Here is a 144,179-nt window from a genome sequence, read left to right as displayed (position 1 = left end):
AAGTTTGGTTCACGATGAATGTCAAACGGGGAGTCCTTGACATCAAAATGTTTTAAAATCACTGCTAAAGCCGTCGAAATCTTCTCTTATGGGGGTCCCTGGCATATCATTTAAAGGGGGGGGGGGGGGGTCTGCAGGCTGATAAGTGTTAATTTGGGGTCCTTGACATGTAAACTCATGTATGGGACATGCATGAGGACAATTAAAGCTGGTCTACTACAGTACATCCACACAGAACGCAAAAGCAACATTTATTATTAGAAGCTATTATTTACTGTGAATAAAACCATCTACCTGTTTGAATGAGACTTCACACTTCTCCAAATAGATGTTAAATAGATGTGAAACACAATTAGGTCTACATTGTTTTCTTGGAAGCTAGATGTCCATAAACATGATTACTTTGAAAATAGCTAATACAAGCTAGGCAATATGAGCAATGCATTGTGTGTAACTAATGGAGGCTTAACATGACATCTAATGATGGCCCTAAGTAAGTGTGGGCCTAAAATTGGCCCTTATAAATACACATTTCTTTGCAGGTACAACATGTGTTATGCTTTGATATCAACATCATTCTATATGCACAACAATAAATGTCTGTGTCTGTTTCAGATTGCCTACGGGAGAGAGGAGGAAGGTATGGCTGGTGAAGATGAGGAGAGCCAATTGGCAGCCTGAAAAATCCTCACGTCTGTGCAGTGACCACTTTGAAGAAGATCAATTCTTCAGGCACGGCAAGGTATATCAATTGTATATCAATGTCCTTGAATTCATCAGAGTGATGAATAGTACTAAAACACTTAACATCTGACATTGATGGTGTCTGTGGCTCAGACAACATTGCTCAAATTTGGCGTTAACATTAAATCAAGCTATTCAACTGTGTAATGCTATTGTTGTTTATATTGTTGATCTGGCCATTATTGTAGTGTTCAAGTTAGGTGTCTGATGCTATTGATTTGCTTGTTAATAACTAATCATGTGGTTTGGAAAATGTTTAAGAATAGCATCTTAAGTAGGACAGCTTTAGATTTAGTCTGAAGCCAACTATGTGTTTTACTTGTTTAATGGTACAATTTGTCCCCCCTAATTTAGTCCTGTCTGTTAGTGGTCCCTGTTCTTATATACAAAACTGGGAAATTAAACGGCCATTAGCCTGTCAAAATAATTGCTGGAAAGACTCCTTTCCATGATTGAAATGTATGATTATTATTGAGGATATGCTCACAGTATGGCAAAAAACATGACATACCTATAATGCCAACAAAGTAGCATCATGCTTGTTAGAAGCCACTACTACTTTCCACTCCAGTGCAGTCCAGTGTTCCATATTGCAAATGCTGCTCTGGGTGTGTCTTGGGAATTAAACTATCTTTGACATAATCCTCTCAGAGAATCTCAGGGATGACAGTGACATCCCAGAACAGTTTAGCAAAATGTATGCTTTAATAGATATATTCTGGGTTTTGTAGATTTCAATAAGTGCACTGTTCTGAGCATAATGTCAGCCCTGTGTATACAGCACATCTATGGTCCTATTAGAGAGAAAGGGATAAGATTTCAAAGGCCCACAACCATGTCATGTGGTTACTTATTTGTTTTCCCTGTTGGCATAGTAGTCCTGGTCAGTTGTTTGCTTATGTTGGATTGCCCACTTGTGAGTTTAAGTGATGTACACTTTTATACAGCACTTGGTAGCCAATAGGTAGAGAGGAAGCAGGGTCAGAGAGATGGTTAGTGGCATGCATTAAAGGCTGTCGGGATCGGGAAGTAAAACCCAGGAAGCGCTGGCAAGCATCAGAGCCTGTGTGTTATGTGCCTGGACCGCTAGGCCGGCGGGCACCCCAGGTTTGCTATTTTCTCCTTCTCCACCAAACCTCTGTCAAAAATAACAACTCGCATTTTCCCATGTTGTGTATATAAACTCAGCACAAAAAGAAAGGAAACTTGACTTCAGTCCATTATATCTCCCCCTTTAATAATATTGTTTTATGTCATTTTTATCGCTGATTCCTCACCTTTACTACGAGGTACAGCTTGTAGGCATCGGGCATTCGAGGCACGAGCTGCACAGCCAAAGCGGGTGGGTAGCGCCAACCCAAAATTTGCCAACATTTGGTCCATTATATCTCCCCTTTACTTATGCCAAATGGTATTGTGTTTGATATCATTGTTATCGTTGATTTGTCACCTTTACAACGAGGTAAAGCTTGTAAGGATCTGGCATTTGTGGAATGAGCAACTCAGCCAAAAGTGTGGGTAGCGCCCCTCCAAAAAAGGTAAAAATGGCCTGGCAGGCCTGCAATACTGTTCTTTTGGTGTTCACCTTTTGTTGAATGATTGCGCTCTCCCACATTAATATAAGGACAAGATAAAACAACACATTTTGGCAATTTTTACACTTTTTCTAATGTTAAGCTCAGTGTCGGGGAAGCCCAAAACGAGGGTAAATGCCAGCAGAACAATATTGCAAGCCATTTATTGCAACATTTTGGTCGACGCTACCCTGGCTGTGTATCTCCTTGAATGCCTGGGGCTTACAAGCTGTACCTCGTTGTGAACCCACGATAAAACCCACAAACCCACGATAAAAATGATATTAAACACAATACAAATTGGTATTATTGAAAGGGAGATATAACTAGCTGGGGCAGCTGTAGCTGAGTGGTTAGGGAGCCTTCCTGGGGAGCCAGAGCTCCTGGTTGTCGCAGGTACCTTTGCCGGTCAGGCAACTCTTGTGTCCATAGGTCCCTGAGCAAGACCCTTAACCCCTAATTGCTCCCCGAGCGCTACACATTGCTGCTCACTGCTCCTAGTTGTTATAGGATGGGTAAAATGCAGAGAAAAAATTTCACGGATGTGCAAATGTACTGTGACAAACAACTCCCCAAGGCGTGGGGACTATATTATTATTATTATTGTTATTATTATTATAAGGAACCGAAGTCAAGTGTACTCCATTTTTTTGCTGAGTTTATATATATATTTTACCATATGTTACGATTTATGCATTGGAACTCTCTCTGAAATAAATATATACTGATACTTGTTTATCACAGTACATTTTGTAATTTAGCTTGTGATAACATGGCATACACACCCTTAACAAGTCTGTATTTAAATACCGTAACTACAAACACAATACATAGTGAAGGTAAATGATATGCATTACAATCTACCAACTCTTTTTCTGTATTTTCTATTTAGGGCAGGATGCTGAAGGCTGATGCTGTACCTACCATCTTCAAATTTCCAGCACATTTGATGCCACAGAAGAAGCGAGGCAGGCCCACACGGACCCGGGCGGTAAGTATGGCTGTGGAGGTAAGTAGCATTCTGCCTGCACCAGGACCTGAGGTAAGCGGTATTCCATCTACCAGTACCCTGCCTGCACCAGTACCTCTAGAGGTAAGTGTCATTCCATCTACCAGTACCCTCCCTGCATCAGGACCTCAAGCACCTCTGTGCTTGGATATTGATCCGGTAACCGACAGTGGAGATGGTGGTGTTAAGTTTACGCCCTATATACAGTCTAATGATCATAACTATGCCGGCATTATGATGCAACACACTGATGAGACCCTCGATGAGGTCATGGCTGTTGACAGTGTGTATCATGAGGACATTATTATGAATGTTGTAGAGGAAGAGGCAATTGATAGTCATACAGAGTGTATAGCCGACCCGCACACAATTGAGCTTGATCATGGGTATTTTAAAAAGTTAGCGCCAATCCCTGAGGAGACTGAACAACCCCAAATCCCTGTGGCGAATGAACACCCCTACTTTTTTTGGAAATCTCCTCAAAAACTCAAACGTGATAATGTTAAAATAAGGGGTAAGCTTAATGTTCTCCAGAACAAGCTTAAGTTGAAGAATCAGCAGACAAGGAGATTAAAATGTAAAGTAAAGTCCATGAAAGCGTTGACAAAGAATCTTCAGAAAAAGCTGATGATCTCGAGCGAATGTGCGGCTCTGCTGGATTCTGTAAGTGATGTTCCAAAACTAATTCTATCAAGAATTCAACAGAAGAAAAAGTCTGCAGCATTTTGTGAGGAACTAAAACAGTTTGCGACTACATTGCACTTTTACTCAGCAAAGGCATATGATTTTGTAAGAAAGGAGTTCCTAAAGGCTTTGCCACACCCAACAACAATTCGACAGTGGTACAGTAGTGTTGAGGCAGATCCTGGATTTACAGCTGCATCCTTCACAGCTCTGGAAAGTCATGTAGCTAAGAATAGGGAAGAGGGAAAGGATACCATTTGCTCACTGATGATGGATGAAATGTATATTCACGAGCAAATCGAGTTCGGTGGTGATCAAATTCATGGCTATGTCGTCATTGGTAGTGGTGAGATGGAAAACACAGTTGCCACGCAAGCACTGGTCATGATGGTTGTATCAATCAACGAGTCTTGGAAAATCCCCATTGCATACTTCCTCATCAGCAGCATGACTGGAGCAGAGAGGGCCAACATTGTCCGTGAGAGCCTTATTCGCCTTAAAAAGATTGGTGTTCAGGTTGTGTCACTGATATGTGATGGACCGTCGTCAAACATTTCCATGATGGAACATCTTGGTGCCAAAATTAACATCAGAAACATGACACCCCACTTTGATTTTCCAGTAGAAATTGAAGCTGAAGTTGACGGTCCCCCCGCTCTCCCACGAGAAAGTGAAAGTCCCTCTACTCCCCCCAAAAAGGTGCATGTGCTGTTGGATCCATGTCACATGTTGAAACTACTTAGAAATGCATTTGCAACAGTTGAATTGATGGAAACAGAAGATGGGCAGCAGATCAGATGGGAGTACATTAAACAACTTAACATACTTCAACAAAAGGAAGGTTTGCGGCTAGGCAACAATTTGAGATTGGCACACATTCAGTGGCGACAACAAAAAATGAAGGTCAACCTTGCAGCCCAGGTGTTCAGCGACAGTATTGCACATGCTCTAGAGTACTGTGACAAAATCCTCAAATATCCCCAGTTCAGAGGAAGCGCAGCTACAGTAGAGTTTATAAGAACAATTGATGCAGCTTTTGACGTCCTTAATAGCCGTAATATATTTGGGAAAGGAACTAAAGCACCTATCAAGCCGTCAACAATTGATCGTGCCAGGGCTATTCTGGAGAAAGCTGAGTCATGTCTCCGTGGGCTCAAGATTATAGACAAGAGCAACAATTGGGTGTACATGCATGCCACTCAGAAGAAGACTCCCATTTTGGGCTTCATAGCTTGTGGTAAAAGTGTGCTCAACATTTATCAAGAGCTTGTGGAGGGACCAAATGCACCATGCAGATACCTTCTGACATACAAGTTGAGTCAGGATCATCTGGAGCTGTTCTTCTCTGCCATCAGAGCACGTGGGGGTTTCAACAACAACCCTAATGCAAGACAGTTCCGTGCAGCCTACAAGCGACTCCTTGTAAGGCACCAGGTAAAGACGGGCACAGGCAACTGTCTTCTTCGTGACAATACAGACATTCTGGATTCAACACCAGCAAATGTCAACATTGCACGCAGAATGGACGTGGAGCCTGTGGAAGTGGTTTTGCCTGGAGGAGACGAGCTTGCTGACCTCCCTATCAACTTCTCAGAATTTAAGGAAGAAGCCATCAAGTACATCGCAGGCTTTGTTGTGAAAAAGCTTAAGGAGAAGGTTGCATGTATGTCTTGTTCACAGGCGATCTCAAAGGATTTGGATGAAGATGGCAATTTGAACCGCAGACCTTATTTTCTGGAATTGAAGAGCAGAGGTGGCCTACAAAATCCGTCAGACGGCATCGTTGCAGTTTGCCAGACCACTGAAAGGTACTTTCAGAGGATGCTGAATTGTAATGAGGGGAGGGTTCCACCAGGACGGGGAACAACTCTAAAACTTTCCAACAAAGTCGCTGAAGAATTTTTGGGGCAAGATCTTTTCCCGGAATTAAAGGGCCACATGTTTGATATGTGTGTTGAATCAAACCATGTGCATGTTCTGGTCAAGATGGCATCTGCCTTGTTTTGCAAAATCAGGCTTAATCATTTGGCAAGAAGCAAGACAGAGCAAATAAAAGAAGGAAAGCTTGTACGCAGGCGGCTCACCAAATTAGTACATTTGTATGGTGATTAATGAGGGCAATGTGCTGTACATTGTTATGTACTTTGCCAATATTATGTTTGTCGTTATTTTATATTTGTATATACATGTCGCATGTTGTGTTGTCTTTGTGCATTTGTGCAACATTTTTGTCATGTATGTCAATTTATATTTGTATATAAATGTTGCATGTTCTGTTGTCCTGTCTTTTGCACATTGGCACCCTCATTTATCAATGGCCAGAAATCAAAATATTGATGAACACCTGCTTTCCTATGTTGAAATATTTCTCAGAGCCAGCATAAAAGTGGCCTGAGTTGTCATTTATTTCAACATGAACGTCCCAAAATGCCCACCCATCTGAAGTCCACATTCAGTCTACTGTACTCTCAGCTGTTGAATTTTTCGATCTGTCAAAAACCTGACCCTTCACTGAATGTCTGCATATTTGTTCAATATTTCTTGGAGTCTGCATCAAAGGGGCACAAGTCTGTATTGAACAATATGTAGCATTTGAAGTAATGCCACCTCCATTTGTCAAAGGTTACACATGTTATATAGTTCTGTGTGTAGTATATACATGTCGCATGACCTGTTGTCGCATTGTTCTGTGTGGAGTTTACATGTTCTCCTGTGTCTCCTGTTTGTATTGTCTGTTCTGCATTTGGGACCATGTCAATTGCCACTTTTTGTCACGTCTGTTACTTTATATTTGTATATAAATGTCGCATGACCTGTTGTGTTTTGCACATTCATTGTTCTGTGTAGAATTTACATGTTCTCACATCTCCAAGAGTAGTTACCCTCACAAACAAATATGCATTAATCCTGAGATTTATACAGCCTTGCCCTGGTCAACCGGGGCGCCTGATGGGGAGGAAAGGAACTGGTTGGAATAAGGTGTTCCTTCCACACGCGGGTATACAATAGATCCCAGAGAATTAACCAATTAAGACCTGGAACCACTTTAGACTCCCCTGTCAGGTTGAAAGAAAAGGCTTGGACTCATCATCCATAGAAGAAAGCATGAGGTCAATCCGTTGCTCTCAGGATTACACAATTGACACCGGTGTAAAGAAAATGGGTTACAAAAACCGTGGTTTAACAAAAAAATATAGAAAAAGAAAAAAATATATATGTTATCTAGATCACCTGTTTGTGAACCAAAAAAAATTGTGTATATAGTGTATATAGTTGCAATAAATGCAATAAAATTCAGCTGATGTTTCTTTTTTGTGTGCTTCATTTGTAGTGGTGTGTGTTTGTTATATATTTGTTTAATTCTGTCATGCATTAAATATTCAATTATATTGATTTTACTTGTGTTCTTTGTTTTCTTCAAATTCTTTAGGTTGATTAATGAGAGTCTGATGTGTACATTTACTGTGTCAATGTTTTATTTGTCAGATTAATTTACATGTTGCATGTTCTGTTTGTATTGTCTGTTCTGCATTTGGGAACATGTCAATTGCCAGTTTGTTTTGTCACGTTACTTTATATATGTATATACATGTCGCATGGCCTGTTGTCTTTTGCTCGTTCATCGAAATGCGGGTAGATTCAAGCGGCTTCATTTATGAAAAACTATGCCTCTCAGACACTCAGTTAGCAATTGCCACCACTACATACATAATGTAATATGCTTGTTTTCAACCAGTCTGTCCAGTCCTTCTCTTTTCGCTCTCTCCTCTTCATCTCACTCTTAGGAATTCACCGGAGGGCCGGCAGAAGATCCTGCACTACATCCCACCACCTTGAGTCTCGTCTTTGCAGGGTTAGTCACCTCTTCTATTAGCTAATTCCATTCCGGTATGAAATCTTCCCAAGATTGTTTTTAACCCTGTTGAATTGTTATTTTTTCAAATCAGGTGTTAGTGATTCTTGATCTTGAGACTCAACCTGAGAACCTTCTATCAGTTCAGAAAAGATAAGTACACATGCAGCACTTTCTAGTTTCACTGAAAAAATGTTTCAATTCTGAATACACAATGTATTTTGGTCTTGTACATTCTCTGAACCTCTGGTTTCCTCTCTTTCTCCATCCAGCGTGAGAAGTGAGAACCTTCTATCAGTGCAGAAAAGTTAAGTATTGCTTACATGCAGCACACTGTTAAATGTTAACCGTGAATAATATTGTTCGATTCTGAATACATTGTATTGAATTCACATTCACTGAACCTCTCTCTCTTTGTTTTTTGTTCCCCTCTTTCTCTCCACCCAACGTGAGAAGAATCCTAGAGGTGTCTAAGATAAGTCATGAACACATTCAACACTACATTTTTAAATGTTAACAGTGAATACTTTTCTATTCTGAAGACATCGTATTGAAGAAGTACATTCACTGAACGTCTTGTTTTATTTCCTCCTCTCTCTCTTCCTTTCTCTCTCTCTCTCTGTCTCATTCTTTCACAGTTGTACCAGGTGTGTTTCATGAGAGCCAGGTGCCATGTTTAAAGGGGAAGCAAACATCTGCTCATCATGGGACCAAGGGAGGCTGGAGCAACATCTTCTCTTCACATCGACAATGGCTCTGTCCAAATCATTAATCATACTTTGAATATAAAACTGTCACCCAGTACTGATCACCCACATGTCCATTTTTATTTAATTTAAAATACATTAGGCCACAGACTGCAGGGTGAAATCCATGTGGTTTAAATTTGCCTGTAAATGTACATTTTTACCAATGTCACTTAGATCATGTAAGCTTATTAGGTGCTGGTGGAACTGTATGTGAACCTAGCTAGGCCCTTTTTGTACGCAATTCTGTATATCATTGATGTCTGGTAGAAACCTTGTATGCCCAATTGTAGTTATCATTTAGTCACAAGCTATTTCTTTTCAATGCCCAATTGATTCTTTGTAGTTATTAGTCACAAGCTATTCATAATTGTCATTGTTTTAAACCTACAGACACCAAAAAGAATTGTTTCCTAGTTTCAACTGTAAATAAACCAATCGACAAGCTCAGAACATGTCACATCGTGACGCGTTGTGAGCTTGTAGATGTGTTTATTTTGTTTATACTGTTTCATGACTGACTTGGCTTTCATTTACGGAAAACGAATACAAGGTTTCTGCCAGTCAGCAACGATTAGGCTTTTTTATTAATAGATCTTTTCAAACATGCACAAGAAGTACATACACATCTTCAACTTGCCAAAAAAACTCTCTTTATTAAATGCAACGTTTCGGTCAAAGACCTTCTTCAGGCATCTGCTGACAGGTAGTAGCAGCACAGCTATATACACACACAGAGTTCTATCACATCCAATCACTGATAGGGATGAGCCACCCAACAGGTGGTCATCATTAGACTAATCTTATCTTGTCCTCACTGTCAGTAGCTACACAATACTTATATTCCATCCCAGTGAATGGCAATGAAGGTCTACTAAACAGTGAATCACAGTGTAGGTCAAACTATACAATATACAAAAACAACATTATTACACCTCAAAATATACACAATAAGAATAAAAAATAATAAAAATCTTTCAATTGCACAGAAAACACTGTTCAGGCAGGATATTTGTCCTAGTGCCTGAGAAAGAGAGAATGAAAAAACAACAATAGTTAAGATCCATTACAGCATCACATTAAGTAAAAATTCATCATTAAGTCCCTTTGGTGCAAGAGTTTGTAGGTGGTGTATCCAGAACGCTTTGCGTCTTTTCAAAAGTACATCCAGGTTTCCACCCCTCTTAGGGAGGCAGACCTGTTCAATGCCTTTGATTGATTGATTGAAGGCTTTATTAGAAGTTTGCATAGGAAAATGTACAGATTCATGACGGTACAGTTCACTGGTACAAGGTCTACTAAAAGGAGATCCATGAAAAGACTAAGCTTATTTCAACAGGAAACCATTTAAGTATCTCATATAACATTGAATGACAGACAAATAGAACACAGTACTATGCAGTAGACATGTAAAGAAAAAAAGAAAGAAAAAGAAAACAGTAGGTCTATACAATCAGTAAGTACAGTATATACAATATATACAAGGAAGGAGCAGGTAACAGTAAGTCTAAACAATCAGTATGTACAGTATATACAAGGAAGGGGCAGGGAGGGTAGGGTTGGGCTAGGTTTTTACCAGTTGCTGCCTGTAAGTGTTTTTTTAGGGCAATTTTAAAGGATGCTAGTGATCCACACTCCTTTATGGCCTTCGGTAAGGCATTCCACATTTTTGTGGTATAGCAGAAGAACGAGTTCGACCCTTTCTTTGAGTTGACTCTGGGTTGAACGTGATCTGTGGCACTGCCTCTGGTGTTGTAATTATGGACATCCTTAACGTTTATAAAGTATTTTGACAGGTACTTGGGTATCATAGTGGTGTAGTGTATCTTGTACACCAGTCCCATTGCAAGTTGCTGTACTCTGTCATCTACTCTGAGCCACCCCACTCTTAACTGGTGAGTAGCGGCCTATAAAGCGAAAGGTCGACACATCATGTTTGCAATCATTGAAGTGCACAGCGACGGGATAGTCCCGATCGTTCCTTCGAATAGAGCTTTTATGCTCGCTCATTCTCTGTTTTAATTGTCTAGACGTTTTGCCTACATAGGCCAGTCCACAAGGACAGCGTATCAGATACACCACACTAGTAGAAGCACAAGTAATAGTCCCTCTAATTCTAAACTTTTTCCCAGTGTGCGGATGATTAAAATATTTAGTTTTCAATGTGTTATTGCATTGTGCACAATGCCCGCACGGGTAGTTTCCCTCGGGCAAGGGAGCTAAAAGAGTCTGCCCTTGTGCAGCAGGGCTGCAGGATTGGAAATCAGCATGTACCAAATGGTCCCTCAAATTTTTTCCTCTTTTGAAGGAGAAGAGGGGAGGGTGTTCAAAAAGGGTTGCCAATTCAGGGTCAGATTTAAGGATATGCCAATTCTTCTTAAAAATAGACTGAATCTTATGGGAATTAGCAGAATAAGTAGTGACACATGTGACGGAAAATTTCTTATCTTTCTTTTTGCTTTTCTGTAACAACTCAGAGCGAGGTTTGTGTAAAGCCAATGTAAAGGCCTTCTCCACACACTCGATATCATATCCTCTTTGGATAAACTTGAATTTCATCTCTGAGGCTTTATTTACATAATCATCAGTGGAGGAACACACTCTTCTTAGTCTATAAAACTGATTTATTGGTAAAGACCTCTTTAAGGACGGGGGATGAAGACTAGTCGCTAATAATAAAGTATTTCTGTCTGTTTCTTTCTGGTACAGGGTAGTGGTAAGACAACCATTATTGTTGATAATCCACATATCCAAAAAATGAACCCTTTCAAAACTGAACTCTAGTGTGAATTTAAGATTGTGGTCCCATTTATTTAGAGCAGATACAAAAGATTGCAATTCATCAGTGCTGCCCTTAAAAACACAGAATATGTCATCAATATAGCGGAACCACTTCAAAATCCTAGATTGGTATGGGTTAACAGAGGGATTAAGGACACAGTTTTTCTCAAAATAGCCCATAAATAAATTTGCATAGTTTGGAGCAAAAATTGAGCCCATACTTGTCCCAGAGACTTGTAGATAAAAGTCATTATCAAAACTGAAATAATTATATTTCAGGACATATGCAGCCAAATCAACTATAAATTGACTAGGTGGCATTGCTTCAGGATCACGACTGCCTAGAAAAGACTTAAGGGCTAACAGTCCCCCATCATGTGGTATATTTGTGTAAAGACTCGTCACATCAAGGGTTAGTAATACCACATCATCAGGCAAGTCGGAAATAGGCGAGATTTTATTTATTAGATCTGTAGAGTCTTTAATATACGAAGGTAATATGTGGACCAAGGGCTTGATAAAAAAAACAAAATTATTAATAGATCTAAAATGTCATAGCGTGGCATGAAGTGATGATCTGCAGTTTTGGAATAGCCCAAATTATAAAATATTTGTGAAGTGGATACACAGATGCTTTACGGGTTTTGTGTCCCTTGGGAAAAATACACTGAGGTAGTGATTGTAGACAGCCATGAATGTTGGGGTTTTAGACTGCTATGTTACACTGCCCCAGACTTAGATGTTTTTGTAAGACGTGAAGGCAATAATTTTAACAAATGCATTTTGCTTTCAAAATAATTGATTAGAGATTGATTATCTTAACATATTGCTTGTCATATTTAAAAAGTCCAGGTACCATTATTCCAGAGTCCGTGTGTGTATGGGAGTTTAATTTGCAGCTTGTGAGGGAAAAGCTGTATTGTCATATAATCATGTTTCAGGTTTCTGGTTTTAATTAAGGTTGGGATAAAAAGTCAACCTGAATGAACATTTGAATGCACGTTTGCTATGGCTAAAACCTCAAAATAAGTGATGCTATTGGTAGAATCAGAATCATTTATTTACACTGCATTTTGATCACATATTTACATATTTACAGCCACATAGTCCAACCACATAGTCCACCGGTAAGACTCCCTAATCAGGAGATAAGCAAACGTCAGGTCACATACACAAACTATAGAAGTCAATGGTAGCCAATCAGGAGGGAACCGATCCATGCTGATGACTTTAGAGATACTGTGTACCGCTTTGCATGATTTTAGGGCAAAATCTGTGGGAGCAGGGTCCAGAAATGTGTTTTGCAAGAATCGGCCTCAGGCCAGTCTGATGACGGCTGTACAGATCTTGTTTAAACTTTGGAGACCATGGGGTGGTACGACTGGGGTGGTATGCAGGGAATTAGGAGTTGGTGTAGGGGACAAGAAAGAGCAGCTTGGGAGAGTGAACAGTGTTATGGACACAAGTGATGAAAAAAGATCTTAATTACTGAAAATTATCAAAATCAACATACATCACATAAGGCCAGACACTAACTAAACTATGTCTGCTACAAATAAATCCATTAAAACTCAACTTCAACAACAACAAAACTATCAGACTTGAACTGTTTACTGTTGCTGAAGTTGGGCTTTAATGGACTCAGCAAAACTCTTTAAAAATATATCATTTCCCTTATTGGTGAGATGAACTTTGTCATCACGAAATAGCCCAGGAGTGTCAAACTTTATGTGAGGATGATCTACAAAGCTGCCATTTAAACAATAAACATATGTAGCCATAACACTGTTCACAATCCGGCGACCCTTGTCGATCTTCCCTGGATTGGCACCATCCTTCCACCTGCATCTCTGGGTGATGGCAGAGAAGAGGAGGTGCATTTTGGGATGCTGCAGGTGGAGCTGGTGCAGGTCCTCCTTCATTGCTGCGACGAGTTGGACACTCGGGATGTCCCCGAGGTCATTCCCGCCGCAGTGGATCAGGAGGACATCCGGTGCTGCTCTTCCTTGTAGGGCCTGGTAAAGGAAAGGGAGGAGGCTTTTCCACCGCAGACCACCCCAGCCGAACCAATGGATGTATTTCACACCATCCACACCGAGGTTGTTCCCCATGGTCTCCAAAGCTCTCTGCTCCCCACGCCTCACATAGCTGTCCCCAAGGATCCAGACAGACACCATGGCTGTTGAGAACCAAAACAAAAGTTGGTTAAACACATTCTAATGGCAATAGAATGTTATATGAGGTGTTGACTTAATAAATAAATCATAATACAAGAGTTTATTATATAGTCCAAGATTGGTCAAAAGATGAATAAATTACAACTGTAACTAAACGAATCCAGAAAAAAGTTTAGCTGTAAAATTGTGGTATTAGAAAAATAAAACATGACACTGATGTTGCAGACCTGTAGTTCATGTGGTAGATATTTGAGATTTGTATTGATTTATGTATTGTAGCACAGTACACAAGTTACTATATAACATAGGTTTCGTGTAACTGCAATGAAACTGCATTTTCAATACAATGAAAGTTAAATAATGCTGACTTTATGGCCTTATTGAAACGTTATTGAAAACGAGATGTGGACAGCATCAGCATCTATGTTGCTTGCTTACAGCTAGTTTTAATGAGACCATTCTGATAATAAAAGGGGAGCAGTTAAGATTCATGAAGATATTCATTGACAAAATTAATTATATTATTTGGAAACAGTGAAGAGATGCCTGCCCTGTTGTTTCAAAGTTGACGTTACATAACGTTATGTTATATGTAATGTTGATAGTGGATGTGCATGTAACTAGGATTAACATGTATAAATCGAGTATAAATAGAAATTTTACCTCTATTTGGATGATAATGTTTTAAAAATTGCGTTGTCTCTTTCTGGTCAGACTCAGACGGGAGACTGTGTGAGCGTGCTGTGGTGTTGTTATTGTTGTTGTTGCGTTGTTGGGAAAGACCATAAAGACCCGCCCTTCACATTTTCTTCTTCGTGTGCTGTATTTCGGGAGGCTCAACACACATTCTCCCATGTATCCCTGCGGTTCCACGTGACTTTTGGCAGCCAATAGCTTTCCTTATGATTCCTGGGGTACCATTAAAATAAAGATGGCGACACCCATACAAGGGGGAAAAAAACCTCATTTTGGCTGCATAGAAAGCAATGGCGTCGCTCTGTCCATATCTTTCTACAGTCTATGGTACTTTATCTTATTTTTAATTTCCGTTTTATCTTTCTTGTATGTTTTATTATGTAACTTGTGATATGGACTTCTGTCTGAAATAAAGATTATATATATATTGGTGCTTCTGATGATGGGAGGGGGGGGGGGGTTGTCACATGTCAAGGCTGAATTGACTCAATATGGATCCAAGACAGGAGGTTGTGAGAATATTTAATTAATAAAGAATGCAGTCAAAAGCAATGATATCACATAGTGATACTGGAATGATCATCATTTTATAAAGATGATTAATTAGGTGGAGGAAAACAGTGTTTGTGTGTCAATACCTCGTCGACCAACTGGTGTTTGTTGTGGACCACGCCCCAGGGACTGATGGCCACCGCCCAGACCCTGGTGTCCCTCACCGCCTCTCCAACACATCTCCATACGCCTCCATCAAAGCCTTCTGTCAGGATCCAGGCTCTTCCTGTGTGTGTGTGTGTGTGTGTGTGTGTGTGTGTGTGTGTGTGTGTGTGTGTGTGTGTGTGTGTGTGTGTGTGTGTGTGTGTGGACAGGGAATTACTAATTTGTGGGGACCTCATGTCCCCACAAAGATAGTACAATCGGAGAAAAAAACCTTTTGGGGACACATTTTTGCGTCCCACAAGGTGTTTAGGGGTTAGGTTAAGGGTTAGGGTTAGGGTTAAAAATGAATAGAATATCCCCACAAATATAGTAGACTATGTGTGTGTGTGTGTGTGTGTGTGTGTGTGTGTGTGTGTGTGTGTGTGTGAGAGAGTGTGTGTGAGTGAGTGAGTGAGTGAGTGAGTGCGTGCGTGCGTGCGTGCGTGCGTGCGTGTGTGCATCCGTCCCAGTAATTTACATTAAATATTTATTTTGCATCGCTGTGTGTAGCGTATCGTCTCGTCTACAACTCTGAAGTGAAGCCTGACTTTTGCTTTTGCCAAATTAAATTGAATCCGACCCTAAAATCGAGCCGGGAAAAATGGACCACAATCTGGCTGGGTTTTTAGCCCGACCTGGGTCTGATGCTATATTTAGCTTATTTTTCATCATTTCTTTGAGACTGGTTGTAGACAGAGTGCACCTCGTTCGCCTCTCTGAGAGGCGAGAGCTGTAGAGGAGGGTTGTGTGCGTCATGCAGGAAAGTTACATTTTCAACTCAGTCAACAATCACTGTGACATCCACAACAAACACAAACCTGTCCAGTGACAGTCCAGCGTTACTGACCAGGAGTCAACCACTCCACTAAACTCCTCCTCCTGCCCTACCCTACCTCCTAACCCTGACCCGAGTCAATTAGACCCTACCTTACCCTACCCTCACCCTAGACAATTAGACCCTACCCTACCCTACCCTACCCTACCCTACCCTGACCAGAGACAATTAGACCCTACCCTACCCTACCCTACCCTGACCAGAGACAATTAGACCCTACCCTACCCTGACCAGAGACAATTAGACCCTACCTTACCCTACCCTGACCTGAGTCAATTAGACCCTACCCTACCCTACCCTGACCCAAGTCAATTAGACCCTACCCTACCCTACCCTGACCCGAGTCAATTAGACCCTACCTTACCCTACCCTGACCGAGTCAATTAGACCCTACCTTACCCTACCCTGACCCGAGTCAATTAGACCCTACCTTACCCTACCCTGACCCGAGTCAATTAGACCCTACCCTACCCTACCCTGACCCGAGTCAATTAGACCCTACCCTACCCTACCCTGACCCGAGTCAATTAGACCCTACCTTACCCTACCCTGACCCGAGTCAATTAGACCCTACCTTACCCTACCCTGACCCGAGTCAATTAGACCCTACCCTACCCTACCCTGACCCGAGTCAATTAGACCCTACCCTACCCTACCCTACCCTACCCTACCCTACCCTACCCTGACCAGAGACAATTAGACCCTGCAGCTTTTCCTCTCGTCTTCTCCCCCCGTCAGATCCCCATTCCCCACAGCTGAGCTGCAGTACCCATAAGTTTCCCTTCTCTTCCCCTCTCTGTTTTGCAAAACATATAATAGTGTAGGCCTATCATAACATACAATAATTGATGAAGGGTCTTTGGGTGCATAAATAAAGGGGTACCCAGTCTTAGTTTAAAACACACTATATTTGAAAATAGCTGATCTTTAAGCTATGAGCTTGATCTAGTTTCTTTAAAAAAAAGTGTAATGCGCACGCACGCACGCACACACACACACACACACACACACACACCACAGTTTTCTACTGTATGGTGACATAGCGCGTTGAAATATCAGCACTACAATCTCACAACGCGTCACAACGCACAGAGTTGTGATCTTGTATGTCTGCTATCCTCGACACGCAACAACAGCGCCATACGGTGATACGGCAAATCGCAAACCAAACGTGTCAGTCACACAGCTGCTGCTCCTCAGCACTGCGTACGGAACGGGGTTTTGTCTTTGCTCGGTCTTTGCTGTTACTCCTTTAAGTTAACTATAAAAATAAGAACAGATTGCATCTGTGATAGAGTGGAGAGAAAGCCCAGCTCTAACGTAACAAGGTGTAATTATCAGTTGGATGCACTACACATTGCACATTCTATCAATTCTATGTGTTCTATGTACTACTGTATGTGTTTGTCTATCTGCAAACACACATTTTAATTATAATATTATTATGGCTGATGAACAGATTCTTTGGTCGGTAAAATATAAACCTGTCGGCCAAGGTGGCCGGCCACCACCAAGGAGGGTGGGTCCAAATCCCACCCATAATCAACTCTCCACCCCCTAGTCATCATGTCGTAGACACGGTAGGGTTCAGTGTGTGATGACAGACGCAGGAACTACAGGTGATCAAAGAGACACATCAGAAGATGACAGTGATGAACATGATCAACATAAATACTAGACTTTCATATCAAGAGGGGCGGGGTTTAAATTACACACTCATTTCTACCTTTAATGTCTATTCTAAAGTTGTCTGTCTGTCTGTCTGTCTGTCTGTCTGTCTGTCTGTCTGTCTGCCTGTCTGTCTGTCTGTCTGTCTGTCTGTCTGTCTGTCTGTCTGTCTGTCTGTCTGCCTGCCTGCCTGCCTGCGTGCGTGCGTGCGTGCGTGCGTGCGTGCGTGCGTGCGTGTGTGTGTGTGTGTGTGCGTGCGTGCATCAAACCCATTTAGATCTTTGAAAATAGCAGATTTATCTTCCTTATTTTTCTTCTTCTTTTTTTTTTTACAAAACATTTTGAAATGGGGTCCACGGCCAAATCCTGTATATCAATTTGGGGGTCCTTGATATATCTGAATGGGTTAAAGCAATAACAACCTCCTCTTGACTGAATCATGTTAAATGGTGATGATGGATGATGGAAGACAGAGAATCATGAAGCACAGAGAACATTGATCACATTGTCAGTCACACACTTACACGTCTGTTCATATACATGCCGTCTCCCTCAAACTTCAACACTCCATAAGCATCAGTTTGCTGTTCAGAGGAGTGCAGCTCAGTGGTCCACTCAGTGTCCTCAGCTGTCTTGATGTCTGCTGGATGTTTGTCTCTGGGACGTCCACACTGACACCATCCATCCCTGGTGACACAACAGGACAACACATCAATACACCACTGCTTCTCAAGGTGGGGTCTGGGGACCCCCAGGGGTCCTCCAGGGGGAACCTGGGGGACTTGGCAAAATATAGGCTATTTGCTGAAAATAGCAGATCTACAAGCTGCGTTGGAATGCAACACAATGTGAGCTTGTACATCTGCTATTTTTGTGAAGGTTTTGCGCTCAATATGGATGCTGGGGTTTAAGGGGTTAATGTTTATAAATAATGTTTGTTTGTGTTTACCTGGAATAATGTTCTATAAAGTTTAATGTTTATCAATAATGTTTGTTTACCTGGAAGAATCTTCTATAAAGGTGTTGCACTCTCTTTTCTTGAAGTCTTCTGGTCTCCATATCTGAAAACATATTAGACACATGTTATGATATGTCATTATGTCTATATAACATTTAGGATATCTAATATCCAATACATTTGTGTTTACTCAAATAAATACTGAAGTAATCCTAAACTACAAAGTACCCCATGGAGACTTGAGTTCAATATATATATATTTTTTTATTTACCCCCATTGATTCCGGATGGAGACACAAATTAATTTCAATCAATGGGGGTAAATTTACTATAATCAAATTATTGTCTTGTGATGAATACTAAAAATATTATTGAACTCAAGTCTCCATGGTGTGAGTTATCAATAGAGAAAACATATTGTTGGTAGATTTGGGGGTGAACTACTCCTTTAAAGGTTACAACAGTTTTCACATGAAAAGGTTTAAACCTTGATGTCCAAAACTGTTACTTTTCAGGAAAATAAATAACAGTAATAATAATAATAATAATAATAATAATACCTGTGTTGTAATGGATACAATGTTGTTGTTATTATTTATTATTAATAAAATAACCTGTAATTATTATTTTCTCAGCAGCTCATATTAATACTTTGCATTGGTTGAATATTTATAAAATCCACAAACACTCTTAACCACTTTCACACACTTTCACGCACGCACGCACACAAACACGCGCACGCACGCACACACACACACACACACACACACGCACACGCACACGCACACACACACACACACACAAAGAAAAAAATCTATAAAATAGCAGAGCTGCAAGCTCACAACGCCTTGCAACGCTGTGTATTGTGAGCTTGCAGGTTGGCTGTTTGTGCTCCTTTGTGTGACACTAGTATGGAGAAGTAGGACATTAGTTTACATTATATTCTTACCGGGACCAGAAGGTGTTCATTATGAACCCCAGTGGACTGACAGGCAGAGCACAGGTCATAGCCAGGATAAGGACACTCTGTACACTTATACCTGATCCCCACGATAGGTGTTCATTATGAACCCCAGTGGACTGACAGGCAGAGCACAGGTCATAGCCAGGATAAGGACACACTGTACACTTATACCTGATCCCCACGATAGGCTTCATCTGACAGCCGTTACATTGCACTCCATGGTGCTGGATGTCAGGATGTGTCTAACAAAACAAAACAAAACAAGAGAACAGTATTAGTATGAATTGTTTATAAAAGTATAAAAGCTGCTCCTCAGAGCACAGGTCTCCACCAGGCCAGGTAGATAAACCTGACCTCAGGGACAATAAGAAGGGCAGACCTTTTTTTTTAAGACCCTTACGTGTCTAGTTATGATTTCTTCTTATTGTCCTGTTCAAATAATGTCATTTGTAATGATTTCTTACACCTATCCAATCCAAATACAATGGAGATACAGTAATAGAAAACATAACTCTTGACTTGAAGTAAACAACATACACAGACAGATGAACTTTGGGAATTTCATTAAAGTGGTTATTATTAAGATTCAATGAAGCATATCGAGGTATTCAACAACGTTATTGAATATCGCCCAGCCTTACTTTCTACACCTATCACCAAAACAGAACCATAAAATGGAGATAAAACTAGAAAATACCACCTCTTGAATTAAACAATTATTAAACAACATACAAAGATAAATGAACACACTCGTCCTCTTCCCTCTCATCATCATCTACATCATCATCATCATCATCATCATCATCATCATCACTGATGACGTCATCAGCCAACAGGCCAATGAGAGATTGAGGCAGAATTGGATCACATCCAGCCAGGCTCCAAAGTCCCTCCATCATCTTCCTCCCCTGACCTTCATCATAGGGTTTGACCTCCAATAGATTGTCTCTGCTGCTCTCCACTCTATAGTCCACCTGCTGGATGTGGGGGGTAAGTGCATCCTGGCAGGGGGGAAACAAGTCTCTTGATTCCATCAAGACACAGGAGAGGCTGAGACCTGGACTTTCTGAGGACCAATCATCGCCTCGTTAGTTCTCTGATTGTGACCACCAAAACGTCCGTCCGTCCGTCCGTCCGTCCGTCCGTCCGTCTGTCACGTCACACGTCACACTTTTACCCTACTCATATCTCCGCCACCGTTTCCCCCATCCATGCCAAACTTTGCACACACACTCCTTGGCTGGCAAATCACAACCTCCACTTCCAATTTCTCACATGGCCCTCTTCTAGCGCCACCATGAGGCCGATTCTTCAAAACACATTCTTGGACACTGATCCTACAGATTTTGCCCTAAAATCATGCAAATCGGTACACAACATCTCTACAGTCATGTCATCAACATGGATCTGTCCCATTTCCCATATTCCCTCCTGATTGGCTACCATTGCCTTCTAAAGTTTGTGTATGTGACCTGACAGGAGCTTGTCTCCTGATTAGGGAGTCTTACTGGTTAAACATTAATTTCATATAAAGCGGGCGGAGGGGAGAGGTACAGAGACAGTAAGTAGACCAGGGTTCCTCAATAGGCCATCACAGGGGGCTACTGTCTGGCCCCCACCAACCCCAGGCCAAAGAAAATGTATTTATTTCAAAAGTGAAAGTTACAGGTGTTATGGTGAGTGCGATATGAAATGTAAGCTTACCATAATCACATTAATCCTTAATCATTTTCAATCATTTCAGACCCGTTCCAATTCAGCTCCTATTGGGGCCGCGAACCACATGTCTGTACATGAACCACATGTCACCACATGTCTGTACATGAACCACATGTCACCACATGTCTGTACATGAACCACATGTCACCACATGTCTGTACATGAACCACATGTCTGTACATGAACCACATGTCACCACATGTCTGTACATGAACCACATGTCACCACATGTCTGTACATGAACCACATGTCACCACATGTCTGTACATGAACCACATGTCTGTACATGAACCACATGTCACCACATGTCTGTACATGAACCACATGTCACCACATGTCTGTACATGAACCACATGTCACCACATGTCTGTACATGAACCACATGTCTGTACATGAACCACATGTCACCACATGTCTGTACATGAACCACATGTCTGTACAATACTTGTAAATGGTAAATGGTGCATTTGTATAGCGCCTTTATCCAAGGCGCTTTACATAGATTGTGCATTACATTCACACACCGATGGCAGAGGAAACCATGCTTGGCACCAACCTGCTCATCAGGAGCAGTTAGGGGTTCAGAGTCTTGCTCAAGGACTCTTCCACACTAACTCTGGGGGAGCCCGGATTCGAACTGGGAACCCTTCGGGAATCCTCAGTGTTCTAATGACGGTTTCTCTACCCCTGAACCACTGCCGCCTACCATATGGGGAGTATTTATTTGATAATTAATTAAGTACTTGGGATATCTACTTTATTTTTAGACACCAGCCATGGCTGTATTGTGTAAAAAAGATAGCAAGCGAAAACAAAACAACGGCCTGATGGCCACAAGCGTGCATGGATAAGACATCCCAGAAGTTGCATATTAGCTTGATCTTGTTTGATAGGGAGACAATACAGCCACGGCTGGAACACAACAAGAATGTACACCTCCTCCCAAGTGATATGTGGAAATGTAAAAATCTAATCAGAATTGACTGAGATGTGGTGAATCAATCTGCTGTGTCCTTATACAACCAAATGGACCCGGCTGAGAAGCCACACTGAGGACTATGAGGAGGCAGCTCTGTCTAGTGGCCAAATACACATTTATGTTCACACTTAAAAGCATGTCCAACTCTAAAAAAATATTTTTTTAGTCAAGTTTTATAATAGTATGCCACCGCATTTTGCCTCTTAATTAACATATAAACACTCCCCCATGTGTTCAAAATGCTGGCAATTCTTAAACCATATGCGTTCAGTTACCCTTTCTTAATACCATACAATTGTGCAGTTATCACTTTATTAAGGAATGAGAGCTCGTCGAAATTGGGCCCATACAGTTATAGGAATATCCAAATAGCCTACTTAGGGACTTGTCTTAGATTCATCACAGCTGAGAAGGACACTCCTCAAAATGTTCATCTTGAGTTAAATTATTATACTAATAATTTAGGTTACTGAGCAGGAAAAGAAGTGACAGTACCCTCTCCTCTCAGTAGCTTCCTCTAACCTCCTCTAACCTTATCCTAGATGGTCAAATGTGAAACAGCTGCTCTCATCGTGGAAGCAACAGCTCATAAACATGGGCATTAGATGGAGAAGTGATTATCATTAGAAGAATGCATTGTTCAAAATATCTAGATAACTTTGGTGAGTTCTTGTGTTAGAAGATTTGCCAGGAATGATTGTTGATGTTGATGTGTTAATTTTGTCGACTAAGACTAAGACTAAAAGACTAAAAGACTACAATATTTTGATATTTTGTCGATAAGACTAGACTAGACTAAAACAGTCTCAAAAGACTTAGACTAAGACTAAATCAAAATTTGCTGAAAAAATTAACACTGTTGATGACAACATGTCTACCTTGACACTGGCACAGTAGGCACCAGCTGGTAAATGTCACGGAGCTGGCAACCTCTGTTGGGCAGCCATACTGTAGCACCCTGCTTGGGTACTACTGTATGCATTTAGTGGTGAGGACTGTAATAGTTCCCTCAAGGGCAAGGTGGCACATCTCAAAAAGCACTACAAAGAACGCCACATTTCAAAATGCTTTCAGGTTGCTGGATAATCATCATACTTTCACATATATTTTTTTATGATGATGATGATGATGGTGATGATGATGATGATGATGATGATGATGATGATGAGAGGGAAGAGGATGAGGTGCAGTTTGATGATGTGGTTAGAATGTTGAGTGTACTGTATGTTGATTACTTCAACAGTTATGGTATTTTCTGTCATCTCCACTACATGGTCTGGATTGGGGATAGATGTAATAAATCATTAAAAATAAACTCCATGGGACATTAGTTGACCATAACTAGACACCATGAGGGTCTTTAAAAAACAGGTTTTGTAAACGTGGTTCTGGTGCTGTAGGAGGAGAAATGTGAATACTTTGGAAAGGAGGTTCTTCCTTGTCCTACTGGAAGTGTGAGTTCAAATTTGATCACCGATGGGTCCAGCAATGCTTGTGGCATTGTGTGCAAACATGTCCCTCCTGAACACTTCAAGGTTTTCATAAAGATAATATTAAAGTTATTATTAAATAACTTACCTCCTGTTCAGGTGCAGATGTGGTGCCATTGGTGGGTCCTTGGTGTTGGTCTTCCTGGTTGAGCCCCTCCTCCCTGTTGTCTCCAGCAGGTTGAAGTGGTCTCCTCTCCTCCATCTCTATCCTCTCAGAGTCGCTGCCCTCTCCCTGGCCACTCATCTTTGTCGTCTCTGGAACTCCCTCTCTCCCTCTCTCCTTCTCTCCTCCTCCTCCCAGGTCTAGGATGATACATGCACATCATTGTTGTTAAGACCTGAAAGTGTTGTATACTAACTACTGTATGTTTTTATATCAGTGTTCTCAAACCTTTTCATGTCAAGGACCCCCAAAAGTATTATTGCGACCAAAGGTCGCATTATACCCTGAAAAACCTTGTCGCTTGTCCGTCCGTCCGTCCGTCCGTCCGTCTGTCTGTCTGTCTGTCTGTCCGTCCGTCCGTCTGTCTGTCTGTCTGTCCGTCTGGCTGTCCGTCTGTCTGTCTGTCTGTCTGTCTGTCCGTCTGGCTGTCCGTCTGTCTGTCTGTCTGTCCGTCTGGCTGTCCGTCTGGCTGTCCGTCTGGCTGTCTGTCTGGCTGTCTGTCTGGCTGGCTGTACAGGTCAGTGAGTCACAGTGATGTGGTACAGAATGACTCATATATGGGCATAAAAAGGATGTCACTTGACATCACTTCCTGTACTCTCAGACAAGCTACGAGATGTCTCAGGGTATAAAAGTCCATATATGGTCATTCCCAGAAAAATGGTCAACCCATCAATTCTCACATGACCCTCTTCTAGCGCCACCATGAGGCCGGTTCTTGCAAAACACATTTATGGACACAGCACCTACAATGTTTGGCCAAAGATCACGCAAATCGGTACACAATATGTCTACACTCATGTCATCAACATGGATCTGTCCCATATAGCGCCACCATCAGGCCGTTTTTTTCAAACACATTTTTGGACACTGCTCCTACACATTTTGCCCTAAAATCACGCTGCGACCTGACGGTCGCTTATCTCCCGATTAGGGAGTCTTACTGGTCCATTTTGGTGTGATGTGTGTTTTGAATGGAGTAATCTCTTGTATACTCAAAATGGACAAAAATGCCAGTAAAGAAGTTGCCTTTCACCTTAATATTTACAAATCTATTGCAATAACATTCAAAATAACTTTCCATATTGTTCTTTTATCTATTTCCTTCAATATAACATAGAAAGAAATACATTTAAAAGTAAAGTGTTAATCAAAATGCATATGATGTTTAATCAGATTATTTGACTAGCATGAAATGGGCATTCAACTATTGAAGGGCTTCTAAAAGTCACCAGAAAATAAATAAAAAATGCCAACCACCTTAAAACGTATTCTATGGGTACCTTCTAACAAATAAAAGGTAGTCAGCAAACATAGCCGCAAAAGTAATTTCTGAAGCACTTTTCAGTTTTAGCCCCTTGATTATGAATAAGAAAAGTAAGCTTGAACTGTGGGATCTACAAATTTGGTGTGCTGAATCTTTTCTTATTTATTGCATACTGTTTTAGTGCAATACCGAGCCTACATGGCTTTGGATGTGCATGCCCTTTTTGGCAGTTTTTCAGCCTCTATTTCCATGTTGCAATTACCTACACTACACGTTGCAATCTAAGCTAAAAAGGGGCATGACCCAAAAGTAATCGCAATAGTAATCATTCAGGGTTTTTTATGATCCTTATAGTAGAGGACCTAGGAGGGGTCCACGCGCACCCCCCTTACATAAACTTCTAGTGTGGTTTTTATGTATCCTTAGGACCTCTAAAATAAGGATTTTGATGATCCCAAGAAAAAAAAATGTCCCAACTGTGTTTTTTTTCACTGTTTTATTACCCCTATGACAACTCCGGGATTGTTGACTGGAACCCCGGCGCGACTGTCTTTCGGAGTCTGTAGCTCGCTCAAATTTAGACCCACTCCAAAGATAATGATATCATTTGATTCTAGACAACCTCAGGTTTCCAACGGGACCAATTTTGTCATGCTGCCATGTTGGGAAGGGGGCTGAATAGCTAAAGATTTAAAGTTAGACAACATTTCGGTGAGGGAAAAAAAACACCATCACCATTTTCCAAATGGTCCCTTGAGCTGTCACATCAATATTTCTGAATGAAAATTTGTCACATGGATACCTACAAGCCTCCCCTGTACAGACATACGCAATTTATGTCAATTTCATGCAGTTTGGGGCAAGGATCATGCAGTTTTGTGCATGCAGTACAAATATGTAATTTCCGAATATTATACAAATGAGACCACTTTACTGTATATATAGCTCTATGAGACCACTGTATTGTATCTATAGCTGTATGAGATCACCGTACTCCATCTATAGCTGCATGAGACCACTGTACTACATCTAGATACCAATGTACTGTATCTAGACAACTGTACTGCATATATAGCTGTATGAGACCACTGTACTGTATGTATAGCTGGATGAGGTCACTGTACTGTATGTAGACCACTGCACGGCATATCTAGACCACTGTACTGAAACAATAAACCACTATATGGCATATATAGACCATTGTACTACCACATACATTGACCACTGTACTGTATCTATAGTCCGCTATACTGCATCTCAACTCAAGCCAACTCAAAATGTATTTAAAAAACACATTTAACATGACCAGGTCTCCCAAAGTGCTGTACAGGTTAAAACAAAACATAACAATGCAATATAAATAGACATTATAGCATAAATACCTATGGAATACAAACAAAAACAAAACATTTGTACCAGTAAAGGAAACAAATAGACTGCCATGCATGCTTAGCTGTCACTAAAGGACCAAAGGCTCTGTAGTACAGTGGTCTATAGATGTAGCACAGTGGTCCACAAATGCACTAGATTGGTCTATAGATGCACTGCAGCGGTCTACATGTGTGCTACAGTGGTCTACAGATGTGATACAGTGGGCTATAGATGCACTGCAGTGGTCTACATGTGTGCTACAGTGGTCTACAGATGTGCTACAGTGGTCTACAGATGTGATACAGTGGGCTATAGATGCACTGCAGTGGTCTACATGTGTGCTACAGTGGTCTACAGATGTGCTACAGTGGTCTAAAGATGTGCTACAGTGGGCTATAGATGCACTGCAGTGGTCTACATGTGTGCTACAGTGGTCTACAGATGTGCTACAGTGGTCTACAGATGTGCTACAGTGGGCTATAGATGCACTGCAGTGGTCTACATGTGTGCTACAGTGGTCTACAGATGTGCTACAGTGGTCTACAGATGTGCTACAGTGGGCTATAGATGTGCTACAGTGGTCTACATGTGTGCTACAGTGGTCTACAGATGTGCTGCAGTGGTCTACAGATGTGCTACAGTGGGCTATAGATGCACTGCAGTGGTCTACAGGTATGCAACAGTGGTCTACAGATCACAACATGGTCTGTAGATGCACTGCAGTGGTCTACAGGTATGCTACAGTGGGCTATATGCACTGCAGTGCAGTAGGAGCGAGATCATTTAGCGACCTACAACCGGGTCGCGATGTGGTCGGTAGTTTTCAGCGACCGGGTCGCAAAATCGAGCGACCGGGTCGCTAAATGGAGCGACCGGGTCGCTAAATCACCGACCGCGGCACTAAATCGGTCGCTAAATCTACCGACCTGCCTGCAGTTTTAGGTCGGTAGATTTAGCGACCCGGTCGGAAGATTTTGCGCCCCAGTCGGTCGATTTAGCGACCCGGTCGCTCGCTTTAGCGACGCGGTCGGTGATTTAGCGACGCAGTCGGTGATTTAGCGACCCGGTCGGGAGGTTGCGTGGCAGGTTAGCCTAACTGAGGTAACAGTCGAGAGGTTGCGTGGCAGGTTAGCCTAACTGAGGTAAGGTTACTGAGGTTAGGTTTAGGGTTAGGGTTAGGGTTAGGGTTAGGGTTAGTAGGTCGGTGGAAGCGACCACCGGTCGGTGGATTTACCTACCCGGTCGCTGGATTAGCGTCCCAGTCGGTGGAATTAGCGTCCCGGTCGATGGAATTAGCGTCCCAGTCGGTCGATTTAGCGACCCGGTCGCTCGCTTTAGTGCCGCGGTCGGTGATTTAGCGACCCGGTCGCTCCATTTAGCGACCCGGTCGCTCGATTTTGCGACCCGGTCACTGAAAACTACCGACCACGTCGCGACCCGGTTGTAGGTCGCTAAATGATCTCGCCCTCTCTCCTGCAGTGGTCTACAGGTGTGCTACAGTGGTCTATAAGTGCACTGCAGTGGTCTACAGGTATGCTACAGTGGACTGTAGACGCACTACAGTGGTCGGTAGATTCACTAGAGCATCTACAGACCACTGTAGTGCATCTACCGACCACTGTAGTGCGTCTATAGACCACTGCTGTGATCTCTACACCACTGTATTGCATCTACAGACCACTGTAGCACATCTATAGACCACTGTAGCACATCTGGAGACCAATGCAGTGCATGTATAGCCCACTGTAGCACACCCGTAGACCCCTGCAGTGCATGTATAGACCACTGTAGCACACCCGTAGACCACTGCAGTGCATCTAGAGACCACTATAGCACATCTGTAGACCACTGTAGCACATATGTAGACGACTGCAGTGCATCTACAGACCACTGTTGCGATCTGTGGACCAGTGTAGCACACCTGAAGACCACTGCAGTGCATGTATAGACCACTATAGCATACCTGTAGACCACTGCAGTGCATGTATAGACCACTGTATCACATCTGTAGACCACTGTAGCACATCTGTAGACCACTGTGCAACAGCTATACACCACTATACAACAGAGCCTTTGGTCCTTTAGTGACAGCTAAGCATGGCAGTCTATTTGTTTCCTTTACTGGTGTTAATGTTTTGTTTTTGTTTGTATTTCATAGGTATTTATGCTATAATGTCTATTTATATTGCATTGTTATGTTTTGTTTTAACCTATACAGCACTTTGGGAGACCTGGTCATGTTAACTGTGTTTTTTAAATACATTTTGAGTTGGCTTGAGTTGAGATGCAGTATAGTGGATTATAGATACAGTACAGTGGTCAATGTATGTGGTGGTACAATGGTCTATATATGCCATATAGTGGTTTATTGTTTCAGTACAGTGGTCTAGATATGCCGTGCAGTGGTCTACATACAGTACAGTGACCTCATCCAGCTATACATACAGTACAGTGGTCTCATACAGCTATAGATGCAGTACAGTTGTCTAGATACAGTACATTGGTATCTAGATGTAGTACAGTGGTCTCATGCAGCTATAGATGTAGTACAGTGGGCTCATACAGCTATAGATGCAGTACAGTTGTCTAGATACAGTACAGTGGTCTCTAGATGTAGTACAGTGGTCTCATGCAGCTATAGATGGAGTACAGTGATCTCATACAGCTATAGATACAATAGCGGTATAGCGGTATAGCGGATACAAAAGTGGTCTCATTTGTATAATAGGCGGAAATTACATATTTGTACTGCATGCACAAAACTGCATGATCCTTGCCCCAAACTGCATGAAATTGACATAAATTGGGTATCCCTTCCCGACATGGCAGCATGATAAAATTGGTCCCGTTGGAAACCTGAGGTTGTCTAGAATCAAATGATATCATTATCTTTGGAGTGGGTCTAAATTTGAGCGAGCTACAGACTCCGAAAGACAGTCGCGCCGGGGTTCCAGTTAACAATCCTGGAGTTGTCATAGGCGGTAATAAAACAGTGAAAAAAAACACAGTTGGGACATTTTTTTTCTTGGGATCATCAAAATCCCTATTTTAGAGGTCCTAAGGATACATAAAAACCACACTAGAAGTTTATGTAAGGGGGGTGCGCGTGGACCCCTCCTAGGTCCTCTACTATTAGGGTCATCCAAAACACATGTTAAAAATCTTCCAAAATATTCTTAGTGGATCAAGGTAAATTCAGGGGGTTCAAGTTTGGGTCCCTTCACTTACTATACAGGAAAAAAAATCTTCTTTAAGTAGGATGTAAGGGGTCTAACTAGGGGTTTTTCATGATTCTGAATCCATTACAAGCATTTGTATTGCACGAAAAACATTCCTCAAGCTAAAAGTGGGCCCCACAAAAGTGTGAAAAGTGATGACTCATCAATAAACCATCACTATGAAAAGTGATGACTCATCAATAAACCATCACTATGAAAAGTGATGACTCATCAATAAACCATCACGATATCATAGTGGTGTGGGTCAGGGAATGTTTTTCGTGCAAAACAAATGTTTGTCATGAAAACCCCCTACTTAGACCCCTCACCTTCTACTTAAAGGAGGACTTCACCACTTTTCAACCTATAATTGGTCCTCACAAAAAAAAAAAATATAAAATATATTTTTTTTCTTTTTCTTTTTTTTGTCTCAGAGGAGGGTTGTGGGCAGATCAGTTTCCCATCATCTTGTGACATCATCAATGGGGAATCCAAGCTAATAGAAACTGCAGGCTTTCTATTCCTGAAAAGTTGCAATGTTAAAGTGGAAGCCATTGTTCTCGCGATAATAAAAATCTATTTTACAAAAATGTAGATTTTTTTTATTTTATTTTTTTTCAAATGATGACGTCACAAGACTATGGATTTCTGAACTTCCCACAGCTCTCATAAGAGACTTGGACCAAGTAGTTTTTTTTTTTTTTTTTTTTTTGCCATTTTATTATGAACATTAGTGAGGACTTATATGAAAATAGGTTGAAAAGTGGCAAAGTCCTCCTTTAAAGAAGTTTTTTTGGGGGTCTTTTTTCCTGTACAGTAAGTGAAGGGACCCAAACTTGAACCCTCTGAATTTACCTTGATCCAATAAGAATATTTTGGAAGATTTTTAACATGTGTTTTGGATGACCCTAAGGATCATAGAAAACCTTGAACCATTACTATTGCAATTTCCTTTGGGTCAAACCTCAGATTGACTGGACTATATCCCCCATGGATGTTGCAAGCAGCTGCACTCGTGTTACATGGCCTTAAAAAACCTGTTTTGGTGCAAGCAGTTCAGGGCTGGGCAACTTTGATGATGGAGAGGGCCACTATATTTTCACATTCACTCCAGAGGGCCACAATGCATATACAGTCAAACATAGCAAAAATAGCCGATCTACAAGCTCAAAACTTGTTGAGCTTGTAGATCGGCTATTTCTGCTATTTTTGTATTGGAATCCTGAAAAGTAACATTCTTATTTAATTTCAAATGCATTTACTGTATCACTTAACTTTATGAACTTAAATACAAATAAATTGGACATAAAAAAGACTAGTGCTATAAGTCATTATGCTACTAATATAGATTTAAGTAATTAAAGCAGTTTATGTTTAAGGTGGGGGCCCCATGTGGCCCCCGGGCCGCCAGTTGCCCATGTATGGACTAGTTGTAAGAAGTTGCATGGCCTTAAGGAAGTTCACTTCCTCTTAGTGAAAACACACCTGGGATCGGACAGATTTTTCTGTCCGTTCCGAAACGTTTGCGAAAGTTTTTTGTCCGCCCCGAATCGACGTCCGAGCATTAATCATTAAAATGCGTCTGACTACAGTGACTCGCTGCAGTGCACAGCCTAGGTGCACAGCACACTCATTCTGCAAGTTTCTCTGTCTGAAAAATAGCCGATCTGCAAGCTCACAACGCGTTGCGGATGAGAGGCGTTTAGTCCTGAATCATGACGGTCGTTGAGAGCTTGTAGAACAGCCATCTTTGGCACGGAACTACAAAGTCAAAGTAAGCTGTGAGCTCCCTTCATCACAACAACACGTTTACTTTAGAGTTTACCTTAGGCTATAGCAACAATGTGTCTGACCCGAATCCACGACCAACCATTAATTATGAAAATGCGTCCTCCCTGAGCCGAACCCTCGGGTACCGACAGGCCCCGAGGGTTTACGGTCAGGTATCCCTGCTCTAACACACACACACACACACACACACACACACACACACACACACACACACACCCTGCTCACATACAGACAGGCTAACACCAGCGAGTCATGTTTATACGCTGCCCTAAGCTTAACCCTAATGTTTGATTAAATACAATATAGATCAATATATTTTGACTACATTAAATATTAATTATGCATGTATGCTAAGTATGTTAGGAAAGTGACGGTTTACTTTTAGTTTGGAATGCATGGAATGTAAATAACAGCGCCACATTCCCCCCTAGTGGTATAAAAAGGACTCTTTACTACTCGCTGCTCTCAAAACAATTCAGGTGTCAGGATAAAACGCAACAACAAACATTACAGCCAACAAGGCAAGCGCACAAAACACACAGCTTTGGATATGAACTGCATGCCAACTGCCTGCGTCACTGCTGCATGCCAAGCATGATTATCAACACCTGCATCTTCTGCACTAAATAAAAATAAAAACACTTTACCTTGTTGTAGTTGAACTTCACACACAGAAGGTCGTCAGGCGGGTGAAAACTCTGTCAGCAAGGAGGGAAGTTCAGTTAAATATTCTGCTACCAGACCTGCAGATGATATCTACTAATAAACACTTTACAGTATATTCACTTTGAAGTGGCAGCCGTTCACCTGTGCTACTAGACAGACTGGAGTGCCACAGGTAACACAAGAGAAGAGTGCCTGGTAGTTTCAAACACACGCCCCTTAGAAGTGCACGCCCAAAAGGGTGTATCTTCACTGTACTGCACCTGCCTGCAGCGTAAGTGCATCCGTACGCTGACAAGCTTGAGATGCCGATTTCCTTTAGCCTGAAGCAAAATGGTAAATGGTGCATTTATATAGCGCTTTTTATCCAAGGCGCTTTACATAGATTGTGCATTACATTCACCCATTCACACACACATTCATACACCGGTGGCAGAGGAAACCATGCAAGGCACCAACCTGCTCTCCGGGAGCAATGTAGGGTTCAGGTATTAAACTACTAGTAACTGGTGTACCTAAACTACTAGTAACTGGTGTACTGACCCTGGTATTAAACTACTAGTAACTGGTGTACTGACCATGGTATTAAACTACTAGTAACCGGTGTACTGACCCTGGTATTAAACTACTAGTAACTGGTGTACTGACCATGGTATTAAACTACTAGTAACTGGTGTACTGACCATGGTATTAAACTACTAGTAACTGGTGTACTGACCATGGTATTAAACTACTAGTAACTGGTGTACTGACCATGGTATTAAACTACTAGTAACTGGTGTACTGACCATGGTATTAAACTACTAGTAACTGGTGTACTGACCAATGACCATGGTATTAAACTACTAGTAACTGGTGTACTGACCATGGTATTAAACTACTAGTAACTGGTGTACTGACCATGGTATTAAACTACTAGTAACTGGTGTACTGACCATGGTATTAAACTACTAGTAACTGGTGTGCTGACCATGGCATTAAACTACTAGTAACTGGTGTACTGACCATGGTATTAAACTACTAGTAACTGGTGTACTGACCATGGTATTAAACTACTAGTAACTGGTGTGCTGACCATGGCATTAAACTACTAGTAACTGGTGTACTGACCATGGCATTAAACTACTAGTAACTGGTGTACTGACCATGGTATTAAACTACTAGTAACTGGTGTACTGACCATGGCATTAAACTACTAGTAACTGGTGTGCTGACCATGGCATTAAACTACTAGTAACTGGTGTACTGACCATGGTATTACTGGGCCAACGGTCCTGACCTGAACCCCACAGAGAATCTGTGTTGTGTCAAGCGGAAGATGAGAGACACCAGACTCAACCACACAGATGAGCTTAAAATATCCCTAGCTAATAAAACAAATATGCTTTAATACATTATAATTGTCCTCTATAAATACAATGTAAAATTAAAAACACCTTAAATATTTTATTTCTTCTAGAAATAGCTAATCTTTCACTCAACAGGGGAAATGCCGTGTCGCAAGTTGATGTCGTGTTTGTGTTTGTTTTTTGCACATGCATGCCATAAATCCCATAGGGATAGACCACACATGGTTTTATGACATCATCAACTTGCGACGGGCATTTCCCCTATTGAGTGAAAGATTAGCTATTTCTAGAAGAAATAACATAATTGAGGTGTTTTTAATTTTACATTGTAGTTATAGAGGACAATTATAATGTATTAAGGCATATTTGTCGTATTAGCCAGGGATCCTTTTAAGGCCTCTGTCAAAGCCAATCTGAGTTCCCAGAGGTTCTGTTTCTCGCCACTAGGGGGGCGAGAAGAACCTCTGGGCCAAAACTATGATATTCCTGGGCAGGAAGTTGTCCCAGGCTCAGAATCTGAGCTGGGACAATACAGGAAGTAGAGCCCTGTGCAAACCTTCAAAACATTCAGAATAGAAACCAAACAAAAACACTACAACAATATGCAGCCCATGTTTCAAGGTGAATCCTACCAGACTAGTCAAAGCAAACCTGGGCTTCCATAACACCTCAGCAGTACCACAGGTTGACCACTAGGGGTGCAACGGTTCCGCTAGCCCACGGTTCGTTTCGAACCTCGGTTTTTGGCCCCCGGTTTCGATACAGTAAAAAAAAGATTTCAGTTTATTTAACTTAAAATATTTGTAAAGCAAGTAAATTAAAGTATTATTATTGCAGCAAGGGTGAGTGCCAATATTCAGACACATATATTTGGCCCTACGGTACTTTCTGCATTTTCAAGGGAATAAAATGCCTTATATTGGCCTTCCATATAATTATTATTCCATATATTAAGGGGGGAAAAACATCTCATCTCATTTTGCCTCACTTGTGCAGAACATGGTGCGCATGCACGTTTTTGCCAACGAGTTTGAGCACAATGGTGGGGGCGCGCTGTCTCAAGCAGACTTAGTAAATCCCCCACAAGGCATGGGGAGACTATGTTTTGCCCCCTGGGGCGGCATAGCTCAGGGGTAGAGAAACCGTTATTAGAGCACGAAGGGTTCCCAGTTCGAATCCGGGCTCCCCCTGAGTTAATGTCGAAGAGTCCTTGAGCAAGACTCTGAACCCCTAGTTGCTCCCGGTGAGCTGGTTGGTGCCTTGCATGGTTTCCTCCGCCACCGGTGTATGAATGTGTGCGTGAATGGGTGAATGTAATGCACAATCTATGTAAAGCGCTTTGGATAAAAGCGCTATATAAATGCACCATTTACCTGTCCGTCCGTGCGTCCGTCACTGCGTCGGTCCGTCCGTCGGTCCGTGCGTCCGTCTGTTACCAGCTAATCTCCGGCACCGTTGGCCCGGCCGCTGCCAAACTGCACACACACTCCCTGGATGCCAATTCAGAACCTCTGCGCCACATTTTCACATGGGCCTGTTCTAGCGCCACCATGAGGAAGGTTTTATGCCAAATACATTGTTGGACAGTACTCCAACAGATTTTGTCTAAAAATCACACAAATCAGTAGACAGCATTTCTACAGTCATGTGATCAACAGGAATCTGTCCGATTTACCATATTCCATCCTGATTGGTTAAGATTGGATAAGATTGGCTTCCAAAGTTTGCAGGATTGCTCAGTTTTCAACAAAATGCCTCAAATCATGAACGCAGCGTGCAATTTCGATGAAACTGTGCAAAGTGCCCGGGTAGTGAAAAGTGCCCGGGTAGCTCAGTCGGTAGAGCTCTCGCCTTTGTACCGCAAGGTCATGGGTTCGATTCCGGGCACCGCCAACTCAGTGTATGAGTAGCACGGCTTGGCAAGTCGTGCGGCAAGTACTGGGAGCTGATGGTAGGTGTGGCGCTCCACCTCAGCAGTCCATCTCCCAGGGGTCTAGCGCATTGTAACGGGGACAGACTCCCGCATGTTACCGGCTGATACCGACAATAAGCCACTCCCGACCTACTTGTGCACACACATTCCCACCGGGCCGAGGAAGAAATGTCACTTAAAATGTTCAAATCAGCCTCTTGGTGGCGCTATAACAGGCCACTGTGTGTTTTTACCTACAACTCCACCGATCAGTGTAAAACTTTGTATGTGCACTCCCTAGAGGTCCATCAGGGGCCAGCTTGTGATGGACATTTCCATCAATATTTTATTTTTGCCACGGACAATGCTAAATCAGATCAGTAATATTAGAAACACATACTGTAGGCTTAAAGCTCTAAATGTATACAGTACAATGGACTCCTGAGTGTTTTAGCCTCCTGTATAATGGCCAGGGACGTGCTGGGCCCCTGATTCAACCCGGGAAAAAGAGTTGGAGAGGCCCTCATTGCGTGCTATAGAGAGATCTCTCTCTATAGCGCTGCTGCAACTCAAAGATTTGCCATTTCAGATCATGACAAGTGACAAGCCAGTGGGCCAATTACTGTACATGAGTTATATTTTGTCGTTGTCGGGTGGAAACCGTGTATGTCCAAAACCGCTTGTTTTGTATTTATCATTTAAAAAATGATTTAAACTAGTGAAAACAGCAGATCTACAAGCACACAGCGAGGCGTTGTGTGACGGCCTTGTATGATGAAGCAGGGCTTTGCTTTGCGAAAGAATTTATACATTTGAAATTTGGAGATACAAGGTTTCTGCCCGACAGTAACGATTTACTTTGTTGGCCGCCCAGCCCCCAAAATGGAACGAAGGCCGACATTTTATTTATATTTTTTTCCTAATGGCCGGCCTGGACCGGCCGGGAATGAACCGGGCAATCGAGAGTTGTCCCGCTTTTCCCAATGGCCAGTGTAACGGAGGTGATCCGAACCTCCCCACCCGGGTTCGTACCCGGGTCTCCCACGCGAAAGTCCAACAGAGACATCTCTTTGGTCTGGGGGAGATACTAGACTTTTGAGGCTTCAAGGCTGGGGCTGCGACTCTCTCCGTCACACTCACCCCCCTTTGACCTCCTCCTACGGGGAAGCCCGAATCCGGGTCACGGCACCAATGTAACGGAGGTGATCCGAACCTCCCCACCCGGGTTCGTACCCGGGTCTCCCACGCGAAAGTCCAACATCTTAACCACTAGACCAAAGCGGGGGAGATACTAGACTTTTGAGGCTTCAAGGCTGGGGCTGCGACTCTCTCCGTCACACCAGCACGTCCCTGATAATGGCCATGCCCAAAATGTATACGGCAGGGACCAGGGTTAAAGTTGTTACAGGCTGGCGATGCTTTAGATTTGTGTTTCTCAAATGGGTGTACGACGTGGACCCCTAGGGTACGCAGAGAGAACATGGAAAATGCAAACATTTATTTGACTGCTATGTTTAATGATTAGCACATGTATGTGAATGTGCTGCTCTGTAAAGCTTTAAACCAAATGAAGAATGTTGTCTAGCGCACGCACGCACACACACACACACACACACACACACACACACACACACACACACACACACACACACACACACACACACACACACACACACACAAACAATAGGCCACTTACTTTTGTTTTCAACATACTGACATCAAAACTGGACTTTTGATGTCAGTATTTTCTAATCAAAATGTTGTGGATTAGAGGGGGTATTTGGATTCAGAAATCAGGAAAAAGGGGTACTGAAGCCCAACAAGTTTGAGAACCCCTGCTTTAGATCAAACCTGGGACTGAAGCCCTCCTCTGCATACTGGCAGCTAGGGGGCAGTCCTGAGACAGGCATTAAACGTATCATGGTCCAAGTATATTCAGTGTTAGGGATTTAAATAATAATAATCAGTAGAGACGGAGCTTCCATCTTACATTGAAGGAGAAAAAGAGCCTCTTCAGCTGCAGAGGTGAACGAGTGCAACGTGCTATAGTGCATATGACATACTTTATGACAGATGGCTCTTCAGAGGACAGGGTTACTTGAGGACACCAAGGAGATTCATTTCTACAGCTAAACCAGTTTGTCAACGTAGCTTTAATAGTTGTGGTTTCCATGAAGGTGAAACTGGTGCTGTAGTCTGTGTTGATGAGAACGGCTAAGGTGTGCCAACAATGGGAACATACCTGATCGTCTAAACAGATAATTATGTGCATGATGATTTATTAATGAAGGCCATGACAGGATTGAAAGGAATGCAGTCACAATAGTTTGATCAGAGGAGAGGAGGAGGAGGACTGATACCCGGCAGATCCTGTCCGTCACTGAGTGAGTCAGTCAGTCAGTCACATATTGTGTCAGTCTAACCAGTGTGGCTGCCGCGACACAAGTCACACTTGCAAATTAATTCCGTCCTTGTCCCTTGTATGCCCTGAACCTACCCTGAAAAGTAGGTTACAACATGCTTGAAAATAGTGGATCGACAAGCTCACAAATGTCACAATGTGTTGCGTTGTGAGCTTTTAGATCTGCTATTTTCAATTAGCCAAGGTGTAAAAATAGGTATGTTTTATAATAGGCTATTTATTTTAAATGTATTCCTGCAAAGTAACTAGTAACTAGTAACTACTAACTAGTAACTAAATGGGGGGGAGGGGGGTTGGTTGTCTGTCTGGGCCTGTTACAGATGTTGTCCAAAAATCATGCAGATCGGTACACAGTATCTCTCTAGCCATTAAACTAAACGAGTATTTCTTACATTGATGCTCCTACATATTATCATGCAAGCAACAATTAAAGTTACTTTCCATCCCTCATATACTGTGTGCACATTGCACATCCCATAACCCACACACTGCACATCATTTCGGAGCTCATATCTTTGAACGGGTAAGGGCTATCTATATATTAATAAAGGATAAAATAAACAAAATGTCCATATGGGCATTCCCAGATGATGCCCTGTTAGGGTACCCCCTTATGCCCATATATGGAGATCCCCAGGCATCAAATCCAGGTCCTAACTCACCATGGCCCTGCTTGGTTTTACTAATTTGACATACGTGTTATGCCCATATATATGGAGATCCCTATCCCAATGTCATCAATATTAAGGACATATCTGGGAATGCCCATATTTGGTAATATATGGGCATTGACATAACATTGTTGACTATCATGCAGGGGTCTCCATATATGGGTAACTGGTCCCATATACATCACTGGCCAGATGGCGACATGTGACCTCGCCCTAAAGGATGAGGTCACATGTCGGTCTGAGGCGTCTTACTAGTAATACTCCGCCACAATGCAGGGTCAGTCTGTCTCATAGCAGCTTATAATACTCACAACACAGAGTCAGTCTGTCTCATAGCAGCTTATAATACTCACAACACAGAGTCAGTCTGTCTCATAGCAGCTTATAATACTCACAACACAGAGTCAGTCTGTCTCATAGCAGCTTATAATACTCACAACACAGTCAGTCTGTCTCATAGCAGCTTATAATACTCACAACACAGAGTCAGTCTGTCTCATAGCAGCTTATAATACTCACAACACAGTCAGTCTGTCTCATAGCAGCTTATAATACTCACAACACAGTCAGTCTGTCTCACAGCAGCTTATAATACACACAACACAGAGTCAGTCTGTCTCATAGCAGCTTATAATACTCACAACACAGAGTCAGTCTGTCTCATAGCAGCTTATAATACTCACAACACAGAGTCAGTCTGTCTCATAGCAGCTTATAATACTCACAACACAGAGTCAGTCTGTCTCATAGCAGCTTATAATACTCACAACACAGAGTCAGTCTGTCTCATAGCAGCTTATAATACTCACACAACACAGAGTCAGTCTGTCTCATAGCAGCTTATAATACTCACAACACAGAGTCAGTCTGTCTCATAGCAACTTATAATACTCACAACACAGAGTCAGTCTGTCTCATAGCAGCTTATAATACTCACACAACACAGAGTCAGTCTGTCTCATAGCAGCTTATAATACTCACAACACAGAGTCAGTCTGTCTCATAGCAGCTTATAATACTCACAACACAGTCAGTCTGTCTCACAGCAGCTTATAATACTCAAACAACACAGAGTCAGTCTGTCTCATAGCAGCTTATAATACACACAACACAGAGTCAGTCTGTCTCATAGCAGCTTATAATACTCACAACACAGAGTCAGTCTGTCTCACAGCAGGAGTCCAGATCATATTTGTCCTCCTCCTCAGAATGTCCCAACTCACTCTCAGAATCGTCCTGGTCCACCTGTCCTGCATGTGGAGGTTCAGGTTCATCATCATCATCATCATCATCATCATCATCATCATCATCATCATCATCATCACCTCCATGGTGGCACTGACAGCCTGTGTCTGTGTGTTGGGAAAATCTTTAAAAATATTAAAGAGTTGTCATTAAGTAAAAGTAGGTTACAAAATGCTTGAGAATAGTGGATCGACAAGCTCACAAATGTCACAATGTGTTGCGTTGTGAGCTTTTAGATCTGCTATTTTCAATTAGCCAAGGTGTATAAATAGGTATGTTTTATAATAGGCTATTTATTTTGAATGTATTCCTGCAAAGTAACTAGTAAATAAATATTTAGAATAAATGTAGTGTAGTAAAAGTAGGCCTACAATATTTGGATCCGAGATGAAGTGAAGTAGATGTAAAAAAGTATTGGAAATTTGAAATACCCGAGTAAAATAAAATACTAAAATGTGTACAAGTGTTAAGTACAGTACTTAAGTAAATGTACTCAGTTACTTTAATCTGTGGCTAGGCTAACTGTAGCGTCTCAGGGTCAACTCCTCTCCTGGCTCTCCAGAGGCAGTAGAGGTACGGCCGCTAACGTTGGCTACAACAACAACAACAACAACAACAACAACAACAACAACAGGCTGGTTGGCCTGGCCTGTAGGGCCTGTGTAGTCCATGGTGGAGTGTGTAGTCCATGGTGGATCCTGTGTAGTCCATGGTGGATCCTGTGTAGTCCATGGTGGATCCTGTGTAGTCCATGGTGGATCCTGTGTAGTCCATGGTGGATCCTGTGTAGTCCATGTTGGATCCTGTGTAGTCCATGTTGGATCCTGTGTAGTCCATGGTGGATACTGTGTAGTCCATGGTGGATCCTGTGTAGTCCATGGTGGATCCTGTGTAGTCCATGGTGGATCCTGTGTAGTCCATGTTGGATCCTGTGTAGTCCATGGTGGATCCTGTGTAGTCCATGGTGGATCCTGTGTAGTCCATGTTGGATCCTGTGTAGTCCATGGTGGATCCTGTGTAGTCCATGGTGGATCCTGTGTAGTCCATGGTGGATCCTGTGTAGTCCATGGTGGATCCTGTGTAGTCCATGTTGGATCCTGTGTAGTCCATGGTGGATCCTGTGTAGTCCATGGTGGATCCTGTGTAGTCCATGGTGGATCCTGTGTAGTCCATGGTGGATCCTGTGTAGTCCATGGTGGATCCTGTGTAGTCCATGTTGGATCCTGTGTAGTCCATGGTGGATCCTGTGTAGTCCATGGTGGATCCTGTGTAGTCCATGGTGGATCCTGTGTAGTCCATGGTGGATCCTGTGTAGTCCATGGTGGATCCTGTGTAGTCCATGGTGGATCCTGTGTAGTCCATGGTGGATCCTGTGTAGTCCATGGTGGATCCTGTGTAGTCCATGGTGGATCCTGTGTAGTCCATGGTGGATCCCTGTGTGTGTGTGCTTCTCCCACAGAGCCTATGGGACGACAGCAACCTTTAGTTTCAGTTCCTTTATGTTGGAGTTTAGACACTTTATAACACCCCACACTCCTCTTACCACACATCCATGCATTGCTGATACTACTGATTACTGACCTACACACCTCATACTTATTATTTAAACCTTTTTTGTTAATACATTTTTTGTGGGTATCATCTAGGAATAGATTGCCCATCCCACTGATGGTGTGACAGAATTGTGTGTAAATACACTCCTGCTCAAACTGCATTAGGAGTTGTGCTTGCTTTGGGCCCTGTGATCAATATGATATAGTACTTTATTGTCAGTTCACACTGAAATTTGTCTTGCGACACAGCAGCCATGTATGCGAAAAATAACATATACAAACATTTGACACAGGGAACAAAAACAAGACAGGTTTACATACATAAGGATAATATAGACAAGAGCAGTGTCCACCGCTAAGCCTACCTATGGCCAAACTCCTGATTAAGCCTTAATGTCGACTGATGGACAAAGGACCTTTTTAGTCTGACCTTATTGTATTCTGGAACACCGTATCTCCTTCCTAAAGGCAGCAGCCTATATTATCTATGCAACACATGGCTACTATTAGAGGTAATATTTCTTGCCAACCTTAGAATGCTGTTATCATACCAAGCTAACTTATTTGAGAGTAAATCCTCTGTTCTAATGATTACCATATATCGCCCACCAAAATGTAGCAAAGCCTTATTTCTTACAGAAATATCAGAACTTTTATCTATCTGTTCCACTGACTATGAGAGAACCTTGATTGCTGGCGATGCAAATTTACATGTGGATATTGTTACAGATGTTACTGCTATGAGTTTCTTACAGTTATTACATTCCCTTGATTTTGTTCAGCATGTTACCGGGCCAACCCACAATCAGGGCCACACCCTAGACCTGGTGATCTCTAAAGGGCTAAGTATTTCTATGGACAGGATCATCGCTAAGCCTGACTTATCGGACCACTATTTACTGTGTTTTAATATGACTGTCTCTGATCTAGAAAAATACAATAGAGAATATACTATAAAAAAGAGATTTTTCAGGGCATCGGCAGCAGAAGAGTTTGCTCGCCATCTTGCATGTGCACCCCCCTTTCCTGATATTCCCTCAGTAAATGATATGGTTCAACATTTTAATCTTAAATTAGAGTCAGCTCTGGATATAGTGGCTCCTATGAAAACTAAAAAGAAACATAAAGTAAAAGAAACACCCTGGATAAACGATCATATACGCTCACTCAAGAAACAATGCCGCAAAGCAGAGCGAGCTTGGAGAAAAAATAAACTAACTATCCATCTACAGATTTTTAAGTCATTAACAGCCACGTACAATAAAACCATGCGTCTGGCTAGGCAGGCCTATTTTTCCGGAATTATTAATGAGAACAAGAACAATGCTAGGGTCTTATTCTCCACTATTGAACGCCTCTTAAACCCCCCCCAGTCCTACAAGCAGTCACTCCTTGCCTCTAAAGCAAAGTGTAATGAGTTTGCATCCTTCTTTGACAACAAAATTGTGAACATTCGAGCTGGTATTATGAATAATACTGTCACAAATGCAAATGCGGTTAATGGTGCCATGTGTAAAAGTGTAGATAAATCTAGGGGCAGCCTAGTATCATTTTGTGAAATTGATGAAGAGGAACTTCGTAAAACCATATCGCAAATGACATCGTCTTCTTGCTCGCTGGATGCAATACCCACGCCATTTCTCAAAGAGGTTGTAGACTGTGTGATTGGAGATATCCTAAAAATAGTAAATAACTCTATACAATCAGGTGTCTTTCCAGAAACACTGAAAACGGCCGTAGTTAAGCCCTTACTCAAGAAACACAACCTCGACCCGTCCATGCTGTGTAATTATAGACCCATTTCCAATTTGCCTTTTCTGGGCAAGGTCCTAGAAAAAATTATCTTTCATCAATTGGATGTATTTCTGCAGAACAATAAGGTGCACAACAAATTCCAATCCGGCTTCAGGAAAGGACACAGCACAGAAACTGCACTTTTAAAAGTAATTAATGATCTTAGGGTGTCTGCTGATAACAAAAATGTATCCGTTCTCCTACTGCTGGATCAAACAGCGGCTTTTGACACAATTGACCATACAATTCTAATACAACGTCTTGAACACTGGGTAGGGCTGTCAGGCACAGCTTTGTCCTGGTTTTACTCCTACCTAACAGGCAGAAGCTACTTTGTTAATCTAGCTGACTTTGAGTCAAACAAACACAACATCTGCTCTGGTATTCCACAGGGCTCAATTCTTGGTCCTTTATTATTCTCCCTCTATATACTGCCGCTGGGAGAACTTATTTCCGCTCACGGTGTGAATTTCCATTTCTATGCTGATGACACCCAGCTGTACCTTTCGGTAGCTCCGGACGACCCCTGTGCTCTAGACCCATTGCTGACGTGTGTGTCTAGCATAAAATGCTGGATGAGTGAGAACTTTCTCAAACTAAATGAGGACAAGACAGAAGTTCTCATAATTGGTTCTACTGCGCAGAGAGAATCAATAATAAGTAGACTTGGTAACCTGTCTAAAGAAAGTAACACTTCTGTAAAGAACCTGGGAGTGATCATTGACGCTGAATTGAATTTTAATACACACATTAATCATGTCACCAAGATTGCCTTCTTTCACCTTAGAAATATTGCGCGAATTAGAGCCTATCTAACATTGGACGATGCAAAAACGCTGATCCACGCTTTTGTTTTCTCTCGGCTTGATTACTGCAACGCACTTCTCTCTGGTCTGCCAAAGAAAACAACTGACAGTTTGCAACTTGTTCAAAATGCGGCAGCCAGAGTTTTAACTAAAGCTAAGATGAGAGAACATATTACTCCAGTCTTAGCGTCGCTACACTGGCTCCCGGTTGTTTTTAGGATTGATTTTAAAATTATTTTACTTGTTTATAAAGCTCTAAATGGTCTGGCACCTTCGTACCTCTATGACTGCCTGCATAGATACGTTCCAAACCGCCCACTCAGGTCTTCTAGTGCTGACCTACTCGATGTGCCTAAAATGAAATATAAAAAATATGGTGAAGCAGCTTTCTGCTTCTACGGACCGACAGTTTGGAATAAACTCCCACTACACCTAAGACAGGCAGCCTCTGTGGATAGCTTTAAAGCACAGCTCAAGACCTATTTCTTTACTCTTGCTTTTAGCTGAATTATTTTTTTTATCTCTTTGATGCTATTGACGTCCACACTGTTCTGAAATTGTTCTTCAATGTTTTATGTTTGTATTGTTCTGCTTTATTGTACTCATGTGTATTTTATTTTTTCTGTTAAGTAACTGTGCTTCATTTTCTGCTCTGTAAAGCACTTTGAGCTGCATTTCATGTCATGAAAGGTGCTATACAAATAAAGCTTTATTATTATTATTATTATTATTATTATTACACGTAGTCGTATAATTATAGCCTCTGAAGTGGTTGTCCAACTATCTTTGAACAAATGTTCAGTTGTTGCAGCAGTTGTGACTTAAGGGCTGCAGACAAGCATCCATACCAGGTGGTTCTACAGTACTGAAGAACACTCATAATAACATCCATACCAGGTGGTTCTACAGTACTGAAGAACACTCATAATAACATCCATACCAGGTGGTTCTACAGTACTGAAGAACACTCATAATAACATCCATACCAGGTGGTTCTACAGTACTGAAGAACACTCATAATAACATCCATACCAGGTGGTTCTACTGAAGAACACTCATAATAACATCCATACCAGGTGGTTCTACTGAAGAACACTCATAATAACATCCATACCAGGTGGTTCTACAGTACTGAAGAACACTCATAATAACATCCATACCAGGTGGTTCTACTGAAGAACACTCATAATAACATCCATACCAGGTGGTTCTACTGAAGAACACTCATAATAACATCCATACCAGGTGGTTCTACAGTACTGAAGAACACTCATAATAACATCCATACCAGGTGGTTCTACAGTACTGAAGAACACTCATAATAACATCCATACCAGGTGGTTCTACAGTACTGAAGAACACTCATAATAACATCCATACCAGGTGGTTCTACAGTACTTAAGAACACTCATAATAACATCCATACCAGGTGGTTCTACAGTACTGAAGAACACTCATAATAACATCCATACCAGGTGGTTCTACTGAAGAACACTCATAATGACATCCATACCAGGTGGTTCTACAGTACTGAAGAACACTCATAATAACATCCATACCAGGTGGTTCTACAGTACTGAAGAACACTCATAATAACATCCATACCAGGTGGTTCTACAGTACTGAAGAACACTCATAATAACATCCATACCAGGTGGTTCTACAGTACTGAAGAACACTCATAATAACATCCATACCAGGTGGTTCTACAGTACTGAAGAACACTCATAATGACATCCATACCAGGTGGTTCTACTGAAGAACACTCATAATAACATCCATACCAGGTGGTTCTACAGTACTGAAGAACACTCATAATAACATCCATACCATACTAGCCGGCTAGTTGTACTGTGGTGCGGTCTGCACGGTGGAGAGAGAAGCCAGCTAGTTGTACTGTGGTGCGGTCTGCACGGTGAAGAGAGAAGCCTGCTAGTTGTACTGTGGTGCGGTCTGCACGGTGAAGAGAGAAGCCTGCTAGTTGTACTGTGGTGCGGTCTGCACGGTGGAGAGAGAAGCCTGCTAGTTGTACTGTGGTGCGGTCTGCACGGTGGAGAGAGAAGCCTGCTAGTTGTACTGTGGTGCGGTCTGCACGGTGGAGAGAGAAGCCGGCTAGTTGTACTGTGGTGCGGTCTGCACGGTGGAGAGAGAAGCCTGCTAGTTGTACTGTGGTGCGGTCTGCACGGTGAAGAGAGAAGCCTGCTAGTTGTACTGTGGTGCGGTCTGCACGGTGGAGAGAGAAGCCTGCTAGTTGTACTGTGGTGCGGTCTGCACGGTGGAGAGAGAAGCCTGCTAGTTGTACTGTGGTGCGGTCTGCACGGTGGAGAGAGAAGCCTGCTAGTTGTACTGTGGTGCGGTCTGCACGGTGAAGAGAGAAGCCTGCTAGTTGTACTGTGGTGCGGTCTGCACGGTGAAGAGAGAAGCCAGCTAGTTGTACTGTGGTGCGGTCTGCACGGTGGAGAGAGAAGCCTGCTAGTTGTACTGTGGTGCGGTCTGCACGGTGAAGAGAGAAGCCTGCTAGTTGTACTGTGGTGCGGTCTGCACGGTGAAGAGAGAAGCCTGCTAGTTGTACTGTGGTGCGGTCTGCACGGTGGAGAGAGAAGCCTGCTAGTTGTACTGTGGTGCGGTCTGCACGGTGGAGAGAGAAGCCTGCTAGTTGTACTGTGGTGCGGTCTGCACGGTGAAGAGAGAAGCCTGCTAGTTGTACTGTGGTGCGGTCTGCACGGTGGAGAGAGAAGCCTGCTAGTTGTACTGTGGTGCGGTCTGCACGGTGGAGAGAGAAGCCTGCTAATTGTACTGTGGTGCGGTCTGCACGGTGGAGAGAGAAGCCGGCTAGTTGTACCGTGGTGCGGTCTGCACGGTGGAGAGAGAAGCCAGCTAGTTGTACCGTGGTGCGGTCTGCACGGTGGAGAGAGAAGCCTGCTAGTTGTACTGTGGTGCGGTCTGCACGGTGAAGAGAGAAGCCTGCTAGTTGTACCGTGGTGCGGTCTGCACGGTGGAGAGAGAAGCCTGCTAGTTGTACCGTGGTGCGGTCTGCACGGTGAAGAGAGAAGCCGGCTAGTTGTACTGTGGAGTCCGGGATATTCTCATGCAGACAGGTCTCTGTTAAACAGATAGCGGCGGCGCTCCTAAAGTCTCTCTGTAACGCGAGTATAGAAAACTCATCCTTCTTGTTTGGCACGGAGCGAACATTAGAGAGGATTGGGTATGTATGTAACATTAGAGAGGGTATCAATTGGGTATGGCAGGGGTATGCAGCTGCCATACCCTGGGTCCAGGGGGGAAAATAAAAGTTACTTTTAAATAAAGCTCCATGAATGTCTCTTTGTCTATCTGTGCTGGTTATTATGTTGTTAAATTACAGTAAAATAACAACAAATGCAAAATGTAACAAAAATGGTCACTTTAACAAGGTATTATAATTGTATTTTCCCCATCTTGACAGAATGGTATATTCCCAGGTTCTGCAGGTCAGCTGCACAGGTGCAAAGCATTATTGTTAATTGTGGCACGTTTACTAACATGCCAAGTTTAGCTGCCCTTGAACAACTGTTCAAGGCTGCCATATCCAGACCAAGAAACTGTAGAAATTGAGGAAAGAAAATTAAATGTACTTCTTAAAATAAATGTATCATGCTTGTTGCTAAGGTATGGCAACATGAGCGTGTCTTGCTTTTTCTGAACTGACGCCACTGGAGTTGGTGCATGGGAGAGACGTGTGGAAATACTGTATGTCCATTCAATATGGGGAACCCCTAAAGCCTGTATCAGTCGGGTCCGCGGTGGAAGGCTTTACACCGCGGTGTAGTCTTTTCGAGTCTTTTTGAGTCATGAAACTACAACGTTACATCATTCCTCACGGTGGAGAGCTTTCCACCGTGAGTCCCAACACATCTCTCTGTTTTTACTATCAGACAGAAGGGCTCTACACCCCGTTCACTGATTGGTCGACCTGAACCGGTCTAGACAGGGTGAAGGACTTCACCGTGGGCCGTGACTATGATGGCCTGCACTTATTTTCTGACTTGAGGTGGAAAGCTTTCCACCTAAAATTTGCGGTGGATAGCTCTCCACCGTACACTCTGATACGGGCTTACCCCTCCCTCCCTCACTGACTGTGGAATATGGGGTGCGTTCGGAAATGCGCACTCAACGCACTGGTGTGCCATGTTGTCGTTCGTTTATTCGGTGCACTTGGTGCGTTGTCGTTCGGAAATCCAGTGTGCGGCGCACCGGTGTGTTGAGTGCACACACTGACCGACCCTACTCAGAAGATCGGTGCGGTGTTTTGATTGGTTGGTTTTCATGGCCGTGTCGCGAACGCTTCTCAGCTGTGAACAATGGAGGAAATAAATAATCGCAAAATACAGCACTTGAAGCTTAAAGGGGCACTCCACCACTTTTCAACCTATTTCCTATAATTGGTCCTCACTCAAAAATAGGCCTAGCTTTTTTTTCTTTTTTCTCAGAGGAGGGCTGTGGGCAGGTCAGAAACCCATCGTCTTGTGACATCATCGATTGCCAATCCAGCTTATAGAAACTGCAGGCTTTCTATTCCTGAAAGTTGCAATTTTAAAGTGGAAGCCATTGTTCTCGCGATAATAAAAATCTAAATATTTTTTTCAAAAATATTAATTAATTAGTTTTTTTGGAAAATGATGATGTCACAAGACGATGGATTCTGAACTTCCCACAGCTCTCCTAGGAGACTTGGACTGAGTAGGGAAAAAAATGATATTTTATCATGAACATTAGTGAGGAGAGGACCTATTATATGAAGACAGGTTGAAAAGTGGTGAACTACTCCTTTAATTGGTCGTTTGGGCTTGATAGTTTCACACGCATTAATGTGTAAACTAACAGCACTACAGCAGGTATGCCAATGCTATGAATTGCATGTCCTTTCAATACCAATGTTACGTTAGCATACTTAGCAACAGCTGCTTTTCAGAAAGTTTACCTTCAGAGTTCAGAGTGAAAAAGCGCACAGCTGCCTCTCCAACGTCACGCCCACTGCACTCACTACACTGAGCTCACACCCGGTGCGGGTTTCCGAACGCACCCATGATGTCTCGTGTTGTGTGTGTTCAGGTAAAACCACTCTCTCTCTCTCACTCGCTGCACTGTCTCGTTATTCAACTCAAACAGGACCTTCCTCGGGATATGAACATTGGGAAAAAGAATTAAAGATGTTGTATTTTGGACATTTGATTTGTTTGTTTTTCCAGAATGGCAAAAACATAAAATTAAATAATAAATATATGCTATAGAAAATGGTGTGAAATCATATAAGGCATTAATAAATGCAACAATATCATTATCAGACTTATTTAAATGTTATTAAAACATAATAATAGTCCATGAATTAAAAAGACGGCAAAAGGTCTTATTTGGGATGTTTCTTTCAGGCAGGGTGTTTAACTGTACTGTACTGTACTGTACTACATTTATATTGTATTGACTATACTTCAGGCTAACTGTTCTCCATTAATAATATAAATGTAATGATGTAAAATAAAAGATCAAATCTACAATTACTAAATATTACAAAAAGAACAACAACAAAAACATTTATTAAAGATAAACTGCTGCCAGTCGTTCTCAGTCGTCCACTGGCGTCTCTGTTTGGTGTATTATGTGACATTAGCTCGCCCTGTGGTTGTCTGTGTTCATGACATCATCATAACGACCAGTCAAACATTCAGTATTGTTTTATTTTATAAACTATAAACGTTCTTTTTTTGAATAATGTCTACAGCTGTGTTAAATAATCTGTTGTCCTTTAATAGGCTACGATAATAAAACACGTAATAATGGCTGTGACCGGGCTAATATAGAGCAATAGCAAATAGCTAAAGCCAAGGCTTCCTGGATTCGATAGGTCACCGATTTCGGTGTAACACAGCGGAAATCCCAAACAGAATCTCGTCACTTAATGTGCAGCGCTAATGCTAATAAACAAAGAAACAAACAGTTTAAATACTCTGACATAATGTTAAGCACATGATATAAAACCATCATCTCTCACTGTTTTAATGTCTTTCATCAAAAATACCAGTAGGACTTTTTAAAGAAGACACTTTTAATGTGCTGTTTGTTTTAGTTTAGTTTATTTGATCACTCTCATACATTACATTCACACAGTCAGTGTTACCCATATCACCACAGGGTGGCAGCAAAGCTCACATATTGTAGATGTGAACTGAATGAGGGAGAAATAATAGTGTAAATTATAATGGAATATGAGTTTAAATTATGTTGGATAGTTCTGTTATAATTAACTGTATGGAATATGAGTTTATGTTGGATAGTTCTGTTATAATTAACTGTATGGAATATTAGTTTATGTTGGATAGTTCTTATAATTAACTGTATGGAATATGAGTTTATGTTGGATAGTTCTGTTATAAATTAATTAACTGTATTTATCGTTAATAGTGTCTGTCTGTCTGTCTGTCTGTCTGTCTGTCTGTCTGTCTGTCTGTCTGTCTGTCTGTCTGTCTGTCTGTCTTTCAATGTTATATGACATATAGGCCTATATAAAGTGGTTCCTGTGTAAATAAGCTGAAAAGCTTACTAGGATCTCCTTTTAGTTGACCTTGTACCAGTGATTTGTACTGTCATGAAACTGTACTTTTTTCCTATTTTGCGAACTTCTAATAAATTATTCAATCAATCAATCAAAACAAGGCACACGTCCTGGCTGATTTAAACATTTTTGTATCTTTTATCATACAATGTAATACATCTGATGATCTTTGCCTGGTATTATTGTTGAAGCACATTGAGTCTGTCTGCATGTCGAATGAAATGTCCTGAACATTAAACTTTAATTGGTTTGTTAATGACTTCGGAAATGGTTTGATTACAGGAAGTGTTTAGACAATGCAGGAAGGGTGTCGTCAAGGGACCCCCATCTGAACATATCTTTAACCAGGGACCCCCATCTGAACATATTTAACCAGGGACCCCCATCTGAACATATCTTTAACCAGGGACCCCCATCTGAAACTATCTTTAACCAGGGACCCCCATCTGAATTATCTTTAGCCAGGGACCCCCATCTGAAACTATCTTTAGCCAGGGACCCCCATCTGAAACTATCTTTAACCAGGGACCCCCATCTGAAACTATCTTTAACCAGGGACCCCCATCTGAAACTATCTTTAACCAGGGACCCCCATCTGAACATATCTTTAACCAGGGACCCCCATCTGAACATATCTTTAACCAGGGACCCCCTTAGAAGATTTGTGTTGTTAAAATGTTTTTAAAATGTGTTCAAATAGCTGATGTATAAAGGGTTAAACTAAGTGTTTTAAAGTGATGTTGATGCTATATTATAACTCTCTTAGCTGGGGACCCCCTGGAACCCCCTCAAGGACCCCCTGGTACCCCCTCTGTGCTGGGGACCCCCTGGAACCTCCCCAAGGACCCCCTGGAACCCCCTCTGTGCTGGGGACCCCATGGAACCCCCTCAAGGACCCCCAGTGGTCCCCGGACATCACTTTGAGAACCACTGGTCCGAGAGTGGAAGCCTCTGATTGGACAGTTCCACTATCCATTGCCAGTGACTGACAGCTGTCTCGACCAATAGCCTCAAGCAGTGAGGCAACAGCGCCACAGTGCCCCGCCCCCTAGACAGCAGATTTATGGAAAAACTACAAACAGGTTGATTAAGAACTACAAACAGGTTGATTAAAAACTACAAACAGTTTGATTAAAAACTACAAACAGTTTACAAACAGGTTGATTAAAGACTACAAACAGGTTGATTAAAGACTACAAACAGGTTGATTAAAGACTACAAACAGGTTGATTAAAGACTACAAACAGGTTGATTAAGGACTACAAACAGGTTGATTAAGGACTACAAACAGGTTGATTAAGGACTACAAACAGGTTGATTAAAGACTACAAACAGGTTGATTAAGGACTACAAACAGGTTGATTAAAGACTACAAACAGGTTGATTAAGGACTACAAACAGGTTGATTAAGGACGCACGGTGGTGCAGTGGGTAGAGCTGTCGCCTCACAGCTAGAAGGTCCTGGGTTCGATTCCCCCCGGGGGACGCTGTGGGCGCTGGGGGGCGTGTCCTCTCCTCCACGTCATCAGCGCCCACACCCTATGTGGGGTTGGTTGTTCCTTCCATGCGCTACGTCCAACCAGGGTCAGGGAAACTCCATGTCAGGTGAAAAGAAGCGACTTGGGCTCCTCATTCATAGAAGGAAGCATGAGGTCAGTCTGTTGCTCTCCCCAGGTTGGCAGAGGGAGAGCAGAGACCAGGATTACATTAGATCATTTACAAGGGGTGAAAATGGGTTACAAAAAAAGCAACAATCTTGATTACAAGTGTAATTGATTACAGTATGTATAACTCTAGTGATCACAAATATTTTAATAGAAACAGTGAAGCCGATTCAGGTCTAGTAGGAACAGTTCCTGTGTTACTCAACGCACGCACACACACACACACACACGCACACGCACACGCGCGCACACACACACACACACACACACACACACACACACACACACAGAGACACACATCATCCCAGGCCTGTTGAACCTGTCTTCACACCGATACTGGGCCAACTGACTGCTGTGTGTGTGTGTGTGAGAGAGAGAGAGAGAGAGGCCCCAAGTATCAGCACCACGCACACACACACACACACACACACACACACACACACACACACACACACACACACACACACACACACACACACACACACACACACACACACACTGGCTTGCATTGAGTGCAGGGTTTAAGCCAGAAAGGAAAGACAGCTGTTTTATATGTTTATATCTTGTTTGTTTCTTTATTTTCCTCATCAGCTGTTGCTCTAAAGCAGGGGTCCCCCCCCCCCGGGGGACCCCTGCAAAGCAACTAAAAGTTTTCAAATAAATGTAGTGGAGTAAAAGTACAATATTTGGATCCCAGATGTAGTGGAGTAGAAGTAAAAGTATTGGAAATTATAAATACAGTAAATACTCAAGTAAAGTAGCCTGCAGATTACCTCACAATACAGTACAGTACTTAAGTATGTACTAACTTAGTTACTTTACAGTTTACTTTACACGGTTACAGCACTGTTCGGCTGCGTGCCTTGCAGAGGTAAAAGAACTACCCTAGGCACTAGGCAGTACGGTCTGTAAAGTAGCCTTTATGTCTGTAGGTTACTGTTACTCAAGTACAATTTTGAGGTATTTGTACTTGAATATTTCCAATTTCACACTAGGCAGTGCCTAGTGTCTATGGGTGGAAAGTAAAGTAGCCTTTATTTACATACTGTCTGTAGGTTACTGTTACTCAAGTAAAATTTTGAGGTATTTGTACTTGAATATTTCCAATTTCCATTAGTTTTACTAGTTCTACTCCGCTACATCTGGGATCCAAATATTCTACTTTTACTCCACTACATTTATTTGAAAACTTGAGTCAGGCTACTTTGCATAAATAAATTATAATATTATAAAACATACATTAATCCACTTTAGCCCTTTTGTGTACTCATGCGACGCGTTGTGAGCTTATAGATCGGCTATTTTCAAACGTAATTTACTTTTGGTAGGCCTACTTTAAGTATTTTATTTATTTTTCCATCGGTGCCTTCCAGAAGTCCTACAGAGGTAACAGAACTCCCCCAGGTCCTCCTCCCTCACCTGCCTCTGAATGGAACATCATCAGATCTGCAAGCCCAGCGCGCCGCGCCGCCGCCAGGCGCGCTGGGCTTGTAGATCAGCGGCGCTCCGGCGCGCAGCACCGCCGTACGGTGAAGTTTAACACAGGAGGGTTTGGCGATCATCAAATCACTCCGTGTGTCTTTCTGTGGTCTGTTGGATCTGTTCTGGTGGTCTGTTGGATCTGTTCTGTGGTCTGTTGGATCTGTTTGTCTCTGCTTTCACACCGTGAGTTTTTAATACGCTTTTATCATTCATTAAATAAAAGATCCTTGTTAATTAAAGCCTTAGTGTCATTAAGCTGTGTTTAAATGGAGAGAACAGTTTGATCGGGTTTGTTCGTGTCTTTTCGTGTCCGTTTGGTTCCTGTCCGATTTATTTTTGTTTAAATCAGTTTGTTGTGTTTAATTAGATTAAAACCAGATTGTTTTCATGGTGAAATCAGTTTAAGATGCGTGGATTTCTGTCTCTGCTGCGTTGATCAGTTTGTTGTTTCTGCTGCTGCTTTGATATCGTTTAGTGAGTTTAATTCACTTTGTTTTATCATTAATCAATAATCCCTGTTAATGTAACGGTTTTGATGTCTTTATAAAGTGAAGTTTTAACGGTTATAAATGTGAGTTCAGTGTTTCTGTACTGCCATGGGTTTTGTGTCTCTTTTCCGTCTCGGCTTGGTTGTAGTTGTGTTGAAACGAGGCATCGTGTCATCATTGGTTTATTCTCTGCTTGGTTTAAATGACTATGATTTAATTTTAATCAGTTAAGTTTTGATCACAGTATAATCAGAGTAATTTATTGTCCAGATGGTTGATTATCTCAATGAGAACATCAGAGCTGACAGTTTCTTTATTCATTTTTGTCTTGTTGGTTTAACTGAGATTAATTTGCTTTAAAAATAATATAAGTTCATTTGATCGAGGACTCCTGTGTGATGTGATGTGTTGTATGCTGTTGTAGAAGGACTTCTATTTATTTATGGTGGATTTATTATGGCTGCAAATTGTGCTAAAAGAGAAACTAAATGAGTTTATTTAATGAGTGTTTGTGTTTGAAGTTTTCATAAAGTTTTCATAAAGAGATTTAAATCTGATCTGAGTTGTTTGGATGGAATGAGCAGTTTCTGTCAACAGTCTGGGTGTTGTAGGATTTGTATCATTATGTTTAGAGCAGGGGTCTTCAACGTTTTCAGGCCAAGGACCCCTTAGCTGAGAGAGAGATGAAGCAGGGACCCCTTAGTTGAGAGAGAGAGATGAAGCAGGGACCCCTTAGTTGAGAGAGAGATGAAGCAGGGACCCCTTAGTTGAGAGAGAGAGATGAAGCAGGGACCCCTTAGTTGAGAGAGAGATGAAGCAGGGACCCCTTAGCTGAGAGAGAGATGAAGCAGGGACCCCCACAACCTGTTCATAGATTCCATATAGTTTCATTGTTTGACAGCACAATCATCAGTGTATTTTGGATTCATGTCAATTTGTGTTTTCAGATATTTAACCACTTGAACGGTCAAGTTAAACTTGTCCTTTCACTGTATTTAGTCTGCTCTTTTTCCCCTCCAAAGCTCTTTGCCGAAAATAGCAGATCTACAAGCTCACAACGCCTCGCAGCGCGAGACATTGTGAGCTTGTAGATCTGCTATTTCTGGCCAAAGTTCTCAGAATATGGACGCATAGGGTTCAAGTGGTTACTATAAGAAAGGGGGGGAAACAAGTTCCTATCACACAAAGATTTGGAGGACCCCCTGAAGTAACTCCGAGGACCCCCCAGGGGTCCCGGACCCCCTGTTGAAGACCCCTGGTTTAGAGCCACACAGAAAGATTAAAATTGGCCACAAATTGCAACATTAGATTATCTTTTTAAAATGTTGAATCTAGGGTTGAAAAACCTCCTATAAATAGGGTTTGGTTTCAATGCTCTGATTGTTTATACAAAGTCAAACGTAAAGCTTTCCATAAAGCCCTGATATTGGTGAGTTTTATGTTGTTTAATACAGCATTAAGTCAGTGTTTCTCAACCTTTTCTCTGCATGGCCACACTTTTCATGTCCCAAGAATCCATGTGCTTCTAACCAACATAATACGGGGGTGTAAATATCATCACTGTCGGGAAGAAACCTTGTATCTCCAAGTTTCAAATGTGTGCGTTTCTTCGCAAAGCAAAGCCCTGCTTCATCATACAAGGCTGTCGCACAACAGTAGTGAAAACAGCCGATCTACAAGCACACAACGCCTCGCACCGCGAGGCGTTGTGTGCTTGTAGATCGGCTGTTTTCACTAGTTTAAATCGTTTTCAAAATGATAAATACAATACTGGCTTTCAAGCAGTTTCAAGGGGCACACTTGACCCTTCTCAGGGGCACAGCAAAGGTCCCCAGGCACAGTGGTTGAGAAACACTGATTTAATACATCAGAAAGCAAATAAACTGTTTGGATGCTGTGGCTGCCTATGGGAGGTATTATTGTTGCAACCCTAGACTCATCATGAAAACATCTACTGTTGCAATCTGTGGCTAAGCATGGTGTTAGTAGTGTTTGAAGATTTAATACTTTATTGTCAGTTTGCATAGGAAAAAGTAGAGTTTAATGACTGTACAGTTCACTCGTACAAGGTCAACTAAAAGGAGACCCCGGTAAGCTTATTTACACAGGAAACCTTAACAGTATGTATCGTATCAGAGCCTGTATCGGTCACATTAATGTAAGGCTCTTTACTGTAGTGATGAATATAGTTGTAATATCTATCATAATGCAGCCCAGAGTCACTGCTTGACTGCATTCACACAATTACTGTCCAACTGTAATGAGTTTAAATACCATGAGTTTTGGCAGTTAATAAGTGAAGGGTCCTACTCAGAGTGCAAGAGATTTTATTTCTCCATATATAGAGATGGTTGTTCTCTAGGCCAGTGGTTCTCAACCTGAGGATCGGGACGCCCAGGGGGGTCCCCACATTATTTTCGGGGGTCCCCAGATGATTGGCTTAATGTGAAACACTGTTTTCCCACTCAGCAGTAAACAAACCAACATAAAGTTTAAGTGTATAGAGGGTATCTGCACATTTATAAAGTGACGATTTAAGGACTTTTTAATACCTCTAAAATGACAAATTAAACATTGGACAAACTGTCAAATATTAGAGGCAGAAATTGTGAAAATAGCAGATCTACATGCTCACAACGCCTCGCGTTGTACATCTGCTATTTTCACAATAGAACCGTGTTATACAAAATGTAATGCCTCAACTCTTAGTGCTCGTCAGGGTGGGGGGTCCGGGTCCCTGGTTTAAATATGATTATTATGGGGGTCCCCAGTTTAAATATGGGGCTACCCGGCCTGAAGAGCTGGAGAATCAGTGGTCCTCTCGGTGGGGTCCACGCCACCCTAGGGTGCAGTGGCATCATACCAGGGGTGCCACCCTGGTATGATGTCACCCAGGACACAGAGCTACACTATAGCTCTGTGTCCTGGGTGACATCATACCAGGGGGCACCCTGGTATGATGCCACCCAGGACACAGAGCTACACTATAGCTCTGTGTTGGGACTTGATACACAAGAGCCTATATTTACCCCCCCAGCCCCAAACCTTTGCCTTTTTTTTTTACTATTTTGAAAAAAAAGAAAACATTTTTAAATACTTCAAATAGCCAACCTATATCTACACATTGTGAGCTTGTAGATCGGCTATGTGAACATTTCAAATGTGTTTCGATAGTTTAGGGATTTAGGGTGAGGCTAGGATGTAAATGGAGCCCGAGATACCGGACCTAACCAGGCCTAACCAGGCCTAACCAGACCTAACCAGACCTAACCAGACCTAACCAGGCCTAACCAGACCTAACCAGACCTAACCAGACCTAACCAGGCCTAACCAGACCTAACCAGACCTAACCAGACCTATCCAGACCTAACCAGACCTAACCAGGCCTAACCAGACCTAACCAGACCTAACCAGACCTAACCAGACCTAACCAGGCCTAACCAGGCCTAACCAGACCTAACCGGGGTCCAAGCAGCAGCCCACAGCAGGTTCCCAGAACTCTAGTTTAGTTCTACTTCAGGACCGAAAAAAAATAAAGGTTCCAGGAATATTTGTTTCTGGAACCGGGCCGGCCGGGCGCTATGGAAACTAAACCAGAACCAAAACAAATTGGTTCAGGTTGTGTAAAGTTGTGGTTCCACCTTGCAGTGGAAAGGGGGCTTTAGATTAGGTTTGAAATGCAATCAATCCACATTAAGCTCATGAATTACAAATATCAAAGTATTCTGAGGCACCCTGGACAGGCATCACTGCACCCTGGGGTGCCCTGCACCCACTGTGAGAAACCCTGCTTTAAAGGCCATGTTGGGACTTACAGTTCAGTTCAGTTTGTTTTATCTTGGTATTTTGGACACAAAACACATAAAAGTATAATTGATTTGGTGGTCAATTCATTGCAGGAATGATTATCCTGTTTCTCACACACACACACACACACACACACACACACACACACACACACACACACACACACACACACACACACACACACACACACACACACACACACACACACACACACACACCATATGCTCTCGTCTCAGTGTTGTTCTGTGCAGTGTTGATTTTGACAGCACATTTTAATATAGTTTTAATCGCAGTGTTGAATAAAAATCCACTCATATTTTAGTCTTATTAATTCTTTTTAGCTTTGCTTGAGAGGCGTGGCACTGGTCAGACACGTGTGTGTGTGTGTGTGTGTGTGTGTGTGTGTGTGTGTGTGTGTGTGTGTGTGTGTGTGTGTGTGTGTGTGTGTGTGTGTGTGTGTGTGTGTGTGTGTGTGTGTGTGTGTGTGTGTGTGTGTGTGTGTGTGTGTGTGTGTGTGTGTGTGTGTTATACATTTAGACTGTGTGTTCTTCATCAGCTGTTGCTCTAAAGCAGTGGTTCTCAACCTGTTCAGTCCAGGACCCCCAAAATAATCATATTTCAACTGGGGACCCCCCCACACAACGCGCGTTGTGTGCTTGTAGATCTGCTGTTTCACTTTGGGCAAGTAGAACATGACCTGTACTTGCCTGACGGGCAAGTGCCTCTGAGACCTTAGTGTGAACCCCTGATTGAGGCCTGCAGCAGCTTTTACTCCAGTGTTCTATCAACGCACTGACTGACTGGAGCCAAGGCGTCACGTGACAAAAAGGGCAGATCTACAAGCTAACGAGGTGTCACCGTGCAACGTGTTGTCAGATTATAGATCTATTATTGTTGTTACTGGCCGCTGTCCTGCAGCTGGGGCAGCGCTGCATCTTAAAGGAGTAGTTCACCCCCAAAATGACTTATTTTCTATTGACTGCTCAGCCATGGAGACTTGACTTCAATAATATTTTTTTGTATTTGTCGCATTCCTAAGACAACAAAGTCATGACAATAAGTTTACTCCCATTGATTCTGGATGGGGACCCAAATGCATTTGGGTCAGAATCAATGGGGGGGAAAAGTTTTGGGTCAAGTAAATTTTACCCCCATTGATTCTGCTTGTGTCCCCATCCAGAATCAATGGGGGTAAAATTACTATAATCAAATTTTTGTCTTAGGAATGCGACAAATACAAAGAAATATTATTGAACTCAAGTCTCCATGGCGTGAGTAATCAATAGGGGGGTCATTTTGGGGGTGAAGTACTCCTTTAACATGTCACATGTTTCATTTTAAACATGTCACATGTTTCACAGCATGTTAGACATTTTATAAAACATCAGATTAATTCCAAACCTTTTTGCAGGCCCAGACCAGTGAGGGGTGGGGGGGGGGGTCAGGCCCAGCCCATGGATGGGGGGGGGGGGGGTCAGGCCCAGACCGGGGGGGGTCAGGCCCAGACCGGGGGGGGGGGGGTCAGGCCCAGACCAGTGGTTAGACCCTAACCCTAACCCAGACCAGAGGTTCTGAAGTTGAGGCATTACATTTTGTATAACAAGGTTCTATTGTGAAAATAGCAGATCTACATGCTCACAACGCCTCACAGCGCGAGGCGTTGTGAGCATGTAGATCTGCTATTAGTGTAGTGTCTGACTGGCAGACCGTGTTTATCAGTGTGTGTGTCTTTTAGGCCAGTCAATCTAAGCTAAAAAAAAGGGCCTGACCCAAAAGAAATGATCCTTAGGGTCATCCAAAACACATGTTAAAAGTTCTCCATTTTATTCTTAGTGGATCAAGGTGAATTCAGGGGGTTCAAGTTTGGGTCCCTTCACTTACTATGCAGGAAAAAAGACCCCCCAAAAAGTCTTCTTTAGAGGGGTCAAACTACTTTTTTTTTGATGATTCTGAATCCATTGCAAGCATTTGTTTTGCACGAAAAACATTCCTCGGGCTAAAAACTGACCTACAAACTATGGTTTAGTGATGAGTCATCACTTTTCTGGGGTCAGCTCAGTTTTTTAGGGCCCGTTTCTAGCCTGAGGAATGTTTTTTGTGCAAAACAAATGCTTGCAATGGATTCAGAATCATGAAAAACCCCTAGTTTGACCCCTCACATGATACTTAAAGAAGAGTTTTTGGGGGTCTTTTTTTTCCTGTATAATAAGTGAAGGGACCCAAAGTTGAACCCCCTGAATTCACCTTGATCCACTAAGAATATAATGGAAAACTTTTAACATGAGTTTTTCGATGACCCTAAGGATCATAAAAAACCTTGAACCATAAAAAACCCTGAACCATTACTATTGTAATTTGTTTTGGGTCAAACCTCAGATTGACTGCGTCCTGCTCTCTGTGTTCATGAAGACATGTTTCTGTCTGTGGACATGAAAACATATTTCATGTTTCATGTGAGGAGGAGTTTCTCAACACGTCTTAATGCAGCAAGACCAGTTTGCACAAGGAGACTCTGACTCACTGTGTGTGTGTGTGTGTGTGTGTGTGTGTGTGTGTGTGTGTGTGTGTGTGTGTGTGTTCATAGTAAACCAGTCAGACCTCATACCAGTCAGACCTCATACCAGTCAGACGGTGCTGCTCTGCTAACCTTGGCTGACTGTCATCACAGCTTGGTTCATTGACAACGTGTCACTGTGTGAGTGTGTGTGGGCTCTGTCATAGTGTGTGTATGTGGGCTCTGTCATAGTGTGTGTGTGTGTGTGTGGGCTCTGTCATAGTGTGTGTGTGAGTTAGTGATGTGTCATTCATGAGTGATTCGTTCATAAGATTCGAATCAAGACTCGTGAGCGATTCGTTCAAATCCCTGAAATGTGTGGTTCACACTTTGGTTCACACCCCCCCAGGGGAGTCCCCCCAAATTATTTTTGTTTTCTCTCTCATAGTTTAAGTGGGCGAAGGGTATCTGCACATTTCTAAAATGACAATTTAAGGACTTTTTAACACCTCTAAAATGACAAATTAAACATTGGCCAAACTGTCAAATATTAGAGGCAGAACTTGTGAAAACAGCAGATCTACATGCAATAGAACCGTGTTATACAAAATGTAATGCCTCAACTCTTAGTGCTCATCAAGGTGGGAGGGGGTCCTAAGTTAAAATATAATATGATTATTGTGGGGGTCCCCAGTTAAAATATGATTATTTTGGGGGTCCCCAGTTAAAATATGATTATTTTGGGGGTCGCGGCCTGAAAAGGTTGAGAACCCCTGTGTTAAAGGAGTAGTTCACCCCATGGAGACATGAGTTCAATCATATTGTTTTGTTTTGGTCTCATTCTGACTCTGAAGCCTTGTAGGCCCATTGATCCCCGATGCATTTGGGTTTCCATCCGGAATCAATGGGGGAACATTTACTCAAATCTAAATATGGTCTTAAGAATGCGACATAAACCAAAAACTATCATCGAACTCAAGTCTCAATGGCATGAGAAATCCATAGAAAAAAAAGTCATTTTGGGGCTGAACTATTCTAGTATCACATTTAGCTGGGGACCCCTCTGTGTCACATTATGATGATGAGCTTGTAGATCTGCTATTTTCAGCACACTACACCTGAGAGCAACCAAACATAAATGACTCTCTTCTCCACCAGTCCCTCCCTAACGTTTTAGTCTAGTTTTTATTTTGTTGACGAAATTGTCAATATATTTAGTCTTAGTTTTAGTCATCACAGCTTAGTTTGTATTACGTTTTTATTTCGTTTTGTCATTGTTTTAGTCGACAAAATCAACACTGGTCCGTGCACAGACTGGTCCGTGCACAGACTGGTCCGTACACAGACTGATCTGTACACAGACTAATGTGTCCGTAGCAATATTTAGATGTTCAGTTTTACACACCATTATAATGTTGTTATTTTATCATCTGGGAATGATGCTTTAGAATGGACTCTCAGTAACTGTGTGTGTGTGTGTGTGTGTGTGTGTGTGTGTGTGTGTGTGTGTGTGTGTGTGTGTGTGTGTGTGTGTGTGTGTGTGTGTGTGTGTGTGTGTGTGTGTGTGTGTGTGTGTGTGTGTGTGTGTGTGTGTGTGTGTGTGTGTGTGTGTGTGTGTGTGTGCGCGCGCGTGCAGCTGTACTCTGTCAGCTACTTTGAGCCACTCCATGCTGATGTGGTGATAAGTGGTGAGGTGGGCCTGAGAAGGAAGGTTAAGCAGGACCCTAATCAGTTTGTTTTGGGCTGTTTGGCATTTGGGGCATCATGATGCCATACGAGGACTCTATGGTCAAGGAGGAGCAGAATGAGTTCACCTCCTAGACTAGAGTCTTCAGTGTTTTGTTATTGACCAGGTGTGTGTGTGTGTGTGTGTGTGTGTGTGTGTGCATATGTGTGTATATTTATAGCAATGATTACTGTCACAATATAGAGCTATTTAACACTGTTACTGAACACTCACTCTATAGCAATGATTTATTTATTGTTTTGACCAGACAGAGACACTGTTGTCCTCATATTGACCAGAAAGAGACACTGGTGTCCTCATATTGACATAAAGAGACACTGGTGTCCTCATATTGACATAAAGAGACACTGGTGTCCTCATATTGACATAAAGAGACACTGGTGTCCTCATATTGACCAGACCGAGACAGTAGAAAGTGGTTAAGTCAGTCCGGGTCATTAAGGCCACTGTGTCCTCCGGTCAGGTTATTGAGGGACACAAGGTCAAACTGAAGGTCAACAACGTCTGAGGCCTCCCTGGAATTCCTGTCCTGGCGACCATTAGTGTAATAATATAAGAGTTGTTTCCATTAATGTAATAATATAAGAGTTGTTTCCATTAATCTAATAATATAAGAGTTGTTTTCATTAGTGTAATAATATAAGAGTTGTTTTCATTAGTGTAATAATATAAGAGTTGTTTCCATTAATGTAATAATATAAGAGTTGTTTCCATTAATCTAATAATATAAGAGTTGTTTCCATTAGTGTAATAATATAAGAGTTGTTTCCATTAGTGTAATAATATAAGAGTTGTTTCCATTAATGTAATAATATAAGAGTTGTTTCCATTAATCTAATAATATAAGAGTTGTTTTCATTAGTGTAATAATATAAGAGTTGTTTCCATTAGTGTAATAATATAAGAGTTGTTTCCATTAATGTAATAATATAAGAGTTGTTTCCATTAATGTAATAATATAAGAGTTGTTTCCATTAATCTAATAATATAAGAGTTGTTTTCATTAATGTAATAATATAAGAGTTGTTTTCATTAATGTAATAATATAAGAGTTGTTTCCATTAATGTAATAATATAAGAGTTGTTTTCATTAATGTAATAATATAAGAGTTGTTTTCATTAATGTAATAATATAAGAGTTGTTTTCATTAGTGTAATAATATAAGAGTTGTTTTCATTAATGTAATAATATAAGAGTTGTTTCCATTAATCTAATAATATAAGAGTTGTTTTCATTAATGTAATAATATAAGAGTTGTTTTCATTAATGTAATAATATAAGAGTTGTTTTCATTAGTGTAATAATATAAGAGTTGTTTTCATTAATGTAATAATATAAGAGTTGTTTCCATTAATCTAATAATATAAGAGTTGTTTTCATTAATGTAATAATATAAGAGTTGTTTCCATTAGTGTAATAATATAAGAGTTGTTTCCATTAATCTAATAATATAAGAGTTGTTTTCATTAATCTAATAATATAAGAGTTGTTTCCATTAATCTAATAATATAAGAGTTGTTTTCATTAATGTAATAATATAAGAGTTGTTTCCATTAATGTAATAATATAAGAGTTGTTTTCATTAATCTAATAATATAAGAGTTGTTTCCATTAATCTAATAATATAAGAGTTGTTTTCATTAATGTAATAATATAAGAGTTGTTTCCATTAATGTAATAATATAAGAGTTGTTTCCATTAATCTAATAATATAAGAGTTGTTTTCATTAATGTAATAATATAAGAGTTGTTTCCATTAGTGTAATAATATAAGAGTTGTTTTCATTAGTGTAACAATAATTCTGATGAACACTTCAGGCAGTTTCAATTCAAAATTCTGTGGCCGGTGTACACACTCGAGCCGGTGTACACGACGCGATCATTTGCTCGAGTTCCTAAGGCTCGTGTTCACGCTTCACGATCACGAAGCCCGGTCTCTGTGCCGACTATCCTTTCTCAATGGGGGGCAGCAGAGAGCCGGCTGGTTCCCAAGGTGTGGTTTGGGGACCTCTGGGGGTCCCTGAGGGGTTACCAAGGGGATCCATGGCTGACTCCAAAAGTGTGGTTTGGGGACCCCCAGGGTTTCCATGGCTGGTTCACAACAGCCTGGGACAGCCATGGCTAGTCCCAAAGTGTGGTTCGGGGACCTCTGGGGGTCCATGAGGGGTTTCGAAGGAGGTCCATGGCTGGTCCCAAAGTTTCCGGGACCCCTGGAAATCCATGGACACCCAGGGACCCCCTGGTGCCGCTGCCGAAAACTGCAAAAATGACCAAATGACCACCCCAACGGGGCTGCTCACGGGGAATTCCGGGGACCACCGACGCCTGGTGCTCCATAACGGATGCAAAAGTGCTCGCAGCCCCTAGTGGAGGACCCCCTGCCACTGCAGCGCACATAAAATGCTGTAACTCGGGCTAGGAGCGACCGGGAGTGGTGGCACGGAGACAGCTGTGCGTAGAGCGCCACCTAGCGGTGGACCCCTGTAGCTCCTTGCACATGCGATTAACCGTGAACACGGGCAATAGTTTTACATGAGTTCGTGTACACGGCCAATAGTTTTACATGAACATGTCTGGGCTTAAGTACAGTTCTGCCTCGTATAGCCCAACAGAACCCTGCACAGCACAGCACAGCCCACTAAAGCAAAGTACAGCCAGCCAAAGCCCGTTAGAGTAATGGCCTGGTGCAGGAATCTATATACTCTATACCCTCTTCCCTGGTCTATACTCACACTGGGCAAATGGGACTGGACTTGTGCTGGACCCTATTGGGCTCTGGTGGGAAGCATTTGGGCTCTGGTGGGCTGTGCTGGGATCTGTTGGGCTATACAAGGCAGTACAGTACTAAAGCCAAGACATGTTCATGTAAAACTATTGGCCGTGTACACAAACTCATGTAAAACTATTGCCAGTGTACACAAACTCATGTAAAACTATTGCCCGTGTACACAGTGGTTAATCGCACGTGCAAGGAGCTACAGGGCTGTCTGGAGCATGGAGCAGCCTGGTGCAGTCCTGTGCACCCTGGTTTGGCCTATTCAAGCCGTATACGGCCTGTAATGGCCTGGTAGAGCCATCTAACTACCCCCCCTTCCCTGGTCTATACTCTACTGGGCAGGACTGGGCTGGACTTAGGTTTGCTGGACTCTCTTAGGTTCTGGTGGGCTGTATTGGGCTCTGGTGGGCTGTGCTGTGCTGTGCTGGGCTCTGTTGGGCTATACGAGGCAGTACAGTACTAAAGCCAAGACATGTTCATGTAAAACTATGGCCCGTGTACACAACCCATGTAAAACTATTGCCGGTGTACACGGTGGTTAATCGCATGTGCAAGGATCTACAGAGCTGGCTGGAGCATGGAGATGCCTGGTGGAGTCTCGTGCAGTCCTGTCTACCCTGGTCTGGCCTATTCAAGACAGATCTGGCCTGTAATGGCCTGGTGGAGCCATCTAACTACCCCCCTTCCCTGGTCTATACTCCTACTGGGCAGGACTGGGCTGGACTTAGGTTTGCTGGACTCTCTTAGGTTCTGGTGGGCTGTGCTGTGCTCTGCTGGGCTCTGTTGGGCTATACGAGGCAGTACAGTACTAAAGCCAAGACATGTTCATGTAAAACTATTGGCTGTGTACACAAACTCATGTAAAACTATTGCTCGTGTACACAGTCTTTAATTGCATGTTTAAGGAGCTACAGGGCTGGCTCGAGGCTGGAGCATCCTGTTGGAGTCTGGTGCGGTCCTTTGCACCCTGGTCTGACCTATTCAAGCCGGATACGGCCTGTAATGACCTGGTTGAGCCATCTAACTTCCCCCCTTCCCTGGTCTATACTCCTACTGGGCAGGACTGGGCTGGACTTAGGTTTTATTGACTCTATTGGGTTCTGGTTGGCTGTATTGGGCTCTGGTGGGCTGTGCTGTGCTGTGCTGGGCTCTGTTGGGCTATACAAGGCAGTACAGTACTAAAGCCAAGAAATGTTCATGTAAAATTATTGGCCGTGTACACAAACTCATGTAAAACTATTGCCCGTGTACACAAAAACTATTGCCCGTGTACACAGTGGTTAATCGCATGTGCAAGGAGCTACAGGGCTGGCTGGGGCATGGAGCAGCCTGGTGTAGTCCTGTGCACCCTGGTCAGGCCTATTCAAGCCGGATATGGGCTTTAATGGCCTGGTAGAGCCATCTAACTACCCCTCTTCCCTGGTCTATACTCTACTGGGCAGGACTGGGCTGGACTTAGGTTTGCTGGACTCTATTAGGTTCTGGTGGGCTGTATTGGGCTCTGGTGGGCTGTGCTGTGCTGTGCTGGGCTCTGTTGGGCTATACGAGGCAGTACAGTACTAAAGCCAAGACATGTTCATGTAAAACTATTGCCCGTGTACACAACCCATGTAAAACTATTGCCGGTGTACACTGTGGTTAATCGCATGTGCAAGGATCAACAGAGCTGGCTGGAGCATGGAGATGCCTGGTGGAGTCTCGTGCAGTCCTGTCTACCCTGGTCTGGCCTATTCAAGACAGATCTGGCCTGTAATGGCCTTGTGGAGCCATCTAACTACCCCCCTTCCCTGGTCTATACTCCTACTGGGCAGGACTGGGCTGGACTTAGGTTTGCTGGACTCTCTTAGGTTCTGGTGGGCTGTGCTGTGCTGTGCTGGGCTCTGTTGGGCTATACGAGGCAGTACAGTACTAAAGCCAAGACATGTTCATGTAAAAGTATTGGCCGTGTACACGAACTCATGTAAAACTATTGCCCGTGTACACAGTGGCTTTTTCCTTGACCTTTCGAGTTAGGAGTGTCGTAGAGACACGAGACCGGGTTTGTTGGATTCAGCGTCAAAAAGTAAGTCAGAATAAGTGTCTTTTATCCGAAAGAATGTGTAATCGTGTTGGTGGCGTGCAAATTTCGTGTCTTTTTCGCAATCATAAAGGGTTAAAATTGTCGGAGAGACACGAAACCCATTCCATCGGATCAGGCATCCTTAAATATGAAAAGTGTTTCCTGCGTAAAACAAACAGATTTTTTTAGATTTTTTAATTGATTTTAAGGACAAACATCCGGGTTTCGGTGTCTTTTTCACAATCGTAAAGGGTTCAAAGTGTCGGAGAGACACGAAACCCATTTTTTTATTCATTTTAAGGACAAAGGGCCTGTTTTGACGCCTAAAACGACCCTTTTCCATGACCTTTCGAGTTAGGAGTGCCGTGTACACAGGATCTACAGAGCTGGCTGGATTATGGAGCAGCCTGGTGGAGTCTGGTGCAGTCCTGTCTACCCTGGTCTGCCATTACAGTCACTGTAATGGCCTGGTGGAGTCATCTAACTACCCCCCTTCCCTGGTCTATACTCCTATTGAGCAGGACTGGGCTGGACTTAGGTTTGCTGGAGTCTATTGGGCTCTGGTAGGCTGTATTGGGCTCTGGTGGGCCGTGTTGTGCTGTGATGGGCTCTGTTGGGCTACACAAGACAGTACATGTTCATGTAAAACTATTGGCTGTGTACACAAAGTCATGTAAAACTATTGCCCGTATACACAGGGGTTAATTATTATAATTGAATTTAAGGACACAACTGTTCAAGTGTGGAGAGCTACAGAGCTGGCGAGAGCCTAGTGCAGTGTTCCAGACGGATCCAGCCTCATATACTCCCCTTATAAGTCAGTGGTTCAACTATGGGACCCCTAGAGGGATCTCCATACTCCCCTTATAAGTCAGTGGTTCAACTATGGGACCCCTAGAGGGGTCTCCAAATGATCTTGGGTGGTCCCAAATGATTAGCTTAATGTGAAACATTGTTTTTCCACTCAACAGTGTACAGAGGCTATCTGCACATTTCTAAAGAGACAATTTAAGGACTTTTTAATACTTTTAAAATGATAAATTAAATATTAGGGGCAGACACTTCACAACGCTGCCCTGCGTTGTGAAGTGTTGTGAGCATGTAGATCTGCTATTTTCACAAGGCCGTGTTTTACAAAATGTAACGCTTCAACTCTTTGTCCATCTGTGGAACCAAGTCAAATAAATGCAAGGCCTACAATTCTCTGTCTGTCTGTCTGTCTGTCTGTCTGTCTGTCTGTCTGTCTGTCTGTCTGTCTGTCTGTCTGTCTGTATGTCTGTCTGTCTGTCTGGCAATATCCTCAGGGTGTCCAGTCAAAACACCACAAAGCTGACATTCAAGGAGTAGTTCACCCCCAAAATGACTTATTTTTTCAATGTATTACTCACGCCATGGAGACTTGAGTTCAATAGAAAAAAAGTCACTTTGGGGGTGAACTACTCCTTTAATTTTTTCTTCTCTTCACCCACACCAAATGATCACCACTCTGTTTTGTTACACATGTGTGGTTCTAAAGATGAAAGAAAAATGCAGGGCATTCACAATCCGGCCAGTCCTGTCTACCCTGGTCTGCCATTACAGTCACTGTAATGGCCTGGTGGAGTCATCTAACTACCCCCCTTCCCTGGTCTATACTCCTATTGGGCAGGACTGGGCTGGACTTAGGTTTGCTGGACTCTTTTGGGCTCTGGTGGGCTGTATTGGGCTCTGGTGGGCTGTGCTGTGCTGTGCTGGGCTCTGTTGGGCTACACGAGGCAGTACAGTACTAAAGCCTGGACATGGTCATGTAAAACTATTGGCCATGTACACAAAGTCATGTAAAATGATTGCCCGTGTACACAGTGGTTAATCGCATGTGCAAGGATCTACAGAGCTGGCTGGAGCATGGAGCAGCCTGGTGGAGTCTGGTGCAGTCCTGTCTACCCTGGTCTGGCCTATTCAAGCCAGATCAGGCCTGTAATGGCCTGATGGAGCCATCTAACTACCCCTCTTCCCTGGTCTATACTCTACTGGGCAGGACTGGGCTGGACTTAGGTTTGCTGGACTCTATTAGGTTTTGGTGGGTTGTATTGGGCTCTGGTGCGCTGTGCTGTGCTGTGCTGGGCTCTGTTGGGCTATATGTTTTACATGACCATGTCCAGGCTTTAGTACTGTACTGCCTCGTGTAGCCCAACAGAGCCCATCACAGCACAACACGGCCCACCAGAGCCCAATACAGCCTACCAGAGCCCAATAGACTCCAGCAAACCTAAGTCCAGCCCAGTCCTGCCCAATAGGAGTATAGACCAGGGAAGGGGGGTAGTTAGATGACTCCACCAGGCCATTACAGTGACTGTAATGGCAGACCAGGGTAGACAGGACTGCACCAGACTCCACCAGGCTGCTCCATGCTCCAGCCAGCTCTGTAGATCCTGTGTACACGGCACTCCTAACTCGAAAGGTCAAGGAAAAGGGTCGTTTTAGGCGTCAAAACAGGCCCTTTGTCCTTAAAATGAATAAAAAAATAAAAAAAATATGTTTTGTTTCAGGCAGGACACACGTTTCATATTTGAAGCATGCCCGATCTGATGGAATGGGTTTCGTGTCTCTCCGACACTTTGAACCCTTTACGATTGTGAAAAAGACACCGAAACCCGGATTTTTGTCCTTAAAATCAATAAAAAAATCTAAAAAAATCTGTTTGTTTTACGCAGGAAACACTTTTCATATTTGAAGGATGCCTGATCCGATGGAATGGGTTTCGTGTCTCTCCGACAATTTTAACCCTTTATGATTGCGAAAAAGACACAAAATTTGCACGCCACCAACACGATTACACATTCTTTCGGATAAAAGACACTTATTCTGACTTACTTTTTGACGCTGAATCCAACAAACCCGGTCTCGTGTCTCTACAACACTCCTAACTCGAAAGGTCAAGGAAAAAGCCACTGTGTACACGGGCAATAGTTTTACATGAGTTTGTGTACACGGCCAATAGTTTTACATGAACATGTCTTGGCTTTAGTACTGTACTGCCTCGTATAGCCCAACAGAGCCCAGCACAGCACAGCACAGCCCACCAGAGCCCAATACAACCCACCAGAACCTAATAGAGTCCAGCAAACCTAAGTCCAGCCCAGTCCTGCCCAGTAGAGTATAGACCAGGGAAGAGGGGTAGTTAGATGGCTCTACCAGGCCATTAAAGCCCATATCGGGCTTGAATAGGCCAGACCAGGGTGCACAGGACTACACCAGGCTGCTCCATGCTCCGGCCAGCCCTGTAGCTCCTTGCACATGTGATTAACCACTGTGTACACGGGCAATAGTTTTTGTGTACACGGGCAATAGTTTTACATGAGTTTGTGTACACGGCCAATAATTTTACACGGCCAATCATTTTACACAGAGCCCAGCACAGCACAGCACAGCCCAATACAGCCAACCAGAACCCAATAGAGTCAAGAAAACCTAAGTCCAGCCCAGTCCTGCCCAGTAGGAGTATAGACCAGGGAAGGGGGGAAGTTAGATGGCTCAACCAGGTCATAATGGAGTCTGGTGCAGTCCTGTCTACCTTGGTCTGCCATTACAGTCACTGTAATGGCCTGGTGGAGTCATCTAACTACCCCCCTTCCCTGGTCTATACTCCTATTGGGCAGGACTGTGCTGGACTTAGGTTTGCTGGAGTCTATTGGGCTCTGGTAGGCTGTATTGGGCTCTGGTGGGCCGTGTTGTGCTGTGATGGGCTCTGTTGGGCTACACAAGACAGTACATGTTCATGTAAAACTATTGGCTGTGTACACAAAGTCATGTAAAACTATTGCCCGTATACACAGGGGTTAATTATTATAATTGAATTTAAGGACACAACTGTTCAAGTGTGGAGAGCTACAGAGCTGGCGAGAGCCTAGTGCAGTGTTCCAGACGGATCCAGCCTCATATACTCCCCTTATAAGTCAGTGGTTCAACTGTCTATGGGACCCCTAGAGGGGTCTCCATACTCCCCTTATAAGTCAGTGGTTCAACTATGGGACCCCTAGAGGGGTCTCCAAATGATCTTGGGTGGTCTAAAATGATTAGCTTACTGTGAAACATTGTTTTTCCACTCAACAGTGTACAGAGGCTATCTGCACATTTCTAAAGAGACAATTTAAGGACTTTTTAATACTTTTAAAATGATAAATTAAATATTAGGGACAGAAATTGTGAAAATATCAGATCTACATGCTCACGCCGCCCTGCGTTGTGAGGTGTTGTGAGCATGTAGATCTGCTATTTTCACAAGGCCGTGTTTTCCAAAATGTAACGCCTCAACTCTTTGTCCAAACAGTGAGGCATTGTGAGCTTGAGGATTAGCTATTTTCGCCATCTGTGGAACCAAGTCAAATAAATGCAAGGCCTACAATTCTCTGTCTGTCTGTCTGTCTGTCTGTCTGTCTGTCTGTCTGTCTGTCTGTCTATCTATCTGGCAATATCCTCAGGGTGTCCAGTAAAAACACCACAAAACTGACATTCAAGGAGTAGTTCAACCCCAAAATGACTTATTTTTTCATTGTATTACTCACGCCATGGAGACTTGAGTTCAATAGAAAAAAAGTCACTTTGGGGGTGAACTACTCCTTTAATGAAATGTTTTTCTTCTCTTCACCCACACCAAATGATCACCACTCTGTTTTGTTACACACGTGTGGTTCTAAAGATGAAAGAAAAATGCAGGGCATTCACAATCCGGCTAATTAAACAACAAACAAATTGGAATTATCCGAAATATGTTAGTCGCACGCATACTGTACCAACAAAACACAGTAAGTCCAAATGGAAAACAAATACACTTGCACTGATCTGAAACATATTCTCTCCCAGTGAACTTGACTGACCAGTGAACAAAGACAGACTGGTGCCACTCATCAAGCAGAAGCCACTGATCACAAGAAGGCACTAATTGACCACACCTGGCTTGGTGGCCTGAGTGGTGTAGTATAGTGTGTTGACAGCAAGGCTTATGCAGGCCAACCTAACTCTGTCCCTGGCATGTACGAGGTGCTTGTAGATCTGTGAGGCGCTTGTAGATCTGCTGTATTGGGGTTTTTAACTAGTTTGAAGTGTTGGTGCCGTGCTGTGACAGCTTGAAGCAGGGATGGCTCCCCACAAACCCAATTGTGATGAAAAATATTTATGAAATAAACAAATGAAATATATATATATGTGTGTGTGTGTGTGTGTGTGTGTGTGTGTGTGTGTGTGTGTGTGTGTGTGTGTGTGTGTGTGTGTGTGTGTGTGAAAGACAACTGACTTTTATGTAAACCATATGGACAGTTTATTCTGCATGTCACTATGCTGGAAAGTGTCTTCAGCCTTAATTTGTTGTAAAAAGAGGGTACCATCCCTCCGTCTGTTACTGAGAACTAAATAAAAGTTAGAATGAAATGACATAATTCACAGAGCACATGTCTAATAGTTTTGGCTCATAGCCTGCCACACTGTGGAATCATGCATGAACTGCAAAATAGTAGCCTGCCACACTGTGGAATCATGCATGAACTGCAAGTAGTACCCTAAAAATGTAAACAAAGGAAAAAAAATCAGTGTGGGTCATCTGTAGGACTGGTGGGCGAACAAGTCGTGTCAACGCGCAGAGATGGGCCCAGAGGACATGTAGAGTCTGTCCCCTTAATTTTCACGCCCCCACAGGCTGCGCAGTGGGACCCGGAATTTGGCCATGAACACCGGCCATAGAAACTGCTGCAAGTGCACACCTATTCCTATAAGGGTAATAATATAAGAGTTGTTTCCATTAATCTAATAATATAAGAGTTGTTTCCATTAGTGTAATAATATAAGAGTTGTTTCCATTAATATAATAATATAAGAGTTGTTTCCATTAATGTAATAATATAAGAGTTGTTTTCATTAGTGTAATAATATAAGAGTTGTTTCCATTAATGTAATAATATAAGAGTTGTTTCCATTAATGTAATAATATAAGAGTTGTTTTCATTAATGTAATAATATAAGAGTTGTTTCCATTAGTGTAATAATATAAGAGTTGTTTCCATTAATCTAATAATATAAGAGTTGTTTTCATTAATCTAATAATATAAGAGTTGTTTCCATTAATGTAATAATATAAGAGTTGTTTCCATTAATGTAATAATATAAGAGTTGTTTTCATTAATCTAATAATATAAGAGTTGTTTCCATTAATGTAATAATATAAGAGTTGTTTCCATTAATGTAATAATATAAGAGTTGTTTTCATTAATGTAATAATATAAGAGTTGTTTTCATTAATCTAATAATATAAGAGTTGTTTCCATTAATGTAATAATATAAGAGTTGTTTTCATTAATGTAATAATATAAGAGTTGTTTCCATTAATGTAATAATATAAGAGTTGTTTCCATTAATCTAATAATATAAGAGTTGTTTCCATTAATGTAATAATATAAGAGTTGTTTTCATTAATCTAATAATATAAGAGTTGTTTCCATTAATCTAATAATATAAGAGTTGTTTTCATTAATCTAATAATATAAGAGTTGTTTCCATTAATGTAATAATATAAGAGTTGTTTCCATTAATGTAATAATATAAGAGTTGTTTTCATTAATGTAATAATATAAGAGTTGTTTTCATTAATGTAATAATATAAGAGTTGTTTCCATTAATGTAATAATATAAGAGTTGTTTCCATTAGTGTAATAATATAAGAGTTGTTTTCATTAATGTAATAATATAAGAGTTGTTTCCATTAATCTAATAATATAAGAGTTGTTTCCATTAATCTAATAATATAAGAGTTGTTTCCATTAATGTAATAATATAAGAGTTGTTTTCATTAGTGTAATAATATAAGAGTTGTTTCCATTAATGTAATAATATAAGAGTTGTTTTCATTAGTGTAATAATATAAGAGTTGTTTCCATTAATCTAATAATATAAGAGTTGTTTCCATTAGTGTAATAATATAAGAGTTGTTTCCATTAATGTAATAATATAAGAGTTGTTTCCATTAATCTAATAATATAAGAGTTGTTTCCATTAGTGTAATAATATAAGAGTTGTTTCCATTAATCTAATAATATAAGAGTTGTTTCCATTAATCTAATAATATAAGAGTTGTTTTCATTAATGTAATAATATAAGAGTTGTTTCCATTAATGTAATAATATAAGAGTTGTTTCCATTAATCTAATAATATAAGAGTTGTTTCCATTAGTGTAATAATATAAGAGTTGTTTCCATTAATGTAATAATATAAGAGTTGTTTCCATTAGTGTAATAATATAAGAGTTGTTTCCATTAATGTAATAATATAAGAGTTGTTTCCATTAATGTAATAATATAAGAGTTGTTTCCATTAATCTAATAATATAAGAGTTGTTTCCATTAGTGTAATAATATAAGAGTTGTTTCCATTAATGTAATAATATAAGAGTTGTTTCCATTAATGTAATAATATAAGAGTTGTTTTCATTAATGTAATAATATAAGAGTTGTTTCCATTAATCTAATAATATAAGAGTTGTTTCCATTAATGTAATAATGTAAGAGTTGTTTTCATTAGTGTAATAATATAAGAGTTGTTTTCATTAATATAATAATATAAGAGTTGTTTTCATTAATCTAATAATATAAGAGTTGTTTTCATTAGTGTAATAATATAAGAGTTGTTTCCATTAATGTAATAATGTAAGAGTTGTTTTCATTAGTGTAATAATATAAGAGTTGTTTTCATTAATATAATAATATAAGAGTTGTTTTCATTAGTGTAATAATATAAGAGTTGTTTTCATTAGTGTAATAATATAAGAGTTGTTTCCATTAATGTAATAATGTAAGAGTTGTTTTCATTAGTGTAATAATATAAGAGTTGTTTTCATTAATATAATAATATAAGAGTTGTTTTCATTAGTGTTGCTACAAGAGGCTAACAAGCTTCCAGTGAACAATGTTCTCATCAACTGTAGGACTGATTAAAGGTAGTAACAAAGTGACATGTGATTCCCCTGCTGTTCTCTGCTGATGGGATTCAGGTTTACTTGTTCATTACCAAGTATATTTATATATTTAAGATCAGAAACTTCTCATCTATATTCAGTCTTTTCGTAAATGACTGCCCTACTTGATCACACTACAGTGTCGCACAATAGTAGCAGATCTACAAGTTAAGCTTTTAGATCAGGGCTTAGGGTTAGTTTAGTTTGGCAACGTTGATGATATTTTCACACTCACTCCGAGTGTGCATAATATAGTCAAAAATAGCGAAATAGCGATCTACAAGCTCAAAACGCTTGTAGATCTGCTATTTTTGCTATTTTTTTAATTGGTATCCTGAAAAGTATTTGTTTTTTTATTTAATTTCAAATTCATGTACAGGCTCTTATGTTACTTAACTCATTCGTAGTTTTCGCCCGTAAATCCCGCAGATTTCTCTATGTCTTTCACTGCTGGCTTCTCCTACCTGTTAACGCGGGCGCTCATCCAATTCCCATCGTGCGCGATCGGACACTGCTATGCATCGTGTGTTCGCGTATTCCATCAGCTTCTCAAATCCGTTGAAATTTTGAAAATTGATCAATCCGTTCTCCATCTGTAAGCCGCGGAGTTCACACAGTAAGCTAACGGGCCAAAATAGAGGACGGACCACCCGCTTCCGGTTTAGGGCTCAATGTTAAACTGGTCCGCTCAATAATGTGTCCGTGTAGAAACGATGATCACGGAACATTAGTTCCGGAATTTTAGTTCCGCTTCGATAAAAAAATTGTTTTTATTAATTTTTATTACATTTACGGGTTCTACGGGCATGGCAGAGAAGTGGGTACAAAGGGGTATTTTTTTGGCAGCATATGAGTTAATATGTTACTTCTTACTTTATGAACCAAAAGGGGAAGACCACCCATTTTCAATATTGAACAATGTCATTAATATACCTTAGAGGAGTTGTGTGGAAATAATTGTGTTGCCTAGAACTGGAGGATTGGTTTTGGGGTTTGTATTGTAACTTGATGACATCACACCGTTGTACTTTACAATACAAACCCCAAAATCAATCCTCCAGTTCTAGGCAACACAGAAGAGGGGGAACTTTTTTTCTATTTCCACACAACTCCTCTAAGGTATATTAATGACATTGTTCAATATTGAAAATGGGTGGTCTTCCCCTTTAATCACAAATGCATTAGACATAAAAAACTAGTTGGAATTGTAACAGCTGAAATCAATAATATATCAGTATTCTGGTATTAACCTGCGGGCCGCTTTAAGTGAAGGTGGGGGCCACATGTGGCCCCCGGGCCACCAGTTGCCCATGTATGTTTTACATCTACAGTGACCTACAGTTATATAAGTATTGATTGATTGATTTATTGACTCGGTTTATGGAGGTGTTTTGGTGCAGCATTATTTATTATCCTGTGAACAAGTGTTGTTTTTGACAGCAAATTTCGATTTAGTTTTAGTCATAATTTAGTCTCCTGAAAAGTTTTAGTTTTAGTCTAATTTTAGTCGACTAAATATCATAAGATTTTAGGCGACTAAATCTACAGTTGATTTAGTCAACTAAAATGTATTTTGGCAGGCCTTGATGGCATCGTAATGACTGATTTTACACTTGGTTGTGTGCTGAAAATAGCAGATCTACAAGCTCACAACGCGTCGCAGCAACACCTGAGAGCAACCAAACATAAAATGACTCTTCTCCACTAGTCCCTCCCTAACGTTTTAGTCTAGTTTCTATTTTGTTGACGAAATTGTCAACATATTTAGTCTTAGTTTTAGTCACCACAGCTTGGTTTTTGTTTAGTTTTTATTTAGTTTTTGTCAGGGAAAAAAAACGCAGTCAACAAACATTTTTTGTCATAGTTTTAGTCGACGAAATCAACACTGCTGTGAACCATAGACATGTTTATTTCCAGGGTATAATTAAGGGTTGACATTAAGGGAAATGTCCCACTGGTCCATTGGAATGATAAATACATGATTAATGGTGCTTTTGTGTAGCGCCTTCATCCAAGGTGCTTTACATAGATAGTAAATATACTACTATGTATGTAGTACATTACATTCACCCATTCTCTCTCACACGCACGCATGCACGCACACACACATACACACACACACACACATACAATAATAATTACAGCCTCTCATAATGATGCTCTCACAGAACTCTGTGTTGTAATTAACCAGACTAAATCATTACTTCTCTACGATTTTGCAACCCATTTTCACCCAGTGCCAATTGCCTATGTAATCCTGGGCTCTGCTCTCCCTCTTTAGCGTCTGGGGAGACAACAGACTGACCTCATGCTTCCTTCAATGCATGAGGATTTCAAGTTGTTTCTTTTCACCTGACAGGGGGGATTTCCCCGGGATGGACGTAGCGTGTGGAAGGAACACGTTATTCCAACCAGTTCCTTTCCCCTCCATCAGGCACCCCGGCTAAATCATTACTAAACACCAGTTCAGAACCACAGGAAAATAAGGTGACCTTTTTTTAGGGTTTGGGCTTTTTGTTTTATTTTGATGGCATTAGTTTTACTGGCCTAAGTGGAAGGTGTGTTCTACTGTGTGTGTGAGCTTGTAGATCTGCTATTTGTTCAAAAATAGCAGATCTACAAGCTCGCAGTGAGTCTTAATGGGTTAATAATCACAGTGACTTCATGTAATCTGACCCAGATCATAGTGATGATGTCATCAGCTCAGTGCGTCATGTGACCTGCAGTTAACATCTCATAACACACTGTACCTGCAAAGCATGATGGGAATGTAGTCCTACAACCTGGTGTGTGTGTGTGTGTGTGTGTGTGTGTGTGTGTGTGTGTGTGTGTGTGTGTGTGTGTGTGTGTGTGTGTGTGTGTGTGTGTGTGTGTGTGTGTGTGTGTGTGTGTGTGTGTGTGTGTGTGTGTGTGTGTGTGTGTGTGTGTGTGTGTGTGTGTGTGTGTGTGTGTGTAACGGAGATGGTGACATATCTAGAACTATGTGTAATTGGGTGTGAAATGGATTATGTGTGAGAGACAGAGAGAGACAGACAGAGAGAGAGAGAGAGTGTGTGTGGGCGGTGATGACTCAGTGCATGTAACAATACTTTAGGTTCATCCAAATACCAGTCTGACAGATACTCACACACACACACACACACACACACACACACACACACACACACACACAGCTATTTGACTCATAGAAGCACTTTGGAGTTTGTCTCAGTTCTTCATCCTGTGGTGACGTGTGATTCTTCTGATCCATCCAGAGAGTCTTGGTTTACCAGGATCCCACAGAGAGAGGCCCAATGCAGGGGTGATCAGAGTGGGTGACGGGGAACCCTGGGGTGACGGGGCACCCTGGGGTGACGGGGCACCCTGGGGTGACGGGGGTACCCTGGGGTGACGGGGGTACCCTGGGGTGACGGGGGCACCCTCTGGGGTGACGGGGCACCCTGGGGTGCCGCGAGATCATTTGATAATAGTTGGAATTTATTTGGACATTTGAAAAAAGATTTAGTATCATTTTAAACTTGAAGTACAAAGTTATTTTCAGTCAGTTTTAACCAAAAGAACTCTCTCTCTCTCTCTCTCTCTCTCTCTCTCTCTCTCTCTCTCTCTCTCTCTCTCTCTCTCTCTCTCTCTCTCTCTCTCTCTCTCTCTCTCTCTCTGTCTGTGTCTCTCTATATGTCTCTCTCCCTCCCCAGTGTCCTCTCATCTCATTGGACGAGGACGTTGACGAGTCGAGACGTCCTGTCCCTGTAAACCTCTCATCGTCCAATCGGCAGCCATGGATCCGCAGGTGTGCCCGCCTCCTCTGGGCAGCGGCCAATCGGTGGTGAGCGGCCTGGAGAAGTCTCCGTTCAAACCCAGCCACTCACGAAACAACAGCACCGGATCCTCCAGGCACTCTAAACAGGTGATACCTTTACACCTAACCCTTACACACACACTCCAAACAGGTGATAGATAGATAGATACCTTTACACCCTATAACCCTAACCCTAACCCTACATACATACACACTGTACAGCACTGGATCATCCAGGCACTCCAAACAGGTGATAGATACCTTATATATATATATATATATATATATATATATATATATATATATACACACTGTACAGCACTGGATCATCCAGGCACTCCAAACAGGTGATAGATACCTTATATATATATATATATATATATATATATATATATATATATATACACACTGTACAGCACTGGATCATCCAGGCACTCCAAACAGGCACACACACACACACACACACACACACACACACACACACACACACACATACTGTACATGCACACACACACACACACACACACACACACACACACACACACACACACACACACACACACACACACATAGTGTACATGCATGTATCCAAGCACACTCACACATACATGCACACGGGCACGCACGCAAGCATGCTCTTATGCATGCACACACGTTGGCCGTTTTCCGTGTGGAAAAAAGTGTGGACAGCATGGACCTCTAACTTATGACCTCTAACCTATGACCTAACCCTAACCCTGGACTTGAATCAAGGAACACTAGGGCAAAGGTTCTCAACATGTGGGTCAGGACCCCCAGGGGGTCCCCAAATGATTTTGGGGGGTCCCCAGATGATTAACTTAATGTGAAACATTGTTTTCTCTCTCAACAGTAAACAAACCAGCATAAAGTTTAAGTGTATAGAGGGTATCTGCACATTTATAAAGTGACAATTTAAGGACTTTTTAATACCTCTGAAATGACAAATTAAACATTGGCTGAATTGTCAAATATTAGAGGCGTTGTGAGCATGTAGATCTGCTATTTTCACAATAGAACCGTGTTATACAAAATGTAATGCCTTGACTCTTAGTGCTCGTCAAGGTGGGGGGTCCCTGGTTAAAATATGATTATTTTGGCCCTGGGGATCATCAAAGACCCCACACACCCTCCTAAATAGACTATTTGTGATGTTGCCTTCAGGGAAAAGGTACCAAAGCATTAAAGGTACCAAAGCATTAAAGGTACCAAAGCATTAAAGGTACCAAAGCATTAAAGGTACCAATTAAAGCATTAAAGGTACCAAAGCATTAAAGGTACCAAAGCATTAAAGGTACCAATTAAAGCATTAAAGGTACCAAAGCATTAAAGGTACCAAAGCATTAAAGCCAGCACTAGTAGACTAAAGAACAGTTTTCTACCCCGTGCTGTTAGACTACTAAATACATGTATGCAGTGAACCTTACAGCCTTGTATGCTGACTCTGGTTCTTTTAAACTGTTTTTAACTTTTAAATGAGTGTTATTGTTATTTTAGGCTATGTCATTTTATTTTTATCCTGTGTATTATGGAGCACCCCCAACCTAAGCTTTTCACAGTGCATGTACTTGTACATCCTTGTGACAATAAACATCTTGAATCTTGAATCTTGAGCTGGTTGTTGTGGGTGTTGTTCCTCAGTCTCGCCACTGGGAGGTGCTGGAGGACCAGCAGGACGCTGGGCCTGCTCTGGGTTCTTCTCTGGACCTCAGCATCCCTGGGATCTGTGAGGGGTATCTGATGAAGAGGAGGAAGTACCCTCTGAAAGGCTGGCACAAGGTACCCTACCCTACCCTCCTTACCCTAACCCTATAGAACTAACCCTAACCCTGGGATCTGTGAGGGGTATCTGATGAAGAGGAGGAAGTACCCTCTGAAGGGCTGGCACAAGGTACCCTACCCTACTGTACCCTACTGTACCCCTACCCTCCTTACCCTAACCCTATAGAACTAACCCTAACCCTATAGAACTAACTCTAACCCTGGGATCTGTGAGGGGTATCTGATGAAGAGGAGGAAGTACCCTCTGAAGGGCTGGCACAAGGTACCCTACCCTACTGTACCCTACTGTACCCCTAACCCTATAGAACTAACCTTATGAAGAGGAGGAAGTAGCGCCTACTCCGTCTGCTGCGTTTACACGTCGCCATGGGAACCAAAGCGTTCAGTGAAAGGGGTGGGAACCCGTCGCCGCCGAGGCTTTGCTTAACCATTTTGAAAGCTACGGCGATTACGTCATAGCAGCCGTAGTCTGCCTGGCGTTGCCGTCCTGAAAATCATCGAGCTTAAAGTCGCTATTGTCGTGGCGACTGCTGCTTCTGTGACCCACTGCTGCTTCTGTGACCGACTGCTGCTTCTGTGACCGACTGCTGCTTCTGTGACCCACTGCCACTCAAAGGGACTACAGTGGGTTGGGCTGCTGCATGCAAGGATTTCAGCCAATCAAACGCTGGCAGGGTGGCCTGAATGTCACTAGGAAAAGAATATCATGCCCACTAAGGCCATCTACCCCCTGTTTCATGTCTTAATGCTCTGCTGTGATTGGTCCTTTCTTTCAGAGGTACTTCCTGTTGGAGAAGGGGATCCTGAAGTACTCCAAGAGTCAACAGGATGTGAGTTAAAAGATTTTTAAATTTGTTGCTCATTTGAACTTGGGCCTCTTTCTTACTTTCTTACTTGAAGGCAGGGACGTGCTGGCCCCTGATTCAGCCCGGGAAAAAGAGTTGGAGAGGCCAAAGATTTGCCATTTCAGATCATGACGAGTGACAAGCCAGTGGGCCAATTACATGAGTTATATTTCGTCGTTGTCAGATGAAAACCTTGTACGTCCAAAACCGTTTGTTTTGTATTTATCATTTAAGAAATGATTTAAACTAGTGAAAACTGAAATAAACTAAGTTTTCACTACTTTCGTGCAACAGCCTTGTATGATGAAGCAGGGCTTTGCGAAAAAATCTACAAATTTGAAACTTGGAGATACAAGGTTTCTGCCCGACAGTGACAATTTACTTTGTTAGCTGCCCAGCCCCCAAAATGGAACGAACGCCGACATTTGATTTTGATTTTTTTCCTAATGGCCGGCCTGGACCGGCCGGGAATGAACCGGCCGTTCGGGAGTTGTCCTGCTTTTCCCAATGGCCAGCACGTCCCTGATTGAAGGCTCTGTTCCATTCTGCTCAAACAGAGTCAGTGTTACCAATGATACTAATGAAGGCTCTGTTCCATTCTGCTCAAACAGAGTCAGTGTTACCAATGATACTGATGAAGGCTCTGTTCCATTCTGCTCAAACAGAGTCAGTGTTACCAATGATACTAATGAAGGCTCTGTTCCATTCTGCTCAAACAGAGTCAGTGTTACCAATGATACTAATGAAGGCTCTGTTCCATTCTGCTCAAACAGAGTCAGGGTGATGGTATTGTGCATGTTGGCTCACTGGAAACACTCTGCTACACCAGTGGGTTTAGAAACACTCTGCTACACCAGTGGGTTTAGAAACACTCTGCTACACCAGTGGGTCTCAAAGGCAAAATTCCAACCCCCCAACTTTCACACTCGCTCACCCCACTCTGAGCCTTAGCCCCGCCCCCAGCGAGGAGGAGAGTAACCAATAGGAATGCTCTAGGCTCTTAGCCCCGCCCCCAGTGAGGAGGAGAGTAACCAATGGGAATGCTCTAGGCTCTTAGCCCCGCCCCCAGTGAGGAGGAGAGTAACCAATAGGAATGCTCTAGGCTCTTAGCCCCGCCCCCAGTGAGGAGGAGAGTAACCAATAGGAATGCTCTAGGCTCTTAGCCCCGCCCCCAGTGAGGAGGAGAGTAACCAATGGGAATGCTCTAGGCTCTTAGCCCCGCCCCCAGTGCGGAGGAGAGTAACCAATAGGAATGCTCTAGGCTCTTAGCCCCGCCCCCAGTGAGGAGGAGAGTAACCAATGGGAATGCTCTAGGCTCTTAGCCCCGCCCCCAGTGAGGAGGAGAGTAACCAATAGGAATGCTCTAGGCTCTTAGCCCCGCCCCCAGTGAGGAGGAGAGTAACCAATGGGAATGCACTAGGCTCTTAGCCCCGCCCCCAGTGAGGAGGAGAGTAACCAATGGGAATGCTCTAGGCTCTTAGCCCCGCCCCCAGTGAGGAGGAGAGTAACCAATAGGAATGCTCTAGGCTCTTAGCCCCGCCCCCAGTGAGGAGGAGAGTAACCAATAGGAATGCTCTAGGCTCTTAGCCCCGCCCCCAGTGAGGAGGAGAGTAACCAATAGGAATGCTCTAGGCTCTTAGCCCCGCCCCCAGTGAGGAGGAGAGTAACCAATAGGAATGCTCTAGGCTCTTAGCCCCGCCCCCAGTGAGGAGGAGAGTAACCAATAGGAATGCTCTAGGCTCTTAGCCCCGCCCCCAGCGAGGCATTATCTATAAACGAGAAATACTGTTCCTACGAAACAGTGTGGGCTCTCATGGAACACCATGTTTGGGCATAAAGATCTGCCCTTTGGCTGCTCCTCATTGGCTAAGGGCCTTGCACTGTCTGTCATTATTTTGAGGAGCAAACACTTGACCTATGAAGTAAACTATATCCTAACATACTGGTCTGGATATCAGGTTGCACTTGTTGGTGATGATGTCACTAAGACCCCGTAGCATAGCGTATGCCAGATGGGCATATATGGGCATATATGGGCATATGGGCATATATGGGCATATATGGGCATATGGGCATATATGGGCATATATGGGCATATATATAGACAGTTCACATGGTTAATATGTTTACAGGGGTGGACTGGCCCCATGGCAGACTGGGCATATGCCCGGTGTGCCCACCATTAGTCTACCAGTGTACCAGACTGGGCATATGCCCGGTGTGCCCACCATTAGTCTACCAGTGTACCAGACTGGGCATATGCCCGGTGTGCCCACCATTAGTCTACCAGTGTACCAGACTGGGCATATGCCCGCTGCGCCCACCATTAGTCTACCAGTGTACCTTACTGGGCATATGCCCGCTGCGCCCACCATTAGTCTACCAGTGTACCTTACTGGGCATATGCCCGGTGTGCCCACCATTAGTCTACCAGTGTACCAGACTGGGCATATGCCCGGTGGGCCCACCATTAGTCTACCAGTGTACCAGACTGGGCATATGCCCGCTGCGCCCACCATTAGTCTACCAGTGTACCTTACTGGGCATATGCCCGGTGGGCCCACCATTAGTCTACCAGTGTACCAGACTGGGCATATGCCCGGTGGGCCCACCATTAGTCTACCAGTGTACCAGACTGGGCATATGCCCGGTGGGCCCACCATTAGTCTACCAGTGTACCAGACTGGGCATATGCCCGGTGGGCCCACCATTAGTCTACCAGTGTACCAGACTGGGCATATGCCCGGTGGGCCCACCATTAGTCTACCAGTGTACCAGACTGGGCATATGCCCGGTGGGCCCACCATTAGTCTACCAGTGTACCAGACTGGGCATATGCCCGGTGTGCCCACCATTAGTCTCCCAGTGTATTCCTATGCTGGGCTCTCATTGGTTTACGTCCAGCCCTGCATCTCCATAGTTAACAGTGTTTCTGTGTAAACATACATTTATGCCACGCCCCTCTCTCTACTCGTACAGTTCCCGTTCTCGCCCCCCCGCCGCCCCCCACCCCCCCACGACCCGGCCAGCCCCCCAGCGCGCCAATGCTGCTTTAACATATCTGTGCATAGCAGAGTGGAGGTAATTCTGAATTATATCATATTCATAATCATATTCAGTCCACATTTAATTACTGTACATCAGGGTTCCCCAATTCGTTTTCCCCAAGGGCCGAATCATGTCTAGGGTACCAAGCCGAGGGCCACAACATTGAATTATGTCTAGGGTACCAAGCTGAGGGCCACAACATTGAATCATGTCTAGGGTACCAAGCTGAGGGCCACAACATTTAATCATGTCTAGGGTACCAAGCCGAGGGCCACAACATTGAATTATGTCTAGGGTACCAAGCCGAGGGCCACAACATTGAATTATGTCTAGGGTACCAAGCTGAGGGCCACAACATTTAATCATGTCTAGGGTACCAAGCCGAGGGCCACAACATTGAATTATGTCTAGGGTACCAAGCCGAGGGCCACAACATTGAATTATGTCTAGGGTACCAAGCCGAGGGCCACAACATTGAATCATGTCTAGGGTACCAAGCCAAGGGCCACAAGATTGAATTATGTCTAGGGTACCAAGCCAAGGGCCACAACATTGAATTATGTCTAGGGTACCAAGCCAAGGGCCACAACATTGAATCATGTCTAGGGTACCAAGCCAAGGGCCACAAGATTGAATCATGTCTAGGGTACCAAGCCGAGGGCCACAACATTGAATCATGTCTAGGGTACCAAGCCGAGGGCCACAACATTGAATCATGTCTAGGGTACCAAGCCGAGGGCCACAACATTGAATCATGTCTAGGGTACCAAGCCGAGGGCCACAACATTGAATCATGTCTAGGGTAACAAGCCGAGGGCCACAACATTGAATCATGTCTAGGGTACCAAGCCGAGGGCCACAACATTGAATCATGTCTAGGGTACCAAGCCGAGGGCCACAACATTGAATCATGTCTAGGGTACCAAGCCGAGGGCCACAACATTGAATCATGTCTAGGGTACCAAGCCGAGGGCCACAACATTGAATCATGTCTAGGGTACCAAGCCGAGGGCCACAACATTGCAGGGGGCGACGTTGGCGTTCCAGCTAATCCAGCGACAGTTCAGATATCGTTGTTGTCAGGTGAAAATCTTGTATGTCCAAAACCTTTTGTTTTGCATTTATCATTTTAAAAATGATTTAAACTAGTGAAAACAGCCGATCTACAAGCACACAACGCCTCGCATTGCAAGGCGTTGTGTGCTTGTAGAGCTGCTGTTTTCACTACTTTTGTGCGACGGCCTTGTATGATGAAGCAGGACTTTACTTTGCGAAAGAACATACAAATTTGGAGATATGAGGTTTCCACCCGACAACGACGATATACTAGTGTTGTTGCTGCTCTTATACCACCATTATTACTGGGGTTGGTGGGGGCCAGACAGTAGCCTATTGGGGAACCCTGCTGTACATATTTTAAACACTCAGTAGACAGACCTGCTGGTGTCTCTGCATGGTTTGGGGTTCTGATGGTGTTTATTTGACCACATGGTTTGGGGTTCTGATGGTGTTTATTTGACCACATGGTTTGGGGTTCTGATGGTGTTTATTTGACCACATGGTTTGGGGTTCTGATGGTGTTTATTTGACCACATGTGGAGGAAACACTTCCAGGTTCTGCTGCAGCACAGAGTGAGAGAGCACCGGTTTGGGGGTTAGGGAGTCTGGTTCAGGGACCCTCAATGAACCATGAGGGTCCCTGAGGTTCCATTTGTACTCTCAGAGTTATTGTAGGGTCTGCTATACTAAATGGAACAGAGCCTTCATTAGTTAGCATGGCTAACATCCCTCATACTGCTATACTAAATGGAACAGAGCCTTCATTAGTTAGCATGGCTAACATCCCTCATACTGCTATACTAAATGGAACAGAGCCTTCATTAGCTAGCCTGGCTAACATCCTCATACTGCTTCACTAAATGGAACAGAGCCTTCATTAGTTAGCCTGGCTAACATCCCTCATACTGCTATACTAAATGGAACAGAGCCTTCATTAGTTAGCCTGGCTAGTGGCTAACATCCCTCATACTGCTATACTAAATGGAACAGAGCCTTCATTAGTTAGCATCCTGCTATACTAAATGGAACAGAGCCTTCATTAGTTAGCATCCTGCTATACTAAATGGAACAGAGCCTTCATTAGTTGGCATCCTGCTATACTAAATGGAACAGAGCCTTCATTAGTTAGCCTGGCTAACATCCCTCACACTGCTATACTAAATGGAACAGAGCCTTCATTAGTTAGCATCCTGCTATACTAAATGGAACAGAGCCTTCATTAGTTAGCATCATGCTATACTAAATGGAACAGAGCCTTCATTAGTTAGCCTGGCTAACATCCCTCATACTGCTATACTAAATGGAACAGAGCCTTCATTAGTTAGCATCATGCTATACTAAATGGAACAGAGCCTTCATTAGTTAGCCTGGCTAACATCCCTCACACTGCGTTCACTCATTCCTCCTTCCACAGTCTGAGGTCTGGACTTCAGCAGAAAGAGTAACAGTAGGCAGCGAGTAGGAGAAGTTGGCCTCCATCGTTTTCTGATCGGGGCCAATCAGTGACTGCGTTTCAACTGCTGTCCGCACAACAAGTGAAAAGCTTCCCCTGATTGGTCCATGTGTGGATGGTGATGTAAATGCATGCTGCAGCATTTTCAAAACAACAATGGCTGCTCTCGATGCAACGAGTGTAACAGTTAACGCTGAAACGATAAAACAAGCAATAAGTGAAGTTATTTCAGAGTTGGAATCAATTACAACAATTAAAAAGGAACACGGGGGATGCGCTAGCGGAGTTCATCGGCCTAAAAGACGTGTTTGTTTGCCGTTCTTCCGACTGGCTGAGAGATGTTTTGCTACGCTGATTGGTTAGAGGAGTCTGTCTGTCACTTTTCAAGCTGCCAATTGACCGAAGGCCAGACTCATGTTGTGGGAAGGAAGGAAGGAGGGAGTGAATGCACAGCATGAGGCTGGCTGGCCAGGATACTCATTAGTATCATTGGTAAGGTAAGGATACTCATTAGTATCATTGGTAAGGTAAGGATACTCATTAGTATCATTGGTAAGGTCAAGGAAGATCAAAGAAGGAATGGACACCGACGTCATTTTAGGCTCCATGGCCATCCGCCATGACACTCTCGTGGCAAAACTGGCACCGGAGGTTCGGTGAATAACATTGGAGTCTATGAGCGCCGGCTGGGGCAGCTCATGAACAAAAAATAATTCTGAACGATAGAGACCTTTATAAAACACTCAGCTCAGGAATATAAAAGAAAACATGTCACACATTGTTTTGTGCTGTGTTGCTTTTCGGTGAGTACACTGTATAACATTATAGAGGCATCTAAAGAGCACAATTTACGTTTCTGAACTAGATAGTAACGTGAGACTCTCCACCATTCCTGTCTGGAATCCAAATCTCGATAGCTCAGAGACAGAAACAGCAACAGAAAAGGTCTCAATCGTTCAGAATTATTTTTTGTTCATGAGCTGTCCCAGCCGAAGCTCATAGACGCCAATGTTATTCATCGAGCTTCCGTTGCAAGTTCCGCCACTCAAAGTGTCATGGCACATGGACCGTGGTGTGGGCGTGACTTATGGTGTCTTCTCCTTCTTTGATCCTTCTTGGGTAAGGTAAGGAAGGAAGAGGACCGATTCATCTCCAATATGGCTGCTGTGCAGTAGAGTCTATATAAATATTCAGTTCAATGAATTCAATCAATGTTTTACTGACTTTACAACTGTCACTGCTTTTAGTGTGGTTTTAACCATTTATGATTTTATCACTTTAGTTACTAATGATGTTTCTTCTTCTACTGTCACATTAATGATGTTTCTTCTTCTACTGTTAAATTAATGATGTTTCTTCTTCTACTGTTACATTAATGATGTCTCTTCTTCTACTGTCACATTAATGATGTTTCTTCTTCTACTGTCACATTAATGATGTTTCTTCTTCTACTGTCACATTAATGATGTTTCTTCTTCTACTGTCACATTAATGATGTTTCTTCTTCTACTGTCACATTAATGAGGTTTCTTCTTCTACTGTTAGATTAATGATGTTTCTTCTTCTACTGTCAGATTAATGATGTTTCTTCTTCTACTGTTAAATTAATGATGTTTCTTCTTCTACTGTCACATTAATGATGTTTCTTCTTCTACTGTTAGATTAATGATGTTTCTTCTTCTACTGTTAGATTAATGATGTTTCTTCTTCTACTGTTACATTAATGATGTTTCTTCTTCTACTGTTAGATTAATGATGTTTCTTCTTCTACTGTTAGATTAATGATGTTTCTTCTTCTGCTGTCACATTAATGATGTTTCTTCTTCTACTGTTAGATTAATGATGTTTCTTCTTCTACTGTCACATTAATGATGTTTCTTCTTCTCCTGTTACATTAATGATGTTTCTTCTTCTACTGTCACATTAATGATGTTTCTTCTTCTACTGTTACATTAATGATGTTTCTTCTTCTACTGTTAGATTAATGATGTTTCTTCTTCTACTGTTACATTAATGATGTTTCTTCTTCTACTGTTACATTAATGATGTTTCTTCTTCTACTGTTTCAGGTCCAGAGAGGGAAGCTCCACGGCTGCATAGACGTCAGTCTGTCCGTCATGTCAATCAATAAGAAATCCAACAGGATCGACCTCGACGCTGGAGACAGTCTGTACCATCTGAAGGTATTAATTTATACCCTTTATACAGTCTGTACCATCTGAAGGTATTAATGTTACCCTTTATACAGTCTGTTCCATCTGAAGGTATTAATGTTACCCTTTATACCGTCTGTACCATCTGAAGGTATTAATTTATACCCTTTATACCGTCTGTACCATCTGAAGGTACACATTTATACCCTTTATACAGTCTGTTCCATCTGAAGGTACAAATGTTACCTTTTATAGATAGTCTGTAGCACCTTAAGGTAGGACACCAAATGAATGTCATTTCTCTCTGACTCGATGGCCGTTGATTAAACAATGATTTAATCACAGAGTGCCAGGGTATTGTTTTTTCCCTTATTTCGGAGACTCGGAGTAAAAGTAACCAGAGTAATTTTAATCAGAGTATTTCCTGTGTTTCGTCGCAATAGTATTTTCTTTCACTCAGAACAGATAAATGACAATCACGTGTGTCATCAATCAGTGCTTTGGTAACGGCCGGTAGAGAAGGGCTCGTTTTAAACATGAACGTGATCTGGAGTTAGATTTTATGAGATAAATCCACTTGTGTGAATCTAACCCTTTGTGCAAAGGGCTTTAGATGGGGTTAGATAGAGGTAGGGGTTAGATAAAGGGCTTTAGATAGGGAGATAAATCCACTTGTGTGAATCTAACCCTTTGTAATAATGTAATGTAATATTGTAATAATGTAATATTGTAATAATGTAATAATGTAATATTGTAATAATGTAATATTGTAATAATGTAATATTGTAATATTGTAATAATGTAATATTGTAATAATGTAATATTTATTGTAATAATGTAATATTGTAATAATGTAATAATGTAATATTGTAATAATGTAATATTGTAATATTGTAATATTGTAATATTGTAAAAATGTAATATTGTAATAATGTAATATTGTAATAATGTAATAATGTAATATTGTAATAATGTAATATTGTAATAATGTAATATTGTAATAATGTAATATTGTAATAATGTAAGAATGTAATAATGTAAGATTGTAATAATGTAATATTGTAATAATGTAATATTGTAATAATGTAATATTGTAATATTGTAATAATGTAATATTGTAATATTGTAATATTGTAATAATGTAATAATGTAATATTGTAATAATGTAATAATGTAATATTGTAATAATGTAATATTGTAATAATGTAATATTGTAATATTGTAATGATGTAATATTGTAATGATGTAATGATGTAATATTGTAATATTGTAATATTGTAATAATCTATTATCATATTGTGTCGTCCAGGCTAAGAGTTCAGATGTGTTCTACATCTGGCTGACCAAGCTGTGTGCGCACCGTGTCTTTAAGAAGAACGAGGCTCTAAGCGTGCACCATGGGGTGCTCCACGCGCTGTCTACTGGCCACGCCTCCCTGTCTGCAGGCCACGCCTCCCTGCCAGCCATGAGCAGTCTGACCCAGAGGAACCGAGCAGCACCAGACATGGTCAGTGGAGCACAGAGAACTCTTAATCCATTTATTTTATACTTTAGATATTGAAGAATAGCAGATCTACAAGCTGTAGTTATTAGTAATATCTGCTGTTTTTAGACTGATGGGTTCCTGGTTTACCTGTGATCCTATTCTATAGGTCAGTGGGTCTCAACCTGTGGGTCAGGACCCCCAGGGGGGTCCCCACTTTATTTTGGGGGGTCCCCAGATGATTGACATAATGTGAAACATTGTCTTCAATTGTCTCTCTCAACAGTAAACAAACCAACATAAAGTTTAAGTGTATAGAGGGTATCTGCACATTTCTAAAGTGACAATTTAAGGACTTTTTAATACCTCTAAAATGACAATAAACATTGGCCAAATTGTCAGGCAGAAATCTTTAAAATAGCAGATCTACATGCTCACACCGCCTCAAAGCGCAAGGCATTGTGAGCATGTAGATCTGCTATTTTCACAATAGAACCAACCGTGTTATACAAAATGTAATTCTAATGTAAATGTAATGCTCGTCAGGGTGGGGGGTCCCCAGTTAAAATATGATTATTTTGGGGGTCCCCAGTTAAAATATGATTATTTCGGGGGTCGCGGGCTGAAAAGGTTGAGAACCCCTGCTCTAGATTACTAATCTCTATTGATTTGATTTTAATCAGCTGTAAACCAGTGTGGATTAATAGCATCTGTGTTGTTCTGTGTGTCACACAGCCTAACAGTGCTAGCACCGCTAGCCTAGCTAGCAGCGCTGGTTCCCATGGCGACGCCGGGGACAACAGCAGTAACCATGGAAACCAGGGAGTCAACAGCAAGGTGTCTGCCTGGCTGAGACAGTCACATGACACTGATGCTACAACCCATGGTAAGATACTATGATGTCACTACGATGATACAGTCACATGACACTGATGCTACAACCCATGGTAAGATACTATGATGTCACTACGATGATACAGTCACATGACACTGATGCTACAACCCATGGTAGGATACTATGATGTCACTACGATGATACAGTCACATGACACTGATGCTACAACCCATGGTAGGATACTATGATGTCACTACGATGATACAGTCACATGACACTGATGCTACAACCCATGGTAGGATACTATGATGTCACTACGATGATACTATGATGATTACAATGTGGAGAAGGAAACTGACTGTTTAAGCTTTTTATCGTTGCTGTGAACGAAATGATTGGTTCACTGAAATGCAGATGTGTTTGACCTTTGCCCTGTGTGTGACCTTTGCCCTGTGTGACCTTTGCCCTGTGTGTGACCTTTGCCCTGTGTGACCTTTGCCCTGTGTGACCTTTGCCCTGTGTGTGACCTTTGCCCTGGGTGTGACCTTTGCCCTGTGTGACCTTTGACCCTGTGTGACCTTTGCCCCCAGAGTTGGCGCGCTGCCAGCTGGAGATGACAGAGCTGGTTCAGCTCATCCAGCGACTCCATTGGCTGGACGGAGGACAGCCAATCACCAACACCGACCTGGACCGACGAATCAGCATGCAGGTCAGTCTGAGGCTCCTCCCACGGTTTGAAAAGGCACACGCACTGATAAATATATTATTTGTAAACAACAACACCTTATTCCCCTATGAGATACAATAATCCATCACACAGAAATAAGAGTGAGAATGGAATGTTTACTGGAGAGAGAGTATTCAAGACAAAGGTACAACAGAATAATCAATGGTTCGTGCTCTCTCTCTGACAAATGATGTTTTGACATGAGTTTATGTATGGTCATTTGGTCAGTCAGTAGATGACGTTTCAACAGTTCATAGGATGTTCCATATACAGTAGCAAAGAGTTCATAGGATGTTCCATATACAGTAGTAAAGAGTTCATAGGATGTTCCATATACGTAGCAAAGAGTTCATAGGATGTTCCATATACAGTAGCAAAGAGTTCATAGGATGTTCCATATACGTAGCAAAGAGTTCATAGGATGTTCCATATACAGTAGTAAAGAGTTCATAGGATGTTCCATATACAGTAGTAAAGAGTTCATAGGATGTTCCATATACAGTAGTAAAGAGTTCATAGGATGTTCCATATACAGTAGCAAAGAGTTCATAGGATGTTCCATATACAGTAGCAAAGAGTTCATAGGATGTTCCATATACAGTAGCAAAGAGTTCATAGGATGTTCCATATACAGTAGTAAAGAGTTCATAGGATGTTCCATATACAGTAGTAAAGAGTTCATAGGATGTTCCATATACAGTAGTAAAGAGTTCATAGGATGTTCCATATACAGTAGCAAAGAGTTCATAGGATGTTCCATATACGTAGCAAAGAGTTCATAGGATGTTCCATATACAGTAGTAAAGAGTTCATAGGATGTTCCATATACAGTAGTAAAGAGTTCATAGGATGTTCCATATACAGTAGTAAAGAGTTCATAGGATGTTCCATATACAGTAGTAAAGAGTTCATAGGATGTTCCATATACAGTAGTAAAGAGTTCATAGGATGTTCCATATACAGTAGTAAAGAGTTCATAGGATGTTCCATATACAGTAGCAAAGAGTTCATAGGATGTTCCATATACAGTAGTAAAGAGTTCATAGGATGTTCCATATACAGTAGCAAAGAGTTCATAGGATGTTCCATATACAGTAGCAAAGAGTTCATAGGATGTTCCATATACAGTAGTAAAGAGTTCATAGGATGTTCCATATACAGTAGTAAAGAGTTCATAGGATGTTCCATATACAGTAGTAAAGAGTTCATAGGATGTTCCATATACAGTAGCAAAGAGTTCATAGGATGTTCCATATACAGTAGTAAAGAGTTCATAGGATGTTCCATATACAGTAGTAAAGAGTTCATAGGATGTTCCATATACAGTAGTAAAGAGTTCATAGGATGTTCCATATACAGTAGCAAAGAGTTCATAGGATGTTCCATATACAGTAGTAAAGAGTTCATAGGATGTTCCATATACAGTAGTAAAGAGTTCATAGGATGTTCCATATACGTAGCAAAGAGTTCATAGGATGTTCCATATACAGTAGTAAAGAGTTCATAGGATGTTCCATATACAGTAGTAAAGAGTTCATAGGATGTTCCATATACGTAGCAAAGAGTTCATAGGATGTTCCATATACAGTAGTAAAGAGTTCATAGGATGTTCCATATACAGTAGTAAATAGTTCATAGGATGTTCCATATACAGTACGCAAAGAGTTCATAGGATGTTCCATATACAGTAGTAAAGAGTTCATAGGATGTTCCATATACAGTAGTAAAGAGTTCATAGGATGTTCCATATACGTAGCAAAGAGTTCATAGGATGTTCCATATACAGTAGTAAAGAGTTCATAGGATGTTCCATATACAGTAGTAAAGAGTTCATAGGATGTTCCATATACAGTAGTAAAGAGTTCATAGGATGTTCCATATACAGTAGTAAAGAGTTCATAGGATGTTCCATATACAGTAGTAAAGAGTTCATAGGATGTTCCATATACAGTAGTAAAGAGTTCATAGGATGTTCCATATACAGTAGCAAAGAGTTCATAGGATGTTCCATATACAGTAGTAAAGAGTTCATAGGATGTTCCATATACGTAGCAAAGAGTTCATAGGATGTTCCATATACAGTAGTAAAGAGTTCATAGGATGTTCCATATACAGTAGTAAAGAGTTCATAGGATGTTCCATATACGTAGCAAAGAGTTCATAGGATGTTCCATATACAGTAGTAAAGAGTTCATAGGATGTTCCATATACAGTAGTAAAGAGTTCATAGGATGTTCCATATACAGTAGTAAAGAGTTCATAGGATGTTCCATATACAGTAGCAAAGAGTTCATAGGATGTTCCATATACAGTAGTAAAGAGTTCATAGGATGTTCCATATACAGTAGTAAAGAGTTCATAGGATGTTCCATATACAGTAGTAAAGAGTTCATAGGATGTTCCATATACAGTAGTAAAGAGTTCATAGGATGTTCCATATACAGTAGCAAAGAGTTCATAGGATGTTCCATATACGTAGCAAAGAGTTCATAGGATGTTCCATATACAGTAGTAAAGAGTTCATAGGATGTTCCATATACAGTAGTAAAGAGTTCATAGGATGTTCCATATACAGTAGTAAAGAGTTCATAGGATGTTCCATATACAGTAGTAAAGAGTTCATAGGATGTTCCATATACAGTAGTAAAGAGTTCATAGGATGTTCCATATACAGTAGCAAAGAGTTCATAGGATGTTCCATATACGTAGCAAAGAGTTCATAGGATGTTCCATATACAGTAGTAAAGAGTTCATAGGATGTTCCATATACAGTAGTAAAGAGTTCATAGGATGTTCCATATACAGTAGTAAAGAGTTCATAGGATGTTCCATATACAGTAGCAAAGAGTTCATAGGATGTTCCATATACGTAGCAAAGAGTTCATAGGATGTTCCATATACAGTAGTAAAGAGTTCATAGGATGTTCCATATACAGTAGTAAAGAGTTCATAGGATGTTCCATATACAGTAGCAAAGAGTTCATAGGATGTTCCATATACAGTAGTAAAGAGTTCATAGGATGTTCCATATACAGTAGCAAAGAGTTCATAGGATGTTCCATATACAGTAGCAAAGAGTTCATAGGATGTTCCATATACAGTAGTAAAGAGTTCATAGGATGTTCCATATACAGTAGTAAAGAGTTCATAGGATGTTCCATATACAGTAGCAAAGAGTTCATAGGATGTTCCATATACAGTAGTAAAGAGTTCATAGGATGTTCCATATACAGTAGTAAAGAGTTCATAGGATGTTCCATATACAGTAGTAAAGAGTTCATAGGATGTTCCATATACAGTAGCAAAGAGTTCATAGGATGTTCCATATACAGTAGTAAAGAGTTCATAGGATGTTCCATATACAGTAGTAAAGAGTTCATAGGATGTTCCATATACAGTAGTAAAGAGTTCATAGGATGTTCCATATACAGTAGCAAAGAGTTCATAGGATGTTCCATATACAGTAGTAAAGAGTTCATAGGATGTTCCATATACAGTAGTAAAGAGTTCATAGGATGTTCCATATACGTAGCAAAGAGTTCATAGGATGTTCCATATACAGTAGTAAAGAGTTCATAGGATGTTCCATATACAGTAGTAAAGAGTTCATAGGATGTTCCATATACGTAGCAAAGAGTTCATAGGATGTTCCATATACAGTAGTAAAGAGTTCATAGGATGTTCCATATACAGTAGTAAATAGTTCATAGGATGTTCCATATACAGTACGCAAAGAGTTCATAGGATGTTCCATATACAGTAGTAAAGAGTTCATAGGATGTTCCATATACAGTAGTAAAGAGTTCATAGGATGTTCCATATACGTAGCAAAGAGTTCATAGGATGTTCCATATACAGTAGTAAAGAGTTCATAGGATGTTCCATATACAGTAGTAAAGAGTTCATAGGATGTTCCATATACAGTAGTAAAGAGTTCATAGGATGTTCCATATACAGTAGTAAAGAGTTCATAGGATGTTCCATATACAGTAGTAAAGAGTTCATAGGATGTTCCATATACAGTAGTAAAGAGTTCATAGGATGTTCCATATACAGTAGCAAAGAGTTCATAGGATGTTCCATATACAGTAGTAAAGAGTTCATAGGATGTTCCATATACGTAGCAAAGAGTTCATAGGATGTTCCATATACAGTAGTAAAGAGTTCATAGGATGTTCCATATACAGTAGTAAAGAGTTCATAGGATGTTCCATATACGTAGCAAAGAGTTCATAGGATGTTCCATATACAGTAGTAAAGAGTTCATAGGATGTTCCATATACAGTAGTAAAGAGTTCATAGGATGTTCCATATACAGTAGCAAAGAGTTCATAGGATGTTCCATATACAGTAGTAAAGAGTTCATAGGATGTTCCATATACAGTAGTAAAGAGTTCATAGGATGTTCCATATACAGTAGTAAAGAGTTCATAGGATGTTCCATATACAGTAGCAAAGAGTTCATAGGATGTTCCATATACAGTAGTAAAGAGTTCATAGGATGTTCCATATACAGTAGCAAAGAGTTCATAGGATGTTCCATATACAGTAGTAAAGAGTTCATAGGATGTTCCATATACAGTAGTAAAGAGTTCATAGGATGTTCCATATACAGTAGTAAAGAGTTCATAGGATGTTCCATATACAGTAGTAAAGAGTTCATAGGATGTTCCATATACAGTAGCAAAGAGTTCATAGGATGTTCCATATACAGTAGTAAAGAGTTCATAGGATGTTCCATATACAGTAGCAAAGAGTTCATAGGATGTTCCATATACAGTAGTAAAGAGTTCATAGGATGTTCCATATACAGTAGTAAAGAGTTCATAGGATGTTCCATATACAGTAGTAAAGAGTTCATAGGATGTTCCATATACAGTAGCAAAGAGTTCATAGGATGTTCCATATACAGTAGTAAAGAGTTCATAGGATGTTCCATATACAGTAGCAAAGAGTTCATAGGATGTTCCATATACAGTAGCAAACAGTTCATAGGATGTTCCATATACAGTAGTAAAGAGTTCATAGGATGTTCCATATACAGTAGTAAAGAGTTCATAGGATGTTCCATATACAGTAGCAAAGAGTTCATAGGATGTTCCATATACAGTAGTAAAGAGTTCATAGGATGTTCCATATACGTAGCAAAGAGTTCATAGGATGTTCCATATACAGTAGTAAAGAGTTCATAGGATGTTCCATATACAGTAGCAAAGAGTTCATAGGATGTTCCATATACAGTAGCAAAGAGTTCATAGGATGTTCCATATACAGTAGTAAAGAGTTCATAGGATGTTCCATATACGTAGCAAAGAGTTCATAGGATGTTCCATATACAGTAGTAAAGAGTTCATAGGATGTTCCATATACAGTAGTAAAGAGTTCATAGGATGTTCCATATACAGTAGTAAAGAGTTCATAGGATGTTCCATATACAGTAGTAAAGAGTTCATAGGATGTTCCATATACGTAGCAAAGAGTTCATAGGATGTTCCATATACAGTAGTAAAGAGTTCATAGGATGTTCCATATACAGTAGTAAAGAGTTCATAGGATGTTCCATATACAGTAGTAAAGAGTTCATAGGATGTTCCATATACGTAGCAAAGAGTTCATAGGATGTTCCATATACAGTAGTAAAGAGTTCATAGGATGTTCCATATACGTAGCAAAGAGTTCATAGGATGTTCCATATACAGTAGTAAAGAGTTCATAGGATGTTCCATATACGTAGCAAAGAGTTCATAGGATGTTCCATATACAGTAGTAAAGAGTTCATAGGATGTTCCATATACAGTAGTAAAGAGTTCATAGGATGTTCCATATACAGTAGTAAAGAGTTCATAGGATGTTCCATATACAGTAGCAAAGAGTTCATAGGATGTTCCATATACGTAGCAAAGAGTTCATAGGATGTTCCATATACAGTAGTAAAGAGTTCATAGGATGTTCCATATACAGTAGTAAAGAGTTCATAGGATGTTCCATATACGTAGCAAAGAGTTCATAGGATGTTCCATATACAGTAGTAAAGAGTTCATAGGATGTTCCATATAGACACAGTCACTGTGCTTTAGGGTCAGGTGGTCATCAATATGCCTTAGGGTCAGGTGGTCATCAATATGTATTGATAAAAAGATGATATAAACCACAACAAAATACCTATCTCACACACGCACGCGCACGCGCACACACACACACACACACACACACACACACACACACACACACACACACACACACACACACACACACACACACTAAAATCACTATAAATCAGATCGTGAAGATTTCATTTATTGTGAAATTATCCACTGGGATCAATTCACCTTTTATTTGACAACCATTTAAACCCTCTATAATGAATACTAATACTAATCGGGAGATATAAGCGACCGTCAGGTTACAGCGTGATTTGAGAGCAAAATCTGTAGGAGCAGTGGCCGAAAATCGGCCTCATGGTGGCGCTAGAAGAGGGTCATGTGAGAATTGATGGGTGGAGGTTGTGGTTTGGCAGGCAAGGAGTGTGTGTGTAGAATTTGGCATGGATCGGGGCAACGGTTGCAGAGATATGAGCAGGGCAAAAGTGTGACGTGTGACAGACTGACTGACGGACAGCTGGTCGAGGTTTTGATAGTAACTGCGACCTGACGGACCTGTAAATAACAAACTTATTTTTTTCACTCTACCAAATCTATTTGACCAAAAATAGCAGATCTACAAGCTCACAACGCATCGCGACATGTAGATAGGCATTTTTTTGGCAAATGTCCCGCACCAGGACAATGAATGTTGGGGATAATTTGATTATCGCGATAATATCGTAAATCAATTTTTTTTTTGTCACACTAATTGTGACATGAAAATGTCATATTGTCCCATGTCTCTCACACATACAAACGCACGCACGCACGCACGCACGCACGCACGCACGCACGCACGCACGCGTGGAATGATATCCGGCCAAACCAGCTTATGAATGGATGAAATATTAATTTACGTGTCATGCCATCAATCTGGCCCATCCCATATGGGATTATATGACACATTACATAAAGAAAGTACATTACACTGACATCAACAGTCCCTCCCGTTCATATCACATCTTATAACATATCAGATAACTAAATATGCATTCAGTACACATGAACAGAATAATAACACACAAGACAATACTATTTGACATGTAAATGTCCCTCCTTCTCATTGAACAAACCTTGTCAAGAAATGAGAATAAGTAAAAGAATAAATATCATGTTCAAAGAGTAGTTTTAGCTTCTCAGTCATCCAAACACAGACTCATAATTTGCATCTACCTTATTAACCCATTTAGGCCTAGGATTTTTGACTGCTTTAACTATTGAAAAATAGCAGATGTACAGAGCTTGTAGATCTGCTATTTTTTTAAAGTCGTGAAAATGTGTGCAGATCTTTGAATATATGTATTTTTAAAGCAAACGTCCAACTAGGTGTTTTTAATTATTCCGAATCCATTGCAAGCCTTTGTTTTGCACGAAAAACATTCCTTGGGCCAAAATTTTGACCCCATACACCTTGTGAAAAGTGATGACTCATCACTAAACCATAGTTTTTTTGCTTCTGATTTTGGCCCAATGAATGTTTTTCGTGCAAAACAAATGCTGCAATGGATTCAGAATAATTAAAAACACATAGTTAGACCCCTCACATGCTACTTAAAGCATATTTTTGGGAGTGATTTTTTTTCCCCCTTATAGTACAACTTATAGTACAGTGTATAGTAAGTGAATGAGACCCAGAATTACCCTAGCTGTCAAACATTTTGCTAGGGATGTTGGATTTCAATCTTTGTTAGATATGTTACTAGACACCTTTACAAACACATTGGTGAAGACATTGTTTGGTAAGGAATTTATTCCCAGGTTTTATTAATATTCCCTGACTATAACACATTTGTGTGTGTGTGTGTGTGTGTGTGTGTGTGTGTGTGTGTGTGTGTGTGTGTGTGTGTGTGTGTGTGTGTGTGTGTGTGTGTGTGTGTGTGTGTGTGTGTGTGTGTGTGTGTGTGTGTGTGTGTGTGTGTGTGTGTGTGTGTGTGTGTGTGTGTGTGTGTGTGTGTGTGCGCGTGCGTGTGTGCAGAACATCTCTCTGGAGAAGCCCAAGAAGAAAGGGAACAAGATCTTTGGACATTCCAGAACCCTGAGCAGAGTGGAGGCCATGGGGGGACAGGTAGGACCTATCAACCCTTAACACATTCAGAACGCGTACACCTTATTGTGTATCATTATTTTATGCTTTAGCTATTGAAAAATAGCAGATCTACAAGCTCGCAGCGCAGCACTTTTTTTGAAAAAAGTCGTGAAAATGTTTGCAAATCTTTGAATATATGTATTTTCAAAGCAAACGTTTGTAACTCAAATGTTGCTTCTGGGGGGTCCCTGGAGCTAGATATTTTGAGATGAGGATCCGTGGCAAATACATATAGGTTTGGGGGTCCTAGACATGAAAAAGTTTGAGAACCACTGACATAGTAGTCTCTCAAGAACAGACGAACTGAGCTCCAGTTAAATGAAAAGGACCTTTTCTTTGACGATGGCTGGCCAGATTGCTGACATAGAAACATAGGTTTTTCAAAGTCTTAGAAGGATTCAAAAAACACTTATAGAATCGGGTCAAAATTCTAATTTTCACGATTTTTCAAAAATAGCAGATCTACAAGCTCATAGCACGGCACCGAGGCGCTGTGAGCTTGTAGATCTGCTATTTTCCAATAGTCAAAGCATAAAATAATAATACACAATAATGTGCACCCGGTCTTGCGGTCTGCAAAACTCAAATTCCCACAATGCATCGGGAGATAACTCAATCAGGAAGTCTAGTTTTCCATACAGGCCAGTGTTATGAAATTCACAACAATGGATTCAGATCACGTTCATGTTTACAACGAGCCCTTCTCTACCGGCCGTTACAAAAGCACTGATGGCTGCGATTGTTATTTTTCTGTTCCGGGTGAAAGAAAATACAATCGCGAACGAACTTGTTAAAACGTAGTAGGCCTTAGGCTATAGCAGGGGTTTTCAAAGTGGGTGACGGGGCACCCTGGGGTGCCGTGACGGCAGTCCAGGGGTGCCGCGAGATCATTTGATAATATTTGGAATTTATTTGGACACTTGAAAAAATATTTAGTATCATTTTAAACTTGAAGAACAAAGTTATTTTCAGTCAGGGTTAGGGTTAACCCTTTATAAACATAGGAGGATGCACATGAATCAATGACGGAGCGTGTGATCATTTAACAGGGGCCCTGCTTAATCCTTGACCTTGAAAAAAAAAACCTTAGCAGAGAGAGAGAGTTCTGCTTTCAGAGTTTCACCAGTCACACATTGGGACAAAATAAATGTCAGTCTTGTGTTTTTTATTGTATTGCTTTAACCTCTGCATTCATATTCCATTCTGCTGCTCCCTCAGTCACCTCAGTGTTAATATTCAGGCCTAGAATTATTTAAGGCTACAAGATCTGCTATTTTTGGAAAATTGTGATATATTTTTTTGTTGTTGCAAGTCTTTGAATATATATATATATATATCTTTTTAAAAGCGAACATTTGTAACTCAAATATTTGCTTCTGGGGGGGTCCCTGGAACAACATATTTTGAGATCGCGGCAAAACACATGTAGTTTTGGGGGTCCTTGATGTGAAAAAGTTTGAGAACCACTGATTTAGAAGAAGGATTTAGAAAACATTTATAGAATCGGGTCAAAAATATTCAAAGATTTGCACAAATTCATGTTCATGATTTTCCAAAAATAGTGCTGCACTGCGAGCTTGTAGATCTGTTATTTTTTAATGTTTAAAGCATAACATGTTGGTTAAATCTAGAGTGACACATGAGGTTTGTGTTCAGGTTTGTCTAAATGAATAAATATTGTGCTGTTCTTCCAGTTCACCTCCAGTCACCTCAGTACCAGCTCTGGCCACATGGGGGCGTCAGTGCAGTCCATCCCAGGATATGTGTACTCCCAGCTGTCCACTCCTCAGGTCACCACCCCAGAGGTCAAGAAGATCCAACAGGACATCTGTGTGGTTTCACAGAGAGGTAGAAGAACCCTAACCCTAACCCTATACCTAACCCTACCTAACTCTAACCCTAACCCTATACCTAACCCTACCTAACTCTAACTCTAACCCTTATACCTAACCCTAACTAACCCTAACCCTAACCCTATACCTAACCCTTATACCTAACCCTATACCTAACCCTTATTATACCTAACTCTAACTAACCCTAACCCTTATTATACCTAACCCTAACCCCGGAGGTCAAGAAGATCCAACAGGACATCTGTGTGGTTTCACAGAGAGGTAGAATTATTATTATTATTATAGATAACTCTAACCCTATACACTACAGTACCTAACCCTTATTATACCTAACCCTAACCCTGAAGTCAAGAAGATCCAACAGGACATCTGTGTGGTTTCACAGAGAGGTAGAATTAAAACAAACACACAGAATACCAGAACGTAGTCTAAACGCTGTTACAGTTTATGGTTTTATTTCATCATAGCACAACACATGGTGAAGTACTGTAGTTGCAACGACCACCGATGTAGTGAGAAATGAAAACGGCACCACCGGATATTCTAAAATTCTGACAATATTCATTATTCTTTGTTTTAGTCTGTGTTTTTTTCCAAACAAGGAAGTCACGTGACGTTGATCCACTTCCCTTATTGGCTCATACCACAAAACGCAGAGGCGTTGTGAGCTTGTAGATCGGCTATTATCGACAAAGAGGTTTGGTGTGGAGGGGAAAAAGAGCAGACTAAGTACAGAGTGAAAGGTCAAGTTTACTATTAGTATGGACGGTTCAAGTGGTTCAATATCTGATAACAAACTGCAGTTCATTGGAGCGACTTGTAAATGGTCCAGGCAGAAATGCAAACGTTCTGAAAGCACACACTGCCACTCACAGTGACTACTGACCAATCACAGCGTGTCTTTACCAAGACTTCAATTCAACTCAAAGCAGCTTTACTGACATGAGGAGACGAACGTTTACAGGGGAGTCCTGCCTCTGATTGGCTGACAGAACATTCCCCTACTGTGATGCACCAGGAAGTGTGCTTCAGAATTCAAGAAGCTTACCTTTAAGGACAACTCTGTTTTTTTTACAACAAGGGTTCATATTTTAGATAATTTATAGATAAGTGTGTTAAAATGTTTTCATTTACTACTTTCTATCCTTACAGTGATTTTGCAAGTGGCTAAATATCTATTTTTAGACACAATAAGCCCATTCCCAAGATGCACTGCAATCTTTCATGGTCAGATGTGACTTATGGGGGCTGGTTTAAATAGTAACAAAGAAATTGCCGGCTTATTGTGTCTAAAAATACATATTTAGGCACTTGTACGCATGCCCCCCCCAACCACTGAAATCAAAAATACTAAAATCGTTAAAACAATAGAAAGCCGTGAATGAAAACATTTTAACACTCATCTTTTCTTTTCTCTAATTACAATCTAAAATATGAACTCTTGTTGTAAAAAAACAAAGTTGTAATTTTTTGTCACCAACACCCCAGAGCCAGGGGAGGAGTCTATCTGTCATGTTCCTACCTTAGCAGTCGTACGCGTCAGACAGTGGCGTCAGTTCAGAAAAAGCTACGGTATGTGTCTTGCAAGGTGTCTTGCAAGGTGTCTTGCTTTCGCGCGTGCAAGACACCAGTCATGTTGCCATACCTTAGCAACAGGTATGATACATTTATTTTAAGAAGTAGGCCTACATTACATTTTTCCCCCGTTTCTACGGTTTCTTGGGCTGGATATGGCAGCCTGGAACGGTTGTTCAAGTGCAGCTAAACTTGGCATGTTTTAGTAAACGTGCCACAATTAACAATAATGCATTGCACCTGTGCAGCTGACCTGCAGAACCTGGGAATATACCATTCTGTCAAGATGGGGAGAATATAATTATAATACCTTGTTAAAGTGACCATTTTGTTAAATGTTGCATTTGTAGTTATTTTACTGTAATTTAACAACATAATAACCAACACAGATAGACAAAGAGACATTCATGGATTTATATGTATACCCCTGCCATACCCAATTGACGCCCCTGGTCACAGAAAACAGAGGCATTCCTAGCTCAGCAGCCAGCAGGGTCACAGGGGTCACAGGGGTCAAGAGACACTGCGAGCAGACTAGGGCATTTATGAATAGTGATTTTTAGTATTCGAATTATTCGACCTCAAAGTATTGGAATTGTCGAATATTTGACAGGACTGGCCAAACTGTCAAATATTAAGTAAGCAAGAGGCCAACATTGTGAAAATAACGCGAGGCGTTGTGAGCATGTAGATCTGCTATTTTCACAATATTTATCTGTGGAACCGAGTCACATTAAATGTAATACCTACAATTCCAAGTGCTTGTCAGGGTGGGGGTCCCCAGTTCAAATATGTTTATTTTGGGGGTCAAGGCCTAAAAAGGTTTGAGAACCCTTGTTATAGAGAGCATTAACAAATTCATCCACCAGGGGCATTGACAACTCATTCTTATGACTTCCTATCTAGCCAAGCTTTATAAACTATAGATCTTTTTAAAGAGAAAACAAAAAAATAAAAAATAAATAAGCGAATATTCGACTTCGGTGAACAACGTGGAATATTGACTTTGATATTTGAATACGGGTATTTGGTGAATGCCCTGGAGCAGAGTGGTCTAATCAGAGAGTTGTGCCATCGCGGGGTCAGAAACAGCACTGGTCACGTGGTTCGTTGTCACTTTACACCTCATAGACTGAAATGCATTCTGGAAACTTCACGGTGTGTCACTATAGGCCAATAGATGTGTGTGTAGACAGGGGTGTCAATTGGGTATGGCAGGGGTATGCAGCTGCCATACCCTGGGTCCAGGGGGGTCCAGGGGTACGCAGCTGCCATACCCTGGGTCCAGGGGGGAAAATAAAAGTTACTTTTAAATATAAATCCATGAATGTCTCTTTGTCTATCTGTTCTGGTTATTATGTTGTTAAATTACAGTAAAATAACTACAAATGCTAAATGTAACAAAATGGTCACTTTAACAAGTTATTATAATTATATTCTCCCCATCTTGACACAATGGTATATTCCCAGGTTCTGCAGGTCAGCTGCACAGGTGCAATGCATTATTGTTAATTGTGGCACGTTTACTAACATGCCAAGTTTAGCTGCACTTGAACAACCGTTCCAGGCTGCCATATCCAGCCCAAGAAACCGTAGAAACGGGGGGGGGGGGGGGGGGGGGGAATGTAATGTACTTCTTAAAATAAATGTATCATGCCTGTTGCTGAGGTATGGCAACATGACTGGTGTCTTGCATGAAGACACCGGTCATGTTGCCATACCTTTTGTCTGAAGTGACGCCACTGTGTGTAGAATACCTGGAAGTGGAGGGAGCGACGCCTCTCTCTGACTGACAGCAGGTATTTTAGGAATGTGGGCGTGGCTTAGCAGAGGGAGGAGTTTACAGTGTTACTGATCACCTCATACCTGCAGAGACGCAGCCATGAGGAGGAAAGGAAAAGATGTCTGTGAGTGATTTAGATTCTATATATAGTTATACTATAGTGATTTAGATTCTACCTTGGTTTAAATGAGCGTTATTCTACCTTGGTTTAAATGATGAGTGATTTAGATTCTAGCCGAGTGCCACGCTGCGAGCTTTTAGATCTGCTATTTTTCAATGGTTAAGGCATAAAATAATGGTTAAAGTGGTTAAAATCTAACGCGACTCGGGCGCGTTCAGGTATTTGAGAGTTAAATGAGAGTGTTTAGTCTAGAGGAGCAAGAACAGGGGGTCTGCTGTCTACATCAGGGGTCTTCAACGTGTTCAGGCCAAGGACCCCTTCACTGAGAGAGAGAGAGCAGGGACCCCTTCGCTGAGAGAGAGAGAGCAGGGACCCCTTAGTTGAGAGAGAGAGAGAGCAGGGACCCCTTAGTTGAGAGAGAGAGAGAGCAGGGACCCCTTCACTGAGAGAGAGAGAGAGCAGGGACCCCTTAGTTGAGAGAGAGAGAGAGAGAGAGCAGGGACCCCTTAGTTGAGAGAGAGAGAGAGAGAGAGAGCAGGGACCCCTTCACTGAGAGAGAGAGAGAGCAGGGACCCCTTAGTTGAGAGAGAGAGAGAGCAGGGACCCCTTCACTGAGAGAGAGAGAGAGCAGGGACCCCTTAGTTGAGAGAGAGAGAGAGCAGGGACCCCTTAGTTGAGAGAGAGAGAGAGCAGGGACCCCTTAGTTGAGAGAGAGAGAGAGCAGGGACCCCTTAGTTGAGAGAGAGAGAGAGAGAGAGAGCAGGGACCCCTTAGTTGAGAGAGAGAGAGAGCAGGGACCCCTTAGTTGAGAGAGAGAGAGAGAGAGAGAGCAGGGACCCCTTAGTTGAGAGAGAGAGAGAGAGAGAGAGCAGGGACCCCTTCACTGAGAGAGAGAGAGAGCAGGGACCCCTTAGTTGAGAGAGAGAGAGAGAGAGAGAGCAGGGACCCCTTCACTGAGAGAGAGAGAGAGCAGGGACCCCTTAGTTGAGAGAGAGAGAGAGCAGGGACCCCTTAGTTGAGAGAGAGAGAGAGCAGGGACCCCTTCACTGAGAGAGAGAGAGAGCAGGGACCCCTTAGTTGAGAGAGAGAGAGCAGGGACCCCTTAGTTGAGAGAGAGAGAGAGAGAGCAGGGACCCCTTCACTGAGAGAGAGAGAGAGCAGGGACCCCTTAGTTGAGAGAGAGAGAGCAGGGACCCCCTTAGTTGAGAGAGAGAGAGAGCAGGGACCCCTTAGTTGAGAGAGAGAGAGAGCAGGGACCCCTTAGTTGAGAGAGAGAGAGAGCAGGGACCCCTTAGTTGAGAGAGAGAGAGCAGGGACCCCTTAGTTGAGAGAGAGAGAGAGCAGGGACCCCTTCACTGAGAGAGAGAGAGAGCAGGGACCCCTTCACTGAGAGAGAGAGAGAGCAGGGACCCCTTAGTTGAGAGAGAGAGAGAGCAGGGACCCCTTAGTTGAGAGAGAGAGAGAGAGAGCAGGGACCCCTTAGTTGAGAGAGAGAGAGAGCAGGGACCCCTTAGTTGAGAGAGAGAGAGAGAGCAGGGACCCCTTAGTTGAGAGAGAGAGAGAGAGCAGGGACCCCTTAGTTGAGAGAGAGAGAGAGAGCAGGGACCCCTTAGTTGAGAGAGAGGAGAGAGAGAGCAGGGACCCCTTAGTTGAGAGAGAGAGAGAGAGAGCAGGGACCCCTTAGTTGAGAGAGAGAGAGAGAGCAGGGACCCCTTAGTTGAGAGAGAGAGAGCAGGGACCCCTTCACTGAGAGAGAGAGAGAGCAGGGACCCCTTAGTTGAGAGAGAGAGAGAGAGAGAGCAGGGACCCCTTCACTGAGAGAGAGAGAGAGCAGGGACCCCTTAGTTGAGAGAGAGAGAGAGAGCAGGGACCCCTTAGTTGAGAGAGAGAGAGAGAGCAGGGACCCTTAGTTGAGAGAGAGAGAGAGAGCAGGGACCCCTTAGTTGAGAGAGAGAGAGAGAGAGAGCAGGGACCCCTTAGTTGAGAGAGAGAGAGAGAGCAGGGACCCCTTAGTTGAGAGAGAGAGAGAGAGCAGGGACCCCTTAGTTGAGAGAGAGAGAGAGAGCAGGGACCCCTTAGTTGAGAGAGAGAGAGCAGGGACCCCCTTAGTTGAGAGAGAGAGAGAGAGCAGGGACCCCTTCACTGAGAGAGAGAGAGAAAGCAGGGACCCCTTAGTTGAGAGAGAGAGAGCAGGGACCCCTTAGTTGAGAGAGAGAGAGAGAGCAGGGACCCCTTCACTGAGAGAGAGAGAGAGAGCAGGGGACCCCTTCACTGAGAGAGAGAGAGCAGGGACCCCTTCACTGAGAGAGAGAGAGAGAGCAGGGACCCCTTAGTTGAGAGAGAGAGAGAGAGCAGGGACCCCTTCACTGAGAGAGAGAGAGAAAGCAGGGACCCCTTCACTGAAGAGAGAGAGAGAGAGCAGGGACCCCTTAGTTGAGAGAGAGAGAGAGAGCAGGGACCCCTTCACTGAGAGAGAGAGAGAGAGCAGGGACCCCTTCACTGAGAGAGAGAGAGAAAGCAGGGACCCCTTCACTGAGAGAGAGAGAGAGCAGGGGACCCCTTAGTTGAGAGAGAGAGAGAGAGCAGGGACCCCTTCACTGAGAGAGAGAGAGAGCAGGGACCCCTTCACTGAGAGAGAGAGAGCAGGGACCCCTTAGTTGAGAGAGAGAGAGAGCAGGGGACCCCTTAGTTGAGAGAGAGAGAGAGCAGGGACCCCTTAGTTGAGAGAGAGAGAGAGAGCAGGGACCCCTTCACTGAGAGAGAGAGAGAAAGCAGGGACCCCTTCACTGAGAGAGAGAGAGAGCAGGGACCCCTTAGTTGAGAGAGAGAGAGAGCAGGGACCCCTTAGTTGAGAGAGAGAGAGAGAGCAGGGACCCCTCACTGAGAGAGAGAGAGAGAGCAGGGACCCCTTCACTGAGAGAGAGAGAGAGCAGGGACCCCTTCACTGAGAGAGAGAGAGAGAGCAGGACCCCTTCACTGAGAGAGAGAGAGAAAGCAGGGACCCCTTCACTGAGAGAGAGAGAGAAAGCAGGGACCCCTTCGCTGAGAGAGAGAGAGAGAAGCAGGGGACCCCTTCGCTGAGAGAGAGAGAGAGAGAGCAGGGACCCCTTCACTGAGAGAGAGAGAGAAAGCAGGGACCCCTTCACTGAGAGAGAGAGAGAGCAGGGACCCCTTCACTGAGAGAGAGAGAGAAAGCAGGGACCCCTTCACTGAGAGGAGAGAGAGAGCAGGGACCCCTTAGTTGAGAGAGAGAGAGAGCAGGGACCCCTTAGTTGAGAGAGAGAGAGAGAGCAGGGACCCCTTCACTGAGAGAGAGAGAGAGCAGGGACCCCTTCACTGAGAGAGAGAGAGAGCAGGGACCCCTTAGTTGAGAGAGAGAGAGAGCAGGGACCCCTTAGTTGAGAGAGAGAGCAGGGACCCCTTAGTGAGAGAGAGAGAGCAGGGACCCTTAGTTGAGAGAGAGAGAGAGAGCAGGGACCCCCTTCACTGAGAGAGAGAGAGAAAGCAGGGACCCCTTCACTGAGAGAGAGAGAGAGCAGGGACCCCTTAGTTGAGAGAGAGAGAGAGCAGGGACCCCTTAGTTGAGAGAGAGAGAGAGAGCAGGGACCCCTTCACTGAGAGAGAGAGAGAGAGCAGGGACCCCTTCACTGAGAGAGAGAGAGAGCAGGGACCCCTTCACTGAGAGAGAGAGAGAGAGCAGGGACCCCTTCACTGAGAGAGAGAGAGAGAGCAGGGACCCCTTCACTGAGAGAGAGAGAGAAAGCAGGGACCCCTTCGCTGAGAGAGAGAGAGAGAAAGCAGGGACCCCTTCACTGAGAGAGAGAGAGAAAGCAGGGACCCCTTCACTGAGAGAGAGAGAGAGCAGGGACCCCTTCACTGAGAGAGAGAGAGAGAAAGCAGGGACCCCTTCACTGAGAGAGAGAGAGAAAGCAGGGACCCCTTCGCTGAGAGAGAGAGAGAAAGCAGGGACCCCCACTACGTATTGTATAAAGTTATGTTGCAGATTAAACATTTTCATAGATTTCTGAGACAGCTTAGACTTGTTATGACAGCAACATCATGGTTTAATGTGTGTTTTTAGACGACTTTTGAACGACTTTAACCGTCAATACTTAGTCTGCTTTTCTTTTCACTCTAAACCAAACCTCTTTGCCAAGAATAGCTGATCTACAAGCTCACAACGCCGGCGTTGTGAGCTTGTAGATCAGCTATTCTTGGCTATAATGTTCCACACAGATACTAGGGTTGGTGTAGGAAAAATAGAGTTCTTATTTGGAGGCCCCCCTGTAGTAACTCTGAGGACCCCCTAGGGGTCCAAGGACCCCCTGTTGAAGACCCCTGTTCTAGAAGAACAACAAAAAGTCTATAGCAATGATTACTGTTCTATTTATAGAAAAATATCACTTACAGTATCTTTAACAGTGAAGTGTGTGTGTGTGTGTGTGTGTGTGTGTGTGTGTGTGTGTGTGTGTGTGTGTGTGTGTGTGTGTGTGTGTGTGTGTGTGTGTGTGTGTGTGTGTGTGTGTGTGTGTGTGTGTGTGTGTGTGTGTGTGTGTGTGTGTGTGTGTGTGTGTGTGTGTGTGTGTGTGTGTGTGTGTGTGTGTGTGTGTGTGTGTGTGTGTGTGTGTGTGCAGAGAATGATGGGGCCTTTTGGTGAAAATATCTAAAATAGCAGACTTCGGGAGGTCTGCTATTTTCAATGCCTGATTTCTACACATTTCTTGATTTCAACATAATTCAAGATTCAAGATCATTTTATTTGGTCCCGAGGGAAATGTGTCTTGGACGTGCAGGCTGCTGCATGACATACAAGAAAAACAGAGAGAAAGAAAATTAAAAAGAACAGTGCAAAACACACAGTACTGACATACAGTTAAAGCGCATACATTCACATCACATTATTAAGATGCTGCATTGAGTGCTTTCCAGTTCAGGAGAGTTTGGACAAGGCAGTTCTCTTGAATGCTGCCTTCAGGTATGGCATGGAAAGATGCCATTTGCATTTCTTTCACCATAGTAAAAACTGCATTTATGGTCTGGAGAGGACACTTTTTACAGACTGGTGAAAGGGCAGGGGCTCAAGCCCCCTTTGATGTCTGTGTGTGCATGTGCCTGTGTATAACACTGTGGTTCTCTTTGTGTGTGTGTGTGTGTGTGTGTGTGTGTGTGTGTGTGTGTGTGTGTGTGTGTAGTGCACGCCTCCCTGAAGAGCGTCCATGAGATCCTGACGTTGGAGAGAGAGAGACTGAGGCAGGCCTGGATCGCCCCGGAGACCCTCTCCAACACACTCACACAACGGGTACGCACACACACACACACACACACACACACACACACACACACACACACACACACACACACACACACACACACAGGGGTTAAAGTCCTCAGTCCTGGGAAGTGATTTCAGTCTTGAGGATTTCATCAGGGATATTTCTGAGATCAGTGCAGAGCTGCTAAAACAATACATCAATAAATGAGGAGAAGCCATGGATGACACAGTGGTCAAACGCTAGTCAGGTGATCTCCAAACTAACAAGCAGTTATAATGTCAGTATCTGAATTGACCAGACTAGCAATAGAATACAACAGAACTTCAGAAGATACTTCTATAAAATGACACATGGATTGGCACACACACATTCAGTGAAGGCAGTTCAGAACTTGTGGGAAACACCACAGATATTGGTCATTTATTTTATATTGTTATTGTTTTAAATGAGTTTAACCTTGAACCGAAATAATAAACATTCATTCATTCATTCATTCATTCATTCACCATGTTCAAAAATCACATTGGGACATGGTCTGACAATACATGTTGGCTTTAACACACACACACACACACACACACACACACACACACACACAGGTGGAACAGGTTAGGGTGTGTTCAGTGACAGTGCAGAGAATCTGAAGGCTGAAGTTTATAAACGTATCGTCATGAGAAACTGGTTCCTTTCTTTGTTTCTCTACTGTTCCCTGTGTGTGTGTGTGTGTGTGTGTGTGTGTGTGTGTGTGTGTGTGTGTGTGTGTGTGTGTGTGTGTGTGTGTGTGTGTGTGTGTGTGTGTGTGTGTGTGTGTGTGTGTGTGTGTGTGTGTGTGTGTGTGTGTGTGTGTGTGTGTGTGTGTGTGTGTGTGTGTGTGTGTGTGTGTGTGTACATGCTTCTAAAGTCTGGGTCAATCAAAAGGCAGGCCTCCCTATGTTCCCCACCCTGTATCGTTTATTCACATTTTGAAGGGTTTCCATAATAAGCCTTAAATACGCATTAACACATCGGCTGCCCAAAAGCCTTAAATACGCATTAACACATCGGCTGCCCAAAAGGTGGCGCCAGAGCCCCAGCTAAGTGCCCAAAGCCACTTCCATAGAAGAATACAAGGCCCTGTTGCGTCAATGCATGCGCCATGACGTCACTTGGTCACATGAGCGCAGACAGGATGTTATTGTGTAACTTACTGTATGGACCAGTGTTGATCATAACTGTTCATTGCCGATCAAAATTTTGACATTTTGCCGCACGCGGCCACAGTTTTAGCCATAAAACAAACATTAGAGATAAAGGGCGTTAAAGATGGGGAAATGCATTGGAGTATACGGAGAAAAACGGCCGTGCGATGCTCTCAGCGTCGTCTCGAAGCGACTAGCGGCTAATGGGCTACATCCAGGCGCAGCCCCAACCTAACGGTGAGATATAAAGTTATACTGTAATTACAGTAAACACGTCAACCCGTCGTGGGCCTCCAGCGACATCAAAGAGATTGGCGTGTAGACACCTCGTGGGCACCCGCTGTGTTAAGAGGCTTTATGGAAAAAACACTATAGACTTGTTTGACAGCACTATCAGATCAGTGCATGTTGGATTTCTGTTAATGTTTTTCAGACATTTAAACTTTCACTCTGTACTTGGTCTGGTCTTTTCCCCTCTACACCAAAGCTCTTTGCTGAAAAATAGCTGATCTACAGCGTAGTGAGCTTTTAGATCTGCTATTTAAATAGCTGATCTACAGCGTAGTGAGCTTTTAGATCTGCTATTTAAATAGCTGATCTACAGCGTAGTGAGCTTGTAGATCTGCTATTTTCGGCTAATGTCCTCCTCAGAATATGGATGCTAGTTTTTATATCACACATAACGTTGGTGGCCCCCCCTGTAGTAACTCTGAGGACCCCCTGGGGGTCCCGGACCCCCTGTTGAAGACCCTGGTCTAGAACATCCCTAGTGTCCCTCAGCCCAAATATTAGCTGTTGCCAATCAACCAATGTGCTCTGCTTGTCACCCATTGACAGCTTTTTCCCAGATAAATAATCCTTCATTTCAGCAGTAAGAGCTTCAAAATGTCTCTTAAAGGAGTAGTTCACCCCCAAAATGACTTTTTTTCTATTGATTAGTCACGCCATGGAGACTAGAGTTCAATAATATTTTTGTTTTTTTGTCGCATTCCTAAGACAAAAAGTTGATTGAACTCTGAGTACCCCCATTGATTCCGGATGGGGACCCGTTGAAATGGGTCCCCATCCGGAACGAATGGGGGTACATTTATTGTTATCACATTTTTGTCTTAGGAATGTGACAAAAACCCAAAAATGTTATTGAACTCTAGTCTCCATGGCGTGAGTAATCAATAGAAAAAAAATCATTTTGGGGGTGAAGGCCATCCATCCATCCATCCATCCATCCATCCATCCATCCATCCATCCATCCATCCTGACATTATTTCAATAAACTAAAAACACAGGGAACTGTTTAAGAGAGAGAAACGGTATCCAACTCAGACCATCTTCAACGTGGTCATTTCTCAGCGGTCTGGACAACAGGAGTGTTCATGCACCACACTGTAAGACACTGTAAGACTATAAGTAGCAGTAAATAAATAGAATTACAATACTTTATGTCCAGCAGACGTCCACACATAAGCATCGTATCACCATGGATTTGAACATGGCTATTGGGGGAGGAGTAGCGAGGGGTAATTTGAATATTTTATTAGACAGAAATGTAAAACAGTCAAAACACAAAAAGTCCTTGTGGTCTTGTTTCCATTGGGGTCCTTCCTTGGTATTCAATTCATCAACCTATTAAAAAAACATTCAATATCATCACATGTATAAAACACTAGACAGTGAAGGCTCATTCATACTCCAAGGTGAGGTGAGTTGCTCGGTCAGTAAAAACAGATGAGTCAGGGTGAATGGTGAGTTTCTGCTGTCCTGGAATTCTGGTAAATTAATGATCAATGAGGAGACGAGACAACGTATTAGGTGGTAGTGGTGGTCAGGTTTATTTAACATGATATCATTTAACACTCAGTCAGTGGTAAGGTAGTTCTCAGGGACGTGCTGGGCCCTGATTCAGCCCAGGAAAAAGAGTTGGAGAGGCCCTCATTGTGCGCTATAGAGAGATCTCTCTCTATAGCATTATAGCAGCGCTATAGAGAGAGATCTCTCTCTCTAGCGCTGCTGCTACTCAAAGATTTGCCATTTCAGATCATGACAAGTGACAAGCCAGTGGGCCAATTACATGAGTTATATTTAGTTGTTGTCGGGTGGAAACCTTGTATGTCCAAAACCGTTTGTTTTGTATTTATCATTTTAAAAAATGATTTAAACTAGTGAAAACAGCCGATCTACAAGCACACAACGCCTCGCACCGCGAGGCGTTGTGTGCTTGTAGATCTTCTGTTTTCACTACTTTTGTGCGACAGCCTTGTGTGATGAAGCAGGGCTTTGCTTTGCGAAAAAATGTACAAATTTGAAACTTGAGATACAAGTCTTCTTCCTGACAGTGACGATTGACTTTGTTGGCCACCCAGCCCCCAAAATGGAACGAAGGCCGACATTTTATTTTTAATTTTTTTCCTAATGGCTGGCCTGGACCGGACGGGAATGAACCGGCTGTTCGGGAGTTGTCCCGCTTTTCCCAATGGCCAGCACGTCCCTGGTAGTTCTGCACCCAGGCAGGCACAGGTCAGACACATGATTATACTGGACTCAAAGGACCAGCTGAAACATAACAGCTACCCAGACCTAGTGAGACATCTAGGGCTCTATTATGATCCAGGTCTTTGCCTTTTTTTTACTATTTTGAAAAACATTTTTAAATACTTCAAATGCTGATCTACATCTGCATGTTGTGAGCTTGCAGATCAGCTATTTGAAAAATTAAAAACAATATATGTCTATTCACGATATTCCTGGCCCCGCCTCTGGCTTCCTGTTCATATCCTGAAAGAAAATAAAAAACATCATTTGGTTTCCTGTGTCCTTGCATTAAAGTGTCAGTAGAGGCGCTCTGGGCTCTTGGCTCTGAATGAACCGGTGTTGCCATGTCTGCTTATAATAAGCAATTGGTGTCGTTGTTTATTGGGCTTACTTTCTAATATTTTTTAAACCAGTGGTTCCCAAATCTTTTCATATCAAGGACCCCAGATTAACAGATTTGTCCACAGTCGCAGACCCCGTCTGAAAATATGTGGTGCCAGGGACCGCCACACAGATTTGTGTTGTTAAAATGTTTCAAAAATATTCAAATTATTTTCGTTTTTTCTTTCCTCTATATTTTTTAAATAGCAAATATACAAGCTCACAATGTGTCACAATGTGACACATTGTGAGCTTGCTGATCTGCTATTTTCAAATGTAAATGTAAAGTAGTAAAACTGAACCTAGTTAATTCTATTGGGCTTATTATTCATAGACCTGGCCGCTTGTCTCTGGCAATATCTGGCAACAGACAATTCCCTGTCACTTCCTTGGGATCTCTTGTTCTTCGACTTGGGAGGAAGTGAAAAGATGTTTAAAAATGCTCCAGCGCCCTCTGTAAAAGGAAAATGGCAGCCTCCATAGAATGGCCAGGAATATCGTGAATATAGTAAAAAAAGGCAAAGAAGTTTAGATGAGATGAGATGAGATGAGATTCAATTTATTGTCAGTGTACAGTACAAGTACAGTACAGTACAGCGAAAAGTATTTTCACATCTCATCCAGAGTGCAAACATGTCAGCATTAAGGAGTACAGTAATACATAATACAATAAATGCAGAGATGAGCAGTATTAATTAAATGAATAAATAGATAAATATAGAAAGCAATAAATACATTTTGACCATATTGCACATAGCCCTATTGCACATAATGCACAAGTGTTCGACTCATGTCCAGAGGGAATATTAAGGCAAAGGCATAAGAAGTTAAGGCATAAGGCATAAGACCTGGATCATAATAGAGCCCCTAGTCTCTTACAAGCTGTCCTGTATCATGATGTATCATAACAACTAGATATTAATAGAATCAATGACACATAACCTACTGTAATGACGTCACACATAATCAATCACGATGACAATATAATCTTGGGCATTTTACTCACTGCAGTGTGAGTGACCGAATGTTGTAGCTTTCTGACTTTAGAAAACTAAATCACGATGAGTGTCCACTCACTGGATTCCTAATCCCTCTCCTCTCCCCTCCCCTCCCCTCCCCTCCTCTCCTCTCCTCTCCTCTCCCCTCCTCTCCCCCAGACCCCCGGTCCTCTTCGTGAGAGGACCCCCTCCGTGGCAGACTCCATGGCAGAGTACTTTGATGCTCATGAGGTGATCGTGTGTGAAAGCTCCTCTGACAACGAGGCTTCTGACGAGTCTGGACTTAGTGACATCACAACGACCACCACCAACTCTGAGCCTGATGAGGGACATGGTGAGATTAATGTTGTTATTATTATTATTATTATTAGTAGTAGTAGTTTTAACCCATTCAGGCCTAGAAGTATTGAATGCTTTAACCAGTGAAAAATAGCAGATATACAAGCTCACAGCGCGGCACCGAGTGCCGCGTTGCAAGCTTGTACATCTGCTATTTTTTTAAAAGTCGTGAAAATGTGTGAAAATCTTTGAATACATGTATTTTCAAAGCAAACGTTTGTAACAAATTTTGCTTCTGGGGGGTCCCTGGAACTAGATATTTTGAGGTTGAAAAGGTTTGAGAACCACTGACATAGTAGTCTCACTAACTGAGCTCCATATAAGTGAAAAGGACCTTTTCTTTGACGATGGCTGGCCAGATTGCTGACATAGAAACAAGGGTTTTTCAAAAAACTTATAGACACTTATAGTCAAAATTCTAATTTTCGCGATTTTTCAAAAATAGCAGATCTACAAGCTCACAGCGCTGTGAGCTTGTAGATCTGTCCATTGAGGTAAATAAAATCATGTGAAAAAGAGATTCCTTGAGTGCTGACGACTACTTCTTTCCTCATATACTATTTTGAGCCGTGCACCAAAATGTGGAAAGCCTTACCGAAGGCCATGAAGGAGTGTGGATCACTAGCATCCTTTAAAATTGCCCTGAAAAACCACTTACAGGCAGCAGCCGTTCGCAACTGGTAAAACAACTAACCTAGCCCAACCCTACCCTCCCCTGCCCCTTCTTTGTATATACTGTTTGTTTAGACTTACTGTTTTCTTTTTTGTTTTTTCTTTACATATCTACTGCATAGTACTGTGTTCTATTTGTCTGTCATTCAATGTTATATGAGATACTTAAATGGTTTCCTGTGGAAATAAGCTTAGTATTTTCATGGATCTCCTTTTAGTAGACCTTGTACCAGTGAACTGTACCGTCATGAAACTGTACTTTTTCCGATGCAAACTGACAATAAAGTCTTCAATCAATTAATCAAACCTAAAAGCCTTCATCTAACTTGTTGCAGGCTTTCTGCTCTGTTGCAGATAGCTTTCTCTACTAGTCCTCTCCATCATTAAAGTTGCCCAACTCTGAAATACAATGACAAGAGTTCATATTAAAATGTTGTAATCAGAGAAAAGAAGAGATTAATGTTAAAATGTTTTCATTTATTGCTTTCTATATTGTTTTAGCCATTTTAATGATGTTTAATTCAGTGGTTTTGGGGCATGTGTACAAGTGGCTAAATATGTATTTCTAGACACAATAAGCCCATTCCCAAGATGCACCGCAATCTTTCATGGGCAGATGTGACTTATGAAGGCTAGTAGTGTTACTGTAGTGTTACTGTAGTGTTACTGTAGTGTTACTGTAAATGGTAAGGGTGTCGAAAAGTATCGATATGAATCTGTTATCGGTTTTAACATTGACGATGCGACTGCATCGATGTGCATTTACCTGGATCAGTCAAAATATCGCCTGAATCGCTCGATGTATCGATCCTAAAGTTATTAATCGATTCACTGGACTTAAGTATTAAATAACTAAACTACTTACTCAGCGTTTACAGTACGAAAAGGGGGGAAAAAGAAAAGCGCTGCCTGCTCTGTCCTGCGGGAAAATCGCAGATCTACAAGCCCACAGCATGTTGCATTTCGATGGGTTGTAAACTTGTAGATCTAAAATTACACTCGCAACTGTGCGACGCAGCGACTGTAAACCAATCAAGGTGAGAATTCCAGTGGAGAAACGCAATAAGATATTAATTTATTACATTACACTTCTCCCAGTAGAACCGTCAGAATTCCCCGCACTTGTCGACAGCAAAGGTAAAATCACGGGGCATCAGTTTTTATTGCAAAGAGCATTGGTTCTCTAAGTGGGGTCCGGGGACCCCCAGGGGTCCTTGAGGGAGTTCTAGGGGGTCCCCAGCTAAATGATAGGAACCAAATGGACCCTTATGGGTATGCGTAACTCAGGGAGTGTACAAATGGACCCTAATGGGTCCATTTGGTTCCATTTACACTTCAGAGCCTGATGAATGTCAAACTCTTGAACTGTTAGAAATGGGTGTGAGACAGACTTCCAATTCCAAACCGTAGGCTTTGTAGTTTACATTAAGTATTTTTTTTTTGTATCTTCATGTCTGTTTCTATTTAGAATTAACACAACAATGACATTTGATACTAAAATGATTTGTCATCCAGCTTTCTTTACAATCTTTAAACTAATAATAATAAATAAATAATAGTAATAAAGAAATCACTGGCTTATTGTGTCTAAAGACTGGGGATGCTTGGGAGCTTATTGTGTCTAAAGACTGGGGATGTTAGGGAGCTTATTGTGTCTAAAGACTGGGGATGTTAGGGAGCTTATTGTGTCTAAAGACTGGGGATGTTAGGGAGCTTATTGTGTCTAAAGACTGGGGATGTTAGGGAGCTTATTGTGTCTAAAGACTGGGGATGTTAGGGAGCTTATTGTGTCTAAAGACTGGGGATGCTTGGGAGCTCGTTAATTTGTATTGATACTGAGCACCTTATCCATCCTGCTTATTGAGCCAGGCTTTTATCCAGACCACTGTTGAGAGATTTATAATATGTTTTGAAAAGATATGAGACGACTTTCAGAACATAACTTTCTTTTTTTTTTTATTGTCCAGTTGTTGCGACTGAGTTTGTTGCTGACCAACATCTATGAAGATGACAATTGACTAAAACAAATATCATTAAAGGTGTATTCAGTGATAATGAAAGTGGCCGGGGGTCATCTTGTCCCTTACTGGCCTTACAGCGTTTTTTATAGATTATTTACACCATTATAATGTTCTCATTTTGATCATTAGACCCAATCACTGAATATCGGTAGGCCTACGTCTCCAGCTTCAGGATATGTATGATACTGATTTACTACCAGACTGTGGCATTTTATGAGTTTAGTAGTTTACAATCTAGGCATTAAGCAGACGTTCTTAATTCAGAGCGACTGTGGTTCTCAAAACTTTGACCATCATAACTAAACATCATAACATAACTACGGCCATACTCTACCCTGATTGGTCGAGGACTGGCTGGCCACCACTGAAAACTGAATCTAGCTATGCTCGCAACATGGGCCATGGTGGAAGTCCTTATATGGTCAGCACACATTCTAGTGAGGAGAATGAATGGAAAATGTACCAATTATATATTTTTTTGAATGAAATACAATCACTGAATATACCTTTAAATATCATTCGTTAGTGTGCAATAAGTGTTAAATGGCTTTATATTATGAATAGTACTGTAATAATGTCTTGATGGCCTCTTGTCTTGATTGTTTAAACATGACATCATGGGCCGCTATGCTGGATAACAGGCTTGATAAGCCCAAAGATTATTGATACCTGGTACTCAATAAATCTGTTATCGGGTTATCGAGCTACCCTTGTTTAGGGCTCCATCCCTACTAAAGACATATTTAGCCACTTGTACGCATGGCTCCATCAAATATGATTATGTTAATCATTCATATTTCTCTTTCAGTCAGTCAGTGTTGTGCCTGAACGCGCTCACAACGAGTGTTCACAAATTCGTTGATATTTTGGGCGAACGTGAAAGGACCATTTTTTATTTCCGTTTGATGAAGTTGTTGTTGAACGCGTTCATTCTGGCGTTTGTGAACGGCGCTCGTTGGTTCTTTGTATTCACATTGTAATGTAATCATCTTGGCTTTACAGTAAATGTACAGTAAATGTACAGTAAATGTGTATTTAGCGCTGGGCAGTGCTGTGTGTGCCCAGGGGCGTCAATTGGGTATGGCAGGGGTATGGCAACATGCCAAGTTTAGCTGCACTTGAACAACCGTTCCAGGCTGCCATATCCAAAACCTGGGTAAAAAAACTGACAAAACTAATTTTTTTCAGACGTGAAAATAGCCGATCTACATGCTATTTTCACAATAGAAACGTGTTATCCAAAATGTAATGCCTCTTTTCCATGAGGACTGCCATCTTTGCCATACCCTAGCTTTGGCTGAACTGACGCCACTGTGTGCGCACAGTGCAACAGTAATCTTCCAGTTCCAAGTAAAGGCTGACTTAGAATTCGTCGTACGACGTGCTGCATGACGAAAATAGCAGATCTACAAGCTCACAACGTGTCTCTTCCTCTTCCTTCACGTTGTGAGCTTGTAGCTCTGCTATTTTCTGCACACGGAAACTTGCAGGATGTGGGATTTTTCGAAACGTTTGCCTTCACAATAAAAGCTTATCACCATTATGACGATGACAGTGGGAAAGCGTTTCACATTAAAGCACTGCAGTGGGAACAGATTAAACATTGTGGGCTCCTCAATGTTAACTTGGATGAAATCATTTTGACAAATAATAGCTTGCAGCAACGTATTGGGGGGGAAATGGGGGGAAAAAGGAACTAAAAATAAATAAAACATTTTGGAACCATGACCTTTTAGTTCAGAAGTTGGAATTATGAACGATGAATTGAACTATATTATTTTAAAGATGGTGAAGTCAACTTTGAACTATTTCATGTAGAAAGTGAACTTTTCCAACACTGCAGTCAATATTATAGAAGTTAGGAATATGATTATATTCACAATATTAATATTTCTATATTCCAGCCAGCAGCACCATCAGATAGAGGGTTATAAATATGATATTAATAATAATAATATTTCTATATTCCAGCCATCAGTACCATCAGATACAGAGGGTTATAAATATGATATTAATAATAATAATTAATATTTCTATATTCCAGCCAGCAGCACCATCAGATAAGAGGGTTATAAACATAATAATAATAATAATAATAATAATTAATATTTCTATATTCCAGCCAGCAGCACCATCAGGTACAGAGGGTTATAAATATGATATTAATAATATTAATTAATATTTCTATATTCCAGCCAGCAGCACCATCCGGTACAGGGCCAGTGTCTCCAGTGCTCCTGATAAGCCCAGTCCAGTCCCCTCTGATACTGGTAAATATTATGATTATTAAATATGATATTATATATGATATTATATATGATATTATATATACTCTGATACTGGTAAATATTATGATTATAAAATATGATGTTATATATGATTATATATACACTGTTTATTATATATGATTATATACACACTGATACTGGTAAATATTATGATTATTAAATATGATATTATACACACACTGATACTGGTAAATATTATGATTATAAAATATGATGTTATATATGATTATATACACACTGTTTATTATATATGATTATATACACACTGACACTGGTAAATATGATGATTATAAAATATGATATTATATATGATGATTATATATACACTGATACTGGTAAATATGATTATATATACACTGTTTATTATATATGATTATATACACACTGATACTGGTAAATATGATGATTATAAAATATGATATTATATATACACTGACACTGGTAAATATGATGATTATACAATATGATGTTATATACACACTAGGACATTCACGAATAGTGATTTTTAGTATTTGAATCATTCGACCTCAAAATATTCCAATAGTGGAATATTCAACAGGACTCGCCAAACTATCAAATATTAAGTCGGCAAGAGGCAAACATTGTGAAAATAGCAGATCTACATGCTCACCACGCAAGGCGTTGTGAGCATGTAGATCTGCTGACTAGATAACAGTCATATTAGCAGTGTTGTATCGCCCTACAGGGTAGGTAACAGTCATATTAACAGTGTTGTATCGCCCTACAGGGCGGCGTACGGTGCTCCCCGCCCACGGGGCAGATAACGGCCACATCGGGATCATGACCATCCTGTACAACAACATCGGTAAAGACCTGTCGCGTGTCTCCATGCCCGTCGCCCTCAACGAACCCGTCTCTCTGCTGCAGCGCCTCAGTGAGGAGCTAGAGTACTGTGAGCTGCTGGACACTGCTAACCTCACTGACGACCCCTATCAGAGGATGGTAATTAATGTTTAATTACCCTTTAATTAACCTTTAATTAACCTGGAATACTGTGAACTACTGGACACTGCTAACATCACTGACGACCCTTACCAGAGGATGGTAATTAATGTTTAATTAACCTTTAATTACCCTTTAATTAACCTTTAATTAACCTGGAGTACTGTGAGCTGCTGGACACTGCTAACCTCACTGACGACCCCTATCAGAGGATGGTAATTAATACTGTTAATTACCCTTTAATTAACCTTTAATTAACCTTTAATTACCTTTAATTAACCTGGAGTACTGTGAGCTGCTGGACACTGCTAACCTCACTGACGACCCCTATCAGAGGATGGTAATTAATACTGTTAATTACCCTTTAATTAACCTTTAATTAACCTTTAATTACCTTTAATTAACCTGGAGTACTGTGAACTACTGGACACTGCTAACCTCACTGACGACCCTTATCAGAGGATGGTAATTAATGTTTAATTAACCTTTAATTACCCTTTAATTAACCTTTAATTACCTTTAATTAACCTGGAGTACTGTGAGCTGCTGGACACTGCTAACCTCACTGACGACCCCTATCAGAGGATGGTAATTAATGTTTAATTACCCTTTAATTAACCTTTAATTAACCTGGAATACTGTGAACTACTGGACACTGCTAACATCACTGACGACCCCTATCAGAGGATGGTAATTAATGTTTAATTACCCTTTAATTAACCTTTAATTAACCTGGAATACTGTGAACTACTGGACACTGCTAACATCACTGACGACCCTTACCAGAGGATGGTAATTAATGTTTAATTAACCTTTAATTACCCTTTAATTAACCTTTAATTAGTGAACTACTGGACACTGCTAACATCACAGATGATCAGAGGATGGTAATTAACTATTTTACTTACATAGCAGTGTTCTTTATCTCCGTCTACACCTGGTGTTATTATAAACATTATATTTTATATATTTATATATTCTAGGTGTACATCGCAGCCTGGGTTCATTATAAACATTATATTTTATATATTTTATATATTATTATATATTATTATATATTCTAGGTGTACATAGCAGCCTGGTATCATTATAAACATTATTATATTATTTTATATATATATTCTAGGTGTACATAGCAGCCTTCTCCATCTCCGGTTATGCCTGGGCCTCCTGGAGGAATCGCTACAAACCCTTCAACCCTGTTCTGGGAGAAACCTACGAAAACATCCGCGAAGACCGAGGCTTCCGCTTCATCAGCGAACAGGTTAGATCTACAAGATTATACTGTAGATCTACAAACTCAGTGAACAGGTACTAGATCTACAAGCTCAGTGAACAGGTACTAGATCTACAAGCTCAGTGAACAGGTACTAGATATACAAGCTCAGTGAACAGGTCCTCCTGACCTAGGTGTCCTATAGATCTACAGTGTCACGCTGCAAGCTTGTAGATCTGCTGTTTCTGAAAAAATCTTTGAATATGTTTTTTTAAAATATCTTTTTTCAAACCACTGATATAGAAGACATTTAGAGCAGGGGTTTTCAAAGTGGGTGACGGGGCACCCTGGGGTGACGGGGCACCCTGGGGTGACGGGGCACCCTGGGGGGGTGACGGGGCACCCTGGGGTGACGGGGCCCCCTGGGGTGACGGGGCACCCTGGGGTGCTGTGGCGGCAGTCCAGGGGTGCCGTGAGATCATTTGATAATATTTATTTTTGAATTTATTTGGACACTTGAAGAAATATTATTTATTATCATTTTAAACTTGAAGTACAAAGTTATTTCCAGTCAGTTCTAACCAAAATGGCTGTTATCTCAACGTTTTCCTCGCAACATAATCACTAAAATATCGTCACTGTCGGGCAGAAACCTCGTATCTCCCAAGTTTCAAATGTGTACGTCTTTTGGTAAAGCAAAGCCCTGCTTCATCATACAAGACTGTCTCACGAAACTATTGAAAACAGCTGATCTACAAGCACACAACGCCTCGCGATGCGAGGCGTTGTGTGCTTGTATATCTGCTGTTTTCGCTAGTTTAGTACATTTTATAGATGATAAATACACGGTTTTGGACATAGAAGATTTCCACCCGACAACGACGATATGCTATAAATATAAGGTGCTGGGAGTGAAAATTATAATGTAGGGGTGCCTCGGATAAAAAAAATATTCATGAGGTGCCCTGAGACAAAAAGGTTTGGGAACCCCTGATTTAGAGAATAGGGTAAAAAATAAGACACATTTTCAAAAATGGCAGATCTACAGTACAAGCTCACAGCGCACTCTGTGAGCTTGTATATCTGCTATTCTTCAATAGCTAAAGTATAAAATAATGTTTTATGCTTAATAATGCCTAAATTGTAAAGGATATTGTTTAACGTGTGTGTGTGTGTGTGTGTGTGTGTGTGTGTGTGTGTGTGTGTGTGTGTGTGTGTGTGTGTGTGTGTGTGTGTGTGTGTGTGTGTGTGTGTGTGTGTGTGTGTGTGTGTGTGTGTGTGTGTGTGTGTGTGTGTGTGTGTGTGTGTGTGTGTGGTTGTAGGTCAGTCATCATCCACCCATCTCCGCCTGTCACGCACAGTCTGACAACTTCACCTTCTGGCAAGGTAACACACACACACACACACACAGGCGCGCGGGAACTAATAAATCTTAGGGTGGGCTGGGCTGCGGCGCGCGTGTCCGTGCGCGCGCAGTTTTTTTTGCGGGTTTGGGTGATTTTTATTGCAGTTTCGGTCGCTGATTTCCCCCCACGCAATGGTATAGCAAGGAGCCACAGACAGACAGGCAACACACACACACACACACTACAATGCCCACAGCGCAAAGCCCACATCAGAAAAGGGTAAGGGTCTGCACGGCGGCAGACAGTTTTGCAAATAAAGGAGAGATAAAGAGAGAGAGAGAGAGAGAGAGAGAGTACATTATAAAGTCAATCTTCTTACCTTGTTAAAACCTCACTTTATCCTTGATAGCGAATGAACTGTCCATGATGTCATGCAATAATCCCTTGGTAAGTGATGATGTGTTGCAAATGAATGAAGCAAAACACACAGTCCACCACATAAAGTAATCATGTTTCTGTGTTTACATGCCTCCTGCACCGCGCGGGTGCAGGAGGCTGCTTCCGGGTAGAACTACCGTTTCCCTAGCAACCTATAAGCACAACGGTGGGGGCGAAGATTTACTATTCTATAACTCGGTAACGGCGCTGAGTCTGCTCATGCGACTGGAGGGGGCTCAGGGGGGGCTGACCAGCAACCAGGGGGGGCTGTAGCCCCCGTAGCCCCCCCCTTCCCGCGCTACTGCACACACACACACACACACACACACACACACACACACACACACACACACACACACACACACACTCACACTCACACACAGACCTGCATTCATGTTTTAGATGCATATTATATTAAGCTACAGTATAAGCTGTGTCTCTCTCTCTCTCTCTCTCTCCCTCCTCCATAGTAACCCTATGTCTCTCTCTCTCTCTCTCTCTCTCTCTCTCTCTCTCTCTCTCTCTCTCTCTCTCTCTCTCTCTCTCTCTCTTCCATAGTAACCCTATGTCTCTCTCTCTCTCTCCAGACCAGAGGTGGAAACATAAGTTTTGGGGTAAATCAGTGGAGATCCTGTCTAGCAGTCAGGTCAACGTTACGCTGCCCAAGTACGTATTAACCTTTAATATGTTTAATATGTAATAACTAGACAACGTTACTCTGCCCAAGTATGATTTATTATAACCTTTAATATCTTTAATATGTAATATAACTAGACAATGTTACTCTGCCCAAGTATGGATGAGTTTATAACACACATCCATGCAGTGTGTAGTTTAATGTGTTTATAACACACATCCATACAGCTTGTAGTTTAAGTACAGATTTCAGCTCTGGGTAAAAGGGCTTTCCTGGCTCTACATGGAATGTGTGGCTGCGTCTGGTTGGTTCATATCATTGTCACCATCACGTTGGCACAACCGCGGTGATGCTATTCTTGCTATTGCTATTAATGAGTGTGTGAGATGATGAGATGAGATGAGATATACTTTATTGTCCCACGAGGGGAAAATTGTCTTGGGCAAAAGTGCACAAGTGCATCAACGCTTTCTAAAACACACACAGACATTGCACAGTAGACACACAAACAAATTCAGTAACGGCATGTACAGGGTAAAAGAGAATCACAAGATAGAACAGTGTACATAGCAATCTGAGAAAAATAAAAACAAAAGCATTACTAACCCATTTAGGCCTAACCCACAGAACAGGGCCAAATCAGAAATTAGCCCACAAAACAAACATGTTGCTACACACTGTACATGTACTGTAAGCCCCTCCCAAACAGCAAAATGCGTTCCCGGCCTGAATGGGCCAATCATGAAAAGGTTCTACACCAGGGTTTAGAACAACAGAGAGTCCCAAGAGTAAGGTGCTGAGAGTCACAGTGCTGTTCTGTTCAGCAGGGCAATAGAAGTGGGAGAAAAGATAGTTTAAATCGGTTGTATTTACAACGGCACGCCTTAAAGCGTCTCCCAGAGGGGAGCAGCTCGTACTCTGATGCTAATATATGTGTGGGATCAGACCGCACTCTATTTGCCAGACTAACCACTATTTTCTCAAAGATTGATTGTAACGAAGGAGAATCTTTCCTACCAATGACCTTCATGGCAGTTTTTTCCATTTTAGCTATTCTCGATTTAAGCTGGACAGAAAGAGTCCCAAACCAAGCTGCCATGCCATATCTTATAAGGCTGCCTAGCACAGCATCATAGAACCATATCTTATAAGGCTGCCTAGCACAGCATCATAGAACCATATCTTATAAGGCTGCCTAGCACAGCATCATAGAACCATATCTTATAAGGCTGCCTAGCACAGCATCATAGAACCATATCTTATAAGGCTGCCTAGCACAGCATCATAGAACCATATCTTATAAGGATGCCTAGCACAGCATCATAGAACCATATCTTATAAGGCTGCCTAGCACAGCATCATAGAACCATATCTTATAAGGCTGCCTAGCACAGCATCATAGAACCATATCTTATAAGGCTGCCTAGCACAGCATCATAGAACCATATCTTATAAGGCTGCCTAGCACAGCATCATAGAACCATATCTTATAAGGCTGCCTAGCACAGCATCATAGAACCATATCTTATAAGGCTGCCTAGCACAGCATCATAGAACCATATCTTATAAGGATGCCTAGCACAGCATCATAGAACCATATCTTATAAGTCTGCCTAGCACAGCATCATAGAACCATATCTTATAAGGCTGCCTAGCACAGCATCATAGAACCATATCTTATAAGTCTGCCTAGCACAGCATCATAGAACCATATCTTATAAGGCTGCCTAGCACAGCATCATAGAACCATATCTTATAAGGCTGCCTAGCACAGCATCATAGAACCATATCTTATAAGGCTGCCTAGCACAGCATCATAGAACCATATCTTATAAGGATGCCTAGCACAGCATCATAGAACCATATCTTATAAGGATGCCTAGCACAGCATCATAGAACCATATCTTATAAGGCTGCCTAGCACAGCATCATAGAACCATATCTTATAAGGCTGCCTAGCACAGCATCATAGAACCATATCTTATAAGGCTGCCTAGCACAGCATCATAGAACCATATCTTATAAGGATGCCTAGCACAGCATCATAGAACCATATCTTATAAGGCTGCCTAGCACAGCATCATAGAACCATATCTTATAAGGCTGCCTAGCACAGCATCATAGAACCATATCTTATAAGGATGCCTAGCACAGCATCATAGAACCATATCTTATAAGGCTGCCTAGCACAGCATCATAGAACCATATCTTATAAGGCTGCCTAGCACAGCATCATAGAACCATATCTTATAAGGATGCCTAGCACAGCATCATAGAACCATATCTTATAAGGCTGCCTAGCACAGCATCATAGAACCATATCTTATAAGGCTGCCTAGCACAGCATCATAGAACCATATCTTATAAGGATGCCTAGCACAGCATCATAGAACCATATCTTATAAGGCTGCCTAGCACAGCATCATAGAACCATATCTTATAAGGCTGCCTAGCACAGCATCATAGAACCATATCTTATAAGGCTGCCTAGCACAGCATCATAGAACCATATCTTATAAGGCTGCCTAGCACAGCATCATAGAACCATATCTTATAAGGATGCCTAGCACAGCATCATAGAACCATATCTTATAAGGCTGCCTAGCACAGCATCATAGAACCATATCTTATAAGGCTGCCTAGCACAGCATCATAGAACCATATCTTATAAGGCTGCCTAGCACAGCATCATAGAACCATATCTTATAAGGCTGCCTAGCACAGCATCATAGAACCATATCTTATAAGGATGCCTAGCACAGCATCATAGAACCATATCTTATAAGGCTGCCTAGCACAGCATCATAGAACCATATCTTATAAGGCTGCCTAGCACAGCATCATAGAACCATATCTTATAAGGCTGCCTAGCACAGCATCATAGAACCATATCTTATAAGGCTGCCTAGCACAGCATCATAGAACCATATCTTATAAGGCTGCCTAGCACAGCATCATAGAACCATATCTTATAAGGCTGCCTAGCACAGCATCATAGAACGTTGTCATGACTCCCGTGCTCACACCAAAAAGCCTGAGCCTTCGGAGAAAGTGCAATCTTTGTGCCAATTTGGCACACAGATAGTCAACATGGGCATGCCATTTGAGCTGGTTATCCATTTGGATTCCCAGATATTTATATGAGACTACCTGCTCAATTTGGATTCCCCCCATGACCACTGGTTCATGGGAGGAGACACCTTTCAGATCAAAGATCATCTCTTTGGTTTTTGTGACATTTAACATAAGGTGACTCTTTTCACACCAGTCATTGAAGCTGTTTATCTCACTGATGTATCCCTCTAGGCGTTCACCTCCCCACAGCAGGCTAACTATTACAGTATCATCAGAAAATTTAAAGATGTAGTTGTTTGGCAGACTACTCCTGCAATCATCTGTGTAAGCAGTGAAAAGGAAGGGTGAACTCACCCCCCCTTGTGGCACACCTGTGCTACACATCTTTGTGCTTGAGAGCACAGAATTTACCTTGACCTGTTGAGATCTGTTTGTTAACATGGAGTAAAACCATCTGATGATGAACGGATTTACATTCATGTTGTTCAGCTTCATGACAAGTTGTGAAGGTCTGACAGTGTCAAAAGCAGCGCTGAAATCTGCAAAGAGGACACGTGCATATGTTTTGGGTTTCTCCAGGTGCTTACTAATTAAATGGGTTATGCTGGCTACAGCATCCTCCGTGCTGCGCCCAGCCCTGTAAGCAAATTGTAGAGGATCCATGTAGGAAGCCACCTGAGACTTAAATGAATTCACAATGATTCGCTCGAAACATTTCATAACCTCACACGTTAAAGCAATAGGTCTATAGTCTTTGTTCACAGTGGGGCAAGAGACTTTGGGAATAGGAATTATTAATGACTTTTTCCACATATCAGGAACCATGTGTTTGTCCACCGACTGTTGGAAGATAGGGCACCAGGCAGCCGTAAGCTCTTCTGAGCACATCTTTAGTAACGAGGAAGGCATGCCATCAGGCCCTGTTGATTTTTTGTTGCATACCTTACTAAAGACACTCTGAACCTGTTTAGGATCAATGAGAATACGATCAGAAGCATTACACATGATGGAATCAATGTTGAAATCCACAGACTCCTGCACTGAGGCATCGGTGTCGTGTCTGAGAATTCATTCAATTCATTAGCTCTAGCTGATTCATCCAGTGTAACAATAGGATTACGTTTGGTGTTCATGTTCGTTATCTTTTTCATATGGTCCCATAACCCCTTTGTGTTCATTGAGCCGACACTCTCTTCTAGAGCCGCCCTATGCTTACTTCTGGCCAGTGACAGCATTCTGTTTAGCTCCTTTTGGGCAGCAGCCATGCCCCCCCTGTCACCTTTTTTAAAAGCCAGTTTCTTGCTGTTGATACAGGCTTTTACCTCCTTGGTAATGTAGGGCTTGTTGTTGGGGAAGTGAAGAATGGACTTTTTTGGAACAACGTTGTTCACACAGAAGTTTATATAGTCCGATACTGTCTCTGTAGCCTCATTTAATTCCAGGTCGTGGAAAATACTCCAGTCCGTACAAAGAAAACAGCCCTTCAAAGACTCCACACTGTCTTCTGTCCACTGTAACACCGTTTTTTGGACAGGTTTACTGGACTTTAGGACAGATTTGTAGGTGGGCATAAGCTGAACGGTGGAGTGATCAGAGTTTGCAAGAGGAGGGAGGACCTTAGCTCTGTAAGCATTTTTGGAGCGGTGAAAGCGCTCCCAATGAACAGGTATGTCTGTGGGTGGCTGGGTGGCTGGGTGGCTGGGTGGCTGGCTGGCCGTGTCCGTAGTCTGGCAATACCTTGAGTGGCCACACACAAAACACTAGTTAAAGGAGGGGCGCTGTTTTGTGCAGGCCAGGCACACTCACCACTCACTCACAGGCACAGTTTACACTCACTCACTCACTCACATAGGGTACAGCTGCTCAAATTCACCGCTCCACTTCGAACCGAGGTTTGATTTTTTATATTACCATAGCATTTATCTAACACATTCTTTTTCCTTGTACCACATTTAACGTACTGGTGAAACCCGGGCAAAACAGGCTCCAGTCTACAGTGGTTCAGGTCACCTAATACAAAGATAGGAGCTCCCGGGGTGCGTTGCATTTGTGAATGAACACAGTCTGCTAGTCTATTTGCTGCCCTAGCAGCATTTGCACTGGGCGGTACATAGGCAGCACAAATCACAATATTACCGAATTCCCTCGGAAGGTAAAACGGTCTCATAGAGAGACATAGCAGTTCAAGGTCCGGGTCGCAGTACTTTTCTCTGACAGTGTACTGGCTGCACCAACTGTTACTCACATACACGCTAAGTCCTCCTCCTTTAGATTTCCCAGACGTAGCTCCCGATCGGCCCGAGTTGATGAGAAGCCCTCCAGCTCCAGCATGGAGTTCGGTATGTCCTCCCGAAGCCACGTTTCAGTAAACACCAAAATATTAGCCTCCCGGTACTCGTGGCTAAATCTTGTGTGTAAACGAAGCTCGTCCATTTTGCTTCGGAGCGACCGCACGTTGCTCAAGATGATGGAAGGCAGCGGGGGTTTGTTTCCTCTTCTGCGGATGCGTTGCCTGACGCCTCCTTTCCTTCCCCTCTTCCTCCGTCTGGTCCCCCCGGCAGAGCTGCTGGTAACGGTGACATCCCCAGGGAGGTTCACAGGCGGTGTATTCCCTTTCGGCCGGAGGGCGAGCAGAGCCTCCCTTGTGTAGCCTCGGAGCACTGCCGTGTTTATGGGATGAGTTTCATACCCATTTGTGCCCAGGAATTCCCCAATGACCAAAAACAGCACGAGCAGCATCCACAGTGCCGCCATGGTTTCGGGAAAAGTAGTAGTTCACCAACAGTCTGTTCCGTAAGGGTTAGCCAAGCCCCCTGCTACTTTGGGAGCTGAGCAGCACACCTCACCACGCTGGTGTGCAAACCGCTGTGGCTAAAAAACTAACTTTCTTTTGCGTCCCAAAAGAAAAGCTGAGTTAGCCTATGTTCCTCTTAACCTTGTACGATGAGACTGAAGACAAACAACATTAAAAACAACGGTAAAACAATAAAAAACAGATAGATGCAGGCAGCAGCACTAGAGCCCGGGTCGCCACTGAGCAGCGCCACCGTGTGTGTGTGTGTGTGTGTGTGTGTGTGTGTGTGTGTGTGTGTGTGTGTGTGTGTGTGTGTGTGTGTGTGTGTGTGTGTGTGTGTGTGTGTGTGTGTGTGTGTGTGTGTGTGTGTGTGTGTGTGTGTGTGTGTGTGTGTGTGTGTGTGTGTGTGTGTGTGTGTGTGTGTGTGTGTGTGTGTGTGTGCAGATCGCAGATCTACAAGCTGATCTACAAGCTCACAACGCATCGCGTTGCGAGGCGTTGTGAGCTTGTAGATCAGCTATTTTCAGCAAAGAGGTTTGGTGTAGAGGGGGAAAAAGAGCAGACTAAGTACAGAGTGAAAGGTCAAGTTTATTAAGTGTTGACGGTTCAAGTGGTTACATAGAGAGGGGGAGAGTAAAACAGTGAGTCTTAATGAAGCTATCTCTGCTGCCCTCCACAGTCAGAGAGCAGAACTATGTTTTGGACACACTGACTTCAAGGGAGGGGAGGGTAGCATGAGTAGGGTGATGGGGGGGGTTGACTTCAAGGGAGGGGAGGGTAGCATGAAGGCTTCAATCATATACTTACCATTTCATCTCCTCTGCTCTGGGATGGAGATCGTTATTGAGCCGGGCTTTTATCCAGATCACTGTTGAGCGTTTTCTAATATTTCATGGAATGACGTGAGATGACAAAACTGGTATCTTTTTGTCCAGTTGTTGTCTCCACCAGCCGAAGGCAGGAGGAGAGTATGTTTTTGCCCCTGTCCGTCCGTGCGTCCGTCCGTCCGTGCGTGCGTCCGTCCGTCCGTCCGTCCTCCGAGTTTGTTACCAGCTAATCTCCGGCGCCGTTGGCCCGGTCGCTGCCAAAATGAGCACACACACTCCCTGGATGCCAATTCAGAACCTCTGCCCCACATTTTTCAAATGGCCCTGTTCTAGCGCCACCATGAGGCCGATGTTTGCAAAACCCATTTCTGTACACTACTCCTACAGATTTTGTCCAAAAATCACGCAAATCCGTAGACAGTATCTCTACAGTCATGTGATCGACTACAGTCAGCTCGCACTCCCTGGATGCCAATTCAGAACCTCTGCCCCACATTTCTCACATGGGCCTGTTCTAGCGCCAAAAGGAGGCCAAATTTGTGCAAAACTACCTTTTGGCCAGTACTCCTACAGATTTTGTCCAAAAATCACGCAAATCGGTAGACCGTATCTCTATAGTCATGTGATCAACATGGATCTGTCTGATTGTCCATATTCCATCCTGATTGGCTGAGATTGGCTTTCAAAGTTTGTAAGATTGGTCCGTTTTGGACAAAATGCCTCAAATCACAAAGCTAACATGAAATCGCGCACACACGTTCCCACTAGGCCGAGAAAGAAATGCCACTTCAAATTTTTGAAATCAGCCTCATGGTGGCGCTATAACAGGCCAATTCGTGGTTTTACCTATAACTCCACCCATCAGTTTCAAACTTTGTAAGTGTGACTCCCTTTTTACATTGGCCTATTATAGCACCACCAGGACGCGTGGCCTGGTGGAGACATGTGCTCGGAAGAGCACTTCTTCTAGTTGTGACTGTGAGTTTGTGGCTGACCACCATCTATGAAGATGACAATTGACAGAAGTAACAAATATTATCATTAAATATCATTACAACAATCATTCATTGGTGTGCAATAAGTGTTAAATGGCTTGCTTTATATTATGAATAGTACTGTAATAAGTTCTTGATGGCCTCTTGTATTGATTGTTTAAACATGACATCATGGGCCGCTATGCTCCATAACAGGCTTGATAAGACCACAGCTTATTGATACCTGGTGATCAATACATTTGTTATCGGGTTTGTAGCGGACCCTTGTTTCCAGATCCATTCTAGTGGAACAGGCAGTAGTGTGTGTGTGTGTGTGTGTGTGTGTGTGTGTGTGTGTGTGTGTGTGTGTGTGTGTGTGTGTGTGTGTGTGTGTGTGTGTGTGTGTGTGTGTGTGTGTGTGTGTGTGTGTGTGTGTGTGTGTGTGTGTGTGTGTGTGTCTATAGTTACGGGGACCACTACGAGTGGAACAAGGCAGTAATATGTGTGTGTGATGTGTTTGTCTATAGTTACGGGGACCACTATGAGTGGAACAAGGCAGTAATGTGTGTGTGATGTGTTTATCTATAGTTACGGGGACCACTATGAGTGGAACAAGGCAGTAATGTGTGTGTGTGTGTGTGTGATGTGTTTATCTATAGTTACGGGGACCACTACGAGTGGAACAAGGCAGTAATGTGTGTGTGTGTGATGTGTTTGTCTATAGTTACGGGGACCACTATGAGTGGAACAAGCCAGTAATGGGTGTGTGATGTGTTTATCTATAGTTACGGGGACCACTATGAGTGGAACAAGGCGGTGACGTGCATCCACAACGTGCTGAGTCAGCAGCGCTGGTTGGAACATTATGGAGAAGTCATCATCACCAACTCTAAGAGTGATGCCTGCAGCTGCAAGATCACCTTCGTTAAGGTACACACACATTACATACACACACATTACATACACACACACACACACACACACACACACACACACAAGGTGTACAGCGCATCTTGTTCTTTACAAGGGCAGCATAGCTGAATGGTTAGGGAGCCGCCTGGGGAACCAGAGCCCCTGGTTGTCCCAGGTTCCATTCCATAGCTGAATGGTTAGGGAGCCCGCCTGGGGAACCAGAGCCCCTGGTTGTCCCAGGTTCCATTCCATAGCTGAATGGTTAGGGAGCCGCCTGGGGAACCAGAGCCCCTGGTTGTCCCAGGTTCCATTCCATAGCTGAATGGTTAGGGAGCCCGCCTGGGGAACCAGAGCCCCTGGTTGTCCCAGGTTCCATTCCATAGCTGAATGGTTAGGGAGCCGCCTGGGGAACCAGAGCCCCTGGTTGTCCCAGGTTCCATTCCAGGCCAGGATAGCAATGTGGATGTGTGTCCCTGAGCAAGACTCTTAACCCCTAATTGCTCACTCGCTCCTTGTGGGCAGAGAATCAGCTGGGTTGGCCTGAAAAGACTGAATTTCCCTCACAGGAGGAAATGGGTATCTATGAAACATGATGTGTACGTACTCCAGTACTCTGTACTGGAGCCCAGTATGAAACATGACCTGAGGGACTCTACTGGAGCCCAGTATGAAACATGACGTGAGGTACTCTGTACTGGAGCCCAGACTGATGTTAGAACGGATGCGTTTCAGCCAGGCAGTCATCAGCCTAAAGGCTCTTTTCCACCGGCAGCGATGACGATAACGATTTAAAAAAGTGGGTTTTCAATTGAAAGTGGATCGGCAGCATCCACCAAACACCGATAAAGACAACGATAGCCGACAACTACATCGTTAGGATCAACAACGATGTGGTTAAGATCACAGTGATATGGAACTGGGTCTCTGACAAACAGCTCGAGGTGCGCTCTGAGCGAGCGGCTGTTAATTAGCGCCTCTTCACATTGATGTCCGATAACTTTATCGGACATCAATGTGAAGGCATAATTATCGCTGTGATATTTTATGGCTATCGTCATCGTTATCGCTGCCGGTGGAAATGAGCCTTAACACTGATGACGACCCAGCTGAAACGCATCTGTTTGTTCTCTGCTGCTGAAGTTTCATTAAAAAGACTGTTACTTAAGACTTTGTGTGTGGATTATAACTCTTTACCGAATTGTTGTGTTTAACGTTGTCAAGTCAAACGGTGGCGCTGTCGCCTCACAGCTACAAAGTCCTGGGTTTGATTCCCAACCAGTATTAATAGAATTGGAGACAGAATTCCCCCCTACTAGTCAATCCCTCTGGGTTTTAAAGACTATTCTCATACAGTAGCATCATTAGTTCATTACATGCACCTTACAGCCTTTGCATACTAGATTTCGACGAGCAGTTTAAAGTGGTGTGCAATGTCTTAAACAAAGACACTTTCACATGAGTAGGACATTGACTGAACTTGGAAGCAATAGTTTTGGCTTGAGCACACAACTAGATATCAACATACAGTATTAACATTGTGTTAACATTGTGTACTGTTGTGTGTGGTTGTGTGTTGTTGTGTAGTCTCGCTACTGGAGCTCAGACTGCACTAAGAACGAGGTCCAAGGTGTGGTCCTGGACCGCAGTGGAGACGTGGTCCATCGCTTCGGAGGTCTGTGGCACGAGGGCATCTTCTGTGACACGCTGCCCGTCCCACAATGCATCTGGAAACCCAGTGAGTACACTACAATACCCACAATGCATCTGGAAACCCAGTGAGTACACTACAATACCCACAATGCATCTGGAAACCCAGTGAGTACACTACACTACCCACAATGCATCTGGAAACCTAGTGAGTACACTACACTACCCACAATGCATCTGGAAACCCAGTGAGTACACTACACTACCCACAATGCATCTGGAAACCTAGTGAGTACACTACAATACCCACAATGCATCTGGAAACCCAGTGACTATACTACACCAGGGGTTTTCAAAGTGGGTGACGGGGCACCCTGGGGTGACGGGGCACCCTGGGGTGCCGTGACGGCAGTCCAGGGGTGCCGCGAGATCATTTGGTAATATTTGGAATTTATTTGGACTCTTGAAAAAATATTTAGTGTCATTTTAAATCATTTTTGAAGTACAAAGTTATTTTCAGTCAGTTCTAACCAAAATGGCTGTTGTCTCAACATTTTCCTCACAACATAATCACTAAAATATCGTCACTGTCGGGCAGAAACCTCGTATCTCCAAGTTTCAAATGTGTACGTCTTTTGGTAAAGCAAAGCCCTGCTTCATCATACAAGACTGTCGCACAAAACTAGTGGAAACAGCGATGCGAGGCGATGTGTGCTTGTAGATCTGCTGTTTTCACTAGTTTAGTACATTTTATAGATGATAAATACAAAACGAATGGTTTTGGACATACAAGGTTTCCACCCGACAACGACGATATGCTATAAATATAAGGTGCTGGGACTGAAAATTATAATGTAGGGGTGCCTCGGATTAAAACAAATATTTATAGAGTGACCTGAGACAAAAAAGTTTGGGAACCCCTGGTATAGATTCTGTGATGTCACTTCCTGATACTGTGTAAACACTAACTCTGATGTCACTTCCTGTAGACGTGCAGCCAGACGATGCGTTCCAGTTCTATGGTTTCTCTCGTTACGCCAGAGAGATCAACGAGCTGACGCCTGAACTGGACTCACTGCTGCCCCCTACTGACACCCGCTACCGCCCTGACCAGAGGTATGTGTGTTTATGCACACACACACGCCACATGCACACACACACACGCACACAGATGTCATTTATATCAGATATTGTGATGTCATGTAAAACATGACATCACAAGTCAACAGTCTGGCCAGACTGTTGGACTGTTAACACAAAGGCTTGAAAATGAAGCTTTGGTCAAACATGACCAAAGCTTCATTTTCAAGCCTTTGTGTTAAACATTAACATTAACCCTTTACGGGTCACGGTGGCGCAGTTAGTAGTGCTGTCGCCTCACAACTAGAAGGTCCTGGGTACGTTTCCTGCCGGGGGACGCTGTGGTGGAGTTTGCATGTTCTCCCCGTGTCTCCTAGGGTAGATACCCTCACAAAATACCCTCACTAAAAACATGCCTGATGGAGGGGAAAGGAACTGGCTGGAATAACCTGTTCCTTCCACGGCTACGTCCAAACGGTGAAGCTCCCCCCTGTCAGGTGATAAGAAGCGGCTTGCTCACTCCTCATGCACTGAAGGAAGCATGAGCTCAGTTCAGGGCTCTGCCCAGGTTGGCAGAGGGAGAGCAGAAACCAGGATTACAGCTTAGACAGTTGACACTGGGTGAAAAAAATAGGTTAAAAATAAGAAACATTAACCCTTTGTGTTCCACACAGATTAACTTTAACCCTTTGTGTTCCAGATTAACATTAACCCTTTGTGTTCCAGATTAACATTAACCCTTTGTGTTCCAGATTAACATTAACCCTTTGTGTTCCAGATTAACATTAACCCTTTGTGTTCCAGATTAACATTAACCCTTTGTGTTCCAGATTAACATTAACCCTTTGTGTTCCAGATTAACATTAACCCTTTGTGTTCCAGATTAACATTAACCCTTTGTGTTCCAGATTAACATTAACCCTTTGTGTTCCAGACAGATTAACATTAACCCTTTGTGTTCAGATTAACATTAACCCTTTGTGTTCCAGATTAACATTAACCCTTTGCGTTCCAGATTAACATTAACCCTTTGTGTTCCAGATTAACATTAACCCTTTGTGTTCCAGACAGATTAACATTAACCCTTTGTGTTCCAGATTAACATTAACCCTTTGTGTTCCAGATTAACATTAACCCTTTGTGTTCCACACAGATCAACATTAACCCTTTGTGTTCCAGATTAACATTAACCCTTTGTGTTCCACACAGATTAACATTAACCCTTTGTGTTCCAGGCTGCTGGAGGAGGGGCGGTCGGAGGAAGCGGATAAGAAGAAGGATGAGGTGGAGGAGAAACAGAGGGAGAGGAGGAAGGAGATGGCCAAGACAGGAGAGGAGCACATCCCTCGCTTCTTCAGGTAAACATCATTATGACATCACTATGATAGACAGGAGAGGAACACATCCCTCGCTTCTTCAGGTAAACATCATTATGACATCACTATGATAGAGAGGAGAGGAGCACATCCCTCGCTTCTTCAGGTAAACATCATTATGACATCACTATGATAGACAGGAGAGGAACACATCCCTCGCTTCTTCAGGTAAACATCATTATGACATCACTATGATAGAGAGGAGAGGAGCACATCCCTCGCTTCTTCAGGTAAACACATCATTATGACATCACTATGATAGAGAGGAGAGGAACACATCCCTTGCTTCTTCAGGTAAACACATCATTATGACATCACTATGATAGACAGGAGAGGAGCACATCCCTCGCTTCTTCAGGTAAACATCATTATGACATCACTATGATAGAGAGGAGAGGAACACATCCCTCGCTTCTTCAGGTAAACATCATTATGACATCACTATGATAGACAGGAGAGGAGCACATCCCTCGCTTCTTCAGGTAAACATTATTATGACATCACTATGATAGAGAGGAGAGGAGCACATCCCTCGCTTCTTCAGGTAAACATCATTATGACATCACTATGATAGAGAGGAGAGGAGCACATACCTCGCTTCTTCAGGTAAACACATCATTATGACATCACTATGATAGAGAGGAGAGGAACACATCCCTCGCTTCTTCAGGTAAACGTCATTATGACATCATCACTAGGTCACTATGACAGAGAGGGGTGGAGTAATAATTCAAATTGAAAAAGAAGTGGGAACAAAAGTTGCTGTCGGCAGAAACTTCTCATCTCCATATTTTAACTTTTTTTATGATTTTTCTGTAATTTAACTCTTAATAATGTAATGTAATTTAACTGTAATTTACCTCTTAATAATGTAATGTAATTTAACTGTAATTTAACTCTTAATAATGTAATGTAATTTAACTGTAATTTAACTCTTAATAATGTAATGTAATTTAACTCTACTTACAATACAATACAATAATAATAATCTTATATAATATATCTCTACTACTTGTCGCACATAGGTAGCAAAAATATCAGATCTGCAAGCTGAAAACACATTATAATGTCTAATGTCCTGTTTGTCCTTGTGTTTGTATCTCAGCAAAGACCTGGACGAGGCGGGTCGTGAGGTGTGGCTGTCCAACGGAACCTACTGGACGCTCCGTGAAGAACCAGGGTTCTCCAACACCGAGAACCTGGACCTGTGGTAGAACACCACACCTAGCGCTATGCTAACGCTAATCTATAACCTGGACCTGTGGTAGAACAACACCTAGCGCTATGCTAACGCTAATCTAGAACGTATATATCATACTCTATGTTATGTAATGTACGCTCTGTCGCCACCATCTGGACGCCTAGCGCGATGCTATACACCTAGCTAGCATGATGCTAAAGCTAGCTTATACCCCATGCACTCCCAACGCGTCGTCATGCGTTATCTTAGAATCTTTATGGAAGAACTTATCTTTAATGAAAGTGTCACGACGTATAAATTATGATTAGGGTTTGAGTTTCCGGCTCAGCTTCTGTGTTCTCATTTTGTGTAACTTATAATTGTATATTAAATCTTCATGAGGAGTTTTTAAAGGGGATATTTTTTTGGGGAAAAGCTAAAAAATATTTACGTAAACTAGTTTGTTAATTTAAGTGTATTTTGTACTGAATTATGTCATTCTTTCTAACGGTGCAGTTTAAAGGCGTAGTACGTAATTTAACCCCTGTGTTTACACAACAAAAATAAATCAAACGGTACGGTAATCAATCAAAGTGTTTCTGAAGGTAAACAGTACAGCAGTGGCTGATAATAACTGCTGCTGTAAAGGGTTAAAATCACACCTATTGTTTTGTAAACAAACAATAGGTGTTGTACGCCTTTAATGATGCCATCGCACACCGAGATGAGACTCATTCATGCTTGGTTGCACCACAGAAAGAAATATAATAATACAAATAAACTGCAAACCTACAAGCTCACACTCATCCTGGATGTGAGGCGTTGAGAGGTTTGTAGGTCTGATATTTTAGGCACGCAACACCGTCGCGTGACTTGAGCACCAATTAAACAAAGTTATTACCAAACATAAAAGCATAATGAACCTCTCAGTCCTTATGGACCAATCAGAGGAAGAGATGCTGAACCTCTCAGTCCTTATGGACCAATCAGAGGAAGTTTATTATGAAGACCAGCAGGGGTCACTGTTGGCTCTGAGACCATCTCTTAAAGGAATAGTTCAGCTATTCAATTAGATTGAAATTAACCTCATGAAATACCTGGAGGTTTGTTTGTTTTTGTCACAACAACCCAATATTTAACTGATTGACTAAATGAATTGGAGGAAAACAATCTTAAAGGATCCCTGATTAGTAAGCCTTATATTACATTATAATTGACCTCTAGAACTAAAATGTATATTTAAAAACACCATAAATATTTACTTTTTTATTGTAGAAATAGTTAATCTTTCACTCAATGGGACAAACCCTGTCGCAAGTTGATGATGTCATTTGTTGCAACCATTGGGACCATTTCTAAAGTGTTTTTAAGGTTACATTTGAGTATTAATCCTCAGGGATATTCTGAACAAGATGAATTCTATATTTAAAGTGTTAATGATAACTAATCGATAGTAAATGAAGTCCCTTTAGACTGAACTATTCCCTTTAAAGTCCTTTAAGACCTTGAATTATTTCATACCTTAGGTGTTGGAAAATAGCAGATCTACAACCAATCCGGCACTCGCTATTTTTGGAAAACTGTGAACATTTTTGCGAATCTTTGAATACATATTTTTCAAAACTTCTTTAACTCTGCTTCGGGGAACAACATATTTTGAGTTGGGGGTCCGTGGCCAACTACATGTAATTTAGGGGGTCCTTGACATGAACATGTTTGAGCACCACTGATTTAGAAGAAGTGTTTTAGGAGACATTTAATAGAGTCGGGTCAAAAAATTGCAAAATGGCACAAATATTTACACTTTACACCCAAAATGACATGTATTTGGCCACCGCGGACCCCCATCTCAAAACATGTTGTTCCAGGGACCCCCATCTCAAAACATGTTGTTCCAGGGACCCCCATCTCAAAACATGTTGTTCCAGGGACCCCCATCTCAAACATGTTCTTCCAGGGACCCCCCAGAAGCAGAGATTTGAGTTATAGAATTTTGCTTTGAAAAAAAAAATATATATATTCAAAGATTTGCAAATATTTTCTATTTTTTTCAAAAATAGCAGCCGCGCAGCCGTGCTGTGAGCTTGTAGATCTGCTATTCTTCAGTAGCTAAAGTATACAATAATTCCAGTTCTGTTTGAGAACTGATTTATTTTCTATTTTTTAATTGAATCTCACAACCCTCCCCATGTGTTCTATGAAGATGTGTTTATTTGTATGTTTTATTGTTAAGTATTTACAGTTGAATTAAAATGCAGTGATTTCTGGTAGGAGGTCTTGTAACTCCAACGTTTCTGTTCTGTCGCCGCTCGTACGGGGGGGGGGGGGGGGGGGTCACTTTCCTTATCAGTGCATCTTATTGGTTGATGGGTTAATTGGTTGTATCTTATTGGTTGATGGGTTAATTGGTTGTATCTTATTGGTTGATGGGTTAATTGGTTGCATCGTTCATTAAGAGAGTGCTGATTGGCTCATACCTCTGACAGTGGGCGGTGACAGAAAACGAACCGGCGAGTTGCTTAAGCCCCGCCCATCTACTTCCTCTTCCTGTGTGTAGTTTATGGAGTTTGTCCAAACGCATTCTGGAAGGATTGTAATTGTTTAATTAATGAATTAATTAATGAATGCTTTGATGATGAGATGACATGTTGTCTTTGATGAAATCGTTCTATGGTTAATGTTTACTCTACCAGTAAAAATGACTTTTGTTTTTCAGATTTTTGGTTTTGGTTTTGAATAAATGGAGAAAAAATAAACAAAAGGTTTCCCGCTCTTTTTGTTCTAGACTGTAATAGACGGGGGGGGGGGGGGGGGGGGGGGGGATTTATCTCGCTTGTTTTTGAGATATTCAATTGTAGAAAGGCATCCTCGCACCAAGAAAGACAATTGTCAACTTGGCCATGACCATCTTCATCATCACCATTTACTGCTTTCTATTTAATGGGGTATTTCACTTTCATGACAACTTTTTGTTATTGTATGGTCTAATCAGGTTCTTGGGAACACCCAGGACAGTTTTTGAATTTCTTCATTCAGTATTTAGATATTCATTTCCCCCCATTTTGCCCCCTTCCGGGACCTTCCTAAACCCATTATAACTTCAAACTCCATTCTAACCATGATAGATTCAATGATAACAACTGTCCTTTTTTCTGGTGACTCCTGACACCCTCCAAATATGTGAGCAGGTCGTGTTTTGTCGATAACTTGTTTCATTTATGTTTTTATAATCTTTATTGTATTTAATAATTTTCATTCCCCCCCAAAAAATGTATAGAAATCAATGAAAAATGTTTGTTTTGGAAGGTCCTGGAAGGTGTAAAATGGGGGGAAATGAATATCAAATGTCTAAATACTGAATGAAGAAATTCAAAAACTGTCTTGGGTGTTCCCAAAAGCCTGATTAGACCATACAATGACACATTCTTTTTTAAAGTGAAATATCCCTTAAATGGCAAATTACAAAATAAACACATTGTCAGATTTTACCTCATGCATGGACTAAAGCGGCAGTTTTTTATTCACGTACATATGGACGCAATGCGTGCATCAGCACGAGTGTGACTGTGTGATCATTGGATGTTGTCTCAATAACAAGCAGGCGGTCAGACTGGTCACAAGTCAAGACCTGCACCTGCCTTACCTTAACCATCAAAAATGCCTAAAGTGTCTCAAAAAAGAAAAGTTGATGTCGAATGCCGGGTTTTCAACAACAATTGGACTGCTAAGTATTTATTTAGTGAAGTCAGAGGTAAAGCTGTGTGTTTAGTTTGCAGGGAGCACTGCCTTTTGGCCAAGCGGCCCTCCACAATATGTTCTGTTGTTCTTGTTGCCCCATGGAGAAAATACTTGCCCACCCCTGCAATAAGCCCTGCAATAAGCCCTAACCTAACCCTAACCTAACCCTGCAATAAGCCCATTGTCAACATGCACCACAAAGATGTGAATAGGTGTGCAGGTGTAAATACAGTAGTAACAAAGAAATATTGACAGCTTATTGTGTCTAAAAATACCTATTTAGGCACTTGTACGCATGCCCCCACCCACTGAAATCAAAGTCATTAAAATAGAAAGAAGTTAATGAAAACATTTTAACACTCGTCTTTTCTTTTCTCTAACTCCAATCTAAAATATGAACCCTTGTTGTAAAACAAAGTTGTCCTTTAAAGTAATTAATCACTGATATTTAATGTAATAATGCGTTCCAGGTCTGAATGGGTTAAAGATCTTTTATTGACAGGAGATGGTGAGCCTCTTTGCAGTGTGGTTGTTTGTTTACAAATTACCTTGTATTTTCAGCCTTCAAATTTACACAGAAATTGGTGACCTGTAGAATCTCATGAAACCATATTGAACCGTCAGTTGCACAAAGGAATGGCTGTTGTCTTCAA

General features: G+C 42.1%; 1 protein-coding gene across 1 annotated transcript; it reads left to right on the top strand.

Annotated features, from left to right (window-relative positions):
* Nucleotides 1-78,659: 78,659 nt before the first annotated feature.
* LOC308284260 (oxysterol-binding protein-related protein 7-like) lies at nucleotides 78,660-139,822 on the top strand (the record flags this gene model as incomplete). Its single annotated transcript, XM_080724830.1, has 21 exons — nucleotides 78,660-78,788; nucleotides 80,340-80,477; nucleotides 81,257-81,310; nucleotides 88,955-89,068; nucleotides 90,348-90,545; nucleotides 91,257-91,407; nucleotides 91,947-92,065; nucleotides 100,202-100,291; nucleotides 102,007-102,160; nucleotides 110,837-110,943; nucleotides 116,163-116,337; nucleotides 121,231-121,305; nucleotides 122,072-122,286; nucleotides 123,413-123,550; nucleotides 124,825-124,888; nucleotides 125,874-125,952; nucleotides 134,379-134,523; nucleotides 136,090-136,240; nucleotides 137,142-137,268; nucleotides 138,468-138,590; nucleotides 139,714-139,822. 21 exons carry the CDS (start codon nucleotides 78,660-78,662, stop codon nucleotides 139,820-139,822), a joined length of 2,655 nt encoding a protein of 884 aa, XP_080580956.1.
* Between the last annotated feature and the right edge of the window lie 4,357 nt (nucleotides 139,823-144,179).

This window comes from Nannobrachium achirus (assembly GCF_963921795.1).
Source record: "Nannobrachium achirus genome assembly, chromosome: 4".
NCBI classification, from domain to species: domain Eukaryota; kingdom Metazoa; phylum Chordata; class Actinopteri; order Myctophiformes; family Myctophidae; genus Nannobrachium; species Nannobrachium achirus.
The sequence above is the reverse complement of the archived record's forward strand: the minus strand, read 5'-3'. Positions and strand labels throughout refer to the sequence as shown.